This window comes from Aethalodelphis obliquidens, unplaced genomic scaffold, assembly GCF_003676395.1.
Source record: "Aethalodelphis obliquidens isolate GAN/ISIS:26980383/991018 unplaced genomic scaffold, ASM367639v1 scaffold14, whole genome shotgun sequence".
NCBI lineage: Eukaryota > Metazoa > Chordata > Mammalia > Artiodactyla > Delphinidae > Aethalodelphis > Aethalodelphis obliquidens.
In genome coordinates, this window is record NW_020837958.1 from 14,190,997 (window position 1) to 14,335,175 (window position 144,179).

The 144,179-nt window shown below is 42.7% G+C and overlaps 2 protein-coding genes and 1 long non-coding RNA gene across 9 annotated transcripts; 1 reads left to right on the forward strand and 2 right to left on the reverse strand.

Annotated features, from left to right (window-relative positions):
- Nucleotides 1–334: 334 nt before the first annotated feature.
- Nucleotides 335–39,598, reverse strand: NAT10 (N-acetyltransferase 10). 3 transcript variants are annotated; one of them, XM_027115053.1, is made up of 29 exons: nt 39,434–39,598; nt 37,387–37,509; nt 36,949–37,040; nt 34,637–34,808; nt 33,134–33,256; nt 31,422–31,483; nt 29,890–30,004; nt 29,684–29,791; nt 25,988–26,121; nt 24,692–24,785; nt 24,450–24,548; nt 20,930–21,066; nt 17,847–17,971; nt 17,241–17,391; nt 16,861–16,957; nt 15,867–15,983; nt 14,894–14,995; nt 14,723–14,797; nt 14,033–14,149; nt 13,053–13,186; nt 12,792–12,840; nt 9,472–9,568; nt 9,277–9,387; nt 8,177–8,349; nt 7,565–7,684; nt 7,105–7,203; nt 6,648–6,721; nt 5,531–5,614; nt 878–1,064 (listed from the first exon to the last, which is right to left on the reverse strand). In XM_027115053.1, exons 2-29 carry the CDS (start codon nt 37,492–37,494, stop codon nt 953–955), a joined length of 3,081 nt encoding a protein of 1,026 aa, XP_026970854.1. In that variant the 5' UTR covers nt 37,495–37,509; nt 39,434–39,598; the 3' UTR covers nt 878–952. The 3 variants fall into 3 exon arrangements, with proteins under 3 accessions (XP_026970855.1, XP_026970856.1, XP_026970854.1); XM_027115054.1 differs by lacking the exon at nt 39,434–39,598 and having other exon boundaries at nt 335–1,064; nt 37,387–37,494; XM_027115055.1 differs by lacking the exons at nt 36,949–37,040; nt 37,387–37,509; nt 39,434–39,598 and adding an exon at nt 33,678–33,793 and having other exon boundaries at nt 335–1,064; nt 34,637–34,748.
- Nucleotides 39,599–43,106: 3,508 nt separating this feature from the next.
- Nucleotides 43,107–80,229, reverse strand: CAPRIN1 (cell cycle associated protein 1). 5 transcript variants are annotated; one of them, XM_027115056.1, is made up of 19 exons: nt 79,993–80,229; nt 79,216–79,425; nt 67,130–67,192; nt 66,930–67,016; nt 64,363–64,601; nt 64,188–64,270; nt 60,382–60,519; nt 58,710–58,762; nt 58,546–58,632; nt 57,288–57,443; nt 57,089–57,197; nt 54,840–54,901; nt 54,260–54,370; nt 53,893–54,042; nt 52,785–52,935; nt 48,501–48,695; nt 47,913–48,013; nt 47,442–47,505; nt 43,107–45,903 (listed from the first exon to the last, which is right to left on the reverse strand). In XM_027115056.1, the coding sequence occupies exons 2-19, from the start codon at nt 79,423–79,425 to the stop codon at nt 45,839–45,841; spliced, it is 2,124 nt and encodes a 707-aa protein (XP_026970857.1). In that variant the 5' UTR covers nt 79,993–80,229; the 3' UTR covers nt 43,107–45,838. The 5 variants fall into 5 exon arrangements, 3 of the variants coding, with proteins under 3 accessions (XP_026970857.1, XP_026970858.1, XP_026970859.1); XM_027115057.1 differs by lacking the exon at nt 58,546–58,632 and having other exon boundaries at nt 79,993–80,127; XR_003434485.1 differs by lacking the exons at nt 43,107–45,903; nt 47,442–47,505; nt 47,913–48,013 and adding an exon at nt 51,837–51,928 and having other exon boundaries at nt 48,594–48,695; nt 79,993–80,130.
- On the forward strand, nt 79,325–85,072 carry LOC113624849 (uncharacterized). Its single transcript, XR_003434487.1, has 3 exons — nt 79,325–79,434; nt 83,823–83,908; nt 84,761–85,072. It is a non-coding gene; the product is annotated as an uncharacterized LOC113624849 (long non-coding RNA).
- The last annotated feature ends 59,107 nt before the right edge of the window (nt 85,073–144,179 follow it).

Below are 144,179 nucleotides of genomic sequence, written 5' to 3' on the forward strand. Positions count from 1 at the left end.
AGGACTGGAAAGCAGACACCATCAAACATTCCAAAATACACCACATAATTGCCGTGGAGAGGACCAAACGACCTGACAGGAGCTAGGCAGGAGAGGCCAGCTAGCTGGCTTCCAGGTGCCGTCCCAAGTCCCTCGGAACCACCACAGTGAGCACCGGTCAGCACGGCCACTTCTCCCACGGGCTCCTGGGTCCGTAAGCCCTGGCCACGCTGCCCACCCTCGGCCTTGATGCCAGCACCATCCCAAGTGTACCGGCAGCCAAGATCCACCGAAAGAAATGAGCAACGTGCAACTTCCGCCTACGTTCAGTTGACGAGCACACAGCCAGCTGATCTTTCTAGGATATAATTTATTAAAAATAGAGTCTCTAACCCCCTCAATCCCTGCTAGCAAAAGGGTCTTTCCCAACATTTTTTCCCAAATGGATGAAATACCAGGTATTGGGGACTCAGATGTCATATCCTCCCTCTCCTAAGAACTCAGGCTTTTCTGGGCCACTGCCAGGGCCAGGAGAGGAACAGCACACGGCAGTGTGGGTCCCAGGACGCCAGTCCTGGCTGGACTAGAGCCTCTGCAGCTCCAGGCCCCAGGGAGTTTGGACGAGTTCATAACAAGAGGCCCCGGTGCTCCCCCAGCAGCCTCCTGAACATCCCCAGAAGACTGTGTACTTGACGCCCGAGAAGGAACAAGAGCCAGCGTGGCTTCTACGCGTGCGAGAAGGAACCGAAAAACCTGGGCCCAAAGCAAGCTATGAACGAATGGGGAGACAGGCCTGGACTGGGGGGAGGAAAGACGGTGCCGGAGGATCGCCAAGCATCGAGTTCTAAGCCGACCCACTCAGAAGTGACTGCTTTTAATAGTCTAGTCAGCTGCCACTCAGTGCAGCCAGAGACAGTTCAGAAAGTCAGGGTATCCCTTACGAGTCAGCCACCAGCACCCAAGTTACTCTCCACTATTTCTTCCACTTCAGTTTTGTGTCTTTTTTGTTCTTCACATCTCTGTTTTTCTTCAACTTTTTGTTCTGTTTGGGTTCTTGTTTGGCTTCCAACTTCCTTTTCTTGTCACTGGAGAAGAAAAAACAGTAGTAGAGAGAGAAAGAATGAAGCATGCCTGGATCTGTAACCTTTCAGACTGCTTTGCTTTAAGCTTGCTTTGCTTTGTCTGAAAAAGGGTTTCCGCCATCTGAAACGTGATGTAAGAACGTGCAGTCACACAGCAATGTCCTCTGCAGGCCTACAGGGCATTGTGCTGGGGTCTGGGGGTACACCACACCAACCCAGCTCCTGCCTTGACCAAGCTCTCAGTCTGTGGAGGAACAAATCTACGCCTTAACTCCTGAAATCTGTACATTCCCCCCTCCCATGACTTTAAGAAAAACCTATGGCATTACAAGGAAAATTCCTTCCCACCACTTACCACTAAGGATTACCCTGGAAACCAGACATATTATCCCAATGACTGAGGACAGTCCATAATACACAGCATGAAAACTCCCAGGAAAACCATACAATCCTTTTTGATGTGTTATTTTATTTTTCCTAAATGAGAAGAAAACCCAAAGGAATAGTAACTCGGGTACACATTTCAGCTGGCCAGTAGGTTCCTCACAGATAGATTAACGTGAGAATAGCTTGGCAAATGGCCACCTTCCTTTCCCCTTATAGGTTAAAGATTCTCTCCAGTGTCATTTTGCCCTGGAAACAAACACCTCCCTATAAGGGGAGGGTGTACAATTCTGTCCTGAGACCTAACATCACCTGAATGAAGTGACTGCTCAGAAAACAGAAGGCCTCAAAGAATTCGGAATGACAGTTATCAGTATTTTTACTTCCAAAGGCGCAAGCTTTCACGTTTCCCCAGACCCCTCAAGCGCATGAATGGCCACACAGACTGGGTAATGCAGATGGCTCCTCAGGGGCAGCGACAGCCAAACCAACAGTGGGAGGGACTGAGCTCTGCGGAGCACACAACCAGGCCGTCTCCACACCAGGCCCAGAGCCGGCCATATTCAAAGCCACTGCACTCAATACGCAGCCATCACGCGCCCTGGGCCGCATCTGCCATATTGTCCAAACCAGAAATTAGGACACACTGACAGCGGGCTTTTGTGCCACATCAGAGACCATCAGGAAAATGAGGCTAGCACCGATGCTGGAATCTTCCAGGTAGCACAGTGATTTATGGAGACAGAAGAGAACATCTGATTTCTGGGAACTATGGTTCATAGAGTCACAAGATTTCCTCTTTCCAAATAAACTCTTCAGGGGACCCTGTTTATGGCAATGCCAAGAACTCACCCTCCCACAAACCCCCAAACCAGCTGTGGAAGCCTCATCTCCAGAGGCCCAGGGCAGGGGAGGCCTCACTGTCTTCCCAAGGGAAACTCCAGTGAAAGTGCCGCCCCACGGAACCACCATCATCTACACACACACCACTCTGCAGAGAAGCAGCTGAGGGCGAAGGTTTTTGAAGAGTAGTCCAGGGAGTCCTGGAGTCCCCCAAGACCCCTCCTGGTGGGCCCCAAAGTCAAAACTATTTTCATAATAATTCTAATACATTATTTGCCTCTTCCACTTTCACTCTCTCCCAACTGGTTTGTTTTCCAGAGGCTACAAGATGTGTGATAGCACAACACACTGAATGCAGAAGCAGACGGGAGAATTCAGCTGCTTCCTAGCAGGCCAGCTATTAAAGAGGTTCACAAAAATGTACATGCAAAACAATGCCACTCTTCTCACTAAAATTTTTATGAAAAAGGTATTTTTAAAAACAAAAAACCCATAATGAGTCCATGACTGTTAATTCTAAATGAATAAACTTTTTTTTTTTTTTGCGGTACGCGGGCCTTTCACTGCTATGGCCTCTCCCGTTGCGGAGCACAGGCTCCGGACGCGCAGGCTCAGTGGCCATGGCTCACGGGCCCAGCCGCTCTGCGGCATGTGGGATCTTCCCAGACCAGGGCACGAACCCGTGTCCCCTGCATCGGCAGGCGGACTCCCAACCACTGCACCACCAGGGAAGCCCAACATTTTTTTTTAATTTCTCAGTTTTTCATTTATAAAATGGGAAATTTTTTTAATTTAATTTTTTTTCTTATACAGCAGGTTCTTATTAGTTATCTATTTCATACATATTAGTGTATACATGTCAGTCCCGATCTCCCAGTTCATCCCACCACCACCACCACCTCACCCCCATCCCCGCTTTCCCCCCTTGGTGTCCATACGTTTGTTCTCTACATCTGTGCCTCTAAAAAGTGGGACATAGTGATAGATAAAACCCACACGCACAAAAGCCCTTTGGGGTCCTCAATAATTTTTATGATATAAAGGAACTCTGAGATCCAAAACTTTGAGAACCATTGGCTTAGAGGAAGGAGAGTATAACAGGTAAAACTCTGGGCTTTGCAGTGGACAAACCTGGTCCTGATTCTGGCTCTGCCTCTTACTAGCTATATGCTTCTTGGGAAGTCACTTAACACCTGAGAGCCTCGGTTACTTCATCTTTAAAGTAGTGATATACCCATAAAACTCCTAGAAGAGAACATAGGCAAAACATTCTCTGACATAAATCATACCAATGTTTTCTTAGGTCAGGCTCCCAAGCCAATAGAAAGAAATAAAAATAACAAATGGGACCTAATCAAACTTACAAGCTTTTGCACAGCAAAGGAAACCATAAACAAAATGAAAAGACAACCTACAGAATGGGAGAAAACATCTGCAAATGATGCGATGGACAAGGGCTTAATTTCCAAAATATACGAACAGCTCATACAATTTAAAAACAAAAAAAACAACCCAATCGAAAAATGGGTAGAAGACCTGAAGAGACATTTCTCCAAAGACATACAGATGGCCAATAGGCACATGAAAAGATGCTCATCATTGCTAATTATCAGAGAAATGCAAATCAAAACTACAATGAGGTACCATCTCACGCTGGTCAGAATGGCCATCATTAAAAAGTCTACAAATAACAAATGCTGGAGAGGGTGTGGAGAAAAGGGAATGCTGCTGGTGGGAATGTAAAGTTGGTGCAGCCACTGTGAAAAACAGTATGGAGGTTCCTCAGAAAACTAAAAATAGAATTACCATATGATCCAGCAATCCCACTCCTGGGCATATATCCGGACAAAGCTATAATTCAAAAAGATACATGCACCCCTATGTTCACAGCAGCACTATTCACAATAGCCAAGACATGGAAACAACCTACATGTCCATCAACAGAGGAATAATGGATAAAGAAGATGTAGTACAGATATACAATCGGATACTACTCAGCTGTAAAAAAGAACGAAATAATGCCATTTGCAGCAACATGGATGCAACTAGAGTTTATCATACTAAGTGAAATAAGTCAGAAAGACAAATACTGTATGATACCACTTATGTGTGGAATCTAAAAATGACACAAATTGAACCTATCTATGAAACAGAAACAGGGACTTCCCCAGTGGTCCAGTGGGTAAGGCTCCACACTCCCAATGTAGGGGGCCCGGGTTCGATCCCTGGTCGGGGAACTAGATCCAGCGTGCGTGCCGCACTAAGAGTCCTGCCACAACTAAGAGGTCCGCATGCCACAACTAAAAGATCCTGCATGCTGCAAGGAAGATCCCGCACGCCACAAATAAGACCCAGCACAGCCTAAATAAATAAATATTAAGGGGGAAAAAAAAGAGATCAATAGAGCAAATCTGGGGAAAAGACAGGGCCACAGCAATTTAAAAAAGCACAAATAACGAAGAAGCTGTGTGTTTTATCAAGTAAAGTTTCAAAAAAGACATACACAAATTGAACTATATATGTGTATAACACACATAAAACCCTATTAAAAAAGCAAAATAATAACCAGGTTTGAGGGGGTAGAGTGAAAGGGTGAGTTTAGAGAGGTCAAGCTTAATAAGCCTGAAGAAAACCCAAAACAACAGAAACAGAATCTCAGAGACAGAGAACAGACTGTGGGTTGCCAAGGGGGAGGGGGGTGAGAAAGGGATGGATTGGGAGTTTGCGATCAGCAGATGCAAACCGGTATATACAGAATGGATAAACAACAAGATCCTGTGATAAACCATAATAGGAAAGAATATGAAAAAGAATGTATACATATGTATAACTGAGTCACTTTGCTGTACAGCAGTAATTAACACATTATAAATCAATCATACTTCAATAAAAATAAATAAATAAAGCAGTGATGTAAGAAAAAAGCCACCTCTGTTTAGAGCATGAAAGGGATGCTGCATTAAAGCTCCCAGGAAGTGCTCAGGTAGCGGCAACTCCAAGGCTGTTGTTCTCAAGCCTGTCTCCCTGGCATGTCTGAGAATACGGGGGATGCAGAGATCCAGGCCTAAGCAATGGCCCTGCCTGATCAGTGGGAGCTATGATACAAAAATAGCATCCCTCAAAGGAAAGAATAGTGACTTTCCTCAAGGCTTTTGCTCCAACCTCCTACTTCCTAGAGAAAGTTACCAGCGAAGCAGAGAGGCCAGAATGCCTCCCCTGCCTGATGTATGCCAGCCCCTCACCTTTTCAGGCTGACAACCGAGGCATTCTGCCCGGCTTTGTTCAAAACTTCATTCCATTCTTCATCGTCCCCACGGATTATGTATCTAAAAAATAAAGGGAAATATCAAAGCCTGCTCAAAAGAAGAGGAGGCCGCTTAAAAGAAAGTAAGAGAGTGACAACGTTTTCATCACACACATCCCACCACGAAAGCCAGGCCGAGCTGCACCAGCATTTGAACAGCAGAGAGCACAGGACAGGCGTGCAGCTGAGCTCCAGGGGACAGGAACTTCACCGGAACAAGCACGGTCAGGCCTGCTAGCAGGGGTCGATCCGCACAGAAGGCAGCTGCCCGACTTCTGCCACCTGACTCTCAGCAACCGCCCACCCGCCCACCAGAGGAGCCTCCTGTCACCCCCAGCATCTCCTTGCTCACCACCACCTCCACAGCCCACACGCCCTTGGACTGGGCCATGTCTGCCCCACCTCGCCCCACCTCTCTGGGATCTGGCAGTCCTGGCAAGTCAAGGCTTTGATGCAGCAAAGCTGTGTGCAGAGCTCAATACTTTGCCCACGGACCTCCTGGCCACCTCCATCTCACATCCAACAACCGCCATCACTAATGACCCGGCAACGGGACTACAGGTCAAAGAGGCTCAGAGGCCACCAAGTCTGGAGCGGTTATTCACATCAATCTACCGGGCGGGTACCACCATTATAGCTGCAGCTCAAAGAGGACTGCAATCTCCAGGGCATGGAGGGTTCCAGAACAAGGGGTTTTGTTGGTTCATTGGCAGTAGGATCTTTTCTTCAAACAAATTCACATCCAAAGCCAAATATTAAAAAGTGGCCACTGACAGTGGATGCTCATGGATCAGCATCCCCCTTCCCTAAGGAGCCCGGGGCACGACACGGGACCCAAGGGATCTCAGGAACACGACCTGCAAGTCATGACTTACAAAGTGGCAGAGCTGATCTGGGGAAAACAAATCCTTCAAAATTATGCAATTAGTCAATTAGGAGGTTTTTAGCTGCTAGTGCTTCTAAAAATGATCCCATGAAACACAGCTTCCAGGGCACCCAGGAAGCAAATTAGAAGCAACCAGCAGAGGTTCCGTGCTTCCCACGAGGGGCCTTACTGAGCGAGGTCCAGGTTCTTCAGCTTCCCCACTTCTTTCTTGTGTTTCTCCTGGAACTCCTTTGCTGCTTCGTCCTGTGGTCGAAGTCCCATACAGAGAGTAGGTCAGAGTCAGGCAGGGGACAAATGGCCGGGAAAGGCCAGGGGGCAGAACGTGACCGCGACGACCAGCAGGCCTATCCTTCTGCACATTTCCCTCCCACAGCATTAAAGGCAGCTCTTACTCAGTGTGTATGAACATAAAACGCGCCTTCTGAAAACCTAAACGATCAAACAAGTAGTTCACAACAGCAGCTGCTGGACTGCCAGCTCGCACACGCGCTCAGTGGGGGGCCTCGTCAAGGGCCGGGTGGGCACGGGAGGGGCAGGGAGACTCGGGGAGCACGCCCCTCACACCCCCAGAACACTAGCGCCAGGGACTCTCCCACAGGGGAGAGACGGACGTTCGGTGTTCGTACCAGGTCGTCACTCAGCGTCTTCATCGTGGGCTCCATAACCACGGCCTTCACTGCCACCATTTGCTCCTCGATGGCCTTCTCCTGCACTTCATTAAACAGCTACAAAAGACCAAGGCCAAGAAGCAGAAGATGAAGGAGCAGCAGAGGCCCAGTCACTCGTTAGCAAGTCATTCAGCACGCGCCCTGCACGGTTTAGGAGTACACACGCTCACGGGAGGAGCAGGAGATCCCCGACTGGAGATGTCACACTCCCATCAGGGGTGCCTCTGGGAGACAACGCGGAACGTTACAGATCCAGCTGAAGTTCCCCATATCTGTTTGTGTGTGTGTGTGTGTGTGTGTGTGTGTGAAAATCTGCAGCAAACACAGCCAAATGTTAACCTTTCTGCATCCTGGGGCAGGGAGTGGGCTTGACACATTTTTCAACACAGGCCAAAGCCCTGCCCTCAGCTGAGGTTACCTTCACAACCTTGCGGATGATCCGGTTGAAAAGTCCCATCAACTGGCCTGAGGGCAGCTCGATCTCCTTTTCCAGCTGGTCCACAGACTTGTGCTGCAGGCCAATCCCCAAGAGAAGAGCCTGGGGGCGGAGAATCTGTTGGAGTGGCTGCCAGGGCAGGCTTTTGCCCATTAAAACCACACCAAGAACCGGAGTTACGCTCTCTTGACCAAAACACTGACTGACACTATTGTGGAATCTTCCCATTCATCCTGTTACTGAAACCACTAGGAAAACTCCCTCCTCCTGAAATCTCCAAACTAACTTCTTATCCCGGCAAATAGCTGCTTTACGGCTACATTACAAGAACAAGGTGCTCCTGGACTCTGATGAAGCAGAGTAGGAATCAAGGCAACGTGGTGGGGTGGAGGAACGTGGGTCCAGACTGCAGCACTTCTACTTACTTACTGTACTGCTGGGCACACAGCTCAACTGCAAAGCCCAAGAGTCCCCACGTGTAAAAGGTGAGACCACTACCCCCCCCATCAGCACAAAGTTATGTCAAAGCATCCGACCAACACCCAGCATATAAACTGCTCCACAAAACCAGCACACGAGCAGCAGGTGACCTACCGACTGGGCAGCAGACAGGGCCAGGTCCCCCAGCTGGTTCAGGAAATACAGCCGGGAGATGGCCGGGATCATGTCCATGATGAGGTGATAGTCAACCATGTTCCGTGAATACATCTCCAGCCTCTTCAGGTCATAGGGGAGGAAGAGTGCTTCCAGCTCCTCCCGGCACAGGGCTGGACATGCGACAGAGCCAGATGAGTCAGGTGAGCCCAACGCCCTTGCAGGGTCTGACGAGATTCCCAGATGGCGCTCACAACAACAGTCCCCAGGTGGCACCCAACAGCTGCTCCTCCACGGGGCCTTCAGCAGGAGCCGGGCAGGAGCCACCTAAAAGTGCCTGCCCACCCTGGGCCGCCCTGACCCTCCTCCTGCAAAGGGGAGGCAGCTTGGTCCACGCAGGGAGGGGGACGGATGGTGTGTGACCCTTGCTCAGAGTTCCACACCAACACATCAGACCAAGAAAGGCTCCCGTGCCCTGGGGTTAGAGGAATGCAACACTTTCCCCACTTCGTCACTTCTCCTCAGGACGCAGCTTAACAGAAAACAGGCATGCTCCACCCAGCTCGACAAACAGATTTTTACACCAAAATGTAATTGGCCCAAAAAAAGGGTATACGTACGCGTAACTAGCAAGAGGGAAAAAATACCCCACGGCTGTTAACACTAACGATCCCGTACACCCTTTTTTGTGTTTTAAATATTCAAACAGAATCTACATGCCCAAAGCACTTCTACGTGTTGCCCACAGAAGGTTGACAGCATATTCTTATTACAATTTCATGAATGAGGAAACGGAGCCTCAGAATTGAGCTAGTTACCCTAGCTCACAGGATTTAGATCAGGTTCCACAACTGACCAGCTGCAGGCCTTACTTACACCTCTAAAGCCAAGTCCTTCCCCCCAAGTCCTGTCATGAGGGCACAGTGTGTGATAGCGGCCCTGAGGCGGCACAGGGCCTGCTGAGCAGAGGCGGGTGGGGGAGACGCAGGCCTGGAACCAGTCCCTCCATTCCTAGTCCAGCCCTCTTCCTGGACCACATGCCCACCGCCTGTTCCACACAACCAAGCCCCACCAGCCCTCCGGCCGCCCCACCAGCTCACCCAGCTGCACGGGTTTCCCAATGTTCCTGTTCTGAAGGATGTTCAGGGCCAGGGAAGGAGAGAAGGTGCTGAACTGGTAGGACAGCAGGGCTAGGAATCGCCTTCGGAAATCTGCGGGGTTCAACCACACAGTGTCAGAGGTCTGTAGGCCCCTGTGCCTGCACCTGGCCACCCACCACCTCCACTCCCACTCACCTTTCCAAAAGGCAGAGAGCCAGGCACCCCGGTCGGCCTCATCCTCGTCCATCAACGTCTTTAGCATGATGCACGAGTGTTCTCCGGTCAGGTCATTCTGGGAAACACAAATCCCTAACTGGCACCAAGACCCAGTTGGGTCTTTTTTTTATGAAGGACCTGTCACTGCTGAAGGGCAAGCACGCTTACGCGGGCCCTTGCTTCCTCCCCAGCAGGAGAGGCGGCCTCGCCTTCATTCTCGCAGGGCCCACTGCCTACACGACAGCTTCCAGAGACCACTTTGTCCTGCAACTTCCGAGCAGGTGCCCCAGCGATGGCGCAAAGCTACTCAGACCTTCGGAGCATGTCTTCTGCTGTGAACCCCTTGCTCACATCAGGTCAGATTCTGAACCGGGAGGCATTACAGCTTAAACTCCACATGATCCAATCAACGTGTTTTGGGCGCTCGCAGCAAAAACTTCATGGCCAAAAACAAGCACGGCAAGAGTTCCCCTGCTGGCAACAGGTTTGCAAGTGCAGGCTCCTTTAGGTACTAAAGCAGCGACCACAGGTTTTTTAATTTCTACTACACAACAACCACAAAGCCCAAAACCATAAAAATACCTAATGGATTTCAACTGAAGAGCATTCAAGTAACAAAAGGCCACCACCACGTCACAAACAAGCACTGCACAGCACAAGACCACAGGGACGTACCATGGTCCACGCTGAACTCACTGGTTGTGTGGTCCTTGCAGTCGACCACCAAACTTACACTCCAGCCTCGACCAGGGTCACTGACAAGGACCCAGCCCCTCTACAGCTGCTCCTGCCCACGTGGAAGCAGCCACACACCCAGTGGTCCTCATCAGTCCAGCTTTGAACTCTCAGATGGGTGCCACCCCTGGATATTGACCTGGAGAACTTCTTCATCCTCCCAGCACCAACTCCACCAGCTGACCAATACCTTCTGTGCCCACTCTTTGCTTCCCTCCTGCTGTGAGGGATGCGGTGGCCACCTCTCCCCCTGCACTCCAGGTCCTACCCTCCTGCCTCTTCCAGGCCTGTAGTCCTGCAATCAGCCCCCCTCACCTGCATCTGCATGATCTCTACAGGATCATACCCTGCAGCAAACAAACATGTTCTGGAATCTCCCGGCTGACAAACCCACCCTGACTCCAATCTCCCCCCAGCTACCTTATTCCTCTGCTGCCTTTGCCTCGTGTAGGAATCGTGTATTCAGTCTGTTTCCTCACCTCCCATTCTCTCCGGTCAGGTTGATCCCGCCACTCCACTGAAGCTGCCTTTATTCCGATCACCAACACCGACAAATCCAATGGTCAACTGTCCTAACCTTACTTGTTCTCTGACAGCAATGACTCCCCTTCCTGAAACACTCGTTATTCTTGGATTCTGACACCACAGCCCCTGCCCTTCTCCTACAGATCATGGCTACTCCTCAGCCTCCCTTGCTGTGTTTCCTGACTCATTCCTCTAAATGCTGCAGAGTGTAAGGACTCACCCTCTTTATTCTCAGCCCCTTCTTCCAACAGCTTTAAATACTTATTCACTGAACAAAAGTATTTACTGAACATGTACTATACATAGCAGATGCTATTAGCTGCTGGGGTTACAGCTGCGAAGAAAACAGGCCACCCCACCCCGCACCAAAAAAATCCTTGACCCCGAGAGTATATTCTATTAAGAGTATGCTGATGACTCTCAAATCTCTGTCTCCAGCCCCGACCTCTTCCTTGATCTCCAGACTCCTGTAGTCAATTGCCTATTCCATACTTCCACACTTGGCTGTCTAATAGGCATCACACACTTACTATGCCAAAAACAATTCCCACTTCCACCTCCAAATCTGGTCCTACCCCATTCAGTTTCTTTTTTAATGTATTTATTATTTTATTTATTTTTTTGGCTGCTTTGGGTCTTCGTTGCTGCGTGCAGGCTTTCTCTAGTTGCGGTGCGCGGGCTTCTCATTGCGGTGGCGTCTCTTGCTGCGGAGCACGGGCTCTAGGCGCGCGGGCTTCAGTAGTTGTGGCTCGTGGGCTCTAGAGCGCAGGCTCAGTAGTTGTGGCTTGTGGGCTCTAGAGCGCAGGCTCAGCCGTTGTGGCTCACGGGCTTAGCTGCACCACGGCATGTGGGATCTTCCTGGACCAGGGCTTGAACTCATGTCCCCTGCACTGGCAGCTGGGTTCTTAACCGCTGCGCCACCAAGGAAGCCTCCCATTGAGTCTTATCTCAGGAAACAGCACCTCCAACACCCAGTTTCTCAGCCAGTCTCTCCAGCCAAAAACCAAAGAACTACCCTTGATACTTCTGTTCACTTACCTTCCACACCCCCATCCTTCAACTCTTCTCAGTTCACCTCCCAAACACCCCTGGCATCTGGCCCTTCTCTCCCCTCACCATGTCCTCCCCAGCCAAGCTGCTCATCTCCCCGCCTCTACTCACGGGCCACCGTCCATCATCTACACGGCAGCCCCAGCACCTTCCCTCTAACCCCTCCCTCCACCTGAACGGGGAGGGAGCGCAGAGTCCCTGCCCAGACCCACCTGCCCCGCTGTGAATCACCACCCTTTCCTTTCAAGGTCCCTCCAGCCACACTGGCCCTTTGTTTCCTTCAAATCACCAACTTCCTTCCTGCCTCAGGTCCTCACATTTGCTGTGCCCCTGCTTGAATACGCTCACTTTTCTGCAGGCAGGACTGTCACGTGGCTGGTCCACCCTGATCATTCAGGTTGCAGTTTGAAAGGTCACCCCTCAGAAGCCTGACCACTCATTACACTGTCACTATCTGAATACTTCTCGTCTGCTCACTTTTTTGCTGCCTATTTCTCCTCATTAGAAAATAAGCTTCACGGCTTGTCTTGCTCACTGCTTGATTCAGTGCATGCACTAAATAATTTTTTTTTTTTAATGAACTGACAGCCACTAACTCTCTCATCTTCCATTTTATCCTCTATGGCTCTGTTGTCCACACAAGCGCATCCCTCCTTCAGATACCAGCTTATAGTATGCACTCCTCCCCTAAAACCACTTTTCTTCCTGTTTTTAAAAAATACAAATTCGAGGAGGCCCCCAGTGACAGGATTCCAGAACATGGTGAACAAGCCCACGTGCACTTCCGCCATCTCAGCGTGGAGCACAAAGCCGCTAGAGTGTGCAGTGGGGAGAGTGACCGTGTGGCCCTCAGTAAGGGCGGCTGCTCCGGAGGCATTCAGAGAAGCCTCCTGGCAGCACAGGCACACCGCTCAGGGCACAGCGGGAGGCACCAGGGCTCTGCAAGGACACACCTGTCACCACCCTCCCCTGCCAGACGCCTCACTCACCGGGGTCTGTCTCAGATAAACAGGGACAAAGCCAGCTCGTTTCCAGAACCTGCAAAGGATACAGAGAGCAGGTCACCACGTGTGCCTTCTGGGAGCGGCTGACACACAGAGCTGGGAAGGGCGGGGGGTGAGGGCAGCGGGGCGGGGGCGTCAGGACAGCTGACACCACTGCAAAGGCAGACACGCAGCCCACAGGACTCTCATTCTCAGGACACCGAGGCCAAAGGGATGCTGCGGGAGGAAGGGCAGGCGAACGCTTACCTGAGGAGCCTGGGGGTCAAGCCGTAGCACACCCCCAGGTAGTCCAGGTGCTCGGCAGGCCTCTCGTTCAGTTTGAGAAGTAAGGGAGGCAGGTCCTTCCGGGGAGTGACGACCTCTTCCAGCAAGCTGACCGCCTGGAGGATGCCCGAGGGGAGAGCACATCCACCCAGCGGAGAGAGAGGAAGGTTAGTGACATTCCCAAGCACCCCTGGCCACACCAAGCTCTGGACGAGCACAGCAAAAACCGGGACAGGTGTCCTGGTTCTTAAAATGTAAAATCACCACTAAGTCCAGTCATCATTCCTGAGGACACCAAAGCCCTAGACGAGCACGGACCCACACTGCTCAAAACCCAGAATGTGGGAAACAGCCACACGGTTTAGAAACGCCAAACGCATTTACAAAGAGACAGAGGTAAGGTGCTGAAGACGCAGGTCTGTCACCGGATGGCTCTGTGTCTTGGGAACTGACAAACCTCTGAGCCCAACCTTAAGTATAAGCCCCTTCCCACCTCCCGAGCAGGCACACCATGAAACATCAAATGAACCCGTGTGAAAAGCTGTCCCAGCTCCTAGCATTGAGCACTCTTACCCAGAAAGACAGAGCTCCCTGAGTCTGAGGTCAGTACTGAGAGGAGGAGACTGCACTGCACAGCTGTGGCTTTAAGCCGGCATGTGGATCAGCGTCACCTGGGAGCTTCAGGCAGATTACTGGGCCCCACCCAGAGCCTCGGATTCAGGAGGTCCAGGGCAGGGGTCAAGAGCTGACACTCTTAACGAGTCTCCAGGTGAGGCGGATGATGGTGACCCGAGGGCCTCAGTCTCGGTGTCAGCTGGGGAAAGAGAAGCTTCTCCAAAGCCAGAGAGGAACTCTGCCGCTACTGCTCAGAGCCCAGACCACAGGACAGCTCTTGATGATACTCCTGAAGACCCAGAGGATGGCCCTCCCCGAAACCAGGAGCTCGGCCAGAAGACGCCTACCTCACTGCTGACGGTGTGCATTTCCTGCGAGGGCGCCAGGACCTTTTCCTCGAGACAAGGGAATCTGCCCTCATAGTACATCTGCAGCAGCTGCAGGGCTCGGCTGCCATAGCCCATCTGTGAGCAGACACGGAGGGAAGCAGGCAAAGGCAAGAGAGATGTCCTCAGTGTCTACGCCACTCATACGCCCCTGTACTGCTTCTAGAAAGCCTTCACTCCAGGTCAAAGTGCACTTCGCAAAGGGAACCAATGAAACCCCTCAACAAGGTCAAAGCAGAGACCCTTAAGACCTAGCGTGGCACGACCCTCACTCTCGCACTGTCCAGCCCGTCAAGAACGTGAGGATGGCTGAGCATGCTTTCTGGTCCACAGATCAGCGAGCTCGGAACTGATGACTCTACGGCTAACTCCTCGGTGAGGACTTCTAAGACAGGAGGTAACTACAGGAAGCAGATCTGGTTCACGAGTCCCCTGTCCTCACAAAGAGTGAGCACATACAATCATCCTGCCCGCCCACCCCCAGCCTCCGGCAAACCGTCCACAGCAGAGGGGGACCTGGATCTGCTACTCCTTGACCAGCTTCCTATTTAAACAACCGCATACACCTGCCCTAACGAGAGGCCAGCAACATGGCAGCAGCTGATTACAGCACACCAGGTTTAAGTAACAGCACACACGAGGACACGTTACCGCTTGATAATCCGGGTGAACAGCAATGCGAACCACTCTTCCACCCGAAAGGCCGCCAAAGTCTGGGTCTTGGAACTGTGGGGGAGACACAAGCCGGTGACTAAGCAACAAAAGACAGCCTCCAGCACTGCCAGCTTCACTCGCTCAGACACACCAGGGAAAGCACATCACCTGTTCCGACACTGTCCATGGAATCAGGTCCCCCGAAGCCTTCTTGCCTCGAGACAGGCTGTTCAAGATGGACTGGCGAGAAATCTCCCCCTCGAGGCACACCTGTTGGGGAAGCAGGACACTGAAGACAGAAAGGCCGGCTCCAGGTTCAGAGCCCACCCCCAGAACCTCACCAGCACTCCGCCCTTGCTCTGACTAGGCCGGCTGTTTCCACTCCAGCGCACGCTTAACCCTGTAACCAACTCATCCGTTTCCAAGAGAAGTTTCATTACTGTGTCCCCTGGGCATCCTGACACCGTCACTAAGAAGGCAGAATACTGACCCAGAGAGCAAAACCACACTAGAAGAGGGTCTCCACACATGGTGTACATGTGAGCTCATCAATTAAGGCTCAGGACGCTCACGTGGCTCTCTACAGAACTGGGCAACGTCAGTGACTCCAGGGTCTAACAGGAAGATGGTTAAACATAGTACCGTACGTGCATGTCATGAAATACAATGCAGCCTTAAAAATTATGCAGATTATGAATATCTGACACATTGAAAAAAAAAACCCAGATTACTAAATACTATGATCGTATGTTTATGAACAGGAAAAATGATAGAGAAATGCATAAATACAGGCTAGGCATTAAAAACATCTTCCCAATCTGTGTCTTCTAATTTTACAAGTAGCATGTATTGCTTTAGTAATAAAGGAGGAAAACAAAGTTCTGTTTTAGGAGCTGCAAGTCAAAATACGAGTGGCCAGTTCTGATTTTCACCCATCCATGAACAGTGGGGCTTTGGGTCTCTGTCTGGGTGGTAGTTTCCTTTGATGCACCCTAATCGCCTGCCTGGATACGTCCAGTCACTAGGCTTGAGACCAAGAATCAGCAGCTTCCCCTTCTGCGCTGCGGTTACCGAGCCACTAATCCTTGATGCCTAAGTGGGTCCCAAAATCAATGCCACAAGGACACCTCAGCTTCTGTACCTGGATGACAGCAAGCACTTCAGGAAGGGCATTCTGGGTGGGGGGCACAGGAGGCAGGAGGCAGAAGAGATGGTGAGCAGGCGCATCGGAAAGCATCTGGAGATCGCTGGGAGAGTTCTGTGGGGCACAAACAGGTCAGTGAGAAGCACTCCTCATCCTGTCCTCACTCGAGAGGCTACTCCACAGTCATGACTGGAGAACTGCCTTCCCCAGAGCCAGGTGATGTGCTGAAACCCGTCAAAGCGCCTTTCCAGCATCATAGCCGGCCAGCCTGAGACCCTCTGTAAGGGCTTAAGCGGGACTTAAGCCTCCAACGTTTGCTGTCACCTCACCACGAGTGCTGAGGCTGCAGAGCCGGAGCAGAGACCTGCTTAGTTAGTGCTATATACTTCACAGCTGGGAAGCGAACTTCTTCCTGATAAGAGGCTGCTATTTCAAGACAACCTCTCACCACTTCTAACATCAACCCTTCGGCTTTCCGTTTAAAGGGTGTTCATAAAAAAGCTACCTAGACACTCAAAAAGTGTCCTTTCCAACGTGCCTTTTTAAGACTTTCAAATATTCCAAATTCTCATTCACTGCTCCTTAAAAACAGCCCAGGGGTATAAGGCTGGTCTCAGGTCAAACAGCAGCCCCCGGATTACAACTGCTATGTCATCTCAGCCCATCCATTTAGCCAACAGGCAAGAAATATAAGTACCCCTTTTAAAATGGGCAAAACTTTCCACCCTCTCCAGCTACCACACATGGAGCTACGTGCAGAAATCTCACACTTTGTATGCAAAGCTGGAGCCCACGACAAGCCTGAACAACAATGGGAAATGCAACCCCTCCAGCAGGATCCCTGGACCTTGCCAACATCAGGACGTTCAAGTCCCAGTGGAATGGTCACCTGAGCCACTGGGTAACAAAACATGCAAAAAGCCGAGTCAAAAGGCACTGCCCAGTGCTGGAATTCACTGCTGAAGTTCACCCGAGGGCTAGCTGCAGTTACCTTGTAATGAGAAGCCACGTAGAGGGCCATAAGCCGTTGGAGGAAAATCTCAGAGGCTTTGTGGTAGCAAAAGAGGGTATCTCTATTAACATAGTAGCTGGATCTGGAGTTAAGCAACCAAAGCAAATCGAAGAGAACCCAGAACAGGACACACTACTTCCAAGGGTCACCTGGATATGTGGGTTTCCCTCAACCTGGGAAGAGGAGCCCCTGGTTCTGAGCAGAAACATATTAGGGAGGAAAAGAAGGGAAATCAACAACATTCAACTTTCCCCTCTCCCTAGAGCAGCAGCCTATGAAGCAAAGGGCCAAAACTCTTTGTTCAACTCTTCCATTGCCCCCTCTCCCTTTCACAGGACAAATGGAACCCAGGAGGATACAGCTCACAGGCTTCAGGCAAGGGGCAGCCAGAGATGATCCGAGTGATGTTGAGGCAATCCAGGCACAGCAGGTCGTTCAGCCACTTCTCTACTGCATCCCCAGGGGCGTATCGGATCGACTCGTGCAGGGAAACCTCATGCAGTGTTCGCACTGTTCCCCACAACACACACACACACACAGTGAGGAACAACTAGTAAATACTGTTTTCCACAAGAGCAAGGCAAATGTTCTACTTTATCTCTGTCACATGGCGCTCACACAATATGGCTCAAGAATTTAAAGCGAGTGGTTTTAAATTGTTCTGGTGGATGTTCAACTTGCCTCGACACCAATCCCAAGGGGATCTCTCTAAGTCAATGCAACCAATGCCCTGAGATGGTGACAAACAGGAATCTAGCCACCAGAAGGCCCAGGTCAGCCACCCATCTGGTCACTGGTTTGCTGTTCCTCAGAGAAAAGCAACTTCACCTCTTGGGAACTCAACCTCTCTGCCTGATGGTCAGACGGTCTGTTACCGCCCATGCGGTCATGAGGGGAAGGATCCCGCAGGAGAGTGTGAAGTGACTTGCTGTGCACTGCAGGCACATTCAGAGCTCCAGGGGTACCTGATGCCAGTCTGGCGGTCGTCGTGGTCTTGTTCTCAGCGGTGGTGCTGACCTGGCTCTGGGCACTCTGTTGACGGAGCTGCTGAATTAGCTTGAGGGACAGAGACCGGCCAGTGCCCTCGTAGCTAGGAGCAAAAGCAAAGGCAATCAGGCATGAGGTCCCAAATCAACTCTCTAGGAGGGGACAGAGAACTACTTTCCTCGTCCTAATGAAACATCAGACTTCTGTTCGCCGAGGACAACCCTGTCACCTCTGAACTTCCATGCCCAAAGGAGGCAGGGCTGCATGGTGGCTCACCTCGGAGCCATCTGGGCCTGGGCTCAAGTCCTGGCATGTCCATTTAGTACCTCTGGACAAAGAACTCAACCCCTTTTAGCTTCCTCCTCAAAAGGGGACTATTCCACACATCTCACCAGACTGTACTGTGAACTAAAAAATAAGGACTGAGGGCTTCCCTGGTGGCACAGTGGTTGAGAGTCCGCCTGCCGATGCAGGGGACACAGGTTTGTGCCCCGGTCCAGGAAGATCCCACATGCCGCGGAGCGGCTGGGCCCGTGAGCCATGGCCGCTGAGCCTGCACGTCCGGAGCCTGTGCTCCGCAACGGGAGAGGCCACGGCAGTGAGAGGCCCGCGTACCGCAAAAAAAAAATAATAATAAATAAGGACTGAGAAGATGACGTGAATAAAGCATTTAGCATAATGGAACTGGAACACAGGTAAATGGCCAATTAATAAGAGCTGCTATTAGAAGTTCTATGCTTGAAAAAATGAACAGAGAGCATTTCCAGTTTGAAAAAATTAAGATTAAACAAATCCACCACCCAAGTAACTTTTCTCATTACTACTTTCATTTAAAAGATGACGTAAAGAAGTAATAAAAAATTTGGGGAAAAGAAATCATCTATAATCTGATCACTGAACCAGCTCTTTTCAATTGTTATTTCCTCCTTGTCTTTGGTCACAAGCACACGTGACCACAGGGTGCAGACTGCTCAGTGGGTTTTTTTAATTTTTAGTTTTACACTGTTTCATAGTATTCATTATCATAAATGAGGATACTGCATAAATACTTCCTCTAACTCAAATACTACTTTTAAAGAATGATCAAAAAATTAAATTTTGAAGTGCTTTTATTACTCCTGCCTGCCCCATATAACAAAGCATTCTCAAAGGAATTCCATTTACTTATTTAAAAAAAACAAAAACAAAGAGTAAGCACAAGCAGCAAAGCTAAAAAAATTGTGTGTTTCAAAGAACATTAACAAGAAAGTGGAATTTCTTGAGTGGGAGAAAATTTCTGTAAATCACGTATATGAGACTTGTATCTAGGCCATATAAGGCACCCTTCCATACAACTCAATAATAAGTAAGACAACTCAATTAGAAAAATGAGCAGAGGATCTGAATAGATACTTCTCCAAAGAAGATAAATAATGGCCAATAAGCATGTGAGATGCCCCACATCATCAGCCATCAGGGAAATGCAAATGAAGACCACATGAGATACCATTTCATACTCATTAGGATGGCTACAATCAAAAAGACATATAAATGCTAGCAAGGACATGGAAAAACTGGAACCCTCAGACACTGCGAGAGGAATGTAAAATGGTTCAGCTGCTTAGGAAAGCAATCTGGCAGTTCGCTAACAGTTAAACAGAAAGTTATCATTTGACCCACTAATTCCACTTCTAGGTATACACCCAACAGAACAGAAAACATGTCTGCACAAAAACCTGTATATGAATGTTGACAGCAGCATTACTGCTACTAGCCAAAAGAGAGAAACAACCCAAATGACCATCAAAAAGATGAATGGAAAAACAAAATGTGCATAAACATACAATGGAATAGTATTCAGCCATAAAAAGGAATGAAGTACTGATATAAGCTACACGGATGAACCTTGAAAACATTATGGTTAGTGAAAGAAGCCAGTCACAAAAGACCACATATTCTAAGATTCCACTTATATAAAGTGTCCAGAATAGGCAAATCCATAGATACAGAAAGTTGATTAGTGGTTGCCTAGAACTGGGGGGCAGGAAGGAACTGGAGGAAGATAATGAAAGGATATGGGGTTTCTTTCTGGGGTAATGAAAATGTTTTAAAATTGACTGTGGTGATGGTTTCACAACTCTATGAATATACTAAAAATCACTGAATTATACACTTTAAATATATCTCAATAAAGCAGTTATCAAAAAAGAGTAAAACCCATTTTACTTAACTGTTTTCAGTATAAGCAAAGCAGTCAAATAATAAATCTGTAATATAGAATTATCTCTTCAAGATGTGACTTCCATATAGAAACCTTTTCTATATTGAAGATATGTATACACTGAACAGGAAAGATTTCCCAGTATATTCTTTTTTTTTTTTTTTTTTTTTGGCCATGCTGCACAGCTTGTGGGATCTTAGTTCCCCAACCAAGGATCAAACCCAGGCCCCCAGAAGTGGAAGCTCGGAGTCCTAACCCCTGGACCACCAGGGAATTCCCAGTATATTCTTTATATAAAAAAACAAATTCAAAACACTATGAAAACTATGTTTATGTTCTTATTCAAAATGAAAAAGTTGTCTCTATATGGTCAGATCACCAGTGATTTTTCTTCTTGCTTACCTTACCTTTCTAGCTTTTCTAAAGCAAACAAGAACTAAATATTTCAAAATTTTAAAAAAGCTCTTGAGCCTGCTTTCTTATGATAACTATACAGTTACTTTAATACTATATTTTCACATAAGCCTCAGAGATAAGACACTGGTATTGCCATCCATGTGCCCTTTAGAACTTCATCAGGCCTACAGACAGAAGGAGACACTCATCAGCTGGGTTATGAAATTCTTCAGTCTGGTGCTGCCTGTTCTGGTGGGCCGTAGCTCGGACCAGAAGTGAGCTGTAGTTTACTATGAAGGGGCCAGCTGCCAAGGAGAAGGCTGAGGAGAGAGTGCAGCAGAGCCCCAAAGACTCAAACTTCAGGAATCAGCCCTACCCACCCAGGCCCAGGTCACATTCGTTAAATGCTATGTAACTGGCAACAACCTACAATGGGAGCAACGGCTCCTGCCCGAGGTGCCTCACCCGTTGATGGTGGATGCCATGAACACAAGGTAGGGCCCCAGAAGGCTCTTCACCAGGGGGAGGGGGATGGCAGCAGCTTCATCGATCACAACAAGTTCGGCCTGGCCCAGCTTCACAGCATCTGCAGGATGTATATACTGCCAGAAAGAACAATTTGTATTATTAGCTTGGCCACCTGATACCATGGCTGTGATCTCTGGTGAGTCACCATAAAGGCCTCTCTTGACTCTCTCTCCCCAGTCCCATTTCTTCTTCTCTCATTCCTCCTCCTCGCTTTTCCCTGGCAGGGCAAAGCTGGGATGGGCTTAGAGTCAGATGCCTGGGTCCAAACAGGTCGACCACTGGCTGTGTGGCCCTGGGCAGGTCACTTCATCTCAGCACCTCAGATTCCTCCCCAGAAAATGGAGGAAATACCTGATGGCTGCTTGAGAAAAAAAATAGGTAAATCTGTAAAAATGCCCTACCTGGGACCTGGCTGAGTGATAGGTGGTGCCTCCCCTTCTCTCCTCTCTCCCTTCTCAGGCTTCTCCCCAGCCTCACTCTGGCCAGTGGGCCAGAGGCAAGCTTGGCCCCAGCAATGGCTAAAGGCGAGGAGTTTCTCAAGCATCTCCTACACTCTGGGTACTGTGTCCTGCTTTGACACCATCAGTATAAAGCCCAGGTCCCCCTGCACTGGTGGGGACACTTCTAAGACTTATAACCTTCTTAGTGCTCACACATCCTTATTTATATTATTAGCTGGGCCATCTAATGTCACAAACTTGCCATGAGCTTGGCACCCTTATGCGTATAAACAACCCTTTCAGTTCCTACAGGGGTTCCTGCTCTTTTTAAAGTTTGCAAAAGTCTATGAAGAGGTATTTTTACAGGAGAGGAAACCTGAATAGCCAACTAACATAAACAAAGGTACTCAACCTCACTAGTCATCACAGCAATGCTCAAGACAACAAGGAGACCCCACTTCACACGCAGACGGGCAAAACTTAAATAGCAGTAAAACACCCAGTGTTCGTGAGGATGTGGGGAAACAAAAACTCGAGAGTGCTGCGGTGAATGTCAATATGTACAAACACTTTAAGGAAGAATTTGGCAAAATCCGAGAAAGATGGAAATCTACGTATACCCTAAGACCCAACAATTCCAATTCTAGAAACATATAAATAAACTGTAATGTGCTCATATAGTGCTTAAAAATGAATCAACCAGATCTACAAGCTTCAATCTGGACCAACTTGAAAACAAATGTTGAGTGAAAAAAAGGCAAGCTAAAGAAAGACAAGTATAGTACGTTACCATTTACGGATACATAATTATGTAGTGAAATATAAACAAATGAATTGAAAGGAAACACACCAGGGACTTCCCTGGTGGCGCAGTGGTTAAGAATCCGCCTGCCAATGCAGGGGACACGGGTTCGAGCCCTGGTCCGGGAAGATCCCACATGCTGCAGAGCAACTAAGCCTGTGTGCCACAACTACTGAGCCTGCGCCCTAGAGCCCGCGAGCCACAACTACTGAAGCTCGCGAGCCTAGAGTCCGTGCTCCGCCACAAGAGAAGCCACCGCAATGAGAAGCTCGTGCACCGCAATAGGAAGCCCGCTCACCGCAACCAGAGAAAACCTGCGTGCAGTGATGAAGACCCAGCCCAACCAAAAATAAATAAATAAATTTATTAAAAAAGAGAAGAAAAAGAAAGGAAACACTCCAATCTCAGAGCACAGTATGGGGAGTGGCGGAAGGGAATGGATGGGGAAGGGTACAGGAGGGACTTCAACCGTGTCTGTGAGGATTCAGATCTTTAAAACAAAAATATGAGTGGCTTTTTTTTTTTTTTTTTTTTGCGGTACGCAGGCCTCTCACTGTTGTGGCCTCTCCCGTTGCGGAGCACAGACTCCGGACGCGCAGGCTCAGCGGCCATGGCTCACGGGCCCAGCCACTCCGCGACATGCGGGATCTTCCCGGACCGGGGCACGAACCCGTGTCCCCTGCATCGACAGGCGGACTCTCAACCACTGCGCCACCAGGGAAGCCCATGAGTGGCTTTTTAAACGTGAAACCAACACAGCAAACAGCAAAACATCAGCATTTCTTAAGCCTGAGTGCTGGGCACCTGAGTGTTATCTTATATTGGTCTCTGTGCTTTCCTGTAGTTTTCAAGTATTCCATTACAGGTGAGATTTTTTAACTGCTTTGCTGGAAGCTGATGGGTCGAGGGGGCAGAGACCCCACTCATTTCCGACAGCAGATACATGTCCTCAGTAAGGCCCCACATCTTGGATCCTTACAGAGAAAAACTAAACAAGCACCTCATAAAAGCAGCAGGAAGCAGACCCCTGGAGAGGCACCGCCAACTTTAATATTCTGCTGTATCGCAATTTCCAGCAAGAAAGAAGAGGTCTCAAAGGGACACAAATGTAGCCTCATAAAGTCAGGTCACCTCTTCTGCGCTTCAACTCCAGTCTGGAGACAGAAGGACTCTGGTAATACGAGAAGGTCTCTGATGACAGATCCAAGGCGCGGCGAGGGCTGAGCCAGGCATTTCACGGAAAGCTTCTCCCTCTTTGGTTTGTGTGTTTCTCTTGAGTTTTAACAGATCTCTGTATTCTCAGGGCCTGCAGCCTGCCCCTCACCCCGCCCTACCCCAACACTGGACTCTCTTCCCCTCAGCTGAGAGAACCAGGCCAAAGTAGGAAGAAACGCACAGAGAGAAGAGAGTCTAGAAAGAGACCCAGCAAGAAAAAAATTAAGGTCCTTGAGGGAAAAAGGCACAAACACTGAACCTCATTTATAACCTGGATCCTTGATAAAAGGTATACCTCCTTGACAGACATATACAAATGCCTCACAGGCATAAAGCTCAAGGGCGTAAAGTGCCAAGTTGGCCTGGCCCACTTCCCACCCCAACCCAACTCCAAAAGTGATCAATAACCTGCTCCACTAGGAGCCCACGGGCCTCCATCCCTTCTGCAAGCCTGACACGATTTAACAAAATTGTAGCCTTTGGACACGTACAGACCATTCAGGCTTACAGAGCACTGGAGATTCACAGAGCTTTCGGGGAAACACTGTTTCAAAAGGAAAATAGGCCACCGGCTAAACCACAAAGATTCAGAGTACATTTTACAAAGAACTTTTCTTCTTTTAAATGGTGAGGTTATTTATTGTCCTTGCTACAGATGCATCATTTCAAAACCTGCTGTAACTATGCAAAATTAGAAATGTCCGAAAAAAATGATTTTATTTCTCTTAGCTGATTAGCATACCTACAATCCTACTCACTCAATTTTCAAGGGACAAAACTACAACTTTCCCATCTGGCTACATACATTTGGTAGTCTGCTCGAATGTTTTTCTTTAGAAGAGGCTGAAAATCTGGAACACGTTTACCGTAAAACAACAACGCTGTCTAAAAGATATGCAATTACACAGCACATAAAACAACTATAAAAGGAGACGTCTTAGAGCGTTTATACACAGCAGGACACTGGCCCCACGTGGTAGGGTTCTAGAACAAGCCTCACCTGAATGGTCTGCCTGTGTTCCCGGAAAATGTTCACTCTGATCACGGCTTTGTTAAATTCAGGATTTAGAGACTGAATGATCTCATAATCCAGATGCTCCTAATAGGGAAAGAGCCAAACCAATGCCAAACGTCAGAAACAGGTTTTAGAAACTAAATATTACGAAAGTTTGCATTCTAAAGACTTCACCTGGATTTATACTCAGCATGGAATCAAAATAAGCTCTTATCCTAATTTCCTACCTGATACTGCAGAGCATCAAATCCTTTAAATACAAATTCAAACAGAGTGTGGAGGTTATCCGGGCTCGGAGAGGTAACAAAGATATTGGAGTACCTGTTGAACAAAAGGAGGATTTTTTTTTTTTTAAGTAATTAGGAAATCTAAGAAATGTTTAGAGAACTTAAAAAAAGAAAACATTTTTGTTTGCCCCTGTTACACAGGGGATAACCAGAGACAGTGGCAGAAAAAAAATCAGGACACACGTTTTGGGGAGGAAAAGTAAAGCAACTCCAGACCTGAGGGTATTCTTCCTCCCAACCTAATGAAAACGCATTACCAGTTTGAAGGTAGCACATCCCAGCAATCAGCTACCAGCATCTGTGAAAGCACCCTGCTGAGGGCACTGTGGGGACTGCTCCCTCAGTGCCAGGGCTGGCACGCGGCTCCCCAGTCCTGCACCCTGGGACGGGAGAGGGCTTCACTCTCATCACTAGCTGTGCTGTGAGGGTTTCAAACCGTGAAGCCAAAGTGCTCAACTGTGCTCAGGCTAAGGCCACAGTTAACCTCTGAGGAATCCTTGTTCAGTGTAAAGGATGCTGATGGTGGCGGGGCTGAGTGGTACTGCCAGAGCAGCGAGAGAAACAAAGGACTAGGAGTCAGGAGCCGAGTTCAGCCCCAGCACTACCAGCACTGACTTGGGGGGGTCTTGGGTGAGTCACTGAAACTCCCTAAGCCTGGGTTTATCCATCTATGAAACGCTAACATTGTTAATTAGGAGCACCAAGGAAGAGAATGCATACGGGACGTGGCAAATTCTAGGTCCGTTATTTATGTCTGGGAAGCTGGAAGTACATGATCTCCTGGCAGTTGCAGAAGTCTTCCGCCCAGGACAAAAGAATGGAAAGGAACATCACACTCAAATGCAGCTCCTCAGGAGCAAACAAGATCTTCTACTGATCAGAATCATCAAAATGTCAAACTTGTACTTTTCTAAGTCAGCAAAGCGGGTCATATTCATGCTCATCTCCTGAGAGTTTTTAAGTTTCTTACCCCCATTTCTTTGCTCTTGTGTGTTTGTTCAACTCTAAATAGTGAGTTGGCCCTGGTGTATGTCTGTGTGTGCATGCACACATATATGTGCACCTTTGGGGGTTTGGGGGAAACAGCATTGCTCTTTCTAGACAGGAACCCAAGACCTAGAGAAATCACACAGGAGCCCGCTCAGACCCAGGAGCAGCTTCCCTGTCCCCTGACCCCCTACTCCTGCACACTGCTCCCTCAGAGCTCAGAGTGCCTAAAGATGGGGACCCCCTTACCCAAAAGCCACCGCCCCAGCAATAGCCAATCCCAGGGCTGCAGATTTTCCCCTTCCTCGGGCAGCTGTGAGCACAACAGTACTCCTCAGGGTCTTTTCCGAGATCCCCTCAATGAATTTCAAGACAGCTTTGGCCTGTGGAAAGAGAAACATATTAGGTGAGCTTTGAGAAAGGCCAAGGTCCAGTCATCTACCACCATCGCTGCGGAGAATTCAGGCCGATGCCTAGGCTAACTCGGGGGCGGAGGGGCTGCAGGGCAGTTCTTACTGGCCAGAAAGCAAGGCCCAACACCTGGACTCTCACTCCCTTAATCGTCCCCTCTGGGTCTCAAGGCTTTAAACACCAACTAGGTGCTGATAACCCCCAAGTTCATACCTCCATCCAGACCTCTTCCCCGCACACCAGACTCTTCTATACACGCAACTGCCCCTGCTCTGCCCTCCACCTGTACATCTAATAGACATCTCACATTGAACACCTAACATCCCCTCCAATCCTCCCCCACCTACGATCTTCCCCAGCTCAGCTAACTGTCCAATTGTTTAGGCCAAAAGTCTTCTCCATTTTCTCCCATACCTGATTCATCAGCAAATCCTGTCCATACTTCCTTCAAAACATAAAAATTCTACATTCCTCACCATCCTCCTCCTCCACCACTCTGGTCAAAGCCACCACCCTGTACCGCCGCCATTATTACAGGAGCCTCCTAATCAGTCCTGCTCCCACCTTCGTTCCCCTACAACCTAGACTCAACACAGCACAAGGCGATCCTGTTAAAATTAAGGCTGGCTTCCAGAAGCATAAGAATTCCTTCAATTGGATAAATAATTTGTGTATTTGTTTAAAAAGAAAAAGCATGATAACGGGGATTAAATAAATAAAGCCAGCCTGGGGATCCCTCTGACAGCTGTGCAGAGACCATAAGCATAAAACTCTCTGCTGGCCCCAATCGCTCCCAGAGTAAATGCCAAGCCCTCCCAGGGGCCTGCATGGCCTGCACGGTCTGACCTCCATCGTTTCCTCCTACCCTCACCCACTCGCTCTGCTTCAGCCCAGTCGGCCTCCTTGTGAGTCCCTGAGCGCACCAGGAGAACCGACCTGAGGCCTGTGTATCTGGTGACCCCTCCGCCGGGAGCACTCTCCCTGCAGAGAGCCACGTGGCTCGTTTTCTCAACTCCTTCAAGCCCACTCAAAGAGCAGCTGCTCACCAGGCCCTCTCTGACCACGAGACAGAGACCCGCAGCACCCCTCCCTCCTCCCGGCACTCCCCATCCCTCCTCGCTGCTCTTCATGTTTCCCCACCTACACAGCACCTTCTACTACAATATGTGGTTTGCTTATTTCCTTGATTCCCTGTCTTCCTCATCCCACCAGAATGTAAGCCCCATAAAGCAGGTGCGTCCCTCTTGTTTACTGCTGAGCCCCTGCCTAGAGGAGTGTCAGTGGCACTTAATGAGAAGAGGGACCATAACACTACTCAGGGGCCAGACTCTGCTCCCCACGGGGAATCTGCCCTGGGAACAGGCCACTGAGACTGGGAAGAAGGCCAGATTGTCCAGCCTGGCCTGTCTGGTCCTGAAGAAGCTGCCTTACATGACTGGGCATGGACACTCAGAAGATACCGATAAGACGCAGTCCCAGGCAGAAGGAAGGGAAGGAAGGGGAGGGGCTTCAGGAAGCCAGAGTCTCTCCAGATGGAAACACTCAGAGGGGATCCAGGTCCTACTCGCCTTAACTCGGCCTTGGCCGAACACTGTATTTTATCCTCTTGTTGTTTGCTTTAGAGTAGAAAAGTGAAGAACTCTGATAAAACATAAGTGGCAAAATCTACAAACATAATAAAAGGGTATGAAATCTGGACTAAAAATGCACTCTAAAGTAATATTCTAAAATGAAAAACCAATACAAAAAAGCAGAGTGGTTTATAAAAACAAACAAAATAACCAGTAATTATATGAAAACAGTGCCTGCTTCTCTCATAACTAAAGTAACAACAAATTGAAACAACGATCCTATGTTCCCATATCAGATTCGTAAAGATATACGAGTTTAACAGTACCCAGTGTTGGCAAAACTGCAGAGAAAAAGGCCTTTTCATACATGGTGCGGGTTCCATAACCTGGCATGACACCTGTTTTAATGCACACATACTCTACCCCAGCAATTCTCCTGTTAAATTATCCTAGAGACAGTGCCCACAAATGTATCTGTAAGAATGTCCTAATAGCATTACTTATAATAGCAAAAAAGCTGGAATCAAGCCAAATGTCTAATGGGGACCACCTTCCCTTTGCACACTTTAAAAATACCCATTTATATGCACAGAAAAAGATCCAAAAGGACACACAATAAACCGTTAACAGTAGCTGTCTCTGCAGAGCAGGACAGCCAAGGAGAAACACCACTTTCTATTTTTAATGCACACTTTCCTACTTACTGATTTTTTAAATTTTTTTGCCATGGGTCATTTATTTTCTTATAACAATACTACTGTATTATAGTTTCTCCCTCTTCTGCCCTTTCCCTATCCTCTCTCTCACTCCCTGTCTCTGGTGATAAAGTTACCAGGAAGTGGTTGAAAGCAACCCAGAGCCTGCAGCCGGGGCTGCAGAGAGAGCTGCGTGGTTGGTGATTCTACTTCCAGCATGGAAAGGGAATCCACCCTATTGGGTCTCAGCCCCAAGTGGGCGGCATCATTGCAGCTGTTTTCCATCATGAGGGAAAAGCGCAACGCTGAGAGAGGCCTGTGCTGCTTGGCTGGCTCAGGCTGGACCAGAACCCTGAACACACCCGACAGCTTGCAGGCCTCTGGGCCACATCCATTCAGCTCCCATCACCGCCCAGGAACCACCGGAGAAGCCAAGTTTACCAGCCCTGGCCACTTCAGGGAGCACAGAAATGCATCCTGGCAGCTCCCACCCAGCCTGCTGTCTGTACCTAGAGATCAGGTACACAGAGGATCCTCACCACACGGCCCTCATCAGCCCTCACACTGGAGCCTCCAGCTCTCCTCACTTAGGAACAAGGCATAAGCGAAAACCTTTACATCATCAAAACTTAATGAAAATGGGGGCTTCCCTGGTGGCGCAGTGGTTAAGAATCCACCTGCCAATGCAGGGGACACGGGTTCGAGTCCTGGTACGGGAAGACCCCTCATGCCGCGGAGCAATTAAGCCCATGTGCCACAACTCCTGAGCCTGCGCTCTAGAGCCCACGAGCTACAAGTACTGAAGCCCGCGAGCCTAGAGCCCTTGCTCCGCAGCAAGAGAAGCCACCGCAGTGAGAAGCCCACGCACCACAACGAAGAGTAGCCCCAGTTCGCCGCAACTAGAGAAAGCCCAAGCGCAACAGCGAAGACCCAATGCAGCCAAAAATAAATAAATTAAAAAAAAATAATGAAAATGAAAGGACACAGGTCTAGCACCCCGTGCCTGTGGCGTTCCTCCATAAATGTAACCCATCTCCCCCCGACCCCCAGCTCCCTGAACTGTTAACGTGGGGAAGGGGGAGCTAATCCTGGACCACTGTTGTGAACACATGCTGCTGCTGCACGCCTGAGTGTGAGCAACAGAAAAGGGACCTCGCCCTTGGAGGAGCCAAGCCTTGTTCTAACTTGGCGTCTGTCACTCTCCGCCTGCTGTCTCTCCCCTCCGTGCCGTGCAGACTGGGCTGGGGACGTTCCGAACGCACGCTCACCTGGTCTAGGGTCTTGCAGCACTCCACCAACACGCCCACAGGCTGGGTGTCCTGCAAGCTCTCCTTCAGCTCCTTCAGCTCCAGACCAGAAGGCCCAAGACTCTCCTCCTACCAGACAGGAGAGGAGGAGAAGCTTTGCCGCCACCCCGGGAGGGCCAGCACAGAAAACGCAGCCTGCCCCACGTTCCCGGCCCCCGGCAGCTCACCGGGGTCTGGGGAGGCAGGGCCTCAACGCTGGCGGCATGGGAGGAGATGGGCAGGATGTTGAGCTGGTCATCGATGGCGAGACACCTCTTACACGAGGCCAGAGAAAGAATAAACCTGAGGAACAAACCGCAGTCGTGAGGTGCTGAGGGCAGTGTCTGCACAACAAGGGAAGGGCTTTTCTCCAGGAAAATCATCTAGCCCCACGTCTCTAAGAAAGCTGGAGAAAGCCAACACCGTCATCTGGAGGGCAGTGCTGGATGATTCCCAGCCTCCTTTACGAGGCCCGAACATGCTTTATAGAGCAAACAAGCAAACGGGGAACTCCCTTAAGCGACTGATTACAAGGGCCCCTACTGTGCAGAAGCCCGCTGCTCCAGGGTGCCCCGGCCCTTCCCCCATCCTGCCAGGTTCACCCTTTAGCACTACGTGTCTCCTTGAATGGGGAACGCCAAAGCCACCCCACATGTGCTCACCAGCCACACAGGGAAACAAACGCATACACAAATGGACTGACCTTCTGCCACAAGGAGGAGAAAATAAAGGAAAGGGTGGAGGGGAAAGCTCCCTCTAGCACTATAATACAAACATTTTTGCGTGTAGCAAAACATGTGTTTGGCTATAAAATCCAAGCTTCTCCCACAACTGCAAGAAAAGGGCCTCCCGCACTACTTTCACAGGCTTCCCTTCCAGCCAGTAGCGCTGGGCGACCTCCAGGCCCACTCCTACTGAGCAGCTTCAGAGGCGATTGAAATTAGGTCGCACAGTTCACACAGGCCAGGATTCCTAAACCTCAGCACTACTGAGATTCTGGACCAGATAATTCTTTGTTGGAGGGGCTTTTCGGTGCCTTTTAAGCTGTTCAGCGGCACCCTTGGCCTCTACCGCCACCAGCCTCCCGCCCTCACCGCAGGTCACGACCATCAAAGCGTCTCCAGACACTGCCAAGTCTCCCCAGGGGCAAAACTGCTCCAGTTGAGATCCACTGACTTAGGACATGGCTTCTTTCTTCTTAAGGTGTTTCACATGTTGCTAACTGGCGTTCCCTAAAAAGGGGTCTGTGGTCAAATAAATTGGGGTCCCTGGTGCTGTGAGACTTTTCAGAGGCTAAAACAGGCTCACGTGAATCCTCAGAAAGGAAAAACCATATCAGCATTTCCCAGACGTACTGGACCAGAGAACCCCTTTGTCATAAGGTCCCTCTTAAACATCAGTGTTCTGTGAAACACATTTGGGAAAAGAGTGGTCCAGACAAATCACCCCTCTGACAGATGCGTAGGCTAAAAGCCAGAGCGGGAGAGAGACTTGGTAAGGGCCAGAAGCAAGATAGAATCCAGGCCCCAGCCTTCCACTCACTTTTATTGCTTCCAGTTAGCTGCACAACTACCGCTGCTATCGGGAATCTCACCATTTGGGGCTCCTGCACTATCTTCCCTGAGACAGAGCACAGCTTTCAGTTGGGTCCAAGGTGAAAATGTTCCTCCCACTGTGGCTCCCCACAGCTGAGGAAGTGAGAAACGTGCTCCAGACCCACCTCTCATTAAATCTTCCCACCACATCCTGATGGGCCTCCGTCCTGTATCTTGAATGCACGTCCTAAAAGAGACAACATCCATTAACAGAGGCACCCAAATCCCACTGAGGTTCAGCGTCCAAGTGTGAAGAAGTTCCAGCAAACAGCCCTGGGATAAAAGAGGCACCAGTGATGCTACTAGAAACAACATCTACTCCTACCTAACCTGCCATGCGAAACTGGCCGGATGCGATCTGCTGCAGCAAGACTCAGACACTAAATGCAATGTTTCTTACCACAACAAATGTCCCCTCACCTCACCTTTGACTGTTCCCACATTTTATCCAGCAGCACAAAACATATTCACTCGTTCAATAAAATGCACATGCCAACGCCAGACAAGCTGGGCACACACCGGTGTTTAGTAAAGCATGAAACCTATTCTCCTGAAGCTTACAGTCAAATAGTTGGACGGAGACAAACAAGTAAATAGATACAAATTTTGGCAAATGCTATGAATGAGAAACAGGGTGCAGGGGCAGCCAATGGGGGGGTGGGGAGGGGGAATACTTATATAGGGTAGAGAGGGAAGGCCCTCTGAGTTGGTAAGCAGGCAGCCAAGTAAGAGAGGGAGGAGGAACAAACAAAGTGACGTGGGCACAGACATTCGTTCACTCACAGATATTTCAGGAGGGCTTACTAAAGGCCAGGCACCCTTCCAGGATCAGGGAATATACCAGGGAGGAAAACAAAGTCCCTGCTCCCATAAAGTTTGGAGACTGGCACAGGAAGCCAGACAATAAACAAATAAATGTCTAACTTTAGGTGGCTGTACCATGCTTTGAAGCAAAATAAAACAGGTTGAGGAGTGACAGGCCAACCACATATGCTACACAGGGTGTGAGAGAGGCCGCACCGAGGAAGTGGTATCTTGGCAGGGACTGGAACGCAGCGAGGAAGTGAGCCAGCAGACACTCCGTGGAAACGGCGTGAAGGCCCTCAGGTGAGAGTCTGCTGAGGGGAGAGGGCGCACCTGAAGACCTCCGAGGAGGCCGGAGGGGCTGGGGCCGATGGGGCGACAGGAAGCAGGCACTGAGATCTGAAGGAAGTCCACTTCACCGGGCGGATGCAGCTCATGAAACCCTGAGGCCAAGCCTAACAGTTCCTGAGCAGCTGGCAATGTACATTGACTCCAAACCTGCGGCTCAACGCACCCATGTGGCAGAACCAGCTTTCATCCAGGGAAACCCTTCCAGCCACTCCCTCAGCTGGGGCAAAAAAAAATACCCCCCCACCCCCTGGAGTCAAAGTTTCTGCCAGTCCGGGAGCGGGATAGCAATTCTCCTCCACTACCCATTAGGGTGAGGGCAGGTGAGGACGTCTGTGCGTGGTCCCCTTTTTGTAGTACACAAATGTAAGCACTGGCGTGGCTCTCTGTGGGATACTGTTTTAGAAATTGAACTACACAACAGCTGCATCATGTCTGAATCTCACTGGTGTAGAATCTGCAAATGCCTGAGAGCAAAAGCAAAATTCACAGATTCCTAAGCACACCCAGGGCCACTGAGGCTTCTCTGCAGAAAATTCCTCATTAGCTCCAAAGAGCTCCCAGCCTAGAAATTATACTGACCGCTCACTGGAGTTGCTCAGTAGGAGTTCTTAAAAGAAAGCAGCAAAAACACAGATTGATTTGAACCACCACAATCAAGTTAAAGAAAAAAACAGACACTTACCATGGTCATCGTGTACAACTGCTTGAGTGAGTTCATGGTCCGTAGGAGGATAACCACCAGCCCACCACCTTCCACTGTCTCTACAGTCCTGGCCAGCAAGTTTGGAGTCAAAGCTTCAAAATCCTGGAAAAAGGAAACCTTAGAACTGGCTGCAAAGAGCACCCACTGGGAAGCTTAACGAGGGGCCAGGCGATAAGGTACAAGGAGGGCTTCAGAGTACAAACTCAACACCATACCCCGTACCTGACTCACCAGGACACACACACACACACACACACACACGCACACACACACAGTCCCTTACTCAGGGGACCACAGAAGAGAGCCCAGCCCTGGAGAAGAAGTATACCCGGTTTTACATGTCAAAGTGTTTCCCGTAATCCCTCATAAAATCTTATTTGGAAAGAAGTCCTCCAATCCACACTGATTCACACTTGAATTTCAGAAATACCTCACACTCATTTTCTGCTCTGTTCATAGATGGAAACTGTCTGACAAAACTCAACTGCACCACATGGGGGAGCCGCTGCCACCATCACTTCACCTGGTAACTAGTGAGCAGAAGCAGCTCCCTACCAGTCAGCGATGGGGTGAGAACAGGCAAAACGCTCTTTTCAGCCTCCAAGGTGGGTTGTAAGCCAGCAGTGTATGGACAGCCCACTGGAATGCGGAAAGGAAAAACTAGAACTCCTATTCAAAATTTCCCACCTCATTTCTTAATTTATATTTTAAAACGTATGTTTTACGATGCACGCAATCATAGTAGTGCATGCATATAATAAATACATATCAAACTGTGGGAACCTGTGCTTAAATGTGAGGATTTGTGCTTAAATGTTTTCTTTGGTGCGTGGGGCTGGGGCAGGGGGAGGGGGCGGGCGGCGGATGGAGTCACAGGTGCCAAAGAATCAAAGAACAAAACAAAGACCACCAGAGCTCAAAACAAAGAAAAATGTGAAACTTAATCTATCAACTTGCCAGGCAAGAGAAAATATATACCAGTGAAGAAACTCACCAGCTGCTTCTCTGAGGGGAGAAAGCGAGGAGACTTTAAGGATGAGAAGGGCAATGATAGGGGTGGTTATTCGGTCAAGCACTCTGGATAGGACGTCCGAGTACTCGGGTCCGTCCCTAGTTAGCTAAAACAAGTCCCACTGCTCTCTGGTCACAAAAGTCTTCAGTTAGTTCTAATAGGGATCTGGGGTGCTAGGGTCACTCAAAGTTCAGTGCTTTACCAAGCTGGTTAGACCCAGTTGTGATGGAGCGTCACTGCCAGTTTGGTTATCCCTAGACAAGTGCTGTTTTGGTAGAAAATGCTCTTTTAATGTTGGTGAGTTATCCAGTTCCTGTGGAAAGTGGCCAAGTCCTCCACAGATGAAGCTTTGGGGCAGGGAGTACACGTGACTCCTCTCCGCTCTGTACACCTGTCCTTGTGGGTGACCAAGCAGCCCAGGCACTCCCTAGCACTCTGACTCCAGTCACAGGCTGGGGCAAGTCACCTACCTGGAGAACACACATGCCAAACGTATTGCCCAGGATCTTGTGGGTCTCATTGTAGTAGCAGTAGCGAATGTTTGTGGCAGCTACGAAGAGTTCAAAGGGGTCATCTTGCTTTATGTTCAGCGTCCCGCTCTTTATTTTTTTCTGCAGCTGTCGCATTCTTTTCTTCCGATGACTGCAATCACCCCCCATCCCATGAAAGCCAGTTAACCAGAGAGGCTAGAGTTGGGAGCAGGGGATAGGCTCAACGATCACCCACTTAGACCTTCAGAGCTAGAAGGGAACTTGGAAATCATAATGCTCATCCCCTCACTCTAAAGCTGAAGGAAATGAAAGAGGCATTAGAGCAGATGGGCTTCGGAGGGAGACAGTGTAAGTCTGTGTGAGAACCCTGCCATTTTGATACTTCACTTTACAAAAAGGGTAATGGGAGTCCCTAAACCTCACATTCAGCCAAAGCTTGAAAGCAAACCTTAGTGGCCTCATTACCTCAGTCTCAAGCCAATGCTTCAACCACACAGCACTGCTTCCCAGAGAACCTGGGAGGGGCACTGTGATGGCGGGTTACTTTATTCATTTTTCCTAAATGAATTCATCCACTTCCTTCCCAGATGGTGGGATCAAGTCCTCAAGGGCAGCTCTAATCTAAGACAATACTGATAGAGGATATAAGGGTTGGAACGGAATCTGGACGTCTCCCAGAAATCCCTGAACTTTTCTTTTGTCTTAAAAAACTCTGAATACCTAACTGTCAATTAACTGTTAGAGAAAAGAGAGAACGAGAAAACTCCAGAATCAAGGGTTACAGCAAACCAAAATTTTATCATAGTTCTCTAACTGAATAGTAGAGCCAAGGCCTTCCCCCTGGGGCTCCACTTCCTCAGCCCATGACTTAGCATCAGCCTTAATCTAATGCTCAAGACAGGGGCAGGAGAGCTATAAGAGGCACAGAAGAGATTTTTAAAAGTGAAAGCAGGTGGGTTAAGTTTGAAAGGCAAATCTGCCCAAAACACTGTAAACTGCCCAATTTCGCAGGGGGTTTCCCCACAGCAGAGTCCGCCCCAGAGACACATATACTGGGGGATAAAGGAGGGAGAAGAGGCCCAAGGACAGAACCACACAGGTGAGCTGGATTTAGGGAAGGAGATGAGCTCAGGGAGAGAGAAGAACTCAGGAAGGTAGTCTGAGTGTCACAGAAGCAAAGAAAGGAGAGCATTTCCGAGGTGACTTTATAATGGTTTATCTGCCAAGGAACAGCACCCCCACACCCCAAACTCCTCCACACACACAGTCATAGGCAGAACTGCCAGGTTTCTAGTAGGTGACCCACCCCACCTCCTCTGGCCCAGGGCTGGATGTCTTTCCAAAAGAATTTGGGAGAAAGACTGATTTCTGTGTCGTTGGACCCAAACCACGTAAAACTCAAGTGGTGTTTCTGCGATGGGCACCATAGAAGGCAGAAAGCTGCCCTGAAGTGGGAAAAGAACAGAGCAGACACGCAGAGATGAGAGACTGAGCAAGGACCAGAGCGTCAGCACTGCGGCTCTACACCACCCCCGCGGAAGAGCTGAAATCTCATCCCCGTAGGCTTCAGGAGCTAGCCCGTATACTGCCGACCCTTGAGAAACCTGGGGGTTAACTTGCGTCTAACTTAAGAGTCGGCCCCTCCGCAACCGCAGCTCCTCCACATCACAGGATTCAACCAACCACGGACCACGCGGTACTGTAGTATTTACTACTGAAAAACATCCGTGTGTAAGTGGAGCCCTGCAGTTCTAATCCACATTGTTCAAGGGTCAACTGTACTTCAACAAATTCCCCTTGTGCCTAAGTGTGTTTGTGTTGGAGGTCTGCTCTTTACTATATAAGAAGTCTTAAGTCCACAACTTCAAAAAATAAGAACAGCAAATTGTCAAAAACAGCAGTGAACTACTAGAGGAAGAGCTCTGAAAAAAAGGAGAAAGGGGGAAACGTTGTTGCATTAGGCATCAGGTCGTTGGTAACTTCCAAGAGCAACTGAAGGAACCTGCATTATTAGAGGGGCTTGATCAGCTGAGAAAACGAAGAAGAAAACTCGTGTGCAGAAAGCAAGGAATTGGGCTGGGGACTGAAAAGAGCACGAAAAGGATCTGAAATTTATTGTCAGGAATGAAGAAAGGGCATCAGCTCTATTATTTTTCTCTACTAGAAGTGTCCTCAGAGATAGCACCTTCATTAAGAATCCCTGAAAAACCACGTCAAAGAATCATTTCCTAGCATTTAACTAACAAGCAGGGATGGGAAGTGGGATGGGACGCTCAAAGGGCACGGCTTACCTGCTAAACCCCAGCTCTTTCTTATAACACCACAGCACAGAAGGCCGAGCCTTCACAGTTGCTCTGGACAACATGTGATGGAGTATGACCACCTGCCAAAGAAAAAAGCCATAGCATCTCAGGACCAAAAGAGACCTCCGGGACAGCCAGGCCCGAGACCACAAGGCAAGCAGTGCCCAGGTGGGGACTAGAAGCCAGCGCACATACACTTACCCTTGCACTCAGTCCACCACACCACATATCAAAAGCTGTTAACCTGTCTGTTAATAATTCTAAATACTGAGTATTTATCACTTCCAATAAGTAAAAGAATGTTCCCACTAGGCATTTCACTTAAAGAAAACCAGTCATTATGTGTGAAACCCCAGAGTATCTGTAACATGCTGACTCTTTGGGACAGGATACAAAGTAAGTCAGGGAGCATTTACCAGGTCTTACCTGATCCTTTCCTCGATCTCCGACCACAACAAAGAGAGACCTCTGCCGCTCAGCTATCCCATTCTCAATGAGAATCCGGATTCGGTTATCCACTTTCTTCCGATGCATGGTGAAAAACTATCACTAAAACAGAAGGAAAAGACACAACTGGACATGAACATCCAGGTTCTGCGTGAGGAACATTAGCTGGCCGCCTCCTGTGGGGCTGGGAGGCTGAGCTAAGGCACACTTATAAGTATCATCTTATTGAACCCTCAAACAGCTCCCTAGGGAAGACATCGGCCTCATTTTTTAAATTACGAAACTTAGGCTTGAAAGGTGAAGAAAATGTTCCCTTGGCATGGGAAGTCAACAGGGAAGCTTTAATTCACCCCCCTATGGAGGAGTTTTTCAAAAATCGGAAACAATGTTCAAAAAAAGAATGATTAAAATGTATGATATATCTATGGGAAAATAAAGTGGTTTTCAAAAAAATTTGTTCAAAATCATTTTCATATGTTATCTAAAGATATGGATACAGATACTTATTAGAGGATAACATGGCAGGATATGCATGTACATAATATATATATAGAAAAAAAAACTGGAGGAAAACACCAAAATGTAAAGTAGTTATTTATGGATGGTGAGATAACAGATGATTCTTATTTTGTTCTTTTGTTGTTTTGGAGTTTTGTGGGATTTTTTTTAATTCACATATATTACTAACAAAGTCAGGAAAAGAAATCAATTGACTATTACTATGATGGAACGTGGCCATCTGTTTCCTCAAAGGAGGGAAAACTATACTGAAGCCTGTACAGAGAGATTTCAAAAGTTATTGTGATTACGTATGATAGAACATTGCATCATTATAATAAATACACCAAAGAAACATCAAAAATATCAATTATGCTTCTACAATGTAAAAGTAAAAATAACATGTTACTTAGAAGCTCCAGTGCTTGCTGCATTCTAATTCTACACCTAAAGCTCATTAACTGAAACTTAACCCTGCCTTAATTGTCTTTCTAACCTCTCAATCCAAACATAGATTTTAGCAGTTCGATCTTACTGTAAAACACTACGTCATAATCAATAGCTCCTATTTTATAAAGAAAAGACCAAGTATAAATACTCAAGTACGCCAAGGAAGAAAAGTGACGGAGACAGGATTCACATGCAGGCCTCCCCTGATTCCAAAGCCTGAACCCTTTCCAGTTCACCAACCTGACCAGCTTGTCAGCTGAGTTGCGGGCCACACAAAGACCCCACAACCAATCAACAACTAATTATTGCTTTTTGTTCTAGTTACTGTGGGAGCCCCAGAAGTAGTACCAGATAAAGCCTTGACTTCGAGGAGCTTTCATTTTCCTTAAAGAAAATATTTAAGAGAAAGAAATGAGGGATAATCTGTCTAAAGACAGACAAATTAGATGTAAAACTAATTGCTACAGTGGTCTGATGAAAGTCTGAGATTACTGTGGGCTGGAGTTGCCATGGAAGGCTTAATGGATGAGGAGGGCCTTGAAAGAAGAGAAAGGATTATTTTTCATTCATCTATTAGTCTAATAAATATACATAGCATCTATGTGCCAGGCACCACTCCAGGTGCACTGGCAAACAAAACAAAGTCCTGAATGTGCCTGCACAATACGGAGTATAAACGAATGAGCAGAGTGAAGTAGCTAAGAGCGTGGGAGGATCTAGATGAAATCAGACTGCCTCAGTTCAGTGCCAGGTGCTGCAATCAGGAACTGTGGGCAAGCTCCGCAGAAAGCAAACGTGTTGTCACCCACCCACTCACCCCACCCCACCCCCAGAGCCCCTAGAGGATGGAGATCAAGCCACGCAACCCGCCAGAGCTCTCGAGAAGCACTCCCGAGAGTGGCCGCCTACTGGGGAAGAGGGTCCTGTTATCTAGGAGCGCCCGGGTGGGGCGGCAGTCGGCATGGGCCGGGCATCAGCACGGATGCAGAGCCTTCGTCCTGGAGCCAGTCTCCTCCGGGCCCAAGAAGGACACGGACACCGACCTCGGCACCCATCCCCAGCCATCCCGTGATGGTACCTGCGCCCAGAGCCGGGCGGACTCCAGCCAGGAGCGAAGAGGAAGCACGTGGGGGGTCACCGAACTTCTGCGGGAGAAGCGGGCGCAACGGGCTGCCCCTAGCGGATGCCTGGTCGCCGACTCTCACAGTTTGCCTCCCTCGGCAACGCGCGTCCAGCTCAGGCGCCCGTAGGCGGTGCGTGCGCTGGCGAACTAACTGAGCGGAGACAGCGAGCGAGAGGGGACCTTTTCCACCCCTGTCCCTGCGTGATGACGTCATGGACCCGGGAGGCGGGGCTGCAGCAACTGCGGCTGCGCGGTTTAGTCTCTGCCCGCCGTAGCTGTGGTGCGCGTTGTAAGTTGCCTCTTCGTATCAAAATTAAGAAACCGTGACTACGGAGGGCAGAGTAAGCAGATGCCCGCACCCGCAGGGCCTGTCAGTGCGCTGGGGCCAGCTCGGGTGCCCAGACAGGTCCGGGGCAGCACACGGTAAGTGGTCTGGGGTTTTCAGTGTTAGCCTGGTTATGCGAGATGACTGGCTCCGGGGATCTGTGTGTAATGTTGACAGTCCTCTTACTTTAACTATTTTAATGTGATAAGATGGGGAAACTCGATCAGCAGAGCTGTCATTCAGCTCACTTGACCCTCCCCATCCTCAGTAATGACCTTGTAGACCTCTCTGGCATTCCATAGATTTTCTACCCACCATTGCTGCTCCTGTACTTTGGCAGGCTGCCTTTAGGCCTCTATCTGGCTGTCAAATGCTGTTGTTCTGAAAACCAGCTCTGAGGCTCTGCTTTCGTTACTTCCCCTCCCCCCCCCCACTCTCGGACGAACTCGGTCAAGCGGTTGACTTGAAGGGCCACCTATGTAGTTATGGTTTTTTTGGCCAGATCGTTGAATTTAACAAATCCAACTGCTTGCTCAACATTTCTCGATGCCTCGGAAAGTTGAAGCCGAATTCATTTGCCTTTCTTCCTTAAACTCCTTCCTCAAAGCAGAATGTAATTCTCTACCTCCAAATCTAATGTAATCAGCAGCACCGCCCATCGTATTTTTTTGTAATTCCCTCAACAAAATGTCAATATGCTAGACACAAGAGATAGTGACCAAAACAGTCCTATCTCCTGTGAAACTTACAGTCTAGGTAAGAAAAAAGTGTTAAGAAAAAAGTATCCAGTGAGTAAAAAATAAGGCACTGCTTTAGAGGTGGACTTGGAAGGACTCTGAAGTGGTGACTTGGAGTAAGACCTGAATTTAGAAAGAATGAGCCTTAAGAACAATGGAGTGAAAAGCTTTCCCATGCATTAAGTGTAACACATGAAGACTCCAAGATGGAAAAGGTCTCAGCAAAGCAGCCAGTGTGACCAGAGTACAGTGAGCAAAGGGAAAAATGGTAGGAAACTAGACCAGATAATTGAAGGGCACATGGACCACAGATTTGAATTCTACGTGTGATGGGAAACCACTGGGGTCTGAGTAACAGGGAAGTGACAAAATCTGATTTGCCCTTTTAAAAGGCTCAATCTGGCTGCTATGCAAAAAACTATACTACAGGAGAGCAAGAGTAGAAACACAGAGAACCGTTATAAGCTACTGTAGCTACCTGTTCTGATGTGGTGGTCACAAAGTGCTAGTAGACTCAGGATATATTTTCAAGGTAGAACCACATGTAGATTTGCTTAAGGACTATAGATACAAGGTATGAAAGGGAATCAAAGATACGAGCAACTGGATGTAGGTTCATCAAGAAATCAATTTCGAATACTCGACATTCAAAGCAAGATATTAAAGTAGGAGTTTGTTTTGGGGAGTTTGGGACCTAGAACTACTTGGGTGACTAAAATGCTGATTGTAGTCAAAGTCCTGGGATTGGATAAGATCAGCTAGGGAAGCATGTTAGCTAGGGATGAAGTCTGCAACCAAGGCCTGGAGAACTCAGCAAAGGATACTGAGCAGTGGCCAGTTAGATAGGAAATATGTAGAATCCCATTTACTACCACCCTCCACTTTATGTTGTAACCGTTTCTTACATGGGCTACTCCAATAGCCATCTCTTGCACCATATTATTTTGTTCTCAACACTGCACTGTTTTGGGGGGGGGGGTGGTTTTGTTGTTGCGTTGTTTTTGCTGCTCCACGAGGCTTGCAAGGTCTTAGTTCCCCAACCAGGGACTGAACCCGGGCCCACAGCAGTGAAAGCACAGAGTCCTAACCACTGGACCACAGTGGAATTCCATGCACTGAATGTTCTTAAATGGCAATTTTATTAGGTGACCCACCATCCTCTCCCCCCCAACCCCACCCCCTATACACACAGCTTAGAAATCTTGTTTCCAACTGTTAGAGACAAAACTTAACATGGAATAGAACTTACAAAGCTATTCTTAGTAGCCCTTACTGTTGCTTCAGCTTCCTTCTAGCTCTACTAAATCTGTACTCTTTTCACTTGAGCGAGAGAGCCTTTCTCAGTCACTGGAGACTGGACTTGGGACATGTGGTTCTCTCCCCTTCTTTACTAGTTTACTACTCCTCATCCTTCAAGTCTTAATTACTCCTCTCAAAAAAGTCTTTCCTGATCATTTTAACTGGGTCCTATCCTATCATGGCCTTAATATCTATCATCAACCATATTGCTCCATAATGGCTTTTGCCATACCTCAGTGACATCACGTCAATATCTTTGATCAAACTGTTCAATGAAAGCAGGAACCACAGTGATTCTGTCACCACTGAATGCTTAGTGCTTGGAATGGTGGCCTGGCAAAGAGTACCCATATTTACTGAATGAAGCGTTAGTTTACTGACTTAATACAGTGGCTCCCTAATAAACACACCGTACTTAAAGAAAACCAATATTAGAAGTTAAGAACACAACACTAAAAATTGTCTTTACTAAATCAGGTGGTCTTTCACTACTTACAAACTTAAGGAGCCAGTCTTCTGCATGGGACTGGATTAGGCTTCAGAACAGCTGTTAAAGTAAGGTACTGAAATCCCAATTGAGAAGAATGTAGTAGTCTAACAAGTAAGTAAGGCAAGGCTACCAGAGATTTAAATTTTTTCCTCTCCTCTCACAAGTAGCACTTCTTCACTTACAGCTTTGCTTGATGTTATAAACAACTAAAGCAAACTTCACTCAAGGACAATAAGGTATCAGGTTTTAATATAATTTAATCTAATGTAATTTAAAACATTCACTAGTCTTTACCAGTAGTTTTGTAGAATTCAAAATGGGAAAGGGTATAGAGATGAGGCTTAACAAATTACTTTAATATTCCTGAGGGGTCTCCCTCCCCATTAACTCTTTTAGAAGGGATAAGCTCAAGGGCAATACTGATTCTTTTGATATAACTTATAGTCAATAAAACTTCAGAGTTCTTAATAAGAACTCAACTGGGATGGGGATTCAGAAGCTTAAAGATGAACTGAAGGGTTTTAACTCTGTGCTTACCTGTATCCCATTTCCCCTAATAAGATATATTACTGAAAATATAATGAACAATACAAATTTCCTAAGACACTTAGGCTGACTACTCAACTACCTTCTACATTTTATGAACTGCTTGTCGACAGAACATCTCAGTGCATGAGCCTTCTGAGAATAAACACACATTCTCATGTCTCTAAGTGAAGTCTCCCACATAACAGAGTCATATACATAGGAGACAAAAAAACTGCAGAAGCTAACTGATTAAAAATATTTAACGGATTTCATTTTAATATCAAGATATGATGATCAGAAAAACTTTCATATTCTTTAGGGATATTAGGATCTGAAAAAAAAAAGCCTTAACCAAGGTAATCAATGACACTCTACCTTAAAGCTTTAAAATAGAAGTCTCATTGTCCACATGAGATGACTGATACTGTGCATTTACTTGAAAGTACTTTATATATGGAGTCTTGCTATACCAAGAAGCTACAGGGCCACGTGTGATAATCATTTTCTTTCAACTCTGCTAGAATATGCATTTGCCCAAACAAGGCCTTCTGCAGGTAGGACAAGTATTCACATTTTATACAGAACACCTAGTACCAAGACTCAGATCTTAATGGGACTTTTTAAAAAGTTATCTGCCCCATAATGAGGCACTGCTTTAAAAAATATAGTCTGAATTGAGGCATAAAATTGAGGCATAAAAGCTTTAGATTTAGACTACAATGGTAGAATGCCAAAAAAAAAAAAAGCATAGTATCTCAAAAGGAACAAACGATTCTTTTAAAAACATACATAGAAATAATCAAACTACTAACACCTTTACATATTCACAGCATCTGCACTAATGCATAGAAGTCTGAAACCTAGAAAGCATTTCTCCTCCATCCCATCTCTGAACTGATTCATAGAGATCACTGTATAAATAACTTGCTTCAATTTTGATTTTAAATCTCATGAAATTTTCTACACAGATAGCAAATTTAGTTTTATATATAGGATTGTAAGCATACATCATCTATAGGGATTACCCAGTAAATCACGAATATTTTATCTATCCCCCTAAAATACAGCAAACATATGGTTGTGGTACATCCCAGGCAGATGTCATTTAAAGCACACAAGGGGAGGTGCTAGCAGAAGAAATACTTATTTGCAAAAGTAAACAGATAACCCTTCCAATATGATGTACCACAACCACACATGAGAAAAGAACTTCTTTTATTTTAAAATAAACATTGAAGATTCCCCCCCTTCCCCACCACCCTACAAAACTTCTGAATGTGGAATGTTCAATAGCCTAAACATTTTAGTAGGTTACAAAACCAGCAAATACTCCAGTTGTCTAACGATGAATGTTTGAGAATGGTTTTGTGGGGTTTTTTGTTTTTCTTTTTTTAAAGTAGCTGAGCACCTACTGGAAAAATTCCTTAGCTAAAGGCTGAAGACTAAATTCAATTTCTGCACAGAAAATACCATTAACTTAGTAGCCTTTGCTTAATAGGTGGGATTAATTCTCCATGAAGTCCAAGTGGGATACAACAAGCAGCATTAAGTTCATAGGCACACAAAACTAGTGCTCCAACTGCTAGCACAAATTTCAACATAGTACATAAATTACTAAACTGTCCTCTTCATCAAACTTGGGACTCTCCCTATACATCTATGGGAAGGAATCACCACTTTGAATATAAATACCTCCATGAGAAATGGATAATTCAATTAGGGTTAGACAAAAGATAAGTGCAAGTACTATAGAAATAGCTGCTGGAGATAACCATAAAATTTGGAACACTAACTGCATGGGGTGAACCACATAAGCTGCTAGCTGTTGAACACCAGTGTTTCAAGATACAACTTTTATAAACATGTTTTATTTGTTTGCTTATACCATCAGAACTGAAACTACTGACTGTCGTTTCCCTAAAATAGGGAAATCAATCTAAAACACATACTGGTGCTTTTCAAAAGATAGCAATTTAAAAGGGTGGTAGCAGCAGGCATTTGATATCTTTTTCTTTTAAAAACTTTCAGGCTTCAGGAAAAACATGTGACCAAGGTTGTTACGATTATCCATTAGAGATTTTCATCAGTACCTGTACCAATTTAGGTGACAATACAGCAAGATCCAAGGATTAGTGACAGACAATGTACATCATAAGGAATGATATATAGTACCAATCCTTACAAAAGTCATTGTCAAAGAAACTGTTAAGTGTCCAAAAAGGTATCTAAATATTTCACATTAAGTACAGAAGCGGCCATCCAGATTAGATCCCTTATTTGTTGCATATTTTTCAAAAAGTGCCAATCAAAGCCTAATTTTGCATTTTGGCTTTGTCTTATACAGTATCAGCTGTTAAAAAGCAATTTGCATGTGTTTTCAACCACAGTCGTCTGGCCAGAGAATGAACAGTGCTATGTCAAACCCTAAGGCTGGTAGCCAGCCTTATATGTGTGATTAAGGACCCATGCATAATTTGGTATGCATCTAAATGTTCAGTGCTCCAATTTAACTGGAAAAGCTGTGAAATGCAGTTGTTATGCCAAACCACACTCCATTCCTTCCATCTTCCTTTCAAGGGAAATAGTTTTGTCAATTACCACTGAATAATAGGGCTGATTTGTAGATTTTATCCAAAGTCAAGTCAATCTTGCTTTTTCCAAGCCACTTAAAATAACTATGGAGATACCACCCCGTTAAAGTATATGATGTTTTACTCCTAAGCAAGGGTGAGGAATCTGAGTATCATGTGCAAGACTCAAGATGACGTTTAGGACAGAACATGCAGAGTAAAAATAGTTTCCTTCCATATCCAGGTAATATAAAGCTGACAACTGTAGTCCTGTCTTTATGGGATGAAAACAGTCCCTTTACAATAAGTTTCCTGAAAGGGAGAACAAATAGATAATAACTCTTCTGGTAACATATTATGGTACACTGGCCAGTGTGTTTTTGGCGATTAAACATAATCCTGTGACTCAGATTAATTCACTTGCTGAGTGTTCATTTGCGGCATCCCTCTGTTGGGTCTTGGGGGCCCTCCACGACCTAGAAGACAAAAATGGCATTTGGTTTTTCTTTCAAATATTATTTATTTTGCCTTCAAGCAGATTTTCATCTGAAGTCAAGAAGCATGTGGGCAGCTTGTCACCACATTATTAGGTTTAAGAGGTCAATTCTTCAGTGTTCAAGTTTCACCTGTCCTGGAAGTTGTCATGCGCAAATTTGCTCATGTTCTCTAGCTAAAAGAAGAGTAGAGCTAATGGAGTATTCCACCAGTACTCATTCATTCATTCATTCAACAAGTATTTATTGAGTGCCTACTATGTGCCAGGCACTGTCATCAGGTGTTGGAAATAGATACAGCAGTGAAGACAGACAAGGTACCTGCTCTCATGGAGCTTACATTCTAGTGTACACTCTAGCTTACATTTCAGTAAGTAAGTAACATCATACTATCAAAATTAATAAAAGCACCAGAATGAAAAACAGACCTTATTACCTAAACTGTTAAAAAGAAACTACATAACATTCAAAATTGTATAATGACTTGTAACAGATAAAGTAACTTTTTACATGCTGTTAAAACAGATTTTTAGCTACCAGTCAACTCAACTTTCATAGAATATGCTACAAGGTGAGAAAGAACATAACCCACATTCACATGCAAATATCCTTTGATACTTCAAGTCAGTAATTCTCAAGTGATCCATAAATTTTTTTAAAAATGCACCCTTTTTGCTGGCCAGTTTCTACTAGCATTGAAATCAAAGTACTTTGTAATTCCTCCTTAACATACATTTTATACATGTTATGGCCAATATCTAGAGGAAATCTATTCAATTTTACTTCCCTCCAATCAGAGAACCATTTAGAACTTCAGACCATATGAAACGATACCTCTAATTGTTACACAGATTGACTTCCTACCCAAATAGTAAGTAGTTTTCCTATGGTAATAGACAAAAGCCAAAAACTCTTAAAACCTATAATTTTTAAGTATAGTTCTGTAAGTTAGTTAGGAATTTGGAGGTTTTGTTTCAAAGTCAGAAATAATTTATATCACTAATAATGGTCCAAAAGGCATTGAAATTTCAATTAGTTCTATTACTTCTAAATGGTTCTCTTAATGTAACTATGGCTTATCCGGCCATTAAAGGGTTTCTGGCCCTAAAATATAATATGCATGTTTGAAAAATGAAAGAGGAATAATAAATTTATATAAATGTTTAATCTCATTCCAAAAATGTCTTACAAAAATGTTTTGGTAAGTACTTCCTAAAAACATTTAGCAGGTTTTAGGACCTGAAAAATAATTTGCAGTTGGAAAAACACTTTTTCTGAGGAGGAGAGATGTTCTAGTTTTCAAGACAGTTTATATAGTAACAGGGAAAGTCATTCAAAAAATTAAATTTGGGTTCAAGATAAGTTTTAGAAACAAAGCATTTCATTTAATCCCTAGCAACAAGTCTGGAAATGATAAATGTATTCCTAACATGTAACCTACATGCAGACTATGAACAGCTCTTCCAAGGCCAGAACAGAAGCTCCACTTAGGAGCTAGGATCACCACCACAAAATATTACCTCGTGGGGCTCCCCGTGGTCCACTCTGCCCAGAGCCTCGCTTGAAATTCTGCTGATATCCATCCTAAAAGACAAGCTAGTTAGTACTGAAGAAAAGGCAATTTTTTAATGCTTACCCATCTATCTCTATTCTTACAGTCTAACACTTGTAGAATACAGAATTCTTTATTCTTTTAGACATTTAAATATAGCATTACTACAAGTTATTCTTTAATCGTACTTCTATTCTCAAGATCAATGAGATATATTTCTCAGCTCTTAAAAATCACTGTTTTTACCAGCCTCTATTAAATGAATACCTATATTGAGTGCTAAGAAAAGCAAAAATCATTCTCCATAAGGAAGTATCTTGTACAAGGTACAAAATTAGCCCCAAATTACTTAGTTGCTCAAGTGCATCAAGCAACTACATTAGTCCCTTTCATTTGGGGTATTTAGGTCAGGTTTATATTTTATAACAATTTTACCTACCCGCTGATAGCCAGAGTAGTCCCGGGGAGCACTGAACTGAGACTGTGTATATCCACTGTTTGGAGTGTTAGAGAATGAAGGGCGGTAACCATCATATCCTCCTAAAATTTAGGACAAGAAAAAAAACAACTTTCTTATCTTCAAAGGGAATTTTTACTTTCTCATTACTGACCAAGGGAAAAACTGAAAAATTGTAAGCTATGCTAGTTATTCAAACTAATCTACTATCCTGATCCAATCTGTTTATACATTAACTGCCTTACAGGATAAAATTTTCACCCATCCATGCACATACACAAAAAAAAAATAACAGAAAATCTCCATAAGGTCTGACAATTTATAGAAAGCAATATCCCCTACAGGACAGTGGTAGACATGGGTTTAATACATACAAAAAAACTCAGTTCCAATTTTGCCAATTTAAATGACGGTATCAACACATACTAAAAATGTTTATGTTGTACATAAGAAGCTAATGCAGAGAGATACATATTTTTCCTAAAAATCATATGACATATTTCTATATATTGTACAAGTCAGAAAAGAACATGAACTTGCTTTCTGGGGTTTTTCTGTTTTTGTTTTTACCTCTGAATCCATTAGCAGGTCCCCTGTATCCATTCATCAAGCCTCTAGCACCACGGGAGCCTCCACGAGACACACCACGACTGTTGTAATAGGGCTGACTGCTACGTGGAAATCCAGTGTTCTGCTGGGGAGGCTGCTGGTGGTTACCAGTCACTTGATGGGTCTGGTCCTGGGAACCATGGTAAGTGCCAACCACTATAAAAGAAAAAAATACATACTTACATACATATGTATATACACACACACAGATATACACACACACACACAGCTCATTATAATTTGTCTGATTTCCTACATGCTTTCTGGTTTAAGAAATGTCTTACACAGTTTCCTCAAAGTTTAATTCTGTCTTTAAATTTTCATATTAACAATAGGGAAAACTACACATTAATGAAGTCCCTGTCTTTCTCCTATATTAAGCTAAAGGGAATAAAATTCTGCAACAAATTCCAAACCTTTGAAAGCACACATTGTGTGAGAGCACACAATTCTATCCTTCCAAATGACTTGAAAGGCTATATTATTAAACATCTTCTGAGAGGCATCTGCTTATAGCACAAGAGACCCGCAACAGTCAAAAGATCTTACATACTGAAACACCTACCATCTTGTACCATTTAATTATTTCATTATAAAGCTCCTACTGGTAGTTTTCTTATTCTTTTAAATTTTCCTTGATACTTATTAAAACATACAAAAACATACTCTCCCATAGCTAAGCAGCTATATGCTAGAATACTCAATTACAAAGATAAATCAGCAGAGAGAGGCCTTCAACTTACACCCCACCCTAATACTTGAGTACATTTCAAGTACTTTTAAAGCACAGTCAATTTAGAAGAGAGTTAAATGGTACTCACACGGGCACTCAACCCCCTGGAGTGAAGGGAAGGTTCTAGAAGGTCCACACTATCTTATACCCCCTCCTCCTTCCACAATGGGGAGAAGTCTAAAATCTAGAAACCTTCAAAAATGAAATACCAAGGTACATTTCAGGTATTACCCCAATGTTCATAATTTACAGGGGAGAAAAAACAGTGCTAACAGTATCTTCGGGAGGTGAGGAAGGCATAGACCAAAGGAAGGCCCACACTCCAGGAACAAAAACAGTCAGCAGCCTTTAGTCAGCCCAATTCTCCCGTGTTTGGGCAGAGAGAACAGGTGAGTCTTGAAAATATTTAGCTGAGCTATTTTATAACCTCAAGAAACCCACATTTATTAGTTCTTCAAATGATATTTTGCAATGAAAAAGCTAGGGAATGCCTAGGAACAGAAGGGGTCATGGCTCCTTTTTGAACTATGTAATGGACCAGATACACTATTCACAGTGTGCTCTTTCTACATAAATTACCTTTTACTACATTCCCAAAATTTTAACTTATAAGCAAATATCACAAGTACCAGTAACATTTTCTATCTAAAAAGATTCATTCAGGGAATTCCCTGGTGGTCCAGTGGTTAGGACTCTGCACTTTCACTGCAGGGGGCATGGATTCAGTCCCTGGTGGGGGAACTAAGATCCCACATGCCATGCGCCATGGCCAAAACATAATAAAAATTTTTTAAAAATAAAAAGATTCATTCATATGCAAGTAAAAAGTAGAAGAACTGAATTTTCGACTCACTTTTTATCAATAAGAATTCTATTATGCCTTTTGGTCAAATCTCACTGCAAGAAACTCAAAGTAGAACAATTAAAGGGTGATCTTTATTTAAAAATACCAGAATTCCTATTTGAGTGCATGTAAAGCATAAACACTAGTCCATAAAAAATAGCCAAAGATCCTTGCCAGATCCTTTTTTTTTTTTTTTTTTTTTTTCAGATCCTTTTTTTATGTTGTTCCTGACTAGATACTAATTCAGATTAAAACAAAACTTCTGGAATGATGGGATACACTGCCTTGTTCAACAAATATCAGAATGCCCTCAACCTGCCAGGCCTGGTCCTAGACACAAGGGATGAGTTAGCTGCCAACACATAATCTTTGCCCATAAGGAAGTTTTAATAATGGGAAATAATAAGTAAATAAAATAGACATACAAGTAAAAACATCTATACTGTATCAGGTAATAAGTGATTAAGGAAAACACCAAGTAGAATAAATGAGTGACCAAGTGAGCACATTACATTTGGACAAGGCAATGAAGGAAGGTCTCTGTGAGGTGATATCTGAGCATAGACCTAAAAGTCAAGAAGCAAGCCATGGAAACATCAGTGGAAGAAAGTTTCAGGCAAAAAGAAAAGGAAGTGTAAAGGCCGTGAGAAAGGAAAGAATTTGTGTTTGTGGCTGGTATGGGCACATAAGGAAGAAAATAGGATATACAACCAGAATCAAGGCAGGGGCCAGATCATGGATCTTGTAAACCAAAAGACTTTGGATTTCTTTTCTAAATGTAATTGGCAGTCACTAGGAGGTTCTGAACAGGAGAGAGGCATCTGATTTACATTTTAAAATAATCACTCTGGCTACTGTGTGGAGAACAGACTGGACTAAAATAAGAGTCAAGGGAGACAACTGCAATATTCCAGATAAGAGCTGATGGCTGCCTAGATCAGAGTGGTAGGGTGGAGGTGTCTGAGCAAAGCAGATGGGCCGATTTGATTTTTTACTGAAAATATCTGTAAATGTTATGAAGTTAAGTTTCATAAATAATGTGTATTTTGAAATGGTAACAAAAGTTATCTAGTCCAGTGCTTCACAGTCAATTAGTAATGTCAAGTAGAATATAAGAACAAGATAGCTTGAAATCAACTGGCACAAAGGGCCAAACTAACCAAATCAAATGATATACAGTAATTTTTAATTTCATTACACCATCTGAAAAAAAGGTAAAACAGCAAGCATGTTAGCATAATGTCTAAAGGCACCAAATATATCCGCTCTACAACCAACTTATGAACACAAGCATGCCTCATTTTATTGTGTTTCTCTTTATTGCTCTTCACAGATACTGCATTTTGTTTTGTTTTGTTTTTACAAATTGAAGGTTTGTGGCAACCTTGTGTAGATCAAGTCTATTAGTACCATTTTTCCAATAGCACTTGCTCATTTCATATCTCTGGGTCACATTTTGGTATTTCTTGCAATATTTCAAACTGTTTCATTATTATATTTGTTATGGTGATCTGTAATCAGCGATCTTTGATGTTACTACTATGACTCAGTGAGGTCTCAGAGGATGGTTAGCATTTTTTGACAATAAAGTATTTTTAAATTAAGTCATGTACACTGTTTTTTCAGACATAATGCTATTATTGCACACTTAATACGCTATAGTATAGTGTGAACAGAATTTTTATATGCACTAGGAAACCAAAAATTTCACATGACTCACTTTGAGATATTTGCTTTATTGCAGTGGTCTGGAACCGAACCTGCAATATCCTCAAGGTACGCCTGTACATGGCAATGAATAATTAAAGGAGCCTGAGAACAAGAAGTCCAGTTTTATCATTCAAAAACACAGATAGCATAACTGCCAAATTTCTGTCAGACTGTGGTTGATTCAACCTCTCTGATTAGTGATGCTGAATACTACAGTGATATGTAAGAAAAATCAATGTTGACCCAGGTCTGTCAAGAAATTAGACAATCAGAGATAGTTACTCACATCAGTCAGTCCAGTTACTCACATCAGTCAGTCCAGTAAAATTAAAGTATTAACGCCTATGGTTCTTAATAGGGTTTGCTAGCTTGTTGTGGGATTCCAATTAAATCTCTTAAGAATTAAATAACCAAAGACCTAAAAAAGCTATTTATGTCTTACAAATGTAAGAAATCTAAAATATCTATATCCACATTATTATTGTGATAGGTATGACAACTGGCCAAATTATGACCTTACTTGCCAACAAGGACCTTGTTTCAACCTAGTCCACCAAATGCAGCCACACCAACTCCTTTACTGCTTAATTTTGTATAACCAATTTGCTGCCAGGTATCATGCCAGCAGGCTTCAAATAATTAGCAATTAAGAGCAAAGTTGATCACAATTTGAATAACAAGTTTAATTCCTCTAAAATCACATAATGAAATAAGATAGGATATTATGAAAACTCACTAACCAAGGGAAAATGGGCATAAAGCCTCCAAAAACTGCAATAATTCACATAGAGCAAATATGGGCTTGATTTTACTCAGGATCAGCAATGAAAAATTCATATGGTCTACTACCAAAACAAAAACTCCTGGACACTGCCACTCAAAAGTCCAAACTCTCCTAACACTGTCAATAACTGCACTGCAAAGCAAGTAGTCAAGGAGGTGACACTGGTTTTCCTACCTGTTTGAAGCTGTTCTTGCTGAAGCTCTGTTTGTTCTACTTGGTGAGGCTGACTGGAAAAGCTCTGGTTATAACTGGTTTGGTACTGATTTTGCTGTTTTAAAGTTTCTGGTTCATTAACAGGAGGAACTGGGGCATTCATATTGAACACCTATAAGTAAATAAAGTAAATGATTAGTTCTTCCCTTTATGCTAATCATTTCCCTACTTTTAACATGGCCATGGCAGATCTCAATTCTGGTTTTACCTGAAACGTAAGAAAGACCATTACAGAAGTCTCAGACATCTCTCTCTCTCTCTCTCTCATACACACACATACACACACAAACACACACACACACACCCCTCAGTTCATGCACTTCAATGTCGAAAATACATATATACCATATAGCACTTAAAGCAGAGTATAAATGGGGATTAAAAATCTAAAAAGACATATAATCAGAAGCCTTGGAAATGCTATTATAAATGAGAAATCTTTTTAAAAGATGCAAACCCCTGACAAAATATCACTTACAGAAATTAAAAATCTAAGAACTTTAATTTAAATAGTTATTTTATTTTTATTGATGCTTTCATCAAAAATTAAGCATTTAACTCTGAATTTTCCTGTGAGCACTGTTTTGGCTGTATCCCATCAATCACAGTATTTTCATTATCATTATTTTCTAGAAATTCTGCAATTTAGAGATGCTTACTGAAGAACCAGGGTGAAGTATCAAAATGTCCATTACTTTACTTTGAGATATACTTCAGTAAAATAAAAGATTAAGCAAATATGGCAAAGTGTAAACAGTTGTTAAATCTAGGTAATGATCTATATATATAATAGATGTTATACTAGTCTACTTTTTTCATGTTTACAGTTTTGTTAATCAAATCAAAACGGTGAAACTACAAAACAAGAAGACATGGGCACATAACTCCTAAGACTCAAATTTATCTCTGGGAACAGAAAAAAATGAGAGTCTGTCTTCAATTAAATATACCCTACAGTTAGGGTAGATGCAGACTCAAGCGCAAAGTTAAATAAAGACTTTCTGTTGAGACTCTAGCATGAAGGTAGTACACACCAGGCACTTAATGTTAGTTGGATTAATTTGCTTACCGTTTGCATGGATTGGAATGGAGCTGCATTTACATTGATTCCACTGCTATGTAAAGGTTTGCTTGTCCCAGCCTGGAACACCTGAGGCTGAGAAGCAGCAGGAAGGGATGATGATGCTGTAGTCTGGTCTGTATTTAAAGAGATTGTTGCCTAAACACAAAGTGAATAATCACACTTTAGTAGTAAACTAAGCCAAGTCTACTACCCATACGTATGTTAACAAGCTCAACTATTTTATGAAACAAAAATACTACAGTGCATGCATTGGGTCCAAAACGAAGAGACACTGTATTAACAGTTATTTACCTCCACCCAATTCATGTATAATTGCCTCATCAAGTTTACATGACCTGGTAACAGAACTTGCCTGAATCTGGTCAATTGGTTCCTTTTGTGGTCGTTGCTCAGTAGCATGAGAAGGCTGGTACAAGGGTTGAGATGCTGTATATCCCTCACTTGTAGATGAAACCAAAGGAACCTACAAAGAAGTAAAGAAATCAAAGCTTCATTCTGTTATAAACCACCTTTAATACATACAGGGTTAAGAAACAGATATGATAAAGAGACTATAAAACCTAACAACTGCAAGAATATATATATTATTAAAGCTCAAAGTTAAATAAACCCTAGTCCAGTTATGAAGCTCCCCACAAATGTAGATAACATCTACACTAAGTTTTAAAATTATGAAATCTAAAATCTCAGTTCAAAATTAAAAACCTTCTTCCTTCATTATAATTATAAAACACAAGGATTAACAAAAAAATTTTTTTAGTTCATCAAAAGAAAAATAAATGTAAAGATGGAAATAAAGGCCGATAGCTAGCTACCCATGCCAGACTTGCACACTTATCAAATTCCTACCTGGTTTTCATAAACTAACTAAGAAAGAGACCCAAGAAGTGATTAAAAACAAAAAGCTGTAAAAATATTTATATCACTCTTACCTGTGTAGCTTCTGGTTGTACAGAAACTTGATTAGGTTGAGCAAGTCTAGATTCAGAATGAACTGCAAAATTGATCAAACGATACTATCATACAAAATCAAATTTCTTCAGAAATGTCTAAATACATTTACTTGCTCTTTAAAGTCAATTTTCTATAGCCAAATCCTATATAAACTTTTCAACAATCATGAAAATAAATGGGGAAGTATAGGCAGGATTTTAGCTTTCAAGTGAGCATTTTCAATTAATTGATAGTCACTGTAAGTCAACTGGCACAATGGCCTCCACTTTGTTTTGCAAAGTGTTAGTGAGACAGTACTAATGAAGAGGTGTAGAGCAGAATGGTAAGAATCAATGCTAATGTTACCCACAAAGAGCCTTTTAAAGCAGTAACCATAAAGCAGCATTACTCTTACTCAAAACTTTTAGATAATATTCAGTAACATTTTAACATTATCAACTTTCAATACAATTTCAAATGTTGCCACTGGAAAAAATAAAAACATACCTTTAAAAAGCCTATATTCAACTCAATGTGCATATTTTTGCCAACTCTCACCATCCTTCCACTACACTCCCAAATCACCGTTAGATAATAAAAAATACAGTATCTTTCGTTAGCCATTTAGAAATCGTCCGTTTTCACTGGAGAGTCTAGCGAACTCAGCCTTACCTGAACATCTAAACAGCTTTACAGGTTACATCAGTGCTGCATGTGTTGACTAGCGCAGCTAAGAAAACTATGTATTTTCTTCCTCTGGTAGAGCTCAAAAAATGAACACTGATCTGTTTTCTACTCTTGGTAGAGAGATATGAGCTCCCTTTACTTTAGAGAAATCCTAACTACCTTAACCATATTAACTGTGTTCATTAAACATGCTATTACCAGCAACTCCTTTTATGACACTTAAGATTAACAACATTAGGGCTTCCATGGTGGCGCAGTGGTTGAGAGTCCGCCTGCCGATGTAGAGGACACGGGTTCGTGCCCCGGTCTGGGAAGATCCCACATGCCGCGGAGCGGCTGGGCCCGTGAGCCATGGCCACTGGGCCTGCGCGTCGGAGCCTGTGCTCCGCAACGGGAGAGGCCACAACAGTGAGAGGCCCGCGTACCGCAAAAAAAAAAAAAAAAAAAGATTAACAACATTAAATGTGTTACTTTACATGGTTCCACTTTTATGCCCTTAATGCTGACATGCTGTAGGAAAAAAACAAGACTCAAAATTACTTAAGCTTAAGCACTTAAGCTGATACAAAGGCACCAACCATATTTAGTATGCTGCTGTTTCAAATAATGGTGTAAGACTAGTAAGAGTTTGAAACTTACTATCTCTTCCACTTTCCTCTTGAGCATTCCCTTACCCACTCCACTATTTTTTACCGACTCCATCTCATTTTTTATTTAAGTAATAAAATGTTCAGAAATTCTCCTAAAAAGCTGCAATCATCCTTCAGAGAAAGACACCTGTTAATACTAGATTTATTCTTAGATTAATTTTGAAATTTAAATAGCCAAGCAAAATTTCATTTATACACAAAAACAAGCAAAACAGGTCTACAGTTTTACAAGTTAGGAAGTGGTTACTAATGGGGCAAGGAGAGAGGTAACTACTGACTAAAAGGGAACACAAGTAGCCTTCTGGGGTACTGGTAAAGTTCCACTTTTGGGTGCTAGCGTGTTCAAGTTTGTGAAAACTCACTGTGCTATAAATTTGCTTGTACTTTTCTGTATGTCTGTATGCCAATAAAGTTACAAAAAAAAAAATCCACCACCACCACCAATGATGGAACTACAGATATTATTCATATTACAGGAAAAAACAGTAACATTTCTCATCGAATTAAAAGATACAGAGACTTCCCTGGTGCTCCAGTGGGTAGGACTCCACGCTCCCAATGCAGGGGGCCCAGGTTCGGTCCCTGGTCGGGGAGCTGGATCCCGCACACATGCCGCAACTGGGAGTCCGCATGCCGCAACTAAGAAGCCCGCATGCCACAACTAAAAAAAAAAAAAGGATCCCGCATGCCACAGCGAAGATCCCGCGTGCCACAACTAAGACCCGGCGCAGCCAAAGTAAACAAACAAACAAATAAATAAATATTATAAAATAAATAAATAAAAATAAAAGATACAAGATCTAAAAGTTAAGCATTAAAAAGAAAAAAATATTAATTTTCATAAACTTTACAAAACCTGAAAGCGTTGGCTCTATACTTTCTTTCTCACATAAACATGTATCATTACTAACCTGGAGGGCAAACCAGCTGGGGTATGTCCATGTTCTGTGCTGGATTCATAGGCTGCGCAGATACAATGGCAGGATCAAGGGTCTGGTTTTCAAAATCCAGCATTGAATCCTACAAGTTTAGGTAGAATGTAATGGAATTAAGTTAAATAATGTAAACGCTTAACCCTTCTGTCATAGTGTTTGACTAAATAGCACCTACCTGTATGAAATTATAGGGCCCCTGCATTTGCGCCATAAGGTCCTGTACTCGCTGTCTTCTCACGAGGGGATCTGCCTGAGCCACTGGGGTCAAAGAGTGGGGCTCTGGTACTGAAGGAGATGCAGCCTGAGGTTGCTGCTGGAGTGAATTTACCACCTAAAATGGGAGAGAAGGAGAGGGGACTGGGTTGGTAGAATGACAGAGCTCCACTCATTATCATCATGACTGGTCCCCAAATTACATACACCACCTACACTGTAAACAGAATAGCAGACTGGAATGTATTCAACCTGACCAAATTATGCCAAATTTAACACTCTGATCAATGCTATCACTTCTATAGTGTTCCCAATTCCACAGGGTCACCATGTTGCATTTCAGATTTACCTTGTAAACTGCTTTCAAGAAAGACTACCTGTTATAACTTCCTAAAATTATGTGTTTTGCTTAAACTGTTAAGCCTTCTATATTAAGCAAACCTATATATCTATACCAAATATATATCTATCTCAGTACATGATATATAATGAGCATTCAAGAAATGTTAGCTATTATTATCATCAAGCTTTGAGTTCCCATCATTTCATTCTCTCTGGCAATACCATAGGATCAAGCTCTATCACCTCATCAAAACTGTTACAAAAGCCAAAGCTCACTCTGTCATTTTTCTAGCTCTAATAATTTCTGATTATTGTTTTTAGTAATTCCCTGCTACTGAAAAATATCACTAATTTTTATTACATCAAATTTATATTCCTCTGTCTGGCTTTTAAGTCTGGGCAAGTCATATCTGTTAAGCCTGGGCAAGTCACAACCTTATTTCCTTTGTAAGCAATACTGAGCTAACAGAGCCTGGTAACCAAACAGCACTAGGGTGAAGGAGAAGTCTAAGATGACACTCCAACGTACCCCTGTAAGGTAGTCTTTCTGAAGGCTATCCATGTGGGAGCCCAGATTTTTATAGAGCAACCTGATAACAGACAAATCATGTACTTTAACAGACAGATTAACCCCATAAATTATAAATGGATATTTGTATATTTTTTTGTAATTGTATCAGCAAAGCAGTGATTATATTAAATATCCTCAAAGACAAACAAATCACCTTTTAAACAGAACAGTCTTACATGATGAGTTTGTTATTCTAATAAATGTACTAAGAATGCAAAAGACTTAACAATCTAAAATTGTTCTTAGGAGAGATAAGAATTACTAACTAAAGACAAAAGACATCAACCTTGTAACAGAGAGCTCTTACCTCAACTGTTTCAACTGTCCACTCATCTACCTGCTCCTTTTCACCACTGCTGAACTGTGTTTCTGCCATAAATTGTCTATTTACATACTGCAAAGCAAAGTAAATGTTTGAGACCTCTGTTTGAAAGGCAGAAAGGGAAAGCTAGCATTAAATAAAAATCATACCTCTGTTGATTCAACTTCACTTTGTTCAGTGTATTCTTCTGCAGGCTCAGGTTCTAAGAGGTTAAAAAATGATACAAAAGAGTGTAAGAAAACTTTTTTTAAGTTAACAATTCATTTAAATCCAAATAAGTAAACAGTTCACCATCACATAGTCTGAATTTATTTACAAAGTTATAGTTAACAGTACGTTTCTGTATTTTATTATTCTTACAATATATTCAGAAAGTGTTTTCTTTACCATTTATTCCACAATTATTTTAGTTTCAATAGTAATTATTCTGGATCAAGTATAATGCCAATAAAGCGGCATCCTAGTCTCTATTTTAATCTACTTGGTAAAAGTGGTAAGGGGGGAAAAAAATGTCTTGGGAATTCCCTGGCAGTCCAGTGATTAGGACTCGGCACTTTCACTGCCTGGGCCCGGGTTCCATCCCTAGTTGGGGAACTTAGATCCCACAAGCCTCACAGCACAGCCAAAAAAAAAAAAAAAAAAAGACTGCCTTACTGCCTTATATTGATCTGCAACCATAAATTCCATTGATGTGCAATGTTCCCTTCTAGTTTCAACCTAATGCTTACCATGTGCCAGGCACTGTATACATACTTTACAAATTACTTCCTAAATGAAGAACCTGAGGTACAGAGAAGTTCAGTAGGTTGCCCAAAGTTACACAGCTAATACGTGTTGTAGCCAAGATTCTATCCAGGCAGTCTGATTCTGGAATCCATGCTTTTACCCATTATAAAGTTTATGCTCCAACAACACTCCCTACAGTACTCAAAATTTTATTCATCATCTTACATTATCATAAAAGTCCTCACAGTAAGTGCTTACCTACCTATTAGTGATATGCTAGGTGCCAGAATAGATCTCTGGTGACTGAGGAATTTATAGTTCAAGATCATGGAGTTATAATCACTCCATCATAAAAAAAACCAGAAAACCTCATACCATTCACCTCATATACTGGCATTGCAAGCAGCAATAAATCTGTGTACATCAGCCAAAAACCTATTTGAAAAACCTTACAACAGTTGCTCCCTCATCCATACTCCAGCCTAGCAATACTGCAGCAAGAGAAATACCAGTCTGTAACAATGATCAACATAAACAAGATAGGGGCTTCCCTGGTGGCACACTGGTTAAGAATCCACCTGCTGATGCAGGGGACATAGGTTCGAGCCCTGGTCCAGGAAGATCACACATGCTGTGGAGCAACTAAGCCTGTGCGCCACAACTACTGAGCCTGTGCTCCAGAGCCCGCGAGCCACAACTACTGAGCCCACGTGCCAGAACTACTGAAGCCCACACGCCTAGAGCCCGTGCTCCACAACAAGAGAAGCCACCACAATGAGAATCCAGCACACCGCAACAAAGAGTAGCCCCCGCTCGCCGCAACTAGAGAAGAGCCCGCGCGCAGCAACAAAGACCCAACACAGCCAAAAATAAAATAATTTTAAAAATAAAACTAAAAAAAAGATAAACAACTGATATTTAATGCCTCTGGGAATTACTCTTAACATGCTTTGTCTTAATATTTGGTCATGCTTAAAGTTTCTTTAAAGATCTAAGTGTACAAATATAACTAAATAAATGTATAGCTTGAACTTGTGGCAAAGGAAAGTAAAACCAGGACCCTAAACTAAAGCTCATATCCACCTGAGTACTCACCAGCTTCAGCTACCTGGTCTTCAACTGCAGGTGCTGAGGCTGCCTCTTCTTCCTCACACAGCCCATTCTGGTGGTTGTGAGTGCTGTCAAAGTAGTTTGACTGGAAAACACGCTCAACAATTTCCTTTAGAGCTTTATCTAAAAACAGAATATTAATTATAGTCTTGGACTATCTGAGGATGCCTGACTTAAAAGATTCAACATTCTACAAAATATAGTGGTAAGAAAAAAAAACCCATCAACTGTTACTTAAAAACATAAAACCATTAAATTCCAACAGAAATTTATTACAGAATAGGGAACAAGAAATTATTTGTATTAAATTTTTAAGTATTTTAAATAAGTTAGTCCAAAAAAACCCTGACAATTATCATTTATTCATTCAATAAACATTTACTTAGCACCTAACTGTATGTTAAGCAATGAACTAGGCACTGGGGCTACAGAGAGGTATGTAAAGATACAGTATCTGCCCTCACTAAGTGAACAGTCCAATAAAGAAGAGTTATCAGATACTCACAAAAACAGTAAAATTACATCTGTGAAAAGTACTACACAGAAGTACAATGGACTGGACCTAATCAGGGAGAGACCATGAGAGGCTTTTCTGGTATAAGGGCTGCAAGAGCTGGGATCTGAAAGGTGAGTAGTAGAGAGGAAACAAGTGTTTCAAGGCAGAGGCAACAGCATCTACAAAGCCCTGTACACAGGGTGCCAAATACAAGAAAATTAAAGTATGCATTGTGGCGGGAGCATAGGGAGTGAGAAAACGCATAAGGAGAGATGAGTCTGGAGAGACTGGTAAGAGCCAGAATATGCAAGGTCTTACAAACTAAGGGCAAATGTATATAAAATGTGATTAAAATAAAACCATTAAAAGATTTTAAAGAGGAATGGATGGTGAATTCAGTTAAGAGACTGCATTAGACAACAGAAAGGCAGAAAAGTAGAGAAAAAGAAGTAGATTCAAAAGATATTTAAAAGGAAAATAAAATTGTCAGAATTTGGTACGTAAAGGGGACAGGGCGGTGGGGGAAGGTTTGTGTCAGGAGTTAATCTCCATTTCCTGGCCTTGTATAGTAGATGTAGAGCAAGACTATTAAATAGGTCACTATACAGAAAAATGAAACTTCAGGGACATTATATCAAAGTATTATAAAATTAATGCTATTAAAAGTAAAACTATAGGGGGACTTCCCTAGTGTTACAGTGGTTAAGACTCCACGCTCCCAGTGCAGGGGTCCCAGATTCGATCCCTGGTCCGGGAACTAGATCCCACACGCATGCCGCAACTAAGAGTTCACAAGCCACAACTAAGGAGCCCGAGAGCTGCAACTAAGACCCGATGCAACCAAATAAATAAATAAATATTTTTTTTTTAAAAAGTAAAGCTATTGGGAATTCCCTGGCAGTCCAGTAGTTAGGACTGCGCTCTCACTGCTGAGGGCCCGGTTCAAGCCCTGGTCAGGGAACTAAAACCCCGCAAGCCACACAGCACAGCCAAATAAATAACTAAATAAATATTGACTTTTATATATATATATATATATATACACACACACACACACACACACACACACACACACACACACACACACACATATATATTCACACACACACACACACATATAATATATATGTTTATTTATTTGGCTGTGTCGGGTCTTAGTTGCAGCACACAGGATCTTCGTTGCGGCATGCGGGATCTTTCACTCTTCTCTAGTTGTGGCACGTGGGATCAGTTGCCCAGCAGCATGTGGGATCTCAGTTCCCCGACCAGGGACCAAACCCGTGTCCCCTGCATTGGAAGGCGGATTCTTAACCACTGGACCACCAGGGAAGTCCCAATAACTATTAACTTTTGAATGCTGAACACTTCACATGTTTTCCTTCCCCTGCTTCAGAATCTCCTGCCTCAGAACTATTTTAAAAAAACTTATGAAAACTGAATGCACATAAAAACACTAATATGAGTAAATTATATCTTTCCATTAACTATAAAGATGTTACATTCCTCAGATGCAGGAATGAGGCCAGGTAGAAAATAACACCAAAACAAGCTACGGCTTAGACTTTAACCCTTGTTACTCCTCAACAGTGCTCATGAAAATTTTATCAGGCTTGACCTAAAGCTACTTTTTGAAGCTAACAAGTTTATACACGTCAACTGCTTTCTAATCAAACTTCAAGTGGGGAATTCAGTACATATTTGTAGCAGAACTAAAATCAAGAAGCCAAAAAGTTTTTTTTTAACGAAGAAATACAGACAACACAAGTTAACAAACCAAGAAAATGATTTCTTACGTGAAAAGACACAAAAGCATTGGTTCCTCATATTTGATTTACCCATCTCCTTAAAGCAAATACACTCCAAATTACATCATACAATTTTGCCAGAAAAAGTATAAGCTCTTTTCAACCAAATAGCTAAAAACAGGGTATAAACAGATATTTTTGCCTTAATATGTTCAAAAATCTACTTCCCTAAATCGACATTAAAAATAGCTAAGAATCTATTCCCTGACTAAGGGGTTAAAATCTAAAATTCCTAATTTACTGAGGTAGTGTAACTTAAAAATATCCTTTAAAAACAAAAAAAAATCAACAGGGCTTCCCTGGTGGCGCACTGGTGAGAGTCCACCTGCCAATGCAGGGGACACGGGTTCGTGCCCCGGTCCGGGAGGATTCCACATGCCGCGGAGCGGCTGGGCCCATGAGCCATGGCCGCTGGGCCTGCGCGTCCGAAGCCTGTGCTCCGCAACGGGAGAGGCCACAACAGTGAGAGGCCCGCGTACCGAAAAAAAAAAAAAAAAATCATACAACTGCATATTTACAGTTAAGGAGTTCACATATAGAATACTGGCCTAGATATTAGCTTTTTAAAAAACATAGGAAAAAATGAATGTCCCAAATTGGCAGAAGTTTAAGAAAAACTAAAGATAGACTAAGGCTATGACCATGAGTAGAATGTACAGGGTGCAGTAAATGTTTTTCACAAAATTTCATCTGTAAGGAAAAACCAGTCCCCATCTAGTACCAAAAACAATGAAAGTCAATTTGGTATTAATCTGTCCACCTCAAGCAAAATAAGTTATGAACAAAACCATGTTAATTTAGGACTCCCATCTTTATAGATTTTTGATTGGTTGATGCTGGTGTTTTGACTTACACACAAAAAAATTGCAAAAAATAAATAAAAAAAAAGATACAAAAAGGAAATAAACCAAAAAGTAAACAGTGGATTAACGTTATTTACACAGTTCTAAAATTTCTTTAATATTTATTTTTATTTTATTTTATTGTGGAAAGAACCCTTAGCATGAGATCTACCTTTTAACAAATTTTTTTTTCAACAAAATTTAAGTGTACCATATATTATTGTTGACTACAGGTGCGATGTTGTACAGCAGACCTCTAGAATTTATTCATCTTGCTTGAATGAAACTTTATGCCCAGTGATTAGTAAGTCCCCATTCCCCCTCCCCCCAGCCCCTGGAAAATAGCATTTCCTTCTTTGATTCTATGAATTTGACTTTTTTTTTTTTTTAAACATCTTTATTGGAGTATAATTGCTTTACAATGTTGTGTTAGTTTCTGCTGTATAACAAAGTGTATCAGCTATATATCCCCATATCCCCTCCCTCTTGCCTCTTTCTCCCACCCTCCCTTATCCCACCCCTCTAGGTGGTCACAAAGCATGGAGCTGATCTCCCTGTGCTATGGAGCTGCTTCCCACTAGGTATCTATCTTACATTAAATTTTAAAGATTCTTAGTCACAAAATCAAAAGTTGTCAGTGATACTCACAGGTTGTTCCACATACAGGTTTTTCCTTCCCTTCCAGCAAGTCCCACAGGTGAATGGAGGCATGTTCATACTGCTCATTCAACCTTGTAATAATAATAAAACAGCTAGTTAATTACCTTTCGGTTGTCTACTCAACACAACATTTAGAAATTTCTATTATCAAATACCACTATACCTCAAGCTCATGTCCCGTTCAGGGTCTGCTAACTTGTAGAACTCATCCAGCAACGACAGTTCCTCTTCTGACAATATTGGCACTCCATTCAAACCTTGCTTGAGGTCAGTTCTCACTTCGTCATCTCCCAATTTGTCCAAAACATACTGCAGCTCAAGCACAGTTTTTAAACGTTTCTGTTCAGCTTCTTCTCTCATAAGCTGCTCCCGACGTGCTGTCTTCTTTATTGTTTTCTGAATCTGCATAAGAATATAAACATAGACGTAGAAATAAGTTTTACGAAACTCCTTTACATCAATTTCAGGTCCAATGTAAATAAGACATATTTCATTCACTGAGTTAAATGAGACCCTGATATACAAAAGAATGACTCCCAACTTAAAAACAATTTAATAAGTAATCTGTTTTAAGTAGCTGCTGGAAATTCAAAATACATCTTTTCCTAGAAGGTATTACACTATGGAAATGGTATCAATGAAACAATATATTGGGGATTTGCTTCAAAATAATCTAGCAGGCAGGGAGCAAGGGAGTAGGTGTATAGATGAAATATAATTGCCCATGAAATCATGGTAACTGTAAAAGCTAGGTATAGGTAAATGTGAGCTCATTATAGTCTTTTCTTTAGTTTTTAAATTTTCCATAATAAAAAGTATAAAAACTAAAAACTTTAATTAAGGTTCTGAGACAATTAAAAAAGAAACCTAACCAACAGCCACAATAAAAAAAAATCTTATCTATGTCTATCTCTATGAAAAAATGGTTCAAAATACTAATTTCAATTGCCTACTATTGACTCACAAGAAGATGTCAAACCCACTACTCATCCCAACAATCCACCACTTCCATTCTAGGAAGAAAGGCAGGAATGAGAAAATAAGTCAAGAAAGCAAAAGTAAGATAATAAAGAAAGCCACTTTGGATGAAATGAGGAGTTCAAGTAGGGAAGACTATGAAGACTTGAAAAGGTAGGCTGGAACTAGGTTAAAGAAGCTCTTGAACCAAAACAAAAAAAGCGTTTAATAACTGTGGAAAGTGCAACAAAGGATCAGAGTTAAATAAAAGGACTGCCAATGAAGTTAAAGGCCCAGTGAAAAGTTCCTGAAAACACCAGTGTTAAAAAAAGAAGCAAAGGAGGATACAAGTATTTTCATTTACATAGTGACAGTAGCTTCAAAAATAGATTCTATATTAAATTGTATATAGCAATTCTACTTCTGTGACCCATATTTTTTTTTTTAAATCAGAAACAAGAAATTGGACAGGGTTCATCAAGCCTGAGGCTCTGATCTAAGCCAAGTGGAACAAATCCCTACTTGGGTGTAAATTAAATTTCCCTTACTCTGTTTTGAGGGGTATCAATATTTTCCACCTTTAATCAAATTTAATAAGTAACAATAATATTAAGTGCATGAAATAGTTATACGTCAAATACTGTTATAAGCATAACCCTATAATGAGGTAGGCACTATTACTGCCATTTTTACTGTTATAAGCACAACCCTATACTGAGGCACTATTACTGCCTCTCCCCTCTCCCTTTTTCTCCCATCCTTTCCTTTCTATCCTACTGGCTCTGTTTCTCTGGAAAACCCTGACTTATACAGGTACAGACTCTTTCAAAGTCATACAGCTATTAAGTGAAAGTGGCAGAGTCAGGATTCAAATCAGGCAGTTTGGTTCCAATCAGAACTCTTCATCTCTGTACTGCATTGTCTCTCATCACATAATAAACTGTTTTGTTTATTCATTTCACCAAATCAGAGACAACTTTAAATTTCAACGTTGTTATAAGCCTTTCTCCAAATAAGCTAACACTAATTCACAAGGATATCAATTTTCTGGTCTCAACTTTCAACAACTTATTTGACTTTGTTCATATTTAATTTTATCCTGTTCCCAAAGGCTTCTGTCACATCAAAAGATGTTTGGGGAAAAACACACCACTTTGTTGGATCAAGAGTTGATACAAGTGCAATATATTAGTCGGCCGCATCCCTTAAGATCTCTATGGAGAAAGTAGTTACCTATTATATCAACAGGTTTCTTTATTTTCTGATAGTTAACGGGATTGTAACATAGTCATGAGGCATAAGGAATACATGGAAGATAAATGTCTATCACGTTTATACAGTTATCTCTCCGTAGCCAAGGGGAATCGATTCCAGGACCACCCCCCACCCCACCCCCCGTGGATACCAAAATCCATGGATGTTCCAAGTCCCTTACAGTCCACACTCTGTATCTGCAGATTCAACCAACCTAGGATTTCGATCCTCGGATGAAGATCCCGTATATACAGAAGGCTGTTATATTTGCATAAATAATTTTTTAAACCAACGATACATGTCTGTCATATATGAAACTCAGTCCTTTTAAAAGGCATCTTTCAGGTGTTACACTAAACTTTACAGAATTGGAAAGCATCTTAGATATAACTGGATCCAATCCTCTCCCCCTTGCAGAAAGCTTATCAACAGTAATGCAAGAATTAAAACTCGAAGAGACAAAATTTTCTGCCCTCCTCATTTTTAATATTTCATAAACATATGCTATTTTTTACTTACATCTTGGCTTAATGCCATGAAACTCCTCTGTAGTTCTTTTGCAAACTCCAAGTTATTTGTGACTTCCTGGTACTTAGATACAGCATCCTAAAATAACAAAGAAAGAACCCGACTTTACTGGAAACACAAAGAAACACAAAATTAATTTTCCTATTAAAATTAATGAGCATAAAATCTTAATAAAAATATAACATCTTTACCAGCTGATCTTGATTAAGCCTTTCCCCTTTGTTCATTCGTTCCTGATAATCATCAAGCTTGCCCTATATTAAAAGAAAAAAAAATTATATTCCATACTGAAAGTATATACCAGCTTAACCATGCTAAAATAACAAACCCACATAATTCTCTAAGTTTGTCTCAAATCTTGCTATAAATATACTTTTTAGATATACTACAGTTTAAGTTAGTATATAAAATAGCTTTAATTGTGAGTTAAAAAATGAATTTAAATACCCCAGCCATGCTGAATGATACCAAATACTGTTATTATAAGCCAATGAAAAAAACGCTGCTTATTTTTTAGGTTTCTCAAAAAAGATATGCATCAGATGGCCCAGGCATATAATACTCATCCACATAAGTGAGGGCCACAATTTGGTGAAAATCCCAGTTACACCCAAGTGAGCATATCAGACATTTTATTAAGTGTTAAATTTTTGTCCCTCCCTCCCCCTGCCAAAGAATTCATGTAAGTGACATAAAAGAGTTTATTTTTCCTGAATAAACACACATGCATATTGTCTTTGATATGCCTCATTCATTTCCCTTGAACTGAAATAATTTCAAGCTATCATATCACCTACAGGCACAGTACACTAGTCAACAGCTTTTCTTTTATTATTTTCTCACAGATGTCATTAACGTGCGGGGGGGGGGGGGGAAGAAGTTAAGCCTCTGGTTCAAGGTCATCTCCCTCCCCGCCACCCCTAAGTTGAAAACTTTGGAGGTTTCCTAGGCTACTACTATTAGATAAGCACCCCCTGCCCACCCCCCGCGGAGATACTCAGGTACTGAAGCACAGTTAAAAATTCAGATATTGTTTTAATAAGTTGAAATCTAAATTGAGGGGCGGGGGGGGGGGGGGGGGCGTGGGCGGAATTCCCTGGTGGTCCAGTGGTTAAGACTCCATGCTCCCAATGCAGGGGCCCGGGGTGCCATCCTTGGTAAGGGACCTAGATCCTGCACACAACAACAAAGATCTCACATGCCACAACTAAGAGCCAGCGCAGCCAAATAAATATTTTTTTAAAAAATAAAATAAAATAAAATTTTAAATAATCACAATAAATTACAAACATATATAATACTTTACCCTTAGCAATAATAAAATAATGAAGAAACCAAATACAAAGTAAGGGTCTGATAAAATTCAGAGGCACAGAAACAAGTTTAAAAGCAACGCTAGAAAGGTGTTTGAGGTCAAATGATCCATTTTCTTTATGGCAGAAAAGACAGTAGTCAACTTTCATAGCCATTCTACCCTAAATGAAACAGCCTATCACAATTCCTTAGTTATACGGAAGGTAAATAAAATCAATACAATCATTAAAACATTAAAGGATGATGAAACTATCCAATTTTATTTAGGTGAACTATTTACACAATCAACAAGCTTCCAACTAAACACATATAAAATTCAAGTCTACCAGATGAAAATCAAGATTTTTACACTGATATGACAGGCCTAACCCCATGTGCAAAAGATAAGCTCAACTGCCTCAAACACTCTGAGGATGGAACAAAGACAGTTCATTCATTTTTTTAAAAGGGTAGGCTTATTTTTCTTTAAGAAATAAAAAACAAGTTAAGATTTGCTTTTAATTATGATTTAGGATGTAATAACAGCGTTATAATCTGCATTTCACTATTTAGAAATATACAAATAGAAGATATGCAGACAGAAGGGGGGCCTGAAATTTAGTGTCAGTACACAGTTAAAATTCTAGCAACCAGGCAAAAGAAAAACTACTATTAGCTTATACCTTGCATTTATTATCTTCCCTTTTTATGGTATTATACATTTTTCAAGGAAACTGTTGCTAGATCAGGACATTAATACACAGTGAATGTCCTACATATCCCACAAGGGATAGTTTTTTGTTTTTGGTTTTTTTGGGGTTTTTTTTTTTTTTGCAGTATGCGGGCCTCTCACTGTTGTGGTCTCTCCCGTTGCGGAGCACAGGCTCGGGACACACAGGCTCAGCGGCCATGGCTCACGGGCCCCGCCGCTCCGCCGGGGCACGAACCCGCATCCCCTGCATCGGCAGGCGGACTCTCAACCACTGCGCCACCAGAGAAGCCCAAGGGATAGTTTTATATACCTAGATTTTTTTAAAAAAAAATAAATTTGGGCTTCCCTGGTGGCGCAGTGGTTGGGAGTCCGCCTGCCGATGCAGGGGACGCGGGTTCGTGCCCCGGTCCGGGAGGACCCCACGTGAGCCACTGCCGTGGGGCCTGCGCGTCCGGAGCCTGTGCTCCGCAACGGGAGGGGCCACAGCAGTGAGAGGCCCGCGTACCGCAAAAAAACAAAACAAACAAACAAAATATTTATTTATTTATTTTTGGCTGCGTTGGGTCTTCTTCATTGCCGCACGCAGGCTTTCTCTAGCTGTGGCAAGCGGGGGCTACTTTTCGTTGAGGTGCGCGGGCTTCTCATTGTGGTGGCTTCTCTTGTTGCAGAGCACGGGCTCTAGGCGCACGGGCTTCAGGAGCTGTGGCTCGCCGGCTCTAGAGCGCAGGCTCAGTAGTTGTGGTGCCCAGGCTTAGTTACTCTGTGGCATGCGGGATCTTTCCGGACCAGGGCTCAAACCCATGTCCCTCCCCTGCATTGGCAGGAGGATTCTTAACCACTGCGCCACCAGGGAAGCCCTATACCTAGCTTTAACTTTGTCATTTAATGTCTCGAGAACTTAAAACTCCTGAAAAATGCCTATATATATATATATATATATATATATATATACACACACACACACACACACACACACACATATACGTATGAAAAACAAAGATTTTTTTAAATGTTAAGAATGGTACCTGAGTGGTACAATTATAGGTGGAATCTTTTTCCTTTTTTTGTACACTTAGATATTCTGCAATAGACATATAATAAAAAATTAAAACCTTGTGCTATATAAAAGATGTTAAGATTGTTAGATTTCAGGATATTGTCAGGACCTTCACCTATAATAATCCTTGAGTATGAATCTATATTATCCTAGGACAAGATATCCTATAGCAGAAAAGCTCCAATTTTCTACACAATAGGAAATTTACTATTCATCTAACCCAGAGATCTATGGCAGATTACATTTTCTAAAGATGGCTCCCACGTACTGTTCTACAATGTGACCTTGGCACTTCCCCATTAAGAACTAATCCAATTCCTCTGCCATTTTATTGAGTGGATGCCAACCAACAGTGTACAGTGGAAGTAATCCCGTATGACTTCCAGGGTTGAGTCATTAACAGCACTGCATCTCTGCCCTGTTTGCTGGTCACTAAAACCAATCATGTTTGGAATCCTGAGCTAACATATAAGAAGTTCAATAACCCCGAGGCTGCCATGCTATGAGGAAGCTAAGCCATGAAGACAGGTCTCATGTAAGAATTCTGGTCAGCAATCCTAGTGTTAAGTCATCCTAGCCCAGGCATCAGACATGTGAGTAAACAAGGCTGAGTCTTCCCAGCTGAGGCCCCAGGCATCATAGAGCAGGTCAACCCCGCTGCATGCCCTGTCTGAATCCCTGACAGGCATCTTCTGTGCTCATGATGCGATGAGGTAAGTGTTGGAGTAATCTGTCACACAGCAATAACTGGAAGGTTAAGAGGTAAGTAAACAGAGAAAGCAGCTACTCTGTGAAACTCAGCTTCATAGTACACATCTTCATGGAATACTGTCATCAAAAAAGGATGCAAAAAGACCTCTGTGCAGCCAAAATAAAGATCTATGCATTAAACACAAGTAGAAAAATTGTTCATTTGGGGTTAAAATTGGTAGTATGAACTTAGTCACTACATAAATAAGGACTTGGTTGTCAAACTGACAGATCCAGCATTAACCACAACAAAAACAGAGAGGCAAAGACAGGAGTGAAGGACTCCAGACAAACACAGCTTTTTTTCTTCCCTAAGCTAGAACATGGTTCCTAACTTATAAAGTGGTAAAGACGAATTTGTGGTTCCTAACTTATAAAGTGGTAAAGACAAATTCTTTCTCTACTCATATCATCCACATAAAATGAATATTAAGGTTTTTTTTTTCCAGGAGAATGTAGTCGTTTTTCTAGCATCAGATATCTTAATCAGAAAGCCTACCACAATATTGATATAACTGAAACCTGCCCTCTTAGATTCTATCTTGAAATATCTGTACTGAAAATTCAATTTAGGGTTCCTTTTTCAACTACTGAGCAGCCTGAATGTATTAAAAATTCATTTATAGCACCACATATGAGCAAGATAAAAAATCAGGCCATTTTCCAGACTACTCAGAGTCTCTAAAGCAGAACCATGGGATAGCAGTGGGACAGACATTACCCAGTAAATGTCAAAAGACTATATAGTCATGTAGTACTAAGAAATAATTGTCCCAACAAGTGCTGTCCAGTCCTACTCGCCTGTTTCTTTGTTGCCTATAATAGTTGACAGTGTTTGTTATGTGACAGACCACATTCAAATTTAAAGTATCAGGGAGGCACTATTATCAATCATATTTCATCTAAATGGAAACTGAAAGAATGGGCAATTAAATAACTTGCCTAAGGTCATATATCCCAGAAAAATTATGTGTGCCTCAACACTTGCCCACTCTGTATTCCAGCCACCGCTACATTTCATTTCTGCCCTCCTGCTGCTGTTTTCCTCCTTTTCCTTCTCCAGAATCACAGTACACCCAGATCCTCCATTCTTCCCAAAGATTTTTTCATCACCACCAAAGTTACTTTATTGAAATGTTTTTTAAAAATTCACTACAGGGCTTCCCTGGTGGCGCAGCGGTTGAGAGTCCGCCTGCCGACGCAGGGGACACGGGTTCGTGCCCCGGTCCGGGAAGATCCCACATGCCGCGGAGCGGCTGGGCCCGTGAGCCACGGCCGCTGAGCCTGGGCGTCCGGAGCCTGCGCTCCGCAACGGGAGAGGCCACAACAGTGAGAGGCCCGCGTACCGGAAAAAAAAAAAAAAAAAAAATTCACTACAGTGCCATGAGGGTGCCATAAGATAAATATCCAAAATAGCTGTTCTCCAGAGACTTCCTGCCTGTGATGACCAAGAAATGACACAGATGGATAATTTTTAAAATATTTTTAAATTGAACAGCTCAAAAGAAATGGCAAAAGAGATGACAGACTCCAAAAAACCAAAAATTCTTCAACTAGACAACTGTAAACAGTCAAAACAAGGAAGATTAGGAGAGACAACATCTTTAGCTCCACTATCTGGGAAATTATGTAACTTTTGTTCTCAATTAAGGGGATCTCCAAACTGAGGCAGAATACTTAAAAATGAAGTCTAAAATAACAAAAGTGGTAAGAACGCCTAGCTATATCTTAAATTATTTTACGTCTCCAGGCCAAATAAATCACTTCTGTAGTATTGAAAGAACCTGTAGAATGACGAATGGAAACACAGAAAGAGAAAGATTTCTCTTCCTCTCATCTTCCCATAATCTTCAGTGGCCCTTCTACACATTATTTCAACTCCCCAATCCCTGCATTCCTGTTCTTCACCTAGAAACATCAGTTCTGACTTTGCCCACACAGTGGTAGGCAGCTGACCCTGCCTCCAATTCACCTTCCACCAATTCAACTGAGACTCAGTTGTTAGTAAAATTCATAGAAGACAGGAAAGGTACTAAGAATCAAGTTTCTTCAATTTTTAAAGGGAGGTAGAGAGAACATACAGTACAATCCACTGATTCATAACAGCTCTCTTCAAATGCTGGAAACCTTCACATGCAGAAGTCTGAGTTGTTACAGAAAACAAAGTAAGTATTAAACAGTGGTGGCAGGGACGTAACTCTAACATCATGAGTTTAAAGAGTTGTCCAAAAATGAAATGCTTTCACTGAAAAATGAGCATTCTACCAGGCCCTAGAAGAATGATTAATGCAGAAGCTCAATGAATACCTGTCAAGACTGCAGGATTCCTGAACACTGAAGAACAGAAAAAGGATGCTAAACTAGATATTATCTAAGGTCCCACTGTAAGATAATTTTTCAGGCAGATAACTAACCAGGAGTTTAATTTGACAAGATTTTTGTCCAACTGAGAAGAGAAAAAAAAAGTTTCTGTAAAAACCTTCATTCCTTGTCCATGGCAGTAAATATGTAGTTAAATCTGAATGAATGGAAGCACCCTAGCAGGAAAATGAAAAAGTTTAAAGAGTTTCAGCATCACCTACTTTCAATTATATTCTTATAAAGTCTAAATAAAGCTTGTGCATTTGAAAAACAAATGATCAAAAAAAAAAAGAAAAGAAAAACAAATGATCATAGATAATCTTAACAAGTGTCTTTTGAATTATTAGTTGCTTTAACCAAACTACGCATTAGGATGAGTTGGTACAACTGGTTTATATACTCTGGTGGGAGTATATAAATGTAGAAAGATGTGAACTGTAATTCATTTAAAATGGAGACCAAAGATTTTTTTCCCAATGATTAAAGTATATTTCAGCTATTTCTATGTGTGGATAAGAGTATTAAGGGGAATGCAATGAAATTTCTAATAATTTACAATGGTTCAAATACCAACCTATTTGCCTACTCATCAACTTTACTCACTTAAAAAAATCCTTCAGGAAAAATCCCATTTCAATAAAAAACAGTGCAAGTAAACAGTACAAAATGTACAAAAAGCATTTTCCCCCTCATGGATTAATCCATTTTAACACGGTTTTACTGATGAAGCTACAAATACTTCTATGTAATGATTTACCCAAACTAGCAAATACTGATTTAGCATATGCCCTATGCAAGGCACGGTGTGATGTTAGTAATAGTCTCTGCCCTCCAGGAGCTTACCACCTATTTAGAAAAATACATAAGGTAAGAACATAAGGCAATATAAAAATGTAAAGGAAGTGTACAGACAATGGGTAGCCCAGAAGTTAAAGGAAGCAGACTGCATGGTCAAGAAGCATACCTTCCCCTTTCCCCAGGAAATACCAATTCTGAACTCTGCTCAATAAGGTCTCTTTCATCTATGTTTTCACACTCATGCTCTATCCAACAAAAGCACTGGTATATAGCTAGTGGGAGAAATAAAAAGATGAGAAGTCAAGCACCTTATAATTCCAACTTTGGCTGACATTCTCTTCTGCTACTCCTCTCATTCGTCTCTACTGCATACATACTATTCATTTCCTCCCCCAAAAGAAACCAATTATTAAAAAATATCCAGAAGCTTGCGAGACAAGAATTAAGATGTAAAGGTTGACACACCTCTGATTTCTCTACTGGTGACGCTATCCCCAAATCTTCTGGTCTATAACATACCAAATTTGAGGAGACTGGCAAATGTGCATTTGGGGCTTACCTAAGCACAAAGAGAAACTTCAGAGTTTAAACTTTAAGAGTTCATTTCATTACAACAATAGGGATGTCTCAGTGATACCTGGTACAATGGGACTTCAGCTGTACTGCTAGTTGCTGGAGCCCATTACCTAGACAGCCTACAAACACAAATTTAACAATGAGACGTTAATAAAGGTCTATCAAAGAAAAAATTGAAAGGTTTTTTCTTTTGCTTTCAGCGTTTTTAAACAGAGGAACTCTTAACATTAAAGTATTTGAAGTAAAAGGCTTTACTTGGTTCTACAGGATCAGCTTAAACATGAAAAATTACACTTACGTTGCAGAGCATTACAAATTCTAATTATCCCTCTAAAACATTACAAGAGACCTTGGAATTCACCCATTTCAACCTGGGTCATTTTACATGAGCATCTCAATTTCCTCTTCTGTAAAATAAATTGGAATAAATTCTCAGATGGCTTTAAGCTCTTAAAATATCTTAGATTCTGTAATAGTATGAAAATAAAATTAAGGCCATATTGTTTAAGTTTAAACTTTTGTAAGTATTTATTAATTTTTTTTAAAGATGAAGTAGTACTAGGCTAATCCTCATCTAGTTCTAAATGTAAACTAAGAAATTAATTACGTAAAATTATGACAAATTGTATGCTTAATCTCTAAGTCACACAAAATGTATTCTGATAGAAATATCTGCCACATGGGAATGATCCTAGAGTAAAGTAATATGGCCAGGTTAAGACAATACATTCTCATTATCATGCTTAGGACTCTACTCTCATTCTAGGAAAAGGTAGTGATGTTATCACATGATGGAATTCACACCTTTTCCTTTCCAAATCCAAATTTTAAACACTTCTCTATGTCACACACTCACAGAGCACACCCAGACAGGCAGAGAGAAACAAATTAAGCATTATACTTTTTTTCTCTGTGACAAGGTGAAGGCAAAACATAGTAATCTTGCCCTCTGCATTGCAGAGGAATAGTTCATGCAACCAATGGAGAAACCACCACATCAGAGATTTTAACTGTCAACAAAACTTCAGATGTTATCCCCAAGAAAAGATTTTGCTTATAAAACAATTATGAATGCTTTTGTTCAAAATACTTAGAAGAATTCTGTACAACAGCTGCACTGAAAATTCTAAATAGAGGCATACTACATTGCTCTGGAAAGAGATGTTATCCTTTCTAACACTGATAGCATCCTTTTTCAGAATAATGTTAACTGCAAAGATATAAAGAGCAAAAAGACGTTAGGAAGTATGAAAAACAGTATACTTTGGCTATCACTTCTGGTCACCTATTGGTTACAAAACTGCCAGGCCATTGTGTTAGACAACACTGATTAATCTTTCACCTCCCAAAGTCACCACTGTCTGAACTTAATGTATCTGAAAAGAGTACAACAATTTTAAATGTCATCTATTAAAACGTCCTCTATTCTACATCAAAACTGATTACATCTTACCATATAAATGAGCTCTCTCTTGAGTTAAAATTAAGACCTGGTTTCAAAATATCATCTTGCATAGCCTAGGGCCCAGTTCTATGCCAAGAAACTGATGAAGAAAACTAGGCAATCACTCAATTCATTATTACTTGTCCTTTAATCAGGTGAAAGATTGGTGAATGGAGTTTTACACTTGACTTTTTATTACAGCTGCATTTCTTCTCTATGCTAAACACTCATGAAGTCTTTATAAGCCCAAATTTCAAAAAACCACCAGGCCATTTAGTTGCATTACATAATAGGATCATATTTCATCAAAGCTAAGCATGCATTCTCACTGGACAGATGCTTCGCTTTCCTCTAATGGCTCAACTTACTAAAAAATTAACAAATAACTTTGTTTTTTCAATGAAGTGCAATAAAATTATTCCAACTCTCTATGTCTCGTTGTGATGTTACTTATCAAGCAATAATTTTTATCAGAATACTTGATTTTAGAATCCCTAGAAAAAGGCATTTTGTCCAGAAGGCTCCTATGAAAAGGTCAAAACTAAAATACTACTCAAATATAACTTGCTTAAGGAACTGAAGTAAAAAGGAATCCAGTTATAAATAGTCTCTTCCTTTACTCCACAAGCATTTCTAAAAAGGTTCAAAACTACTTTGTAAAGTAAATCCTACTTTAGGTGTGTTAGAAATGCTCACTGTTAAAAAATGAAGCACAGTTAAATCCTTTCATACAGTAACTCATCTAGATATAGAAAAAATTCCATTTAAACTAGGAACTAGATGTGCTGAGAGGAAAACCCAAATGCCTTGAGTTTCTCAAAAAGTAAAACCTATAGTTTTAATAGTAATTAAGTCACAACATCAGTACTGTCAACTCAACTAGTTAACATGTGGCTCAGTCTATTATCAAAACGCCTCACTTAACTGTCATTTGACATTTCCGCTATCTAGCAACCAAACACTGAGAAGACAGAAGATATGAAATTCATTTCTTACTTTGTGTAGTACGTTAAATCTCCATCACTACAAGGGAATTTTTCAGTATTTACTAGCCTAGTCTATAATCTCTGCAATAATAATTACATTACTTTCTTCTCTATAATTGGGGGGAGGGGGTAGGCAATATACAGTAATACAAACCTATACATGTGAATGACCAGTCATGGTTCAGGGCCTCACAGGGCTTATGAAACTAGATTTCTAATTTTTTCAGATGCATACTAGAATCTAACAGCCACCTCACAACTAAGGTACCTGCTAATCAGTGCTTGATTTTTATTATAAACACCTTACAAGAATCGTTTTTCAGCCATTAAAATATAAATATCTATATTAAGATGTCCACACTTAAAATATTACATCATTAATATTTATCTTCTGATTCCCACCCTAGAAGAAAACAGATTTCTTAGGAATTCTGAAAACAAAAACCATTCAAGCAACAACCAGATTGAGAGGATTATTTGCTGCATTAAGATATTTTTAAAAGGTACCTAAGTCTCAATTTCAAATACAGATTACAAAAACTAAATCAGATGGCAGACTCAGAAGACACTGGTCTTGGGCGTGCTTTTCCTATTACATATTTGAATGCAGCTCCTTAACAATTAAAATGCTTTTGTTGCTTTGTTAATACTGATAAATCTACTATTTAAATCATTTATAATAAACCACACAAAAGACAGAATTTTAAAACTCTAAAAATGTTTTAAAACTCCCCCCAAAATGTAAAATGAATCATGAAACACGCAATTAAAATAATTAAGGCCTAAATATCACCAGTGTTCTTCAAGTTATTTCCCAGAGCCCAAATTTTAGCCAAGTAGTTACGATCTCAACATCTTAAGTAACACTATTAGGTGTCTGGCTAATTAAACATTTTAAAATGACTTCTTCAAAATTCAAGATGCTGTAATAAATGTTTTACTAGAGGCAGACAAGCAGAACCTATTAAATGAAAGTTATTTTCTTAAGGTAAAATGCAAAAGTTTGCCTGATAGTCACAGATGTAATTACCCCATTTTTGTACTACTGATTCGTTTTCCCTTTCCACCTCCAACCTTACTGAAGGTTGAATTATGATTCGTTTTCCCTTTCCACCTCCAACCTTACTGAAGGTTGAATTATCCACTCTGCCGAGACCCTTTCTCTACACACACACACACACACACACACACACACACACACACACGTGCCTCTAAACTGAGCTGGCACAGTCCTGCGCTGAAAGCATAAAACAAAAGGCCAACTTGAAGACAAACCTCACTGTGTGACCTAGACTGGCTAAACACTGAATCCAAAAAATTGTGGGTGTGGCTCGATTTTTCTTTTTGGTGGGGGATTGAGGGAGGCCAGTTGGGGCCGCTGCCTGGTCTCTGCCCTCCCCCTCTGCTTTCGCTTTGTGCTCACAATGCAGCTCCTGTAAAGCTCTTCCCTCTCCCCGCAGCCGCCGCCATGTTAGACGCGCTCTCCATGTGCCCAGAGACCCAGCGAGCCCCTCCGTCTAACCCGGACCCACCCCCCCTCCCCCGAGTCCCGATCGGTACAGCCTCCCTCCCATCCCTCTTTATAGTGTCCCAGAGGGACAAAAAGCCGCTGCAAAAAATCTTCCCGGGATCGAGTGGAGCGTGAGGCTCGCGGGGGCACCCAGACAATTGAAACAAAGAAGGCAACGTTAAGGGCGCCCGTCAGATGGGGGCGGGAGTAGCAAATCGAAGACCTCCTCTAGAAGGGCCGGATGGAGAAGCCATCCTCCGTCCACTTTCCTCCCAACGGATAAGAGGGGCCACGGCGCAGGCCTCAAGTACCTGGTAACGGAGCGGACAAGCCCCAAGGATACAGGACGCAGGCCACCCCAACTCCACGAGGCGGTCGGGTGGACCCTGAACGCTCCCCACCCCGGGACCTCTTCATTTTCCCCCGCTGACCCCTCGAAGAAATGGGGCCTCGGCCACGGAGAGAGGGGCATCCATCGCACAGTTACGCCCGGCGACGGCACAGGCCCCCACCCTCACACAACCCAGTCCCAAAGACCAAGGGCCCGGCCCCCAGCACGAGGAGAGTCATAAAGAGACCTGGGGGCCAGCGCCGCGTCCGGGTCAGGGTCAGGTGACAAGCACCTCCCCGCGGAGCCCGCTCTCTGCGCACGAAGCTCCGGTTTACTGGGGAGGCCGGGCTTGGGGGCTGGGGGCCGGGTGGAGGGGAAGCGTCCGAGACGGGGAGAGTGAAGGCTGCGGTAGTCGGGGTCGGAGCATCAAACCCCCCCTTCCCCGCCAACTCGTGGCACCTTTTTCTTCTCCAGGTTCCGAAGTTTCTTGTCGATCACCCCGAGAATCTGCTTCATGGCCTCGGTCTGGACAGCGCCGGTGCCGGTCGTGGGGTGTTGAGAAGCCGGCGCGGCGGCCCCGGCCCCCGCCTCACTCCCGGTGGAACCCGAAGGAGGTGGCGGTCCGGACGACTTGCTGCCGCTTCCGCTGTGGCTGGTGGCCGAGGGCATCTTGAGACCGTAAGGAGAGAGAAGAAAAAACGGGAGGAAGGACAAGAGCGGCGAGTCAGGCGGCGGACGGGGCGAGACGCGGGACAAAACGCGTAGCGGGCGGGAGCTTGCGCGAGCGGGTGGGGGCGGGGACGGGGATGGGGCCGGGGCCGGCGCGCGCCGCCGGGGCAGGAAGGGGCCGCGGGCGCGCGCGCGACCCGCCAGCGGGGCGCCCGGACGGGCCTCGCCCCGCCCCCCGCCCCTCCCCCGCGCGGGCTGCCGGCTCGGCCTACCCGCCCCGGGGCACCGAGGCTCGCGCCGGGGGCGGGGCCTCGCAGGGCCAGCCGCCAACGGCCAAAGCAACGGTTCCCACCGGGGAGGGCCGGCTCTCGCCGCCCTGCGAAGAAGGGAGGGAAGAGAGAGGTCGGGGCGGAGAAGGGTGAAGAAGGGCACTGGAAATGACCGGGGGGTGGGGGAGGGGGAGACTTGAGCGAGCCCCTCGCGAAGATCCAGCCGATCCGGAGGTAAAGGACACTCCGGGCAGCGGCCCGCTTCCCCTTCAGCGCCTTGGTCCGGGGTGGCGCTCACCGTGCACGCGCGGAGGCCGCTGGAGATCCCGAGTGGGCGGCTGAGGGGGCAAAGGTGGCGGTGCGTTCCGAGCAGTGTCGTGCGCTCCTTGGGCACAGGCCGCTGCGCCCGGTCCCCGCTGCACCGAGAGCCGCTGCTAGTGAGGCGGAGAACCGGGAGCAGGAGGGACTTAGGCAGCCAGCCCTCTGGGGCGGAGGGGGCGGGAGAAGCGGCGGGCGGGGGCCTTCGCGGCCGCTCGGGCTGCCCGGCGCGAACGCCTGCGGGGAAGGGCCCGCCCGGCCTCCCGCCCGGCCTGCCCAAGCCCCTGGCCTGGGGCGCGGCCGCCCGGTGCAGCTCGGCACGGCCCCCCGGGAGGCTGCCAGAGCGGTGCCTGCAGTTTTGGGCGAAATCGAAGCTAGGGTCCTTCAGGCGAAGTCGCTTGACGTCCAAACGGGGACAATAGGTGTCAAGCCGCTGGATCTGGAGCTGGCGACTTCCCTGCGAAGAGCCCTTATTGGGTGGGGGTTGGAGGGGTCGGGGCGGCGGGGGGGGGCAAAGGTTTCCGCAAGTGAAGGGTGCGTGAGGGTGGGTGGTGCAGTCCCACCTTCTAGGATTCCTTCTGTATGCAGAGCATGCAAACTCCCACACCCCGAAAGGTCTGAAGACAAGTTGCCACTTCCCCCACAAAACAATCACCTGGTAACCTAGGAGGTCTCTGTAGAACGCGTTTGAAATGAGCAAGATGGATTTTTTTTTTTAAGTCTTAAAACTCTGGACTCATGTGAAAAATAATATTCAGCTCCCTTAAGATGACATGTACTCAACAGGCCTGAGTATTACGAATCAGACTTTTTTCCTTTTGTTTTAGATTTACCTAAAACTTAAGAGAATGTTAAATGAAACCGAGACATCTTTTTTTATTTTTCTCCAAGAGAATTATTACAGCCTTGTAATAAGGCTGTGAACGGTGAACAAAAAAGAGGCCAAGTGCTGGAAGAAAATGTATTAAAAGGAATATAATCAGTGGGAAAGTCAGCAACATAATGTTGTATGACAACAGTAAATGACCAATTTATAATTTAAATTTCCTGAAAAGGGGATTTAGAAAAGGATTCTACCAAACCACTGTTCCCTGGGAATAAAATGAGTAATACTGGTTAGCACAGTGTATCCTGAGGGAGCCTAGAGAAATAGCAGCAGTCTGCAGCCTCAAGATATTCCAGTTAACTGCAGTCTGTTATCTATTCATTCAAATATTCATAGAGTACCTATGTCTTAGGAACTCTGTAATGCTAGGGACTGTGAACAAAACAAAAAATTCTATATTCATGGAGCTTACATTGTAAGTGGAGAGAAAAGTAAATAGTGGAGAGGTAGAGAAAAAAAATAGGGTGGTCAGGAAGAGCCTTACTGAGTGACATTTGAGCCAACACTGAAGGAAGTGAGGAAGAAGGTCACGCACTTATCTTGGAGGAAGAATTTTCCAGGTAGAGGGAAAATCAAGTGCCCAGGATCTGAGATGGGAGTGTGCTTGGTGGGTTCAAGGGACAGCAAGGAGGCCACAGTGGCTAGAGCAGAGTAGGAGATGAGGTCAAAGACAAAAGAGAGCCAGTCAGGTAAAACCTGATAGGCCATTGTAAGGACTTTGGCTTTTACTGAGTGAAATGGGGAGTCACTGCGTGCATAGTCTTAAGCAGAGGAGTAACATGATCAACCTGTGTCTTAAACCCTCTTGCTGCTATATAAAGAATTTACAGTAAGTGTGTATTAGAAGTGAGAGGGAGGGTGGAGCAAGCGCAGAAGCTGGGAGCCCAATTAGGAGGCTGGTGAAATAATCCAGCCCAGAGATGGTGGTGGACAAGGTCAAAGTGTTACAGTAAAGGTGGTGACAAGTGGTTGGATGCTTTATAGTTATGATAGTAGAACCAAAAGGATTTGCTAACCAGTTAGGTGTGAGTGAAGTCAAAGTGGACCTGAGGTTATTCAAGACTTAAGCACATGAACTGTGCTTGGCACTAAGCTAAACACTATGCTAAGCCTAGGGCTAAAAAGGGAGATTAGAATCCTTCAGCTCAGAGCAGCAATTAGTGTACTCAGCCTGACCACTAATCACTATCAAAATCTCAGGCCTCGGGGCTTACCCGGTGGGGTGGCGCAGTGGTTAAGAATCCGCCTGCCAATGCAGGGAACACGGGTTTTATCCCTGGTCCGGGAAGATCCCACATGCCGCGGAACAACAAGGCTCACGTGCCACAACTACTGAGCCTGCGCTCTAGAGCCCGTGAACCACAACTACTGAGCCTACGTGCCACAACTACTGAAGCCCGTGCGCGCCTAGAGGCCGTGCTCTGCAACAAGAGAAGCCACCGCAATGAGAAGCTCACGCACCACAACCAAGGGTAGCCCCTGCTGCCGCAACTAGAAAAAGCCTGAGGACAGCGATGAAGACCCAAGTAGCCAAAAATAAATAATTAATTAATTAAATTTAAAAAAATCTCAGGCCCCACCTCAAATCTACTGAGGTAAATCTGCATTTTAACAAGCTCCTCAGCCAATTTGTATGCCTGGTGAAGTTTGGGGGAAAAAAAAGTTACTGCTTTTTTAGAACTTGATCACTGTCTTTAAGATCAGACACGAACTACACTACCAGACAAATTCTTACCAAACCTACAGAATCAAAAATTCTGAGGGTAAAACCCAGCAATCTGTGCCCTCTGGGTGATTCTGATGCCTGCTAACATATGAGAACCAATGACTTGCCGACCTTTGGTGATTCAGGTTTGAGCTGAAGAGGCCTTGTGATTAGGTGTTAAGAAGGAAAGGCCTTTTCTGCCTTTCTTTCGCACATTATGAAATAGTAGTTACTGAAACAAAGATTCTGGCCAGTTAAATTAGGCTTGAAGAAAAGAGAAAGTGCATTGTTGAGAGGGAGCAGGATAGATGACAACACAGATGATGAAGACTCATTTGGGGGTTCATGTCACAGCTGACAGTATATCAAGATAGGCTAGGTTATGCTGCAGTAACAATCCTGAAACCTCTGTGACTTAAAATAGGGATCTGCAAAATATAGTCCCTGGGCCAAGTGGCCCTCTGTCTGCTTTTGTAAATAGTTTGGGGATGGGGGAGATACAGCTACATCCATTCAGGTACATATTTTTTCATGGCCGATTTCATGCCACAGGACAGCAAAGTTGAGTAGTAGTGATAGAGACATTATGATGGGCAAAACCTAAAATACTATCTCACCCTTTACAGAAGAAGTTTGCCAATCCCTGGCTTAAAACAAGTGATACACATCCATCATGTTTCAGCAGAGGGCTCTGCTCACAGCACTCATTCAGATTCGGGCTGATGGAAAAACCATATGTCAAGTGTTGCTGATTACTATGCCACGAGAAAAAAGAACTCGAGGGTTTCTCAAGTAGTCAATTAAATACTCCAGACAGGTAGACTTGTGTCTTGTGTGCTCGCACCTTATTAGCCAGGAAGAGTCACATGACCCCATCCAACCAAGAGATACTATCCTATCAGATGCCTGGAAGGGAACCAGGTGAACCAGAAATACTTGGTGGACATACATAGCTGTTGTGCTCTCACTTCCTACAATATGTTATCCCAATCCCATGTCCTTGGTTTTCTGACATTCTTGTAGTTGTTTATTCAGGTCAACAGGTCCAGGAAAACAACAAATTTAAGGCAAAGCAGTGTCTTTAACTTCTGCCCAGCCCTATGCCATGGTCCCAGCAAACCAAATTTGTCTATTTCCCATCTGACAAAAAGGCGACTAAAGCTATGCTTATGTGAATTTTTAATACTTTCTCTTTTGGCCTTTTTTTCCCACTGCAAAGCCATGTGGTACTTGGGGTCACTGTATCACTGAAGAAATAGGAAAATTAAAGGGTTTTCCCAGCAAACCAGTGGGAGAGCAGAATATGTAAGTGGAAAACACTTTCTCCAAAAACCTTGGTATTAAAGTTATACCCAATATATTGATATTTTAATAACACCAATCTCCCAAGTTGACATTCACTTGTTTGGAGGTATTTATAAATTGTCACAACTTGAGGGGGAGGTGCTACTGACATCTAGTGGGTGGAGGCCAAGGATGCTTCTAAACATCCTGCAATGCACAGGACAACACAGAATTATTAAGGCCAAAATGCCAATAATGCTGAGGTTGGGCAACTCTGTTTTATGAGACCAAAAATATAGTCATTTGTTCCAGCACTTCACAAGTAAAAATACTGAGATGACACTGGCAGAAAAAATAATCCTTAGAAAGTGACAGGACGTAACACTGAACTGGGAACAGATAATCATCTTGCATCCTAGCAACTGATGCATAGTCATGGTCTCTTTCAGGCAATATATAGTATATATATTCATTTCATCCACTAATACGTACAGTCCACTTCAAACAATAATCGAAAAAGAATTTCCTTCAAAGTGACAACTGCCTCACAAACTTTAGAAGGAATAAAACTTTATATATCTCAAAGTTACATACTAGGAGAATATAAGTATATTATAAAGGTACTTTCTTCAGGACTGTTTCTACAATTAGTCTATGTATCGTTCAAGAATAACTTTCACATCTAAAAGAACAACTCCCCCTGCATTAATGGTTTACCCTTCAGGTGTTAATAACATTTTTTTTTTTTAATCTTGAGAGTCTAAGAACTTGATTTAAAGATTTCCTAAGCACTAAGCCACTAAATTAAAGACATGAAAAATGTTCCAGAAAGGTGTAGATCCCGTGTTACTTTTTTTTTTTTTAATTGTATAGATTTTCCAGCGAGTGTCGACTTTGCAAAGGGGAGAGGTCTGCAAGCCCCACCCTAATTCTCCGGCTTTGTGCAGTGTTTCTCGAAGGAAGCAAGCCCCCACTTTCAGAATCACCTGGGGCACTTGTGAGAATGAGCATGACCAGACTCCACTCCAGATATCGCATCTACAAACCAGAATCTGAGACCTAGGAATATGTGTTTTAAAAATCAAATTCCTCTTTGCACATTCAAGTTTGTGAATAGAAATGGGGCATTTATTTTCACAAAAATAAGTGTCATAAATGTTTAAATAAAAGTAGCTCTTTTCATGATGTCCTCTTATCTTTCTTCCCAGGAAGTGCTGTGAGGATCTCTTACAAGGGTATTGTTGGCAATCGCCAGACACATTGAAAAGGGCCACACACTTGAGTTGCTATTCAGAAAGGAGCAATCGGATTCCAAGATGGGAGAGAAAATGTTGAGGCTACAGGCTGGGGAAAGAATCCAGAGTGGTGAATGGACGGTTAGGGTTAAGGGAAAGGAAGGTGACTCAGCAAATCTGTAGCGCCTACTACTGTATATTATACTGAAAAGCTGCTGGCTAAGAAAAAGCACTATTTAGCGATGCTAAAACGGAGGCTGTGCCTCAGAATCACCTGGAGGGCTTGTTAACGCCCTGCTCGCGGGTCCCCACTCCCAGAGTGTCAGACGCCTCGTGCAGATGCGGGACGGGATGATATTTTACATTTCCAGCAAGTCCTCAAGTGATGTTGATGCTGCTGGTCTGGAAACCACGTTTTGAGAAGCACAGGATTAGAGGGATTTATTTATTTTTAACGATTGGAGCAAGGAAAAAAACTAAGGGGAGAAGAAACGTTTAAAAGTAATGATGACAGTAGTATACTAGAATATCATGGTTTATGCTGCTACTTGTTGTTTTGTATTTTCCTCTTCAAGAGGCCAGAAGAGAAAAAACAGATAAGGATATTGGAGAGGCTAGTCAAACTTCATTAAGAGGTTGTTCCAGATGACAGTGAGGGAAGGAACCAGCCACCTTTCCTCTAGGCTCTTCTTATATAAACCAAATGCCCCTCAAAACCCTGTCCTACTGCAAGATCATATTCCTTGGCATTCTTCTGGTTAGAGCTGGTTACGCTTCCCTTCATGAACGCTGGGCTAACATCCACCTAAAGAAGAAAGACACCAGTTCTTTAGGACACCAGGCTGGGTTGATGAGAAAAAGAAGAGGTGTTAATGTGACAAGAAATATGTTTTTGCAACATCTTCACAAGGAAAAAAAAATACAAATCATAAACGTAGTTTTAAAAACTTTGGATTTGGGCTTCCCTGGTGACGCAGTGATTAAAAATCTGCCTGCCAATGCAGGGGACACGGGTTCGAGCCCTTGTCCGGGAAGATCCCACATGCCGCGGAGCAACTAAGCTCGTGGGCTACAACTACTGAGCCTGCGCTCTAGAGCCCACAAGCCACAAGTACTGGAGCCCGCGCACCTAGAGCCTGTGCTCCGCAACAAGAGAAGCCACCACAATGAGAAGCCCGTGCCGTGCAACAAAGACCCAACGCAGTCAAAAATAAACAAATTTATTTAAAAAAAAATAAAAACTTTGTTTTTTGGGGACTTCCATGGTGGTCCAGTGGTTAAGACTTCACTTTTCCACTGGAGGGGGTGCCTGTTCAATCCCTGGTCAGGGGAACTAAGATCCCACATGCCACATGGCTAAAAAAAAAAAATTCAGTTTTTTTTGAAATTGCAGGAGTAATATATGCTTACTGCAAATAATTCAAATAAGAAGTATGCAAAAAAGTAAAATTTAACACTTTAAAGTGTTGTATAACAGTTTTACTGAGATAATTTACATACCATAAAATTCACACTTTAAAAGTGTATAGTTCAGTGGTTTTTAGAGTAGTCACAGAGTAATGCAATCATTGCCATTATCTAATTTTAGGTTTTCTTTTGTTTTTGTTTTTGTTTTTTTTTCAGTACGCGGGCCTCTCACTGTGTGGCCTCTCCCGTTGTGGAGCACAGGCTCCGGACGCGCATGGCTCATGGGCCCAGCCGCTCCACGGCGTGTGGGATCCTCCTGTACCGGGGCACGAACCCGTGTCCCCTGCATCGGCAGGCGGACTCCCAACCACTGCGCCACCAGGGAAGCCCCTTAGTATATTTTTATCATCCCAAAGATAACATGCACCCATCATCCATCACTCCCCATTTATCCCTTCTTCCAGCCCCTGACTGCTACTAATCTAATTTCTGTTTCTATGGATTTGTCTATTCTGGACATTCTATATAGATGGAATGTGTCTCACTTTGTGTCTGTCTCACTTATTTCACTTAGCATAATATTTTCAAGATTCACCCATGTTGTAGCACTCCTTTTTATGGCTGAATAATATTCCATTGTATGTATATATATAACAGTTTATCCACTCATCAGCTGATGGACATTTGGCTTATTTCTACTTTTTGGTTATCATGAACAATGCTGCTGTGAACATTCATGTACAAGTTTTTAGGTGAACAAATTTTCAATTCTCTAGGTATATACCTAGAGTAGAATTTCTGGGTCTTTTGGTAACTCTACCTTATTTTTTAAAAATTTTATCTTTCGCTGCACTGGATCTTTGTTGCTGTGCTTGGGCTTTTCTCTAGTTGTGCAAGTCGGGGCTACTCTTCATTGTGGTGCATGGGCTTCTCATGGCACTGGCTTCTCTTGTTGCGGAGCACGGGCTCCAGTCACGTGGACTTCAGTAGTTGTGGCATGCGGGCTCAGTAGTTGTGGCATGCGGGCTCTAGAGCACAGGCTCAGTAGTTGTGTTGCACGGGCCTAGTTGCTTCACGGCATGTGGGATCTTCCCGGACCAGGGCTCGAACCCGTGTCCCCTGAACTGGCAGGCGGATTCTTAACCACTGAGCCACCAGGGAAGCCCCAGTAACGCAACCTTTAACTTTTTGAGCAACTGCCAAGCTGATTTCCGAAGCAGCTACACTATTTTATATTCCTACCAGCAATATACGAAATTTCCATTTTCTCCACATCCTCACCAACACTTGTTTTTATCCATCTTTTTTATTATAGCCATCCTAGTAAATGTTTCTCAGTGAGAAATGGTATCTCATTGTGGGTTTGATTTGTATCACTGGGTATCTTTAAATAAGGGTTAGCTTCTTCCCTGCTTTGGATGGCTTAGATTTTGTCAGAAAGCAGGAGGTATACAACTGTATTTCAAGCTCTCTTTTAACTCTGTGGTCAGAACTGTCACAGCTCTGGTGTATACATTCCTGGTCAATGCTATGAAGTATCTAGCTAGTGAGTCCTTGAGAAAATACCAGAAGAATAATACTGGCAGTAGGTGGACACTCAAACATGTCTGATGATTAGGACTTAAACTTAGGCAATATAGATGGTCACTTACCTAAAAAGCTTGATTTGGGCATTAGGAAGACTTCTTAGCCCCTTATTACTTCTCCAACAGTGTGTTCACTGAAAAAACATTTCCTTAGCACCCTGTGTGTGCCAGGTACTGTCCATGTTGACACACGATGCTGAATGAGACATAGTCTCGTGGCCTCAAGGAAAGCAGTATTGAGAAGAGTAGACAGAAATAAAATCCGGTGTAATATACCTCAGGGAGGTACTACTACACTGTCACCAAAGTAGCTAAAATTTGGAAACCGAAATGGGTGAGTAATGGTGAAAATATAGAGCAACTGGAACTCTCATACACTATTAATGGGAGTATAAAGTGACCCAACTGCTTTAGAACAGTATTTGGCAGTGTCTCCTAACATGTGAATATTCACATACCCTATAATGGAGAAATTTCACTTTGGGACATATAATACCTCATAGTAGTGCATATACATGGTAACTGAAAGACACAGCCAAGAATGTTCAAAATAACTTTGTTCTTAGTAACTAAAAATGGAAACAATTCAAATGTCTATCAGTAGTGAAAAAGGATACATAAGTGGTGTATTCATACAAAGGAATACTATACAGCCCTACAAATCAACAAACCACCATTACTAGAAACAACATGGACGAGTCTAACACCCAGAATGTTGAATCAAAGAAGCTAGATACAAGACTATGAGACTTTTTTAAATGGGCAAACTAATTTATGATAAAAGAAATCAGAACAGTGGTTACATTTGGGGTTATGTAATGACTGGGATGAAGCACAAGAGAGGCTTTTGGGGTCCTGGCAATGTTCTATTTCTTGATCATAGGGGTAGTTACACAGGTATAATTCACTTTGTAAAAATCATTGAGCTGCTGCACGTTTATGGTTTTCTCGCTTCTGCAGGTATGTTATACTTCAATAAAAATGTCTCCTTAAAATATTTCAGTTTTTTATGAGCAAAAATACGAGCAAACCAGAAGCCTATATAAGAAAAAGAGGTGGCTCATAAATGGGATTGGTTAACTCTTTATGGGAGGGAACCAGGGAAGGCTCTCTGGAGATGTTGCCAGAGCTGGATTTTGAAAGATAAATTTTACAAGCAGACAAAAGTGGGTAAAGGAAAGAGGAAAGGCATTGCAAAGGGAGCAACATGCTCAAAAGCACGTGGAGGCATACAATTATATGGCGTATTTTAGGAATCATAAGCAGTTCTGTATTGTTGGAGTGTTAATTGGGGAGGGATGGCAGGGAGAGAGATGCAGACGATAAGACTGGCCAGATAAGCAGTAGCCAGGTCGTGAAAAATCCCTTTCATCCCAGATAAACTACTTGAGCTCAAATATAGATCTCAGCTTTTCTATGGAAATATATTCCGCTGAAGTTCTGAATAAAATGGGCCATCTCATTGGAAAAATGCACATATAAAATCTGCATGTAATCCACAATTCCTCTGATGCCTGTCAATTTGGACTCCTGCTTCATGCATCTCAGAACAGAGGCAGGATCAGATTTATATTTTAGAAAGCTCAGTGAATGCAACATGGAGGTTGGATTGGAAGTTGAGCCAGGGTGACCTGTAGGAACTGCTTAGAACAGCAAGAGAACAGATAGGGCTTGAACTAAAACAGTGCCAGAGCTGAATTCTAAGGATATTCATAGGTAGGGTCATCAAGGATTGCTGGCTGATTAGATATGAGGGTTGAGGGAGTGGTAGCTTCTGGAATTCTCCTGTGTTTCCAGCTTGAGTTAGTCATTAGACAGCCTACCAAAGACAGGAGCTAGAGGGTGTCAGGAAGATTTTGGTTAAAAATGAATTTCTTGGTGATCATTTTGAAAGGTATAGAAATATTGAATCACTATGTTGTGTACAGGAATTAATATGGTGTTGTAGCTCAATTACACTTCAAAAACAAACTTGTAGAAAGAGTCATCAAATTTATGGTTACCAGAGGCAGAGGGTTGGGGGGAGGGGGAATTAGATGAAGGCAGTCAAAAGGTATAAATTTCCAGTTATAAGTACTAGGGATGTAAGGTACAACATGATAAACGTAACACCGCTGTATGTTACACATGAAAGCTAAGAGAGGAAATCCTGAGTCCTCATCACAAGGAAAAAAAAATTTTTTTCTATTTCTTTAATTTTGTATCTACATGAGATGATATTCACTAAAATTATTGTGGTAATCATCTCATGATGTATGTAAGCCAAATCATTAAGCTGTACACTTTAAACTTATACAGTGCTGTACGTCAGTTATATCTCAATAAAACTGGAAGGAAAAAAATGAACTTTCTCAGAAAGAAGTAGACCATTAACTAACTCCTTAGGCTTCAAGTGCATCCTGATTAGTGTTGGGCCCCATGCTGCTGGCCTCTGGTGACACCCCTTGCATTTGAGGCTTAAATGCTGCAGGAACAAACCTGGACAGGAACAAATCAATTTGCCTACACTAATTCACAAAGACATTAAGCCTTTGCCTTGGGAAATGTAAGCAGATTCTGACACCAGCACTCCTTCTCCATGTGAGTGAACTAAATGTGCTGTGTAAGGGAAGAGCTTGAACATTTGTGTCACAGGCTCACCATGGCATTGAGCCATCATAGATGAATATAACCCTTGGAAAGAAAGATTTTTCCCCCTACTTCCAGAACTGAAATACTGTGGAGCCTAGATCATCGAAACACTTTCTTTCCCTGAATAAGGATTACCCAGGGCTATTTGGTGGACATTTGTGCCTGGTCACTGCAGATCATACAGCAATGGTTAGGGACTACCCAAGGACAGAGGACCAGTGAAGTCTGGTGTTTTACTGACAGTCACAGCAGTCAAAAAGAATATGAGCAGGTTTTCCAGTTCCATTTATTAAGACAATCTGAACCTTTGGAATGTGAAGTTATCACACAAGGGAGACAAGTTGAAGGCTCCAAGTCACCTGATTTGAACATTTAAGAGGAATGTGACCTGATTTTGAACCCCAGGGGAGTGAAACAAGATATATTGGTTTAATCAGATTTGCATTTTTAAAAGATCACTCTGGCTGTTTTATAGAAAATGGATTGGAGGGAGGCAAATATGGATGCAGGAATACAAGAGGACATTTTAATCAGTGAGGCGACAGGTGATCGTGGCTTGAACCAGAGACTGTCAGGGGGATATGGAGGGAATGGATTTAATATATATTCCATGTATGGCAGAGGGAGGATAAGTAGAATGTGGTAATTGATTCAATATGAGGGGGTGGCACGCCGGCTTAGTTGCTCCACGGCATGTGGGATCTTCCCAGGCCAGGGATTGAACCTGTGTCCCCTGCATTGGCAGGTGGATTCTCAACCACTGTACCACCAGGGAAGTTCCCAAGATGTTTGGCTTTGGGATAGACAGACTGATGGCTGGAGGTGGAAGTGGGGATAATTATTTACTTTTAACATGTTGGCAGAGATGAGCCTGCATGAATGCCATTCACAGATAGAAGAAAAGGCTACAGTTAGAAGGAGGGATACATATTTAGTATGGATAGACTGGAAGGAAATAATTTTATAGATATGGTAGCCCAAAACTGAAGGAATTCTTGCATGATGGATTCTTTTTTTTTTTTTCCCCATGAAGCAGAAAGTGAGGGTTATTTCCTGAGAATGAGGGGAGATGTAAGGGATCAGAAGTTTAATAAACGTAGGTAGATGAGTGGCAGGGGGGCGGGCGGGGGCCTGTGGGAATTTGCATTAGAAGTTTCTAGGGGATATGGATGATGCTGATTCAGGGACTGCACTTTCAGAGAAAAGTACAGAGAAAGCATATGGTTACCTCCCCAGTTGAACATCTTCATCTCCCAGTTGGACCACAGTGGCATTTCCATCACTATGTTCCAGCTCCAGCTGTGCCTCCCCCATGGTATATTTTCTACATAGTATTGTTTTCAAAGGAAAGTCAAACTATTTCAATCAGCTGCTCAAAACTCTTCAATGGCTTCTTTGGACAAACCAAGTCCCAGGTCCTCATCTGGGTCGATAACGCCTTCATGATGTGGCCTCTGGATATCTTTCCAGCCTCATCTTCTACCATTCTCTGCATTCCAGGCACGCTGTCAGCTTGCTCTTCTTCGGACAGGCAAAGCACACTCCCACTCCAAGGTCTTTGCATCTGCTCTTCTTGGGAATGTCCTCCCATGCCATGGTTCTTACCTCATTTCAGATCTCTGCTCAGAAGCCACCTCTTTGGTGATTCTTTTCCAGACTATTGCATCTAAAATAGCACTGCCCTCCCACCCTTGTTACTTTCTGTCCCCTTTCCCAGCACTTATTTTTCCTTAAAGCACTTATCCTGAGCTAACACGTATTAAATCTCTATATGTCTATTTTCTGCCACCACGAGCACCCCCTCCCGCCCCTGCAGGATATAAACTCCACAAGGTCAGGGCCATGATCTGTCTTGTTCATTTTGTATCTTCAGTACCTATAAAGGCACCCATCACAATGTTGATGCTTATTCAATACGTGAGTTATTGATGGCTGATGTCAGCCATGTTGGGTTTGGCCAGAGTAGTGACAAAAGACCAGAAGGACAAAGTAAATGAAGATATTTGCAAAAGACTGATTGAAATGACTGACCATCCAATCAAAATTGGGTAAGAAACCAAGGAGGTGACAACGTAAAGAGAGTTAAGGGGTAACTTTTGGGTCTAGGTATCCCAAAGAGGTTGGAGAATGATCATAATGGAAACAGCTGACCAAGCAAACTGTAATGCAAGAATCTGTGGTTGGGGAAAGGGAGGCTTATATTTGTGATATGGGAGGAAAAGCAATTTCAAAAGGCAAAGTAGAGGACAAAGGAGAAGGTCGGTGGAGATAAGATGGTCAAGAAATTGAGAGGCTTGGTTGTTAGCCATCACTCTGGACTTTGAAGTGACCCAGGATGAGCCTGGTACAAAAGACTTGAATGATGAGTTGCGGGAATGGTGGTATAACTACAGGGCATGAGCCTCAAAGGAAGAGGAGTTTTTACAAGAGGGTGGGGTAGAAGTAATTGTCTAGAAATAGTGATGGATGAGGGCCTGTCCCGCAGTAAATAGATGTGAGTACAGATCCACCATCCCAGAGGGCTGCTGTCGAAGGGAGTGGGTTTCAATTAATGCAAGGAGATATGGAGAACATTCCTGGAAGGTGTAGTAGATACAGGGGAATTTGCTGGTCACAGAGCAAGTGCTCCAGAGGGCACACTGGAGAGCTGGGGTGGGGAGGTGTGTATCAGAACAGTGGGGAACCAAAACAGGAAGAGGAAATAGGGAGGATTATGGGGGTGATGGTATAGTGCAGTCATTCTCAAACTTTCCAGTGCATAAGAATCATGGGGAGGGCTTGTTAAAATACAGATCGCTAGGCCCCACTCCCAGAGCTTCTGATTGAGTAGATTCTGGGGTGGGCCTGAGAATTTGCACTACAAGTTCCCAAGTAATGTGGACTCACTGGTCCAAGGACCACATTTTCAGACCATGGATATAATGGAAGACCAGTGATTAACGTGGCAATGAAAACAGGGATGAGAGTGCAGAGTAGATTAGTCCCAACCGTTTCCTGGAGGATGTCAGTTTCTGAGCTAATGGACGGAGGGCTTGGTGCCATTCACTCTAGACAGTATCGTTTTGACACCAGTGGCCTTAGCACATTCAGCATGGGGGTGGTGACTCTTTATTATGAAATCTTTAGTAGGGAGCATTCCCCTCAGGAGCTTAGCACAGAGCAGTGCTACCTAACAAATTGAAGGAGATTTATACTAAATCCATTAGAATTAGAGGCTGGCCTAAAGCTGCATCCCAGTGGAACTGTTGGGGCTGGTATCGTGAAGTCTCAGCAGTGATCTAATCAGGCGTCTGGCTCCACTGAGAAACAGTGATTGTGCCCGAAGCAACCAAGTACTGCCAGCAACCAGGGACTGCTGATAACTCTTAGGTCTCAGACTTCACAAACCGGATTATGTAAATGGAGTCACGATTACACCAATAACCCTAATCTTGATGCTCCCAGGCCTTACCTAATTGACTAGCAGGGATTCAAATAGTTTCTAAGGCTTTTCCTGAAAATATCTGGGGGGGATTGGAGAACTGAAATTTGGGATATTCATATAAGAGTAACCTCATTGACGCTTGGCTTGAGTTCTGGCAACATTTCTGAACGTAAACTCCAGAATCTCAAAGCTCCAAACCCTGACTTAGTTGATATGAAGGTGGTAATGGTATCTCTCAGGTTTCCCTCCCTCCTAACATTTGTGAAGTTCCCAGGGAAAATTACACATGTCCATGAATCACTCCTGGCCATCATTTGCTCCTAGCCTGCTGGTAGAGGGAGAAGTCATGTGAGTTCTTTCAAGCAGAAACACTAGAATGTGAGTCAAAATAATGCTGGAAGTTTAGCCTGAACACAATGCAGGAAGTATAGTAGAGAAAGGAGTGGCATTTTGAGTCAGAGCCCAGCTGACTCTCTGGGGATTGCAGATAGAATTCCCCCCCTCAGGCACCAGTGCCCTAGAGGGGTACAAAGAACTCTATAGGGTCTTTAGAGGAGGCTGATGACCCAAAGTTACGCTAACTTAGCCTGTTAGTCCCCATGAAAAGAGAAAAACTAACCCCACTTCTGTAACTTCTCAAGATGAGACTGGATTTTTTTGTTTTCTTTATGTTCCTTATTTAGTTTTTTGGCTGCACCTCGCGGCATGTGGGATCCTAGTTCCCTGACCAGGGATCGAACCCGAGCCCCCTGCAGTGGAAGCACGGAGTCGTAATCACTGGACCACCAGGGAAGTTCCGAGACTGGATTCATAATGGGCCCTTCCCTTTAACTGACTGTGGGAAAGAAGGGAGCCACTCCTAAGTACCTTTGTGTACTCTGGCTCTGGGCAAGGGCAGGGCAAACACTTACAGAGCCAGGGATCTACCAGGAAGTGAAATATCTGTCTGGTAAGTCTTTAAAGGTTCTGAACTGCTGTGCCACGTACCCTCTGGGCAAGCTAAAGTTAACTGGAAACGAGGGCAAGTAAGCACAACTTGGCAACAGAATGTGAATTTGCTCCCAGAGGTTCTCCACTGTGGAGTTTAGGGGACTGGAAATCCATTCGTTCAAATTAATATTTATGAGTACACATCAGAATAACCAGGGGTACTTTTTTTCCCAAAATACACACGTCTTTATGAGTTTGCTTTGCATAGTCCTCTAGAGGCTACTTCTTGCTTTTTATACCCTATACCTGAAATTTAGGTAACATAAAAAAGATGAGTGATGGTACCTGTATAGGATTACATGTCAAATTGGATTGTTTTTCCCAAGTCCCAGGTAACCTTCTCTAATCAAACATTCTTAATAACTTTATTTTTTGCGTGTTTTATAAATTCATTTTTTTAAAATTTATTTTATTTTTGGCTGCTTTGGGTCTTCGTTGCTACACACGGGCTTTCTCTGGTTGTGGCAATCAGGCTTTCTCTAGTTGCGGCGAGCGAGGGCTATTCTTGCGGTGTGTGTGCTTCTCATTGCGGTGGCTTCTCTTGTTGTGGAGCACGGGCTCTAGGTACGCGGGCTTCAGTAGTTGTGGCACGAGAGCTCGGTAGTTGTGGCTCACAGGCTCTAGAGCACAGGCTTAGTAGTTGTGGCTTACGTGCTCCACAGCATGTGGGATCTTCCCGGACCAGGGATTGAACCCATGTCCCCGGCATTGGCAGGTGGATTCTTAACCAGCGCGCCACCAGGGAAGTCCACATTTTTTTAGAAATCATTAATGAAACAATTACTAATTTTAAGAAAATAATTGAAAAATAAGTCCTAAGTAAAGTACTTTCTCAGACTTAAAATAAAATCTAGTATGAAGTATCGCTAGTCTAATTCTAATTGAAAGGCCTAAGTAGAAATAATCATGGCTACCGTTTCCTGGCCACTTATGTGCCAAGCACTTCATATGTGTTCTCACTTAATCTGCACAATAATCCAGTGAGGTGGGTGTGCTTCTACCAATAGGAGAGAATGGAGAATCAGAGAGTTTAAATGATTTAGCTAAGATCGAGAGCTATAATTTAAGTCAGAGTAACTGAGGCTTTGTCTGATGTTGGGCCTAAAATTTAGAGGGCAAGAAAACAGTTCTTTAAAAAGACTGTCTATTTTAAAGTACCTCTTTCTTTAGGAAACATTCTCTGCCTTTATCCCTGTACTTCTGGCTTTGGTGGCAAGCTCTCCTGTAGGCTGGGACATTACCCTTTGGCAACCTGCCAAGGTTTGTCTATGTGAGAACCCTCACTCCCATTCCACTTCCGCTTTAAGGGTGAATGTCCTGACATTTGCCATGGTGCTAGATTTGAATCCCAACTTCATGTTGGTCTTAAAGACCAGGCAACCAGTCTTTTTCATCCTTCTCCTTCTCTTCTTCCTCTTTTCTCCTCCCCTCTTCCTTTTCAAAATCAATCTTCTGCTGCTTCTCAAAAAAAAAAAAATGTCATCTGACACTAAAACTCTACTCAGAGCCAAAAACCTTCAAGACGCGGGGCATTAGCATAGCTTGGCTTCCGAAGCTTCGGAGCTGAAAGTCAGACTGACCTGCTTGAGCCTGAAGTTTTCTACGTTTGCTCCTGGATGCTGTCTGCTCACACAGTGGAAATTGAAACCAAATAGGATCCTGTGGGGCTCCTGGGCACAGAGGCAATTCTATCCCCCATTTCTTGTTTGTAGGGAACAGACCCCGGCCTCCATGACCTTCCCTGTGTTCCAAAGGGCAGATTCGAACAGTTGCTAGTCAGGGAAGGGAGGGGATGTGAAGACAAGGGACGAGCAGCCAAGAAACCACCTGAGGCCAAATTAAAGGAACCAGAGAAGCTCCTCAAGTTTAGGAGACCACCTGGGACAAGATTAAAGGCGTGCAGGCCCTGCACACACCCTCATCTTATCAGCAACCCTACCCTTGAACCGTTACTATAAAACTTCTCATCAAATACTCCCGGGTTGGGACACATAGTTTTGAGGGGTACGAGCCTGCTGTGTCCTGCTTTGCCTGGCAAAGCAATAAAGCTATGCTTTTCTACTTCACCCCAAACTCTGTTTCTGAGATTTGATTCAGCACCAATGCACAGAGGCTGAGATTTCAGCATCAAAACCTATGCTGTAGCACAGGGAGATCAGCTCGGTGCTTTGTGACCGCCTGGAGGGGTGGGATAGGGAGGGTGGGAAGGAGGGAGACACAAGCGGGAAGAGATATGGGAACATATGTATATATATATAACTGATTCATTTTGTTGTGAAGCCGAAATTAACATACCATTGTAAAGCAATTATACTCCAATAAAGATGTTAAAATGAAAAAAAAAAAAAAAAACCCATGCTGTGTGTAGAGAAGTTTCTGCTCAATACTGTCGCCACGGGGTTAGGTCTCACTGCTCTCTGAAACCTTGGCAGGTCAGAGTCAGGGCTAGGGCTGCTGGTCGTTACTCCCAAGGTGCTCTAAGCCGAGATCACCCCGAATTCCCTGTGCCACAGCAACTCAGCGTCATCCACACCATTGTTCTCTTAAAGTCTGCCTTTTTAGGAGGTTGAGTCAGGGCCTTCTCATAGACTCAGGACTTTCATTTTCCTCTGCATGACGCAGAAGTGAGCCCACTGATCCAGGCTCTTTCTTTCCTCATGGGGAGTTTTATCACAGTGACTTTGTGTGTGTGTGTGTGTGTGTGTGTGTGTGTGTGTTTCCTATCACAAGAACCCAAAGATCACCTAAATCCACCCTGGTAGATTTGAGTGACTTCCAATTTCAGGGTCAAAGGATTGAGGACTTGACCTTTTCCAGAAGATTGCAAGTTCAGGAAGGTATATTGAGATGAGGTAAGCCCAATGGTGCTGCCGAATTATCAACAACCAGCTCTCTGGTGGGAAGTGTGTACCTGCGTGTGCATACATGTGTGTATGTTATATACATACATATTGCTATAAAAGACTAGAAGACAACATACAAATAAGATATATAATACTTATTTTAAATCCTATGTAACAATTCTCGTAAAATGCTTTGGTTGATTTTTACCTACATCTTACATCCATAGCCAACCAATGGTTGCAACTGACAAACAAGTGTAGTTCCAACATAAATGTTGGTAAATATTTTCCTTCACGTTAACTGGTAAGATGAAAATCAAACAACAAAGATGTGTATCAGTACTTCACTTATTTATCAATAACGTGATTGACTTCTTTACCAAATGAGATAATGGTTATAAAACACTGGAAGAATATTTCTTCAATTTTTTTTGTGCTATTTACAGTGTAATTGTTACAGACACCACAAACTTTTAAGTTTAAACTGTGTTACTAATATTAGTTCCATCATTATCTTAAGTCTAGATAATTGACAAAATAATAAATCAAACCCTGATTTACAGTGTGTGTTGATTTCTGTGGTGTATATACTCCCAACATGGGCAATTGTAATCTAACAATGAGATGTTACTGAATGCAGAGTTGGAAAGGGATGCACCATAAAATACCATTATAAATGATTTCTATACAAGTACAGTAGATGTAAATAACCTCAAGAAAATAGATAATATTAAAATGTGTAAAATAATTAGAAAATAATGCTTTTTTTTTTTTTTTTTTTTGCTGTACGCGGGCCTCTCACTGTTGTGGCCTCTCCTGTTGTGGAGCACAGGCTCCGGCCGCGCAGGCTCCGGCCACGCAGGCTCAGCGGCCATGGCTCACGGGCCCAGCCGCTCCGCGGCATGTGGGATCTTCCCGGACCGGGGCATGAACCCGTGTCCCCTGCATCAGCAGGCGGACTCTCAACCACTGCGCCACCAGGGAAGCCCTGAAAATAATGCATTTTGAGTATTTATTACTTGTTTTAAATATAATTTATTTAATGGTAAGTTTATATAATTTAATTTTTAATAATGATTGTTTAACTACTGGTTTGCACATTTCCTACAAATTTAACAATCAACACTAATAAGTGGGTACAAGCTGGCTTCTCCAACAGACTAGTCAAACCAATAACAGCAAGTTAAGTTTAGTATTATGGCTTTTAGTCATTGGGATCACATGTACATTTCCTATTTAGAGCATCTTTGATGACCATTGGTGCTATTCTTATGAAGTATTTCCAGCTCTTCACTTTATGAGCAGAAAAATATGGTGAAGATTGTACTTTCTTGCCTCCTTGGAGTTAGGGGTGGCCAAGTAACTTGTTTATCCAAGCAAATGTGAGCAGAAATAACACGTGTCACTTTGGCGCGAATGTTTTAAGAAGTAGTACAAGATTTGCCACTTCCTCTCTTTCTTTCTGCCACCAGCAACACTCCATTTAGTGCCTTCTCCATCAGCCTGTGTCCCAGAGTGAGTAGGGCCTGGACCAGACTCTCAGTTAACACAAAGTGAACATGTAGTATGAGTGAGAAATCAAATTGTTGTTTTAAGCCACTAAGATTTTTAGAATTGTTTGTTACTGTGGAATAACCTACAGGATATCCTGACTGATACAGTGCCTAATATTTGAGAGAATCTGGCTTATCAGATAAACAGACAGCTTATTTTATCTGAAATATATAATTTATTTTAGACTTGTAATTTTAACCTGAAGGATATAAGATAATTACTAACAGAATTAGACTCTCTGCAAGAGCAACTGATTTACTACATTAATGCATTTGATTTATTACATTTGTAAGAAATGCTTAAGTGCTTAAAAAGATTTTGCAAATAAGGTTATCTTTCCTATAAATTATTTGAAGTGCTTGGGAGGTGTTATGCAAATTCTGTTTAAAATCTTTAAATGTATTTATTACATTTGTAAATTTGAGACTAGTTATTTGGGAGAATTTAACCTGTTAAACCTTAAGTAATTGAATGTCAAAAAAAATTACTAGATTTGTAACTAAATCAACACTTATAAGGTAAACTTTAAAAACCTAAGAAAACATGTTTTAAATGTACAATTTTAAAAAAAGTTTTATTTATTCTTTTTGGCTGTGTTGGGTCTTCGTTGCTACACACGGGCTTTCTCTAGTTGCAGCGAGCAGGGGCTACTCTTTGCTGGGGTGTGCGGCCTTCTCATTGCAGTGGCTTCTCTTGTTGAGCAGCACAGGCTCTAGGCGCACAGAATTCTGTAGTTGCAGCACGCGGGCTCAGTAGTTGCAGTGCACAACCTCTAAGGCACGTGGGCTTCAGTAGTTGTGGCACGCGGGCTCAGTAGTTGTGGCTTGCGGGCTCTAGAGTGCAGGCTCAGTAGTAAATATACAATTTTAATAAACTGAATATTAATTTAAAGCCCAAGTAACTGTGAACTGTCCTTTTCAAGCAAAGCTACCCTCCTTGATCATTAAAAAAACTCACACTTGGGGCTTCCCTGGTGGCACAGTGGTTGGGAGTCCGCCTGCTGATGCAGAGGACACGGGTTCGTGCCCCAGTCTGGAAGGATCCCACGTGCCGCTGAGCGGCTGGGCCCGTGAGCCATGGCCACTGAGCCTGCACGTCTGGAGCCTGTGCTCCGCAGAGGGAGAGGCCACAACGGTGAGAGGCCCGTGTACCGCAAAAACAAACAAACAAACAAAAAAACACCTCACGCTTAATGTGAGTTAATGACCATTCTTCACACTTCAGGATTTATTAGAAAGAATATTCAACTAAAACTTGAGACCAGCATTCTATTTCTGGCCTAGCCAACAAATAATTAGTGTCCTCGAAGAGGTTTTTATCTATCTATCTGTCTATCCATCTATCTATCAATCTATTTAGTTTTTACTTCAAGACACGTTTTTTTCCATTTCATTTTTTTCTTCCAGCCTTATTGAGATATAATCAACGTACAGCACTGTATAGGTTTAAGGTGTCCAGCATAATGATTTGACATAGCTGGTAAGTTCTACCGGTGCAGCACCACGGCACCTCCTGTGCCAGCCAGGGAGCCATGGCCATGCCCTCTCCAGCACAGTCTGGATCTCAACTTTAGTGGCCCTGGGGGCTCGGCCTTCAGTGTTCTAACTCAATCCTAGGGGTGAGGGCTATTAGATATTACACAATAGACCTGCTGTTAAATATTATATCTGCTATCTTTATATTCCTTAGAGTTCCCCTTAATTCTTACTATCCAATCCTCATCACTCCAAACCCTTGTTATAGTTAATAATTCTTTATATTAAACTTTCCCTGCTACAATTACTCTAAGGTTTATCTCCCCTGATTACACCCAGACTGATATACCTTGGTACAAATCATAACTTATACCCTGCTATCTTACCTCTCAACCAACTCAAAAAGTATAAACACATACATTGCATTTTTTTAAATTAATTTTTATGGAGTATGGTTGCTTTACAATGTTGTGTTAGCCTCCACTGCACAGCAAAATTAATCAGCCATACCCTGCCTTTTGGACCTCCCTCCCATTTAGGTTACCATAGCGCGTTAGGTAGAGTACCCTGTGCTATACGGTATGTTCCCATCAGTTGTCTATTTTATATATAGTATCAATAATGTATATGTATCAATCCCAGTCTCCCAATTCCTCCCAGCCCACCCCTTTCCCCCTTGATATCCATACATTTGTTCTCCAGGTCTGTGTCTCTATTTCTGCTTTGCAAATAAGATCATCTATACCATTTTTCTAGATTCCACATATATGAGTTATTATACGATATTTGCTTTTCTCTTTCTAACATACTTCACTCTGTATGACACTCTCTAGGTCCACCCACATCTCTACAAATGACCCAATTTCATTCCTTTGTGTGGCTGAGTAATATTCCATTGTATGTATGTGATATCTTCTTTATCCAATCATCTGTCGATGGACATTTAGGTTGCTTCTGTGTCCTGGCTATTGTAAATAGTCCTGCTATGAACATTGGGGTGCATGTGTTTTTCTGAATTATGGTTTTCTCTGGGTATATGCCCAGTAGTGGGATTATTGGGTCATATGGTAGTTCTATTTTTAGTTTTTTAAGGAACCTCCATACTGTTTTCCTTAGTGGCTGTATCAATTTACATTCCCACCAACAGTGTATGAGGGTTCCCTTTTCTCCACGCCCTCTTCAGCGTTTATTGTTTGTAGATTTTTTTTTTTTTTTTTGCGGTACGCGGGCCTCTCACTGCTGTGGCCTCTCCCGTTGCGGAGCACAGGCTCCGGACGCGCAGGCTCAGCGGCCATGGCTCATGGGCCTAGCCGCTCTGCGGCATGTGGGATCTTCCCGGACCGGGGCACGAACCCGTGTCCCCTGCATCGGCAGGCGGACTCTCAACCACTGCGCCACCAGGGAAGCCCATTTGTAGATTTTTTTGACGACGGCCATTCTGACTGGTGTGAGGTGCACTTTAATACCTGTTTGACAACTGAATTGTCCTGGAGTTTTACTTCCTCCATACTACCCCTCCCCCACCAAATCCTTCTTGATATAACCTATACTCTAGTCTCACAAATTATGATGCTGATCTATAGACAGACTGTGTTCTTTCACACTCTTGCAGACCCCAATTCCTCTCTGCCTAGAATCTTTCCTTCCTGTAATGTCCTTGAAGAATTCCTACTTTTTCTTTAAGACCCAGCTGTAATATTATCTTTTTGAAGCTTCTTTGGTAGAGTTATTCAAATACCTCTATTGTAGCATTTAGCATGTAGTATTTTATTTTCTCCAATATTTATTATCTTCAATAGACTATAAACTTGAAGACAGGGGCTGAGTCTTGTTAATCTTTATAACCCCAGCTCCCAGGACAGTGCCCAGCTCATAGTAGGACATCAGTACATGTTTGTCGAATGAATCAATATGTCAGCATATGATGCAAGAGATGGAAAATTTCAAAGCACTATCATCTATGATAATGGGCTATGATACAGCTCAGCAATTCCTTTTTGATCAAATTATAAAAGTTATGTCTACTCAGAGAAACAATTCTGCTTTTGCAATTATCAGGACCTCCAGAGTCTGACTTCCTCTAATTAGCTGGAAATCAGAACATGGTCTCAAGCTTTTATCCTTAGACCAATAGTCAAGATGCTCTTCCCAGGCCCAAGGCCTTTCCTCAGTTCCTTACCAAGGAAGGCTACGTCAAGGACCAGGTGTCTGTAGCTAGACAGATGGGGCATCTCAGTGAGTTAACTGAGTTAACTTGGTGAGTTAAATGGCTTTCTAAATTTCACTTTCCTCATCTACACCTACCTCATAGATGAGGATTAAATGAGATAGTGTAAGTAAAGCCTGCAAGGCGCCGGACACCAAATGATCACTCAAATGTTAGGTGTTATTAACATTCCTTTGTGCCCAGGTTTAGCCACATTCAAACAACAGCTCCTCCATGTTCTTCTTCCTGGACTGGACATTTGGACATCGATCCCAGCCTGGACATTCCAATAGTGCACTCCTATTGGAGTGCATTCCTACTTGGAGATCTGGATACCAGTCTGCCCAGTCTCTGCTATAGAATCTAACCATTTTAGAATTTGGGGCATCCCCAGTCCATCTCCTTAGAGCCCAACTCATGCAACATCTCAGATTCACCTTTGTCCTCGGGCAATTGTCTAAGTCACTACCTTGCTCGAAATCCACAACCTTGGCAAGTCATTCAGGACCCTTCAAGTTTCTCTTCAGTCTCCCTTTCTAGCTCTTGTCCTGCCCCACTCCCTTCCTCTTTACCCCACAGCTGACTACAAATCTAGCATATACACTGACTGTAAAAAAGTAGCAAAGGCAGAAGACATTTCAGTTCTTTTCCTCCTCAAAGTAGAGCTTGTTGGGAAACTTCTGATCAGAAATAAATGATCCTGGGGTTTCATATAATTGATGCAGAAGTATGTGTGCTGCTAACCAATGTTTGTTTTTCTGCTTTTGTTGCCTGGAGAGGAGGAAACATTGGCTAGAGCTTTTCTATGCCTGAGGGGCTTTGGACCAGCCTCTTTGGCTTCTTCCACTGGTAACTAACATTATTATGGGGAGCCTTTACCCTTCAACGTGGCCCTGAAAGAGTTCAAGTCCTGGCCTTGTCACTTGCTTCCTGTGTAAGCATGGGCAAGTTTCTTAACCCCTCCAAACCTCAGTTTTTCCATCTATAAAATAGGTATGATAATAAGAATAATAGCTACTAAAAGAAAATTAGATGATACACATAAATTACTCAGCACAGTACTTGTACAGAACAAGCACCCAACTGAGAGCTAGTTCTAGGTTTGTTGTTGTTGTTTTACTAGGGCCCAGATGGTCTGGAAATGATAAAAGAATAACAGCTGTACCACTATGGAGAACAGTATGGAGGTTCCTCAAAAAACTAAAAATAGAGTTACCATATGATTCTGCAGTCCCATTCCTGGGCATCTATCTGGAGAAAACTGTAATTTGAAAAGATACATGCACCTCAATGTTCATAGCAGTATTATTTACAATAGTCAAGACACGGAAACAACCTAACTGTCCATTGAAAGAGGAATGGATAAAGAAGACGTGAGATATATATATATATATATATATATATATATATATATATATATATGGAATATTACTCAGCCATAAAAAAGAATGAAATAATGTCATTTGCAGCAACATGGATGGACTTAGAGATTATCATATTAAGTAAGCCAGAGAAAGACAAATATCATATGATATCACTTATATGTGGAATCTAAAAAAATGATACAAATGAACTTATTTACAAAACAGAAATAGACTCACAGACATAGAAAACAAACTTATGGTTACCAAAGGGGATAGTGGGGAGGGGGAGAGATAAATCAGGAGTTTGGGATTAAAATATACACATTACTATATATGAAATAGATAAACAACAATGACCTACTGTATAGCACAGGGAACTATATTCAATACAGTATCTTGTAATAACCTATAATGGAAAAGAATCTGAAAAAAAATATATATGTATAACAATCACTTTGCTGTATATTTGAAACTAACACAACATTGTAAATTAACTATACTTCAATTTAAAAAAATGGTTAAAAAAAAAGCTGCTACCATCGAGGGGATGCCTACACAGACCTGCAGGAAAAAAAAAAAAAAAGGCTTCATAGAGGACTTTGGCAAAGATAAATTTTGAACAACTGGGTGATCTTTCCAGGGATTTTAGGGATACTCAGAAGCTCTAGACTCATATGCTTGGGCATTTTTTTCCAGATGCTGCAGCATTTAAAAAATTATGATAAAATATACATAACATACAATTTACCAGTTTAACCATTTTAATCTTAGGCATATTTTAGGGCTATCCACAAACCATGCAAAATGATCAGTGATTAGTTAGGACTCTTTATATTTCAAGTCATAGAAAATTCATTTAAGTAATAAAGGGAATTTATTGGTTTATTTAACTGAAAGTACAGTGGTATCTGATTTGGGGCATATATAAATATATATATATATATATATATATATATATTAAATTTTCTTTTTTGGCCATGCTATGCAGCTTGCAGGATCTTTGTTATCAGACCAGGGATCGGGCCCTCAGCAGTGAAAGCACAGAGTCCTAACCACTGGACTGCCAGGGAATTCCCTGATTTGAGGTATATTTTGATCCAGTAGCTCAAGTGACTTCAACTAAGGACTTGTTTCACTCCACGCTTTTCCTCTGCCCTCTGCTAGGCTGGCTTTGTCCTCCACAAAGTGGATTCCTGGCAGCTCTGGGCCCCCAACGCTCAGTAACATTTTGTTACTGATTACCAAGAAGGCCAGGCCTCTAGTTTTTATAATCACTCTTCATGGAAAGAGAGTTCCCAATGATGAAAGGGAAACTCCCCTCCCCTCCATCCCCTACTTCCCCCCTTTCCCCTCCCCCCATCACAAGGTCTCCTTGCATCTAGTCTAAGATTGTATTGTGTGAGCCTACAGGCTCACACAGCAGACTCTGGGAGGGCTCACACCAAGGAATATTTCTCAGAACTTCTCCTGCCTGTGTTCTTGCCTCCGCAGTGAGCCACAGCCGCCCCTGCCTCCACAGGAGACCCTCCTAAACTAGCAGATACAATTCAAGACTGAGTGAAAGATCAAGCAGCAACAAAATCTGAACTTGAGGGCAGACAGCAGAAGCAAGAAGAACTACAATCCTGCAGCCTGTGGAACAAAACCCACATTCACAGAAAGATAGACAAGATGAAAAGGCAGAGGGCTATGTACCAGATGAAGGAACAAGATAAAACCCCAGAAAAATAACTAAATGAAGTGGAGATAGGCAACCTTCTAGAAAAAGAATTCAGAATAATGATAGTGAAGATGATCCAGGACCTCAGAAAAAGAATGGAGGCAAAGATCGAGAAGATGCAAGAAATGTTTAAGAAAGACCTAGAAGAATTAAAGAACAAACAGAGATGAACAATACAATAACTGAAATGAAAACTACACTAGAATGAATCAATAGCAGAATAACAGAGGCAGAAGAACAGATAAGTGACCTGGAAGACAGAATGGTGGAATTCACTGCTGAAGAACAGAATAAAGAAAAAAGAATGAAAAGAAATGAAGACAGCCTAAGAGACCTCTGGGACGACATTAAACGCAACAACATTCGCATTATAGGGGTCCCAGAAGGAGAAGAGACAGAGAAAGGACCTGAGAAAATATTTGAAGAGATTATAGTTGAAAACTTCCCTAACATGGGAAAGGAAATAGCCACCCAAGTCCAGGAAGTGCAGAGAGTCCCATACAGGATAAACCCAAGGAGAAGCATGCCGAGACACATAGTAATCAAATAGGCAAAAATTAAAGACAATGAAAAATTACTGAAAGCAGCAAGGGAAAAACAACAAATAATATACAAGGGAACTCCCATAAGGTTAACAGGTGATTTCTCATCAGAAACTCTACAAGCCAGAAGGGAGAGGCATGATATACTTAAAGTGATGAAAGGGAAGAATCTACAACCAAGATTACTCTACCCGGCAAGGATCTCATTCAGATTTGATGGAGAAATCAAAAGCTTTACAGACAAGCAAAAGCTAAGAGAATTCAGCACCACCAAACCAGCTGTACAACAAATGCTAAAGGAACTTCTCTAAGTGGGAAACACAAGAGAAGAAAAAGACCTACAAAAACAAACCCAAAACAATTAAGACAATGGTAATAGGAACATACATATCAATAATTACCTTAAACATGAATGGATTAAATGTTCCAACCAAAAGACACTGGCTTGCTGAATGCATGCAAAAACAAGACCCCTATATATGCTGTCTACAAGAGACCCACTTCAGACCTAGGTACACATACAGACTGAAAGTGAGGGGATGGAAAAAGATATTCCATGCAAATGGAAATCAAAAGAAGGCTGGAGTACCAAGTCTCATATCAGATACAATAGACTTTAAAATAAAGAATGTTACAAGAGACAAGGAAGGACACTACGTAATGATCAAGGGATCAATCCAAGAAGAAGATATAACAATTATACAAATATATGCACCCAACATAGGAGCACCTCAATACATAAGGCAACTGCTAACAGGTATAAAAGAGGAAATCGACAATAATACACAATAATAGTGGGGAACTTTAACACCTCACTTACACCAATGGACAGATCATCCAAAATGAAAATAAATAAGGAAACAGAGGCTTTAAATGACACAATAGACCAGATAGATTTAACTGATATTTATAGGACATTCCATCCAAAAACAGCAGATTACACTTTCTTCTCAAGTGCGCATGGAACTTTCTCCAGGATAGATCACATCTTGGTTCACAAATCAAGCCTCAGTAAATTAAAGAAAATTGAAATCATATCAAGCATCTTTTCTGACCATAATGCTATGAGATTAGAAATCAGTTACAGGGAAAAACACATAAAAACACACACACACATATGGAGGCTAAATAATACGTTACTAAATAACCAAGAGATCACTGAAGAAATCAAAGAGGGAATCAAAAAATATCTAGAGACAAATGACAATGAAAACACGACGATCCAAAACCTATGGGATGCAGCAAAAGCAGTTCTAAGAGGGAAGTTTATAGCTATACAAGCTTACCTCAAGAAACAAGAAAAATCTCAAATAAACAACCTAACCTTACATCTAAAGGAACTAGAGAAAGAAGAACAAACAAAACCCAAATTTAGCAGAAGGAAAGAAATCATAAAGATCAGAGCAGAAATAAATGAAATAGAAACAAAGAAAACAATAGCAAAGATCAATAAAACTAAAAGCTGGTTCTTGGAGAAGATAAACAAAATTGATAAACCATTAGCCAGACTCATTAAGAAAAAGAAGGAGAGGACTCAAATCAATAAAATTAGAAATGAAAAAGGAGAAGTTACAACAGACACTGAAGAAACACAAAGCATCCTAAGAGACTACTACAAGCAACTCTATGCCAATAAAATGGACAACCTGGAAGAAATGGACAAATTCTTAGAAAGTTATAACCTTCCAAGACTGAACCAGGAAGAAAGAGAAATTATGAACAGACCAATCACAAGTAATGAAATTGAAACTGTGATTCAAAATCTTCCAACAAACAAAAGTCCAGGACCAGATGGCTTCACAGGTAAATTCTATCAAACATTTAGAGAAGAGCTAACACCCATCCTTCTCAAACTCTTCCAAAAAATTGCAGAGGAAGGAACACTCCCAAACTCATTCTATGAAGCCACCATCAACCTGATACCAAAACCAGACAAAGATACTACAAAAAAAGAAAATTACAGACCAATATCACTGATGAACATAGATGTAAAAATCCTCAACAAAATACTGGCAAACAGAATCCAACAACACATTAAAAGGATCATACACCATGATCACGTGGGATTTATCCCAGGGATGCAAGGATTCTTTAATATATACAAATCAATCAATGTGATACACCATATTAACAAGTTGAAGAATAAAAACTATATGATCATCTCAATAGATGCAGAAAAAGCTTTTGACAAAATTCAACACCCATTTATGATAAAATCTCTCCAGAAAGTGGGCATAGAGGGAACCTACCTCAACATAATAAAGGCCATATACGACAAACCCACAGCAAACATCATTCTCAATGGTGAAAAGCTGAAAGCATTTCCTCTAAGATCAGGAACAAGACAAGGATGTCCACTCGCACCACTATTATTCAACATAGTTTTGGAAGTGCTAGCTATGGCAATCAGAGAAGAAAAAGAAATACAAATTGGAAAAGAAGAAGTAAAACTGTCACTCTTTGCAGATGACATGATACTATACATAGAGAATCCTAAAGATGCCACCAGAAAACTACTAGAGATAATCAATGAATTTGGTAAAGTTGCAGGACACAAAATTAATGCACAGAAATCTCTTACATTCTTATATACTAATGATGAAAAATCTGAAAGAGAAATTAAGGAAACACTCCCATTTACCACTGCAACAAAAAGAATAAAATACCTAGGAATAAACCTACCTAGGGAGACAAAAGACCTGTATGCAGAAAACTATAAGACACTGATGAAAGAAATTAAAGATGATACCAACAGATGGAGAGATATACCATGTTCTTGGATTGGAAGAGTCAATATTATGAAAATGACTATACTACCCAAAGCAATCTACAGGTTCAATGCAATCCCTATCAAATTACCAATGGCATTTTTTACGGAACTAGAACAAAAAATCTTAAAATTTGTATGGAGACACAAAAGACCCCAAATAGCCAAAACAGTCTTGAGGGAAAAAAGCAGAGCTGGAGAAATCAGACTCCCTGACTTCAGACTATACTACAAAGCTACAGTAATCAAGACAACATGGTACTGGCACAAAAACAGAAACATAGATCAATGGAACAAGATAGAAAGTCCAGAAATATAGATCAATGGAACAAGATAGAAAGCCCAGAGATAAACCCACACACCTATGGCAACTAATCTATGACAAAGGAGGCAAAGATATACAATGGAGAAAAGACAGTCTCTTCAGTAAGTGGTGCTGGGAAAACTGGACAGCTACATGTAAAAGAATGAAATTAGAACACTCCCTAATACCATACACAAAAATAAACTCAAAATGGATTAGAGACCTAAATGTAGGACAGGACACTATAAAACTCTTAGAGGAAAACATAGGAAGAACACTCTTTGACATAAACCACAGCAAGATCTTTTTTGATCCACCTCCTAGAGTAATGGAAATAAAAACAAAAATAAACAAATGGGACTTAATGAAACTTCAAAGCTTTTGCACAGCAAAGGAAACCATAAGCAAGACCAAAAGACACCCCTCAGAATGGGAGAAAATATTTGCAAACGAATCAACGGACAAAGGATTAATCTCCAAAATATATAAACAGCTCATGCAGCTCAATATTAAAAAAACAAACAACCCAATCCAAAAATGGTCAGAAAACTTAAATAGACATTTCTCCAAAGAAGACATACAGATGGCCAATTAGCACATGAAAAGCTGCTCAACATCACTAATTATTAGAGAAATGCAAATCAAAACTGCAATGAGGCATCACCTCACACCAGTTAGAATGGGCATAATCAGAAAATCTACAAAAAACAAATGCCGTAGAGGGTGTGGAGAAAAGGGAACCCTCTTGAACTGTTGGTGGGAATGTAAATTGATACAGCCACTATGGAGAACAGTATGGAGATTCCTTAAAAAAGTAAAAATAGAATTACCATATGACCCAGCAATCCCACTACTGGGCATATATCCAGAGAAAACCATAATTCAAAACGACACATGCAAAAAAAAAAAAAAAAGAAAGAAAAAGAAAAGACACATGCACTCCAATGTTCACTGCAGCACTATTTACAATAGCCAGGTCATGGAGCAACCTAAATGCCCATCAACAGGTGAAAGGCTAAAGAAGATGTGGTAAATATATACAATGGAATATTACTCAGCCATACAAAGGAACGAAATTGGGTCATCTGTTGAGACGTGAATGGATCTAGAGACTGTCATACAGAGTGAAGTAAGTCAGAAAGAGAAAAACAAATATCGTATATTAACGCATATATGTGGAACCTAGAAAAATGGTACAGATGAACCAGTTTGCAGGGCAGAAATTGAGACACAGATGTAGAGAACAAACGTATGGATACCAAGGCAGGAAAGCGGCGGGGGTGGTGGTGATGGTGGTGTGATGAATTGTGTGACTGGGATTGACGTGTATACACTGATGTGTATAAAATTGATGACTAATAAGAACCTGTTGTATATATAAAAAAAAAAACTACTGGAACTAACAATAAGCATGTTTATCAAGGTCACAGGATATAAGTTCAATCAGAAAAATCAATTATAATCCTATGTATTAGCATGAACAATTAAAATCTGACATTTTTAAATTAAAAAAAAAAAAGATTGCATTGTGTGCCTATTTTGGAAAGACCATGGTGACCAAGGCACATAGGGTGGCTTAAGCCAATTAGAATCCATCCTAGAATTGGAGCTGGGGTCAGTCCCACCCAAACCACACAACTGATAATGGGGGAGGGGTACTTCCCTACAAGTAAAACCTGAGGGCTATTACCAGCAGAGGAAATGGCCACTAAACACTTTGTCCTAGCCTCCCAAGAGTTCCCGCCCACCTTCCCAAATAGGGTAACTTCATATGTTTTTTCTCTCTCATCCATATTCCAGCAAACTCTTCTCCCTCGCTGGTAGTCTGGCCTCATTCTCCATTGCTGTTCATCTAATGACAGGATGATGAGGTATGGATAGTCCTGACCTTGCCAAGTTTTAAGTTATCAACTACTCCAGAAGGAAGGTTTCCTTCAATGAATCGAAATATAGCTGGAATTGTCGACCCAACCCAACAAAAATTGAGTTACCATGTGCCCTGAAACTCAGCTTTGAAAATCTCACTGCCTATAAAAGAAGAAAACTTTAGAATCTAAAATCAACTTTAGACTCCAGACCTGCAAAGTCTAATGGATATGGCCTTAATCTTGTTGCACACTAGCTTAGCACCCTGAAAACACAAAGCAGGACAGGAATAAAGATGCAGATGTAGAGAATGGACTTGAGGACATGGGGAGGGGGAAGGGTAAGCTGGGACGAAGTGAGAGAGTGGCATGGACATGTATACACTACCAAATGTAAAATAGATAGCTAGTGGGAAGCAGCAGCATAGCACAGGGAGATCAGCTCAGTGCTTTGTGACCACCTAGAGGGGTGGGATAGGGAGGGTGGGAGGGAGACGCAAGAGGGAGGGGATATGGTGATATATGTATAGCTGATTCACTTTGTTATACAGCAGAAACTAACACACTATTGTAAAGCAATTATACTCCAATAAAGATGTTAAAAAAAAGCATTTTGAATTTTTTACTAAGAATGTGTATGCTATTACATGAATTGAGCTGGTCTTCTGCTAATCTTTTTAAATCCACACATTTCTTCAGAACAAGGGACGTCTGTTTTTCGTGCCTCTGACACACTTTTCTCATGCTCTCTCTGTGAGTTGCAGTGCTTGCTTCTTAAAAGATTTTCTTTCCAAAGAAGAGGACCAAAAGTCGTAACAATTAGGAATTTGCAGGAAAATAAACAAATTATACTTCAATATTGATTTCTAAAATTGCTTTTAAAGTTAAAACAAATGAACATGACCAATATTGATAAATGTCATCTTGGGTTTTTTGGGGTTTTTTTTTGCGGTACGCGGGCCTCTCACTGTTGTGGCCTCTCCCGTTGCGGAGCACAGGCTCCGGACGCGCAGGCTCAGCGGCCACGGCTCACGGGCCCAGCCGTTCCGCGGCATGTGGGATCCTCCCAGACCGGGGCACGAACCCGTGTCCCCTGCTCAACCACTGCGCCACCAGGGAAGCCCAATAAATGTCATTTTAAAGAGTTTTCATTTAGTCTTTTAGAGGTGAGTGCTCGTTTCTACTGCTCTCTCAGTTACCCACCTCTGAGGTGGAAGACCTGCCATTTACACCTGGTGATTATACCTTATACATAACTGCTCACTGGTGAAAACCTACTATAGTTGCAGGCAAAGCATCCAAAAGGGAGTGAACATCATCTCAGGACTGATTAAGCATAACCTAAGCAAATGACAACATGATTATTTAAATCCTTGACGTTTAAGTATCTCGGACCATATATACTTCAGAAATGCATGGCATCTTATGATTTAATATTTTATTACTTTGTGGGATGACCACTTTCTAGTCAAGTCTAGCTAATCTGATTTCAGTGTTGCGACCCATTAAAGGGTGAGAACTTATCTGGAATCCATGTAATCATACACATTATGTATTGTGTATATATATTGTATTCTATTCATATACTCTCTTTTACTGTTTTCTTTTTTCTCCTCATATATAATAGTTGAGTTAAAATTTTCATTTCAGCACATATTTCTTACTGAAGTTGACAAATGAGGGAATAATATAAAGTTTCTTTTGCTTTGTGAAGTGTAATCTTTTTAAAAACAGACTTACTGAAGTATAAACGACATACAATGAGCTGCACATATTTGAAGCATACAATTTCCTAAGTTAACATATACATACGCTCATGAAACCATCACCAATAATCAAGATAGTGAACACATCTACCACCGCCAGAAGTTTCCTCAAGCCTTTTTTGTAATCCCCTCTGTGAACCCCCCTCCCAAGCAACCACTGATCTGCCTTATGTCATTATGGACAGAAAGTTTAATACAAATGGAATCAGACAGTATGTACTCTTTTGTGTTTGGCTTCCTTCACTCAATAATTATTTTGAGATTCATCCATGTTGTTCTATGTATCAACACTTTGCTGCATTTTATTGCTGCGTAGTAAGGAATATAGAGTTTTAACATCTGACCTTGAAATTCATAAAATAGAAGCTCGTTAATTCTGTTTAATCTTTTACTTGAATATAATAACAGAGGATGTTTTTATCAAGGTATTAATAGTATGTCTGAAATGTATTAAGTATGAGGCCTTATAACTCCTTTTCATGGGATAGCAGGTTTAGTCTGTGACTTTGATTAGGTTGTCTTAATATTACAAACTGTATGCATTAGGAGAAGGTTTGACATTGATTTAAATGGTAGAATCATGGAATTTCATGATTTAGAGGGAGCTTTGGAGATTATACCAACTGCCTCTTCATTTTATACATGAGGAGCTGGATGCCCAGAGTGGTTAAGGGGTCTGTCCAAGGTCATACTGAACAAACTTCTTTCAACATTATTGGAGGGAGGTGAGGGGTGTTGTAGTGGAGGATACAGTCAGTCCTCCTCTTTGCTGTCGTGGCCTCCTCTCATCATTCCTGGCTGCAGACCCATGAGCTTCTGTCTCAGCCTCCATTTGGCCCCCAGTCAGTGGTCCACCCCCTCTGGTGTCCCACCAGCTTCTGGGATGGGGGGAATGGCCTTGCTCCAGCAGAGCAGGCTTACCACAGCCCCTTGATGCTTGAGAGCGACTCAGAAAACCTATACTTCAAGACTGCCTCTGTCTGACCCAGCTGAGCTACCAAATTTAGTGGATGTGATGTGACCACTCTCCTAGTTGCTTTAGAACAGCTGTCAAGGTGCCTCCTTCCCAGAGACCCAAACGGACAGCAGGGCGAAACACTCTTGCTGAAGCCCAGAGAGGGAAAACTGGACCCCATGTTTAAACACTTGGTTTGCTTCCTATTCTTTATCCTCCCTCTAATAACACTTCTGGGGCCAAGAAAGGGCAGGCTTTCCCTTCTTCGTCTTCCTTGGAACTCAACAAGCTGAGACCTTGATAAATAAAATGGAGGTAAAGGAAGATGTGCAATCCTCTCTTAATAGCCTGACTTGCAAAGCTAGGGTAGTGCAGAAAAATCCTTTTTTCGAGTGTCAGAGCTGGTTTTCGTCTCTGCATTCCTCTGTAACACTTTTAATCTCCCCAGGCAGAAGGATGCCTCAGGAAGACTAAGGTGAAGATCATGTACTCTGACAAACTAAATATAAAAGCACATTAATAATTTTCAAACTATCAGTATTACCTACATTCCACTTGCCACCAAAGTGTCCTAATTAATACCCACTTACTCAGACTTACAATAAAATTACACCTGCCTAAGATCCAGAGACCCTCTCCCTCCCACAATCTATCTTCTCTTCACTACAATGGTGATAATAGCTAACACTTAGGAAAATGTACTATGTGCTATGCAGATTATCTCATTTAATTCTCCCAACAGCCCTATGTGGCCAATACTATCTTTTTAAAAATTTTATTATAGTTGATTTACAATGTGTTAATTTCTTCTGTACACCAAAATGACTCAGTTATACATATATATATGCTTTTTCATATTCTTTTCCATTATGGTTTATCACAGGATATTGAATATAGTTCCCTGTGCTATACAGTAGGACCTTGTTGTTTATCCATCTTATGTATAATAGTTTGCATCTGCTAATCCCAAACTTCCAATCCTCCCACCCCTACCCCTGGCAACCACAAGTCTGTTCTCTATGTCTGTGAGTCTGTTTCTGTTTCATAGATAGGTTCATTTGTGTTGTATTTTAGATTCCACATATAAATGATATCATATGGTATTTGTCTTTCTCTTTCTGACTTTTAGCTTGTTTCCATGTCTTGGCTATTGTAAATAGTGCTGCTGTGAACATAGGGATGTGTGTATCTTTTCTTTTTGTTTTGTTTTTTAAAATAAATTTATTTATTTATTTATGGCTGCGTTGGGTCTTCATTGCTGTGCGTGGGTTTTCTCTAGTTGCGGCGAGCAGGGGTTGCTCTTCGTTGCAGCGCACGGGCTTCTCACTACGGTGGCTTCTCTTGCTGCAGAGCACAGGTTCTAGGCGCGCAGTCTTCAGTAGTTGTAGCATGTGGGCTCAGTAGTTGTGGCTCACGGGCTCTAGAGCACAGGCTCAGGAGTTGTGACGCATGGGCTTAGTTGTTCTGTGGCATGTGGGATCTTCCCGGACCAGGGATCGAACCCGTGTCCCCTGGACTGGCAGGCAGATTCTTAACTACTGCACCACAAGGGATGTCCTGTATCTTTTTGAATTAGAGTTTTGTCTGGGTATATGACCAGGAGTGGGATTGCTGGATCATATGGCAAGTCTATTTTTAGTTTTTTGAGGAATCTCCATGCTGTTTTCCATAGTGGTTGCACCAATTTACATTTCTACCAACGGTGTAGGTGGGTTCCCTTTTCTCCACACCCTCTCCAGCATTTATTATTTGTAGACTTTTTAATGATGGCCATTCTGACCTGTATGAGGTATTATCTCATTGTAGTTTTGAAATGCATTTCTCTAATAATTAGTGATGATGAGCATTTTTACATATGTTGCCAGTATTATTATTCACCCATTTTACTGACAAGGAAACTGAGGCTAAGAAGGATGACCTGCTCAAGGTCATATATCTAGTAAGTGATAGAGTCATGAGCCTGAAGTTTGTTTTTTAGCTACTAGCTGCTTTCCAGTTTTTACCTGCTGGTCTCCACTGCTTCCCACCTGATCACCATTTACACAGCAGTTACATTCCTAGACTGAACTGGCCAACTTAACTTAATTGGAGGAGGTGCGTTTTCCAGGACCTTTCTTACCAACTGACATGTAGAGTGAAATCTGAGTGAACTTATTTATGGCAAAACTACAGGTGACAGTTAACAGATTTTATTGCTTCTAGAAATCTTGGCAGTGATAGATTAATTACCTTACGTGAAGATACCAGCTTTAAAAAGCCAAGGTATGCTGCAATTAAGTTATAGTTTAATAAATCATTGCTCTGACCTTTATTCTCACTTTGCCCTAATTTTCTCATCTATATTTTATCCTTTTATATTTGATGATTTTTTAAAGCGTCTGCACATCCCCTTGGGAATGAGGTGGGAAGAGTTAGCAAATGTAATTAATGAATTAGTGAATCACTGTATTTAAAAGGTAAAATAGTAAAAAAAAAAAAAATCTTGTATACCACTTTGTAGTTTTGTACACATTCTTTACCATTAACTTTGAGCTTTTCAGAAATCAGTTCTCTATTCGTCTTTGTGTCACTAGGATCTGTCACCATTTATTCATTCAATAAATAATTTTGGAACTTTAGAAAATGTGATAGTACAAAGAGCTTGTTCTCAACGAGCTGACAATGTAATGGGTACTGTCAAGTCTATTGGAAGAGCTCAGTAAATGTTGTGGAATAACTCTCACTTCAGATCCACAAAGGAACCTTGTATGCAAAATTAAGATTTTTTTTTTCTAGTTTTTAGAAAGACACAGAGAGGCAATACGTCTTATTCATGGTGACTCATTGGAAAGAGAGAGAGCCAAGTATTCAAATCCAGATATTTGGACCCCAAAGTCCTTGCTCTTTCTGAAGATTACATTAATATAAACCCACACACACAAAGCAGGTGGACATAGGTTTTTTTTTTTCTCACCTGCCTAGTATTTCTATGGGCAGCCACTGAGGTTTCAAGGGACGATGGAGGAAAAGCACATCTTTCCAATCAGAGGCCTATGTGCTCCTGGACATGTGATGTTACCCACGCCAAGCCAATCACTGCATAATCATTCATCCCCAAACCTGGCAACTTTAAACAACAACGACTTATTATTTCTCATGATTCTGTGGGTTGACGGTGCGTTCTTCTGCCACATGTGATGTTGGCTGGATTGACTCATGCAGCTGGTTTAGCTGGCAGCTGGGCTGAGCTGGAAGGTCCGGGCCACGGTGATTGATGACTTCAGCTGTGGGGCCTTGATTTTCCTCCACTGGCCTCCTTCCACACATATCTCATCCTGCAGGGCTGCCCCATGTGGCCTTTCTCCAGTACTGTAGCCTGGGCTTCTTTGTGGCATGAGTATGAAAACAGAGACTGCTGGTCTTTTAAAGGCCTGGACTCTGAAGTTCCTGAATGTCACTTTCATCGCATTGTATCGGTGGAGGAAAACCATCTCAGATTCAAGAGGAAAGGAAACAGACTGCACATCTTAATGGAGGAGTGGTCTGCTCACGGAGGAAAGGGGAGAATTGCTGGGGTGAGCATTTTCAGGGAACTTCCCACAGAGCCCTCTCCAGGACGATGATCACACTTAGTCTCCTTCGGGAAAGCACAGATGCCAAGAATCATGCAAACCCAGAGCTGCTGGGGCCATCTTTGCTGCCATGTAGAAAAAGCCCGTTTTTTCAAAGAGTGAATATATGCATATTGTAACTGAATCACTTTGCTGTACACCTGAAACTAGTGCAACATTGTAAATCTACTATACTCCAATAAAATTAAGAAAAAAGAAAAAACTCACTTGAGGACAAAGTGAGCCCAGAGGAAAGCAGAGCAAGAGGTGGAGAAAAAACTGGTGAAATTCAGTTCTCCACTGAGCTGGAGCAGAGAGGTTGTAGAGCTAAGTGGTTAAATGGCTCAGTACTTGGAGTCATACTGCCCTGAGTTCTAATCTAGCTCTGCCACCTATTAGCCACGTAAATTTGGGAAAGTGAATATCTATAAGCATCCGATTCGTCATCTATAAAATGTGGACGATAATAGTCTCTGCCTTCACAGGAATGTTGTGACAATTAACCGTGATGACATTTGTGATGAGTTTAGCAAAGTGTTGGGCCCAGCATAAGCCCTCAGTGATGGCTGCTGTGTACACTGAGATGCACTTGGAACCTCTCTGCCACAGAGATGCGACCTCCTGTGCTGGGACCGTGAAGGTCGAAAGTGAGGTTCCAACCTTCACATGAGTTGGAAACCCTTTCACAGACAGCAAAAGATCCTTTATGGCAGAAGTCTTCTAAGCAACACATTCTTATTTCCTCTTTAAGCATATGAAGCCCAAAATAACAAATGCCTGACTTTAATTTTGGGAAAAGAAAGAACAGTCTGTAAGTTTTATGTCATTCTCAGGAAATGTAAGTCCTATGACAGACAACTTAGAGAGATGCAGAACCATACTACCATCACCACACCAAGAGAGGGGCACCAGTGGAACCTGTCACGTTGCGTTTATTCCCATAAAGCTGAATTCAAATCGTATGCAGTTGCTTCTTAGAGGCTGGACTGATCTGGCTTTCAGTTCACCTTGACAAGCTAAAGGTCACTTGTATGACACCGAATACTTTTATCTGTTATGCACAATATATTTATTCCCTTCCTTCCTTCCTCACTTCCTTCCTTCCTTCCTTCCTTCTTTCCTTCCGTCTTCATTGCTGCTCATGGGCTTTCTCTAGTTGCGGCGAGCGGGGGCTACTCTCCATTGCGGTTCATGGGCTCCTCATTGCGGTGGCTTCCCTTGTTGCGGAGCACAGGCTCCAGGTGCGTGGGCTTTAGTAGTTGTGGCACGCAGGCTCAGTAGTTGTGGCTCGTGGGCTCTAGAGCACAGGCTCAGGAGTTGTGGCACACGGGCCTAGTTGCTCTGCGGCATGTGGGATCTTCCCGGACCAGGGATCGAACCCGTTTCCCCTGCACTGGCAGGCGGATTCTTAACCACTGCATCACCAGGGAAGTCCAATATATTTACATCTTTTCTGCATCCCCGTCAATTCATAAAGTGACTTCTTGTCTCCTCTGGTCGTTACTGGAATTGTAGTCTAATTTTGCATCTGATGAATTAGTCTGTGGATCTCAGAAGTTACCCTTGCATCTCTCTCTCTTTTGTGATAAAATACACATAACATAAATTTGTCATCAGTGACATTTAGTGCATTCATAATGTTGTGCAACCGTCCTATCTAGTTCCGGAATACATCTTCTGTTAATTCTCTGTCTCTCTCTTAACCAAATATTAGAACAAGCTTCTTTGGTTACCTCAGTTTACAGACTTGGCCAAAGCAGGAACTAAAGGAATTACTAGAAGCCATGTGTCCTGATCAGACTGGTTTAACAAGGCTGAGGAATTTGCAGTGACTGTCAGCCGAGGACATAGGCACTGCTGCCTGGAGACCTCGTGTGCTGTTTGCAAAGGGACGGGTCCCAGAAAGGATCAACTGCCTTTTGTTAATTGTGTAATTAGTATCATCTCTCCTGACAGTTTCCTGGAATAAGAGAAAGGTCTACACTTGGTGAAATATATTGTTTTTAGATGTCTGACGGTATTCGTGGAACATTATTATTATTATTATTTACAGAAAATGGTCAACCTCATGAAGTGTTTCATGTGCCAGGCATCATGCTACTAATGGATTCCTTAATATCCCTGTGGAGGTGGCCCCTTTATTAGCCCCATCTTACAGATGTGAAAATGAAGCCTCAGAGAAATCAAACAACTCTTCCAAGAGCACACATCGAGGAAGTTGTAGATTCAACCCTAGTCTCTTTGACCCTAGAGCCCACGCACTTAGCTCACGGTGAATACAACCATTTCACTCCACAGCACGAGGCCAGCATATGAGAAACGCAGCCTGAGTTTCAAGAGCAAGAAGCATCACCATATCAGCAGCCTGAACAAGGAGAACCAACTCCACAGAACGGCAAGGTACCGCATCTAACAGAAGTAATAACAGCTCTACCCGCTGTCTGTTCCATTCTTCACCAAGAGCTAACTTACGAAGCCACTTGAAAACCTGCTGTGGACCTCAGCCCTCATCTGCAGAATTTGTTCACCCCATTTCCATTTCTGCCTGGTGAGATCCCTGGGCCCTGGTTTTCATCCTCGTAGAACACTTCCCCTCCTTTTGGTTGCCTTTCTTAGCTCCCAATTCTGGTTCTCCACACTTCTGACTCTACCCATTTCCACATGCCACTTGAGCTGGAGCCAGCAGGCCTCTCGGATCTGATCTTAACATTGACCTTGTAGGAACAGGTGAGAGAGGCTCAGCTTGCCCCGCCCCCCCTCCGCGGCAGGCTCTGCCATGCAGGAAATGAGACATCCACCATCAGAACAGTGGAAGAGGACACCCGTTCACCTCCGTGTAGAGCTTTGTGGTTCACAGAACATTTGAAAAGTATCCTTTAATGTTTATAAAAGAAGACAGAGCTGGTACTGTTTTCTCTATTTTTTAAAATATCACAAACGTTTCAAGTGTACAAAAGAAATACACCAAATACCAGGGACACCCATAAACACTGCCCAGACTTGACACATTTAATTTTTCCTTAAAGAAATAACACATTGCAGATATGATTAAGTACTTTTCCATCCCGTTTCCCTCCCTTCTTCCCCAAAGAACCCACTGTCTTTAAATTGATTTGAATTGTCACAACCAGGTTTTAAAATTATATGTGTCTATTATCTACCTGAATCCATAATGGATATTATTACTTTGTGTTCTTAAAACTTTTACATAATATCATACTATATGTATCCTTTTGCCACTTGCCTTTTCAAAGTTTTGTTTTTAAGATTTATCTTTATTGAAACATGTATCTAAGTTCATTCATTTCACCTAATAGGTAGTGTCTCCCTCGTTTTCAATACGCATATACATAACATACATTACTTATCTAACCTCCCACTGATAGAAATTTATATAACTTTCTGTTTTGCACTATTTCAAAAGATACTGCAATGACCAGTGTTGTACATCTGTTCCTGTAGACACGTGCCAGACTTTTTCTAGAGTAAATTCCTGGAAGTAAAACTCCTGGGGTGGGGGTGGGGGTCATAGGGTATGTGCAGATCTACGATTTTAGAAGACACTGCCACTGGCTTTCCCAAGTGGTTATACCAATTTACATTCCCATGACCTGTGTTTGAGAATTCACATTTCCCTTCATCCTTGACAATTCTTGGCATTATCAGATGTTTTGATTTTTATCAATCTGTTCACTGAAAACAATTTCTCATTGTTTTATCATGGATAGATTTTGAATTAATGATTCAAATTCTTTATTATAAAGCCCACTGAAGTTTTCTGTTTCTTCTTCACTCAATCTTAATGATTTATAGCTGTCAAAAAAACCTGCTCATTTCATCTACATTTTAAATATCTTGGCATAAAGTTGATTATGATATTTTCTTATTATTTTAAAATTTACTGTAATTACGTACCTATTTTCATTTCTGGTATAGTTTATGTCTCCTCTCTCCTTTTAATAGATCTCACTAGAGGGTTGTCTAATATATTAATCTTTTCAAAAAACAAGCTTTTGGTGTTGTTGATATTCTTTCTTATTTCCTTATTTTCTATTCATTAATTTCTGTGCCTATCTTTAGTTCCCCCCACCTTTCTTTGGTATACACTCTGTGGCTCTTTTCTAATTGCTTTCATTGCATGATAAATTATTTATCTTTCTTTTTCTCTAATACATACATTTAAGGTTATAAATTTCCTTTCAAAAACTGCTTCAGCTGTTTGATATATAGTTCTTTGGTTGTTATTTTGTAGTAAATATTTAATAAATTTTATAATAATTTCTTAATTGATCAATGTATTCTTTAGAAAAGTATTTTTCTAACTATGTACAGTATGATGGGGTGATTGGTTATGTTTTTTCTAAAGTATTTTTAATTTCATTGTATTTTAGACAGATAATGTAATTTAAATTATATAAATTATTCTGTGTTTGTAGAGACGCCTCTGTGACCCAGTTTGGGGCCAGTTTTTATAAATGTTCCATGTGTGCTTGAAAAGCATGTATCAATATAATGTTGAATTATTGAGCACAGAGTTCTATATGTCATTTGATTAAATTTGTTCATATTTCTTTTTTTAAAAAATTTTATTGGAGTATACCAAAAAAGGGGATATATGTATATGTATAGCTGATTCACTTTGCTGTACAGTATAAACTAACACAATATTGTAAAGCAACTATGTTCACATTTATTTTCTTTTGCCTACTTTTCCTTTATCTGCTTTATCTATCTATTCTGAAAGTGGTATATTAAAATTTTGCAACTATGATTGGGAACTGTTAATTTCTTTTTGTAATTCTGTCCATTTTTGCTGTAAATATTTTAAGGACACGTTAGTAGGTACACACAAGTCGAGAAATGTTTTTGACTGTCTGGAAATTACTCTTTTCATCATTCTATAATGACCCTCTCTCTTTCTAGTGATGCTTTTATTTTTTTCCCCTTAAGTCTGTTTTGTGTGATAATAATGTAGCTATATCATATTTCTTTTAGTTAGCTTTTGTCTGAGAGTTAGGTAATTTTAGTTTATTTAGTTAGATGGTTTTCATCCTTCTAAAATGGTATCTCTTGTAAACAGCAAAGAGTATTTTCTTCTTTAGAATCTATCTGAGATTCTCTACTTTCCAACTGGTGAATTCAATCCCTTTCCATTTATTTTTATTGATGCATATTGGGTTATTTCTACCATCTTATTTTGACTTTTCCTACCATACTTTGCTTATTTCTTTTAACTCAGTTCCACTTAATTGACCGAGTTTTCTGGATTCTCCCACTTTTCTCTTCTACTCATTTGAAAGTTATATATTCTATTTTCATTCTTAAATTGATTACTCAATAAAAGGTGTGACTATTTTAACAAAGTTTAAAGTTAGTCAATAGCTTTACCTCCCTTCAATACACTGTAAGGAACTTAAAACATTTTAACTGCAATCACCTGTCAATCTTCCAAGTATTTGTTGTTTAGCATTATAGTTCTACCTTTTTTGTAAGCTACTATCTCTTTTTAATTATTATTATTTTTGCTAATCTATAGACAAGAAAACAGGTTCAGGAAGATCAGGTAATTACCTAAGGCCATACATCTAACGAGTGGCAAAATCCATCTAGAACCCACCTTCATTTGGGAATGAAACATCTACAGACTTGAATTCTTTGGGATATGCTGGTCATTTCAGTTGGTGAACAAAGAGTAATTTTTCTGTGGCCAGCTTTAAGGCACAACGAGTGCTATTGGCTATCTCCAAATATCTCTCATTAGTAAACCAGATAAAATGGGTGTTTTGCCCTTGGTTTTACCTTAAATTGAAAACGGACCCCTTATGTCTTTTCCATTGTGTTTACAGAATCTCATTATTATTATAAAGGAGTGACAAATGACAGGTGATGTGCTGAGAGTGGATTAATGATATAACATAGAGGAGACCACTCCCTCCCTCCCTGTGGGAGCTGGTTATCATACAAAGAGAGCCATCCTAGAGACTCCTTACTTGAAATTTCAGTCTATATGTCCACCCATCCATCCTTTGATACGGGACAGTTTTATGGCTAAGGTTGGAATTGTAATTGCACAAATTTCCAGCCTCCTGCTTCAGGCCTCCGATCATGTTTCTTACTAACAAGTCTGAGATCCCAATGAAACATGTTTGTGGATAGCTCACCACCACCTATTGTTATTGTAAGAAAACAAACAAAGCCCATTGAAGGTAAAGAGTGCCATGGTGTCACCTCTGTTCATGAAAGACAGCCCAATTTTCAGTTGGTGAACAAAGAGTATATTTGAGGGTGAAAGGCTGGTGAAATAGCTTCGCTGAGTAAATGCTCCTGCAGCAACGATTATTGCCTCATCACTCAAAGGTGAAAGGACAGGAAAATAAAATGGCACAGATTGCATCCCCCAGGTAACAGATGAGAGACAGAAGAAGAATATAGTTCAAAAGCTGGCAAGCACCCACGCGGTCCTCTGCAGAACCTGAAAGAGGCCGTTTGGACCAATTTTGGATTGTGCAGTCGTATTGAGAACTCACGCCCCATTTAAAAAACAAATCTTGATAAGATTTGGGGCAGTTTCGATGGATTCAGAAAGAAAGATTTGAGAAACACATTGCTCACTGGCACTGAAAAGTATGGAATTAGTATGAAATGTCTACCTGTGTCAGGCCCTGTGCTAAACACTTTACATACATTATTTAAAAATTTTCCTATTAGTCCTTTGAGGAAGGTTTTAATAATGAAGGTCAGAGATCTGAAGTGACTTCTCTAAATTCACAGAGCTAATAAGTGGGATTTGAAAGCAGGCCTGCTTGGCTATCACTCCATTTTGCTTTTCAGAGTGAGATGATGTCTGTAATTTAGCAGTTTAAAAGGGTAAAAGTGTGATTATAAGGTATCCGTTCTGCATTGATTCCTTTCCCATCTCCCTGGGCCAACGAAGAATTCTGCACAGACGTTTTTCTCTGTCTAAACTATGCAGTCCTGCAAGCCACGCCCCTACAGTCAGACTTCACCATTTAAAAATAGGCCTTGAGCCCCCTCTCACCAAGTCTCAGCCTTGAACCTCTAGCCCTGACCCTCTAGGGCTGCACACTGATCTGAATGTCAGCTTCTCCCTCCCCGTTCCATCTGTCCACCTCTATTTCTAGCCCCATTGCTTTTCTGCAATTTCTTTCCTCCCTTCCCCGCCTGGAACAGCCTGCACGCCAGGCACAGCTCTCCTGGCTGAGGACATGATTTCTGTCCTCTGAGGCCGCTCTGGCTCAACTCCATTCCTGGGACGACCTGCCTGCCACCCCCTCTCACGCCAATTCAGTGCAGTCTCCTCCCTTCCTCCTTTAAGTTTCTGACACTCATGAATGGAAATCCCCTGAGCAGCTCCTTTGTACCAGGCACCAAACCAAACACAGGGGGTGCAGGTGGGCCCAAGGAGATCATGGGGTTGGGACAGAGACAAACAAGTAAACAGAGTTCTGAAGCAATGCAACGAGTGTGTAAAACAGGTGTGCACAGGATGCCCACGCTGGGTAACAGCAAGGTTGTCTCCTCTGAGGCTGCAGGAGGATGCAAAGAGCCTTCACAGACAAGGCGAAGACTTACCTGAATCTAGAGAATGAGTAGGAGTTTCCATACTTTCCCACCAGCTGGGTTGCTATGGTTATAGCTGTAACAGGCGGTGGAAACTGGAGGAGTAAGGGTAGAAGGAAAGGTGAGAGAGGTGAGGAGGGAACTTCAGGACTTTCCATATCCTCTACTCAATCCTTTAAGGTTGAGGGGAAATTATATTCCCAGCTAGAGTTTCATTCTTCTGCTCGTAGAGAGAAATTCCTTCTCTTCTTTCCATTTTGTAAAAACAAAATGGTGGTGGTGGTGGGGATTATGTGAGTAATTACTTTTCCTATAATAATAACTATCATTTTTTTCCACAGGTAGTTACTGTGTGTTAGAGACTGTACTACATTCTAGAGCGTTCCCTCTTGCTGGGTACAATATTCTCGGTCACTTCCCAGATTACATTATTTGAGGCTCCACCTGCTGGTAAGAGCTGGAAGTTCAGAAGTCTCGTCAACCTGTCCCCAGGGTTCCATCCCCCTTGCCTTTAGGCATCTGGAACCCAGGAGCCATGACATGTGTCTTGTGGCAAGAAGTTCACACAGGTTTGATCCCATTTCAGTGGATGGACTGCAGTGAAGGGTACTGAGTGTGGTGGAAGCTGGTCATGGTGGGCGGTGGACTAAGCTGGTCAGGGATTAAGCCCCAGTTCTCTGCTCCTGCTATAACCCCAGTTGCTAGAGCGGAATGTCTTATGGGGGGAAAGGGGGAATTCTTTGAGGATGAACTGTATGTCCCCCAAGGCTACACTCCCTGAGGGGGCTCACAGCCAAATCATCCACAGCTCTCTTTTATTCCCCAGTGGGTAGCCACATCCACTGGAAGCCAAACTACTCCAGGAGGGTGGGGGTGGGGCCCAGCTTCTCGATAACTTTGCAAGATGGCAGCAGCAGAGCTGACGTGCAGCCCAATCCTTGCTTGAGATGCTGCAGAGGTGGGACCTCAGCTCACCAACCCCGTTCTTCACTAGCAGTTTTTCAAGGGAAGAAGATGCCTCTAGATTATGCTCATTGGAGAGACTCCTTGTCATTCCTAATAGAGCTGAGCCTCTGGGGTTATTGTTCTTAAAACACACTGGCCTCGAGGGATAGGCAGAACTAATGACAGCATCAAGCACTTAAAGGACCCAGAATCCCCATCTTGCACTCTCTTTTCTGGGTTTATTGCCAAGCCTGGCCACAAGTCCCGCATCTCTGGACTCAGTTTGTAATAGGGAAGAACAAATCTGACTCCATATTATCTGTTTCTTTTACTTTAACCTTTGTATTCTAATGCTTTTGCTACAAGTTAATCACTAGAGTGATGTTGTTTATAGCTTAAAGTATACATTAAGTAAAGGCACATCTCCAAGAACCCGGCCTCCTATGCCTGAGTGTTCAGCTAAAATACTTTTGTTTAGCTCACAGGAAACCTCCTGACCAGGCCCACCTGTGAATGCCTCCAGGAGACAAGGAATTAACACATCCCCTCCAGAGTGTGGCTGGAACCAGGAAATATCTGTAACAACTTATCGCCTTTTTTACTTTATCTCCTCGCCTCCCCCTCTTTGATCCATAAATGAAACTAGCATCCAAACTGGGCAAGATGGTTCTTTGGGACAGTAGTCCACCAGCTTCTCGGTCTGCTGGCTTCCCAATCAAGTTGTTATTTCTTGCCCCAACAACTTGTCTCTGGATTTATTGGCCTGGCGCACGGCGAGCAGTATGAACTTGGGCTCAGTAACAAGTTGGACCTGTTGCTTTTCCTGCTTCTGAATCCTTTTCCGAGTTGCCCACAAGCACCCCATGTATCTCCCTAACTTCAACTCTCAGGGAGAAAGTTTGGGAATAGAGAAAGGAGTGAGACTTTTCCCTCCCAGAAGATCCGTGGGTTCCCTCTGCAAACTGGCTCCTCCCCATCCCTGAAGCCCTACATGCAAGGAGGCGCCCCTTCACTCAGTTAAACATCAGTCCCACTAGAACTTTCCTTAGGTAAGGACGACTCGAAAGACCTCTTCAAGGGTAATCTATACCAAACTGTTGGCAGTTCCTTTCGTCCAACAGGAAAGAAGAGATCTGAGGTTACCTCATTTGATCTTCACGATAGTCCTTTGAGGCAGGCGTTATTGTCATCCTCCTTTCACAGGAAAAACGCTAAGGCCCGGCGACGTGAAGGAACTTGACCAAGTTCTCCATGGTCAGTAACAGAGGAGAGATTCAGAAGTCCTTGCACACACTGCCTGCCAGCCGTGCAAGAACTCCTCGTCCTCAGTGAATAATATTCACCTGAGAATAAAGGATGTGTTGCAGTGAATGCTGAAATCAAAAATGGGCTGCATGTGGACCCACTGACACATGTTATTTCTGTTTGGCTTTGTCCTCTGTATCTGTTATGGGCTGAACTGTGTTCCCCCACCCCCCAGATTCATATGTTGAAGTCCTAAGCTCAAAATGTGACTGTATTTGGAGGTAGAGCCTTTAAAGAGGTGATTAAGGTAAAAGGAGGTCCTATGGGTGGTCATAATCCAATATGACTGGTGTCCTTCTAAGAAGAGGAAGTATTAGAAACTGTGGAAGACTGGGTCTTGCCACTCAAAGTGTGGTCTTAGACCAATAGCAAGCATTATCTGGTGGTTTCTTAGAACTGCAGAACCCCAGATACACTGAACCAGGATCTGCATCTTAACAAAATCCTCAGGCAGGACCAGCTGGATCATTTGTAGGGTCCAGTGCAAATTGAAAACGCAAAGACCTAGTTAAAAAATCGGTAAGAATTTCAAGACCTTAGCAGCAGGGCATTAAGCCAAGTGTATGTATTGATAGTACTAACAGGTCTGACATCTGTGTGGGCCCTGCCCACAGGTGATAGGCATGCACTCCAACGCTGGAGAAACATCACCCTGGGGGATTCAGTGATGCAGCCTTTACCAGAGGGATGGTTTTAGTGTGATTTTATCTTTTTTGTATTTTTATCCTAAACGTACAAAATGTTTGCATTATACTCCTTAATGCATCTATTCATCTTCCTATAAAATGATATTCCTGCTCCCAAAAAACCTGGAAGGAAACTTGACACTCCTGGGTGATGCATCTTGTTTTTGTAGTGTTGACAGCCTGTGGCATCACGCCCATTCCAGGAAGTACGTGCTTTGTGGGAAAAGCCCGGGGCTAGCCCATCCTGGGTGTGGACTGCAGAGCGCTTGATTAAATGTTTTCAACAGAATCACCCCACACAAGTTCATGTCCCCCGCTTGCAAGAAGCTGAGCATTCAGGAGCTACCCCTCTGAACCAGTTATTTAAGTTCTCTGAACCTCAGTCTTCTATAGAGTGGGGGAGAAGAATAGTGCCTACTTCAGAGGGTTGTTGTGAGGTTGAAATGAGACAATACATAAAAATAAAACACAAATGGTTTCCTGTGAGGTTCTGTGTGTGTATGTGTTGTTGTTGTCCCGTGGTGCAGCTTGCAGGACCTCAGTTCCCCGACCAGGGATTGAACCTGGGCCCTTGGCGGGGAAAGCGCCACGTCCTAACCACCGGGGTGCCAGGGAAGTCCCCTCCTCTGTGTGTGTGTTAAGTGCTCAGTAAATGTTAACTTACTATTTCATCTTGGAGACTAGGTTCTTGTTTCACTCTGAGTAGGCAGGCAATGAGCGAGAGAAACAGAGAGGGTGTCACAAGGGGAATTTGCCCAGCCCCCAGACATGGAATGGCACTTATTCTAATGAGTTCATCTTGACCTGGGGTCTGGTCTTCATTCTACTGATGCAGAAACCTGATTTTTTTAAACTTTTTTTTTTAAACTTTTTATTTTATATTGGAGTATAGGTGACTAACAATCTTGTGTTAGTTTCAGGTGTACAGCAAAATGAACCAGTTATACATATACATGTATCTATTCTTTTCCAAATTCTTTTCCCTTTTTTTACATAACATTGAGCAGAGTTCCCTGTGTTATAAAATAGGTCCTTGTTGGTTATCTATTTTATTTATTTATTATTTTATTTATTTATTTTTGGCTGCGTTGGGTCTTAGTTGCTGCATGTGGGCTTTCCTCTAGTTGCAGCGAGAGGGGGCTACTATTTGTTGCCGTGTGCAGGTGTCTCATTGTGGTGGCCTCTCTTGTTGCAGAGCACGGGCTCTAGGTGCGCTGGCTTCAGTAGTTGCCACATGCGGGCTCAATAGTTGTGGCACACGGACTTAGTTGCTCCGTGGCGTGTGGGATCTTCCCAGACCAGGGCTCGAACCCGTGTCCCCTGCATTGGCAGGTGGGTTCTTAACCACTGCGCCACCAGGGAAACCCTGGTTATCTACTTTAAATATAGCAGTGTGTATAGGTCAATCCATAACTCCCTAACTATCCCTCCCCCCAACCCTTCCCCCCGGTAACCATACGTTCGTTCTCCACGTCTGTGAGTCTGAGAGACCTGATTTTGTAAGCACCCGAGAATGTGGCTATAATTGGGGGTGGCGTACTTACACTATTGGACACTGGTGGTGGTGGTGAGGGGTGTGTGTGTGTGTGTGTTTGTGTGTTTGTGTGCATGTGCGCAGGCGCTAGAAGTTGCTAAATAGAGCAAATAGAAGTTTAGAGTCTGGTGAGGATGACCTTTCAGTGAGAGAAACTATTTCTACAAAGAGTTTGAAGGTTGCTGGGGGGAACACCACCGCCAGCAGTGACAAGACAGTGTCAAGGGGCTGATAGGTTTCAGCTCTGACACCAAGTCACCTTTGTGGCCTGCATCTTATGAAACAACCAACCCCGGGTAGCACCGTGGAGTCCTTGAGCCTCAAGGGGGCGCTCTAAGCTTCAGCTCTAGGAATCAGGCAGGAGTCCAGCCAGGTGTTGTCTTTTGGATATAAGCAAATGCAGGGGATTTTTGGAGACAACAAGGTGAGTAGGTGTGTGGGCTGTCCTTAGAAGAGATTGGATTAGTCTGGGCACGTGGGAGCTTGAGAGGTGCGTTTGGGGACATTGCTTGGGAAATGTTTTTTATCTTTCAAATTCTACAATAGAATATGAAAATTAATGTGTGTATACATAAATATATATATTTATATATAGTTATGATTATAAAGGTTAAAGATGTCTATTGTAAAAATTTCAAATATTAGAGAAAGTATAGCTTTGAAAGCAAAAACCTTTGCTATTCCCTTCTACACCCCACCGCCAAGAAATAAAGCACTATTAAGAGTTTGGTATGTTTGCTATGCCCATATTCATTAAATAGCTAGCAAACTAACTAACTAACTAACTAACTAACTAACTAACTACACACACACACACACACACACACACACACACACACACAGGAACACATGCATATGTATTTCTACATAAATATGAACGCTGACAATTAAATTCACAATGAAAACCTGAGCTGTAAAGCCGACTGAAAAGCTTGTGTCATGTTACCCACTGCATTCTCTTCCCATGAGCAAGTAGCACAGAAAAACAAATTAAAGAAATTTATGAACTGAGTGTGGAAACAAAACAAGGGGAGTGAGTTAATCTTCTGAAATGTCTCTCAGCTAGCTCTCCCTTTTCCGCCACCAACACATCAGGGAACTAGTATCTCACAGAGCACATTTTGGAAAATGTTGACCTCTCTGCCTATGTCATTTCAATGTCTCCTTAAAGCAACAAATTATGGCTGGGTCATACTGTTCCTTTGTAAATTCTTTGCATTTGGGAGAAAATTAATAATTTTCTTTAACCTACCTATGGGTCCTTTGAAAAAATATATTTAATGATTTATTTATGATGATTAAAGCCATTATATTAGTTTGTTTTTTTAACTTTATGTCCTGAATCTTCCAGAGATTGAATTTTTTAAAATATTTATTTATTTGGCTGCGTCGGATCTTAGTTGCGGCTCACAGGATCTTTGTTGCAGCACGCGGGCTCTCTAGTGCCATCATATTAATTTTAAACTCATGTTTCAAAATAGAGTGGGAAAAAATTAAAGTTCCAGTAGCAGTTATTTAAAATAAACTGAGGCCAAAACCCTATTAATATTAATAAACCTTAAACTCTGTCATTAGGAATGACTGTAAGTCCGTAAAATATTTCTTTAAAAATAATCATTAATCCTATATCCTTCATGTAAACCTAAAAGTGTGAATTGTGATTACTTTTAGGCATGTAATACATAAAAAGATGACCAAGCTGTTCTCCAGCTCATCCACTAGAGAGCACCTGAGAGTCGTTCAACAAAAGCACTCAGGAAACTAAAGTTAAAAATCTGAACTAGAAACGCAGACCTAAAGTGCTATATATATTTTAACACTTCTGGCACATTATTAAATAAAGTCAGTTTGCTAAAAGATAGCTATACGTTTTCTTAATTATAGGATTTTGACACTTCTATCTGTAGACCAACACTCACTTTTGAAAGAATTTTTGGATCTTGCCTAGATAAGAGGGTACTGTGTATTTTGCATTATATTAGACACTTTGCTTCTCTAGTGAAAACTGTGATATTTAAGTTTGCTGTAAAAGGCTGGTAATTTTATTATCATAACCCCAGAATTGTTTCTCTTTTTTACGTAATTAGTGTATTCCTTAATTGGATTCACCCTGAATGGTCTCACGAAAGATGCAGAATGTTATTTTTCCTTTATTAGATTCATCTTCTGCTTCTCGAGCCCATTCCATGTTTCAGTAAGAGCAAATTACTGTACTGCACGTTAAACCTAAAAATTGGAAATAGTTCAAATGGCCAATAGTAGGGAATAGGAAAGCCAACAGTGGTATGTTATGGCAATGACTATCTATATTAATCTATTAATTACAGTGTATATAAATTATAAGACCAATTCAGTAGCATTAGAAATGCATTTACAAAAATGTGCTGACCATCCAGGAAGGATTAGTCCCTGTGCTATGTGGATGATGAACAAGAAACAAGTCCTAGCTCTGGAGGAGTCCATAATTTGGTGTGGGAGGTGTGTGTGTTTGTAGGTGTGAAGGGACCCATAATTGAATGCTTAGAGGGTAGGGATTGGGAACATGAGCTTTGGAGTCAGAAATTCAGGCTCTCCCACTTGTTTGTTATATGACCTCGAGCAAATAATTTTATCTGTCTCTGAGGCTTGATTTCCTCATCACTTATATGGGGATAGTCACCTACCTTAATTTCATTGTGAAAATTAAGTGAGATCATGAACATAAAGTACTTGGCACCTAGTATTAACTAAGGAGTCCAGTAAATGATACTAGTAGTTGTGGTTTTTTATCATTGTTGCTTTCTGCTGGTAGCAGTGCATCATTGTGTGATACCGTGTGTAATGGACTTTCTCAGCTGGCCACCCCCAGCATGAGATGGAAGCACTGGTCCAGGGCCAGACAACTGTTCTTGTCAGGGAAGCTTCAGTCACATCTTAACAGTCCAAATTTCTGGATAGCCCCATGGTTTTGGCTGTCTGGCATGGAGAAATTCACTAAGAAGGGATCTCACCTCCCTTGGAGTGGTCTGCATTTCTGTTTTGCTTCAGCTGCTTCAAGGTCCAGTGGCCAAAGTGGGCTTCTTCAGGTGAAGCCTTCCTGCAGTCCCAAGAGCCTGTGTAGACTGCTGCCCCCACATGGGCTAGGAGGCAGGCTTCACTGGGAGTTGGGCTTGGGGTGCAGGATGGCAGAGGATGTTTTGAATATTTCTCAAGCAAAGCTGTGAGCGATGCTGAAATCCAAGGAATCTGCTGAACCAAGAGTCAAATGAGGTCAAAAGAGTCATATGAGCTGAGGGCAGAAAGCCAGACAACGAGATCCAAAAGGGTGGCCAAAGGCAGATGGAAGCTGCACTGAAATCCAGGGTGTAGACCAGGAATCGGAAACGAGGGTGAGCGAGTGCAGAGGACAGCGAGTACATACTATTCTCTAACTACCGTTCCTGATACTGGGAACTTATATTCCAATAAGCCAAGTTCCCATGCTGGTAAGTGCTATAAAGAGAGAGAGTTCCCGGGGTGTTGGTCTCAGCTAAGGTGGTATTCCGGCAGGAGGAACAGCGAGGGCCAGTCTCTGAGGCAGGAATGACAGAAGAGGGCCATTGTAGCTGGAGTGTAGTGAATGAAGGGAGAGGGGGAAGGAAATGAGCTTAGAGAGGGAGGCAGGGGCAATACCATGCGGCGGCTTGTGAGCCATAATACAGAGTTTGGATTGTATCAGTGCAATGGGAAGCTATTTGAAGTTTTAAACAGGGCAGGCGAGTTGCCACAATCTAATTTACACTTTAGAAAGACCACTCTGGCTACTGTACGATGGATAAATTATAGTAAGACAAGAGTCTTACACAGGAGAATTCTCTGGTCCCCAGTAGGAACTGCTGGGTCAGATCAGACAAATATGCCCATGAGCTAGTCCAGTGGAAAATCTGTGTCAAATATCTATGTTTCCTCTCCTACCCTGAGGTTGTCCTTGTACTTACACCAGGCTGGTAGGTGGGCCTCACCTCTTCATTTCTCTGCCAGGAGCGCCTTGGTCCTGGGATTTGTTTATTCAGATTTCCAAACCTGTGCAGATCAATCTAAAATTTTGAGAAACATAGCTTGAAGGGGCTAAAATGGGGCTTCTGCTACACACCTCATTCTGTTTTAATATGAATGAGGAGAAACTAAAGTTTATAGTTTTTTAAAAAGTAAGAGGGTACGTAGAGAAGTGGTTCATCTAAGTAGCATTTCAAATAGACAGACTGGGTTAGTTATTTAAAGATAATAACTTAAAAGCATATCAAAAAGGATTATAATAGTTGCAACTTACTGAGTGCCTACCATGGCTAAAGGCTTCACAAATGAAACAAAACAATAATTATTGACATAGGAGTCTTTTCCCTCCTGCTGTGCATCTGAAGAGGATTCTGGTTCTGGGACTGATCCACGTGGGTCTTCAGATGCTATTGGTTATAAAAGTATTTCTTTATTTACTTCCTGGCAAGCTAGACATTAGCATCCCCACGTTTTGCAGGTGAGGTGACTAAGATTTATAGAGGTTGTATACCTGGTCCAATTGAGTAATAAAGGCAGAATTTGAATCCAGGGCCATCCAACTCCAGGACTCACGTTGGAGCCACACTACATGAATCACACAGGTATGTTGCAGTGATTGAGCGTGTGAATCATGGCGTCAAGGGATCTTGGATGTGAATTCTGCTCCATCATTTGCTAGCTGTATCATCTTGGTCTGGTTATTTAACATCTAGGAGCCTGTGTTTCGTCGTTTGTAAATTGGGGGTAACGATAGCCCCTCCTTCAAAGGTTGCTCTAAAGATCATGTGAGACGTGTTGCATGGACCTGGCAAATAGAAGGGGCCCGATAAATTGTTCGTTTTTTTTAAAAAATATTTAATTTATTTATTTTTGGCTGTGTTGGGTCTTTGTTGCTGCATGCAGGCTTTCTCTAATTGTGGAGAGCGGGGGCTACTCTTTGTTGCAGTGCACGGGCTTCTTTTTGCCATGGCTTCTCTGGCTGCAGAGCACGGGCTCTAGGCGCGCGGGCTTCAGTAGTTGCAGCACGTGGGCTCAGTAGTTGTGGCTTACGGACTTAGTTGCTCCGTGGCAAGTGGGATCTTACCAGACCAGGGCTCGAACCTGTGTCCTCTGCATTGGCAGGGGGATTCTCAACCACTGCGCCACCAGAGAAGCCCAAATGTTAGTTTTGATTATCATATACCATGCTGGCCTCTGAGAGGTGTTCTTTGGCATCTGTCTGAGCCAGTTTCACTGCCAGCATCAGAAACATATATCCAACCTTGGAAACATCCCACATAATAGATTGTGTCTGCTTAAGTCACTTTGCACTCTGCTTTGAACACCAGACATCTAAGAAGTGCTTTGGATGATGGTATTACCCAACTGCACGAGTGGGTTTGACAGCTTTTCCAAAGGGTTGGTTTTTCAGTTGTGCAACTGTAACTGTTTCATGGCAATAGAAAAGATTTATTTTTTGGACCCCAATCAACCCTCAGTCCCATTTCTTAAACTCCAGCTCTATCATAAGATGTCGAAATTGTGCGGTATTAACGTTTGGTCAAAGGTAATAGCAGCATTTCACAGATGGAATGAAGAGCCCATATTGTCCAAAATTGCTTTGTGATGCCTTCTGCCCTGAGCCCTGTTTGCCGTTTAAGGCCCAGTTGGTGGGAAAATTCAGCTGCAAGCTCAGCTGGAAGGCAGTGGAAGGACAAAAAACTGATTTGCTTCCCTTTGCAGGAGCCTGGGACCTCAGCATGGGGTAGAAGATGCCCCCTGGTAAGGAAAAGCGTCTCCCCCCAGGTCCAAGGAGGGCAAAGGAGAAGATCTCCCATAATTAAAAAAAAATAAACATAATGCAGTCATTTTTGAATGAGGATGGTTGCCCATCTCCTAGAGAGATGCTGGAGTAGCGGGGGGAGCAGAGAAAAAGGAGGGATTTTTCTCTCAGAGGACTACCATTGTCAGTGAGGTAAGCAGCTAAATCAATTATTTCTAACTGGTTTTGGGGGCCAGATTTCTCAAGCTGAAGGGGAAGAACTGTGTGCTTTCTTCAGTCGGGGTCTCTTCTAACCAGTCTGTTCTCACTTACATTGAAGAAACGGAGGCAGCCTGACAGGGTATAAGAGCCCCACCTTAAGGGGAGTGTCTGTGTCTTGCATCCCCAAGTGTCCCCGCTCTCCTTTAAATCTGGGTTGGAGTTGGACAGGCATGGGTCAAAGAGTGGTGCAGCCACGTACCTGCTTTGGTGCCTCGGGCAAGTCGCCTGACCTTAGTTTCCTCATCTGTAAAATGGAATTAACAAAAGAACTTACTTCAGTAATACATATGTAATAGAAAATAAAAATAGCATTGTAAACCCAAACTGACCATAAACACTTCTCCTTTTTAAGGGAGGTAGGCATGCTTTATATCAGTGAGGAAATATGTTTTTCCTCAGAAAGGGAGAGAGAGAGAGAGAGAGAGAGAGAGAGGGAGAGAGGGAGGGAGGGAGGGAGGGAGGGAGAGAGAGAGAGAGGGAACTAGTATATGATTGGGTAGTAGGTCTGCTGTTTCACAGAGCACGTTAATGGAGTTTGGATAATCACGGTAAAACTGGAGCTGAATTTGGCCATAGAAACTGAAGAGGGCTGAGTTGCTCTACCCAATAGTTTTGGGGGGGTTAATAGTTTTTGGGGTTTCCAGTGGCCAGTGAGAGAGAAATGGCCCAAACAATACCGCAGAAAGCAGATCTTTTTCTTTATTTATTTATTAAAAATTAAAAAAAATTTTTTTTTGGCTGCGTTAGGTCTTCGTTGCTGCATGCGGGCTTTCTCTAGTTGCAGAGAGCGGGGCTACTCTTCATTGCAGTGAGCGGTCTTCTCATTGCGGTGGCTTCTCTTGTTGCGGAGCAGGGCTCTAGGAGCACGGGCTTCAGTAGTTGCGGCACGCAGGCCCTAGAGAATGTGGGCTTTAGTAGTTGCAGAGCATGGGCTCAATAGTTGTGGAGCATGGGCTTAGTCATTCCGTGGCATGTGGGATCTTCCCAGAGCAGGGATCGAACCCATGTACCTTGCATTGGCAGGCAGATTCTTAACCACTGCACCACCAGGGAAATCCCCAGAAGGCATATCTTAAAGGGCTAGTAGAGCCCAGCTGTTGTTCAGTTTAGATGTTTATATATGCCAAAGTATGTAGAATAATTCTTGGCACTAATTAATATTTATTTATTTAACATTTTTACATATGTTTACATACATAACATTTTTACATTTAACATAATTAAATTAACATTTAATATTTAACATTTAATATTTAACATAAATATTTAACATTTAATAAATGGCAGCCAGGAGCCATGTAGCAAAGCTATCTCATTGTTGCCCTCTAACAGTCTCTCTCTCCAGAGGAATAGCATCTTCTCCCTCTTTTATGGTGTATGTGGTGTGTGTGTGTGTGTGTCTCAGGGAAAGTGGGGTAGACAGCAAATGAGGGATGTAATGTGTTCAAATTCTGATTCCACAGGGTTTATTTCTTTAATATTCCATCTTTAAATTGGGGCAAAAAGATGGTACCTCACTACAAATAATAAATGCTGGTGAGGGTGTGGTGAAAAAGGAACCCTCCTACACTGTTGGTGAGAATGTAAACTGGTATAACTACTATGGAAAACAGTATGGAGCTTCCTTAAAAAACTAAAAATAGAGCTACCATAAGATCCAGCAAGCCCACTCCTGGGCATATATCTGGCAAAAACCATAGTTTGAAAAGATACATGCACCCCAGTGTTCATAGCAGCACTATTTACAATAGCCAAGACACGGAATCAACCTAAATGTCCATTGACAGATGAATGGATAAAGAAGATGCAATATATATATATATTCATTATATATATAAATATATATATATATAATGGAATATTACTCAGCCATTAAAAAGAATGAAATAATGTCATTTGCAGCAACATGGATAGATTTAGAGATTCTCATACTAAGTCAGACAGCGAAAGTCAAATATCATATGTGGACTGTAAAAAAAAAGATACAAATGAACTTATTTACAAATCAGACTCACAGACATAGAAAACAAACTTATGGTTACCAAAGGGGAAAGGAGCGGGGGAGGGATAAATTAGGAGTTTGGGATTAACCTATACACACTACTATATATAACATAGATAACCAACAAGGACCCACTGTATAGCACAGGGAACTATACTCAATATTTTGTAATAACCTATAAGGGAAAAGAATCTGAAAATATATGTATATATATATGAAACTGAATCACTGTTCTGTATACTTGAAACTGACACAACGTTGTAAATCAACTATACTCCAATAGAAAAAATATATAAGGGACTTCCCTGGTGGTCCAGTGGTTAAGAATCCGCCTTCCAATGCAGGGGATGTGGGTTCGATCCCTGGTTAGGAAACTAAGATCCCACGTGCCGCAGGGCAACCAAGCCTGTGCGCCATAACTACTGAGCCTGCGTGCCACACCTAAAGAGAAGCCCATGCGCCACAATGAAGAGCCTATATGCCGCAACCAAATAAAATAAAATAAATAAATAAATTACAACAGATATATACAAAAAAATAAACAAAACCTAAAACAGTTACCTCATCTCATGTGATTTATATGTAAAGTTTAAATGAGATAATCTAGATAATCCAGGAGCCAGGCACCTAGCCTTCAGTAAATGTTAGCTCTTATTAGTATTCTACAATTATAGTCTTACGACGATGGTATACCATTTTAGAACGTGTGCTTCGCGGGTTTTATTTTTAAATTGATATTTATATTCAATGCAGAAAACTTGAAAAATATATAAAGAACACAGAAAAACAACAATCTCGCCGACAAAAAATCACCGATGTTAACATTTTGGTTTATGTCTGTTTTTTTTTTTCCTCCCATGTGTATGTACATCTTTGTTCTATCTTTTCAAAATGGAATACTGTTCTATAGTCTGCTTTTTTTTTTTTTAACCTAGCAATAGACTGTGAACTCTTCCCCATGGATGAGTTGTTTCTTAAAATAGATATTTCAGTGGAAGCAGTCATACTCTGGGACAGCAGTTTCATTGCTATTCTTTTTTAAGAATAGAGTGGGGATGCCTCATGGCCATCCAAATCTGGGAGACTCTGCCCCTTATATTTACTTCTTGGAAAATTAATAGTGCATATTAGCATGTTAAAGGCTCTGAGAAGCCCTTCCATAGAGAACCTGCTTGACTTTGATTACTGTTTCCTAAACTAATTTAACGCTGTGGAGTCATTTATTCTCATAAGTCCTATTAATGTCTCAGGAATTACTGGGGGAAACACGGCTGCAGGTTCAAGATTCCTTCAGAACAGGGAGCAGGTCTTGTTCATCTTCGTTGTTTCCGCACGCTTGGATTGATGAATCTGCTTTCTAACCGACAGGCGCAAGCGTGTGAACTGGGGGCCAAGGTTAGAGGCTGAGGCTGTGCTCTGAAGTGTCTCTCGGTGTAAAGCTAATTGGCCCCTTTGGGGATGAACCTGTGAACTTGGCCTCGTTAGCGCCAGCACGAAAAACAGCTGAGTTAGTTTATCTGGCGCCATGAACTTGTTTTCTTACGCAGATTCTCATTCTGTCCTCCAGATGGCGATGCTGGTTTGTCAACTTTCTAAGAGACTGAAGCTTGGGCCAAGAAAAGCTTGAAATTGAGGGGAAGAAGATGCGTGAGGAACAGAGTTGGGAGTGGAGGGATTATTGAAAACCAGAAGACACACCGTCAGGTTTGCTGTTGGCATGAAGCTGAGGGGCAGCCTTATACATTGGGTGTCAGACACAAGGTTTAGAAAAGTCTTGATGAACCAGTGAACCAAGAATAAATATCACTAGCATTAACGGAGCACCAACTATGGGGCTGGCAATATGCCAGATAATTTCATTCACTATTCCTTTCCTTTCAATACCCTGAACAGACCTAGGAGGTAGCTAGAGGAAGAAGAACTGGAAATTCAGCCCTGGTTCCTAGGCCTGGTGCTGTATTGCTAGACTGAAACAAGAAAGTTATTTACCAAGGATGAATAAATATGATATGTTTTCTGTATCTATCTACTATCTCTCTACCTATCCATCCATCTGTTTTTTTCATTTGCACAGGATGGGCCTAGTAGCACTTAGTGAAACTAATACCAGAGTTCATTATTTTTTTTTTTTTAAGTTAGCCAACTGCTAATAAATTAATCACAGTTCTAGGCTGCATTCTTGGAATTACCACATTTAGATCAGAGTGGTAGAAGTATTCTTTTTAGAATTCTTCTACTGTTTTTAGTTCTGGTGGTCATTATGCACGAGGAGCATGACCAAACTGAATGCTCTAGGGTGGACAGTTTAAAATTCCATTGTCAGACTGAATGGTCCTTGTGTCCCACCATACCCGTTACAGCACTTGGCACCTAGGGCAGATTGCAATTGTTTCTTTAACTGCCTCCCTCCCCCAGTGGATCCTGTACTTCTTCAAGGGGGGAACTATGCCTTCATCTCTGTATTCCTAGGGCCTAGCGAAGTACTTAGTACACAGTGAGTAAAGTTTAAATAAATGAATGAGCAAATGAATGAAGGGCCTCTCCTGCGGAAATGATATCAGAGCCTGAAAAAAGGAAGGAACTCAGGGAGCTTAGTCTAGAAGAGCAGAAAGAGGACCTGGGGGAGATGTGAGAACTATCTTTACACGTGTGACAGGCTGTCATGCAGGTGAGATCGTAGAACAAGATTGTGCCTCTTCAGGTGGAAGGCTCAGGAGGCCAGTTTCTTCAGCAAAAAAGAATCTCAGAGCTGTCTAAACATAAAAGGAGCTACTTTTAAGGACAACCACCCTCCCATTTCCTCAGCCAGAGGCAGGATGGCCATCCAGTGCAAATGTAGGAGAAGGGGTTCCTTCATTAGTTTGAGGCAGCATGAGGGGGTTACTGAGGTATGCGGCTGTGTGGCAGGCACGTAGAAGGGACTTAATATTTGTTGAACAAATGAATAACAGTCTTCTACTAATTGAAGACTCGTTCTGTATATATTTATTAAATTCTTCTATGTGTTAGGTCTGTACTCAGTTGAAGAGGATGCATCAGTGAAAAGGATGATTCAGCCCCCATCATCAAGGGGGAGTGTACCGTACAGGTTGGGAGCACAGGATGGAGCCACACTGCCTGGGTTCAAAACCCAGCTCTGCCAGTTACTTTATTTCTGTGTGCCTCAGTTTCCTCAGCTGTAAATGGGAGTAAAATAGCAAGCACCATAAAGGATTATTTTGACAATAAAGTGGATTAATACTTGGCACATATTAACGATTCAAATATTAATGATTATTACAGTACATATCTTCCAGCAAGGGCTATAGAGAAGTTACTGTTATGTGAATGATGCTCTGATGGGTATGTCTGGACTGAAATACGTGAGCACGTGGACAGGCTAATAATTAGACGTTCATCAAGTCAGTGTGCTCTAAATCTTTATTCAGCTTTCATTAGAGGAGAGGCTGAGCACTTTGTGAGGTGGGATTACAGCTTACCCATCAGGGTCTTTGTGATGGCATCTCCCTACTCCCCTTGGAGTTGTCCAGTGCAACTAGAAAGGTATATTAGGACCCAGTCAGGAAGGAAGTGCAGAGAAAGGAGGCCTGCTGGTGCGAACACTGATCCTTACACACAAAGTCCTGAGCAATTACATTCTGCTCCAAACCTGCAGTCCCCACGAAACCAAACAAACACTTCGAAGTTAGACAAGTTCCCCTTTAAAAGCTCATCTAGCATTTCTCAAGCATGTCCCATTGGGGGTGTTACCCCTGCCCCAAGGGGTATCCTTTCCAGCCACATAGCATACTATCTGAGGAAATTGTAGGAGAGAGAAATTTTCTTACTTCATTACATTTCCTATGATTTTTATTCCCCCATGTAGATTGCTGCCTCAGGTGATTGGTCAGTGGACCACCCCTTAATCCCACTCTGCTGATGGGGGCTGTGCAGAGTGCCACGAGGACACCTCCAAGGGAACCTATCCCTGACTTGGAGGGTGAGGGAGGACTGCAGAATGTGTAGGAGTTAGTTATGCAAAAAGTGGCAGGGTCAGCTGTTCTGGACAGAGGGAACAGAGCATGCAAAGACCAGAGGTCAGCGAGAACATGGTGCATTTAGGGGACTGAAAACGGTTTAGTGTGGCTGGCTCACAGGGTACAGGGTGTGTGATGTGGGGAGGGAGAGTGAGGAAGAGGCTAGAGAGGTATGAAGCGTAGTGATTGTGAAGGGCCCTGTAAGTTGTGTTCAAGAGCTTACGCTGGATCCTGAGCACGACTGAAAATCTTTGAAGGGTTTGAAGGAAGGTGGTGCAATGAACAGGTTTGCATTTTAGAAAGAGCACCCTAGCTGTGGAAAAGGGATTAGAAGGGACGGGTGTGTGTGCTTGTGTGGGCACTCTCCAACACGAATTGCTGGGGCAGGGATGGCGTGGTAGGTGGCACCAGAAGCAGGGAGCAGAGCCAGGAAGGTGTTGCAAAACCTCCTGCAAGCGACAGGGGGCACTGGACTAAGGAAACTCCACAATTGTGACTGGAGAGAGTGGTGAGCAAATTGGAGGGGAATTAACAGCCTCTTGCTACTGACTGGGAGCTGAGAGTGATATTTATTTGGCTTCTCTGGTTCTTCGTGACAGTGCACACAAGGTATTAAGCCAAAATCCGGTGGCAAAAATGCTTCACACAGGGTGCCTGACCCCACCGTCTTTACCCTTCTACTCGTATTGCCCCCATAATTTCTCTCTTCCTCTTTTTTTCCTCTTTTAAAAATCTCTCTTCATATAGTACACAGTAGAAAGCATGGGTGTCAGAGTCAGGCTGACGTTAAACACAGAACAAATTAGGGATTTTATTTATTTAAGGTATTTATTCGAACTTCTTTGAGCCTCATTCATTTAATTATAAATGGGGATAATCGTACCTACCTCATAGGGTTGGGATCATGATCCCGTGCAGATTTTCCCCGTTTGGACACGAACTCAGTTCTCTGCTGGAGGATGTGAATGGCACCACCCTACAACCCATTCACCCACAAACTGAAACCCATGGTTCCCCCTTTCCTTAGCACTGCCTCCCCCCACTCCACCCCCGTGTCCATCACTGTCTGCCTGTTGCCCTGACGGCTGCAGTTGCTTCTTAGTTGATCACCTGCTTCCACTTCCCTCCTTCAAGGATCCTTTCTCTTGTTTTCTCTGTAGAGCAGCCAGGGTGATCTCTTTGTTGCTGTTGGTTTTTTGTTTTTCATAACAACTTTATTGAGATATAAGTCACATACCATAAGATTCACTCATTTAAAGTGGGTTTCACCCTGCAGAAAGTAGGCATAGGGGGAGGGAACTTTCCTCAACATAATAAAGGCCATATATGACAAACCCACAACCAACATCATCCTCAATGGTGAAAAACTGAAAGCATTTCCACTAAGATCAGGAACAAGACAAGGTTGCCCACTCTCACCACTCTTATTCAACATAGTTTTGGAACTTTTAGCCACAGCAATCAGAGAAGAAAAGGAAATAAAATGAATCCAAATCGGAAAAGAGGAAGTAAAGCTGTCACTGTTTGCAGATGACATGATACTATACATAGAGAATCCTAAATATGCTACCAGAAAACTACTAGAGCTAATCAATGAATTTGGTAAAGTTGCAGTATACAAAATTAATGCACAGAAATCTCTGGCATTCCTACACACTAATGATGAAAAATCTGAAAGTGAAATCAAGAAAACACTCCCATTTACCATTGCAACATAAAGAATAAAATATCTTGAAATAAACCTACCTAAGGAGACAAAAGACCTGTACGCAGAAAATTATAAGACACTGATGAAAGAAATTAAAGATGATACAAATAGATGGAGAGATATACCATGTTCTTGGATTGGAAGAATAAACATTGTGAAAATGACTCTACTACCCAAAGCAATCTACAGATTCAATGCAATCCCTAACAAACTACCACTGGCATTTTTCACAGAACTAGAACAAAAAATTTCGC

Excerpts from the sequence above, each read along its gene's own strand:
- NAT10 (XM_027115054.1), bottom strand. The coding sequence starts at position 37,494 with ATGCATCGGAAGAAAGTGGATAACCGAATCCGGATTCTCATTGAGAAT. Across the intron at positions 17,392-17,846 it reads GACCGCCAGACTGGCATCAG|TGCGAACACTGCATGAGGTT; the intron begins GTACCCCTGGAG and ends TGTGGGGAACAG. Across the intron at positions 12,841-13,052 it reads TTGACCCCCAGGCTCCTCAG|GTTCTGGAAACGAGCTGGCT; the intron begins GTAAGCGTTCGC and ends TATCCTTTGCAG.
- CAPRIN1 (XM_027115056.1), bottom strand. The coding sequence starts at position 79,425 with ATGCCCTCGGCCACCAGCCACAGCGGAAGCGGCAGCAAGTCGTCCGGA. Across the intron at positions 58,633-58,709 it reads GTGAAGTTGAATCAACAGAG|TATGTAAATAGACAATTTAT; the intron begins GTATGATTTTTA and ends TTTGCTTTGCAG. Across the intron at positions 54,371-54,839 it reads TACAACCAGAAGCTACACAG|GTTCCTTTGGTTTCATCTAC; the intron begins GTAAGAGTGATA and ends ACTTCTTTGTAG.